Source organism: Xyrauchen texanus, chromosome 35, assembly GCF_025860055.1.
Source record: "Xyrauchen texanus isolate HMW12.3.18 chromosome 35, RBS_HiC_50CHRs, whole genome shotgun sequence".
NCBI classification, from domain to species: Eukaryota; Metazoa; Chordata; class Actinopteri; order Cypriniformes; family Catostomidae; genus Xyrauchen; species Xyrauchen texanus.
Genome location: NC_068310.1, coordinates 18408209 through 18540517, shown reverse-complemented (window position 1 = coordinate 18540517; position 132309 = coordinate 18408209). Strand labels below are relative to the sequence as shown.

General features: G+C 39.4%; 5 protein-coding genes and 1 non-coding gene across 10 annotated transcripts in view; 3 read left to right on the top strand and 3 right to left on the bottom strand.

Moving 5' to 3' along the window:
* Window positions 1–11615: 11615 nt before the first annotated feature.
* Window positions 11616–19249, bottom strand: LOC127628975 (emerin-like). Its single transcript, XM_052105976.1, has 7 exons — window positions 19134–19249; window positions 13973–14056; window positions 13761–13856; window positions 13614–13677; window positions 13402–13443; window positions 12683–12736; window positions 11616–12551 (listed from the first exon to the last, which is right to left on the bottom strand). Exons 2-7 carry the CDS (start codon window positions 14052–14054, stop codon window positions 12329–12331), a joined length of 561 nt encoding a protein of 186 aa, XP_051961936.1. The 5' UTR covers window positions 14055–14056; window positions 19134–19249; the 3' UTR covers window positions 11616–12328.
* A 1491-nt stretch (window positions 19250–20740) lies between these two features.
* LOC127628511 (filamin-A-like) lies at window positions 20741–72532 on the bottom strand. Of its 4 annotated transcripts, XM_052105299.1 has the most exons (47): window positions 72301–72532; window positions 67051–67529; window positions 49238–49489; window positions 48988–49085; window positions 48066–48213; window positions 47738–47934; window positions 47425–47587; window positions 44413–44613; window positions 42789–42926; window positions 42536–42662; window positions 42303–42439; window positions 41995–42191; window positions 41692–41805; window positions 41461–41604; window positions 41246–41369; window positions 41008–41168; window positions 40835–40925; window positions 40488–40657; window positions 40229–40346; window positions 39843–40105; window positions 39292–39610; window positions 39036–39209; window positions 38756–38918; window positions 37056–37216; window positions 36776–36943; window positions 36566–36689; window positions 36237–36393; window positions 35929–36118; window positions 35334–35357; window positions 33552–33799; window positions 32934–33020; window positions 31965–32064; window positions 31746–31886; window positions 27526–27654; window positions 27169–27342; window positions 26928–27089; window positions 26605–26808; window positions 26351–26503; window positions 26118–26240; window positions 25734–26000; window positions 25237–25374; window positions 25019–25134; window positions 24192–24324; window positions 22960–23136; window positions 22607–22825; window positions 22223–22426; window positions 20741–22069 (listed from the first exon to the last, which is right to left on the bottom strand). In XM_052105299.1, the coding sequence occupies exons 2-47, from the start codon at window positions 67424–67426 to the stop codon at window positions 21885–21887; spliced, it is 7659 nt and encodes a 2552-aa protein (XP_051961259.1). In that variant the 5' UTR covers window positions 67427–67529; window positions 72301–72532; the 3' UTR covers window positions 20741–21884. The 4 variants fall into 4 exon arrangements, with proteins under 4 accessions (XP_051961259.1, XP_051961261.1, XP_051961260.1 ...); XM_052105301.1 differs by lacking the exon at window positions 32934–33020; XM_052105300.1 differs by lacking the exon at window positions 35334–35357.
* Window positions 72533–118237: 45705 nt separating this feature from the next.
* Window positions 118238–120976, top strand: LOC127628953 (uncharacterized). 2 transcript variants are annotated; one of them, XM_052105946.1, is made up of 5 exons: window positions 118238–118443; window positions 119088–119159; window positions 119329–119394; window positions 119674–120023; window positions 120200–120976. In XM_052105946.1, exons 1-5 carry the CDS (start codon window positions 118333–118335, stop codon window positions 120237–120239), a joined length of 639 nt encoding a protein of 212 aa, XP_051961906.1. In that variant the 5' UTR covers window positions 118238–118332; the 3' UTR covers window positions 120240–120976. The 2 variants fall into 2 exon arrangements, with proteins under 2 accessions (XP_051961906.1, XP_051961905.1); XM_052105945.1 differs by having other exon boundaries at window positions 118239–118443; window positions 119674–120976.
* A 3319-nt stretch (window positions 120977–124295) lies between these two features.
* LOC127628780 (60S ribosomal protein L10-like) lies at window positions 124296–126251 on the top strand. Its single transcript, XM_052105660.1, has 6 exons — window positions 124296–124404; window positions 124843–124901; window positions 125095–125202; window positions 125341–125479; window positions 125721–125883; window positions 126029–126251. The coding sequence occupies exons 1-6, from the start codon at window positions 124325–124327 to the stop codon at window positions 126182–126184; spliced, it is 705 nt and encodes a 234-aa protein (XP_051961620.1). The 5' UTR covers window positions 124296–124324; the 3' UTR covers window positions 126185–126251.
* Window positions 125509–125643, top strand: LOC127629360 (small nucleolar RNA SNORA70). Its single transcript, XR_007968756.1, has one exon. It is a non-coding gene; the product is annotated as a small nucleolar RNA SNORA70 (small nucleolar RNA).
* Window positions 126252–126396: 145 nt separating the features above from the next.
* LOC127628779 (deoxyribonuclease gamma-like) overlaps window positions 126397–132309 on the bottom strand; it is a 6530-nt gene continuing 617 nt past the window's right edge. The window contains exons 2-9 of the mRNA XM_052105658.1: window positions 131674–131830; window positions 131480–131568; window positions 128947–129036; window positions 128114–128226; window positions 127851–127963; window positions 127590–127747; window positions 127117–127213; window positions 126397–126901 (exon numbers count right to left, since the gene is read on the bottom strand). Of these exons, the coding sequence (XP_051961618.1) occupies window positions 126770–126901; window positions 127117–127213; window positions 127590–127747; window positions 127851–127963; window positions 128114–128226; window positions 128947–129036; window positions 131480–131568; window positions 131674–131823 (942 nt within the window). The 5' untranslated portion in view covers window positions 131824–131830 and the 3' untranslated portion in view covers window positions 126397–126769. The remainder of the gene's footprint in view (window positions 126902–127116; window positions 127214–127589; window positions 127748–127850; window positions 127964–128113; window positions 128227–128946; window positions 129037–131479; window positions 131569–131673; window positions 131831–132309) is intronic.

The following is a 132309-nucleotide window of genomic DNA, read 5'->3' as shown; positions in this document are numbered from 1 at the left end:
ACCAATCAGGAGTTAAAAGGAGTCTGTCTGCTTGTTCTGTAACTGTCTCAACAAGCCTATGAATTTACGGAATGTGCCGTTTAGAAGACATGCATAAGTTGTAAAATTGAATCAATCAGGCCTCTCATTTGCCTGATTCGAACTGATCTTACTAGTTTCAAGACCCACATTATTAGGGATTAATAACCTTATTAAAAATAGCTGTCATGTGAACTGGCAATGAAATGGTGTACATTTTTGCATGTGTTATTATTATTTGACTCCCAAATATGTAGCTGCAGTAGAATAACACAATGTATGTTTCAGTACCTGTATTGAACGTCTAATCATGTCATGATATCTTTTGAATAAAGATTCATGTTGCTCAAAACTGACCATGTTTTAATGTATTTTTTTATAGCTATGAAACTTATAAATGGATAAACACTGTGGTGTGAGTGACAGAGGGGAGGGCATCTGTCTACCAATGCAGAAAAGCAGAACATCTGTTGGAGAGAGACAGACATTTTAGTGTCCAGCTATTATCAGGCTGAGTCGAATTATTACTTTGTGAGCTTCTTGGTTGTTTCTAAACATTTCCGTTGCTAAACCAAATTCTAATCCAATGGAGAATAACACTCTAAATCAAGAAGTGAGTACTGTACTTTATATACCTGTATTATATTGTAAAATATGGCACATGCCATTCAGTGAACATTTAACAGTGCAAGAAGCTTCATGAACACCTATTAACAGAATCTATATTAGCAATTAACATTATATGAAATCAGAATGCAGTTTAGTTGCTGCATGCAGATAGAACATCACTCTATCACCCCTAACTGATGCACATTTTAGTTTTGTGTTCAAGAACTGCCATGTGAAGTTTATTTACTTCAGATTTCACTGACTAGGCTGTCAGTGAAATCTGAAGTAAATTCCCCCCCCCCCCACACACAAAAAAAACTAAAACAAAAAACCAGCATGCTTGTTGAATAGTGATCTTCAAACTACCTTGACTAACTTGAATTTCTATAATTTAGGAAAAAAGTATGCTAACTGCATAGCAACGCTGCAATAGCAAAAATGCTAAAGTATAGCCCTGTCTTGTTCTAATGCTCTTTAATGTGTAAATGTTCTCTTATTTGTAGTATATTCTTGCATGCCTCTAATAAATAACATACTTTTTCTATGTTAAGTGTTCCCTATTCACATACATCCTGTTTAAAATCATAAAACAGGGCACATTTTACTTCAGCATCCCCGAGTAATGATTGAAAGGTGAGGTAGGTCTGTTTAGATTAATTATTTGTGATGAATTGTACATAGACCATAACAATTCTTTGCTGTGGGCACTGCCATTGAAACAGACTTCAGCAGAAGTTGTTTTATGCTACTAAGCTAAGCTTCTGCTCTGCGAGCACGGAAATGTGTCTTAAAGGTCTCTGCAGAACAATAATGGGTGTTTCTCAATCTTTGGGTGTTTTGAAATCGAGATGGGCGTTTTTCAATTATCCAATGAAATTAGGAAATCTCAATATAGTAATCAGTGGACGTTTCCAAACAGGATGGACAGCTCTGAACTATCCAATGAAAGTAGGGAATCTCAATGTATTAGGCAAATCATGTAAAGCATTTTAAAAAAAAACCCATCCCGGTTTGGAAACGGCCACTGCTTGGAAAACGTCAATTTTTGATCTGCAGAGACACAAGTTTCCTTTGACCGAGCACAATATAGTTTCAATTCAGGGCCCTGCAATCGATATTCCTATATTATGTGCCTATTTTACATAATTACATTTTTATTTTTCAAATACAACCAAAATATAATTTGAATATTTTATTGAGCTCTCTGAAAAGTGAAATTGATCCACATTGGGACATCGACAACAAAATAAGGTAGCCTACTTCAGATGCTGAAAAATAATTATACAGATAATAATATAAAAAATAACGTCAAACACAAGTGAGCATCAATTGTTTGATTACAGCTTATTTATTGCTAATTTATTACAGCTTTGTTTAATCCATTTCAAAGTACTTACACACTCATGACTTGTTTCCAGCTATCCGCGGTTCCCTCTCGAGAGGTCTCTCCTATTGCGTAAGTAGCTTACACTATGGGAAAACTCAGTTTCTCGAGAAATATTGAAGTCTTTATGTAAAACGCATTGCAGCTGCACAGCAGACAGCAATGAGCGAGGCAGCTCGGTCATTGGCTGTGCTGCGGCAACTTGCTCGAACCAATGACGGGGCGACTCTGAACGCGCAACCAATGAGGCTCCAATGAGAGCCTGCCAAGATGGGCGTGGCTAAAGCTATATATTAGGCGCCCCGTCATGAGAGTTCTTTAGATTTAATCTCCTTCAGCAAAGACCTTCTCTTCGCTGGAGCCTCCGGATTATTGGAGTCTTTTCGCCCGCCGTTGACAAGCCTACAGCAGGACTGCTACAAGGACGCCGGCGCCTTCAGCCACCTTCAAAGCCTTCTGCTACGCCATCCGGCGCGCATCACCTTGATATCCTTTTACTAAGCTACTTTGCAAGTGTTCGCCTCTGCGACGCTTTTTTGTCATTTAGTAAAAGAGCAAATTCGAGGCGTTGTTTCAAATGCCTTCGACCTGCGCCTCGTGCAGAGGCCCTCTTCCTGACGGGGACCGTCACATTTTCTGCGCTCGCTGCCTGGGACCTGACCACGCAGAAGCTGCTCTCACTCGAGGCGGATGCCCCGAATGTGACTCCCTGGGCCTCACCGAGCTGCGTGCTCGCTTTGCCGACTTCGCCGCGAACGAGCCTGCTACCACCATGCTGCCATCCCCTCTGTTCGAGCGGCGCAAGAAAAAGCGCCGCTCACGGAGGCCGCCAGAGCACGCAGACTTCAGTGACGTCACGCCGGGCCAGTCCCCGCGTGCTTCACCACCACCCGAGGAATCCCTGCCGCCAGTTCAATTCACGCAGGCAGACCAGCACCCCTCCGGAGCGGTGGGTCTCGTCTCGTTCGGCGCGTCAGGGGACGACGGTGAAAAGGATGACAGCCTTTCCATTGACGCTGCATCCGACGACTGGCCGGGCTCGGCCTTCGACCCCGCGCCGTCGACATTAGCGGACACGAGCAGGGGCACCAGCATGGACTCAGAGATCGTCCGCATCCTGTCCAAAGCCGTGGAAGACCTCGGGCTCGACTGGTCTTCTCCGGAAGAACCCGCCCGCAGCCGGCTGGACGAGTGGTTCCTGCAAAGGGCGCCGGCAGGCCCCTCGACAGAGACCCTCCCCTTTCTTCCCCGAAGTTCACGACAAACTCACAAAGTCGTGGAAAGCCCCGCACTCTGCTCGCCTGAAGCCTTCTTTCTCTTCCTCGCTCTCCTCGGTGGACGGCGCGAGAGAAAGAGGCTACGAGGGAACCCCGCCCCTCGAGGAGGCTGTGGCCAACCATCTGTGCCCACCCTCCACCGCAGTCTTCCTAGCCATAGGAAGAAAAAGAGAGAGTGCATGTCTCGCAAAAGCCGGACCACTCTCTCCAAAACGTGTAAAACATTACCCAGTCCCCTTACAGGTGGCTGGAAATGTCTGTACAGCAGTCAATGGGCCAGTCACAGAACTCGCTCACCTGCAATCAAACGCCGTTTTAACGGCAACACACAGAAATCACAAAAAGAGTCATTTTCTGCCTGTGTCACTAAGGGGTCACGTGTCCACACTAAAGTGCGCATTCCCACATATCAATACTGTCCAAACAGTGCCGAATACGTCCCCAGCTCAAGCTGGATGCCCCATAAATGTGGATCGTGTGCCTATTGTCATGTATGCACCACTACACATAAGCACTGTTTCCACAGTTATAAACACTTCCCCAGTAAAAGCGGGAAATACTATAAAGGTAGCGCGCGTGCCTGCTGTCATGCATGCACCCCTACACACAAACACTGTATGCATGCCCAAAAACCCCCCACCGCGAGCGGGAGGCTTTATGAAAATGGCGCGCGGGCCTACTACGGTATATGCACCCCCACCCATAAGCGCTGCCCATACAGTTTCAAACAGTTCTCTGGCTCATGCCGCGAGCATCACAGATGCGACGCGCGAGCCAAGAAACTCCCCGCTAGGAACGGGAAGCTTTATGAAAGTGGCGTGCGTGCCTATTACAATGTATGCACCCCCACCCGTAAACACTGTCTATACAGTTTCAAACATTTCTCCAGCTCATGCTGCGAGCATTACGGAGATAGCGCGCGTGCCTGTAATCTCACACGCACCCCTGCACTCGGCACTCAACAAAGCTGCTCAGCGCGCTCCCGCGCCTCTGAGAGCTGTAAGCTCACTGTTAGCACAAGGCAAATCGCCGGCAGGGCCCATACGTCACTGCGACACGCCCCCAGCCAGCATTCAGCCCATATCTGTGCGAGCAAAAGCATGGGAAAAAATCCCCGACATGCCGAAATGGGTTTTGAACATAATAAAACACGGTTACTCGCTTCAATTCGCTCGCAGACCACCCCGCTTTTCAGCGGTGGTCGAGACGAAAGTGAGGAAAGATGTTTCACATGTTCTACGCACCGAGGTGCTCAAACTGATAGAGAAGGGCGCTATAGAAACTGTTCCTCCCTCTATGAGCGAGGCGGGTTTTTACAGCCGCTACTTTCTCGTTCCGAAAAAAGACGGTGGCCTCCGCCCCATCCTAGATCTCAGACATCTGAACAAAGCTTTAATGATTCGCTCGTTCAGAATGTTAACGACCAAACATATCCTCGCGCAAGTTCGCCCTGGGGATTGGTTTCGATCAGTGGATTTGAAAGACGCTTACTTTCACATTCCGATAGCGCCTCATCACAGGCCATTTCTGAGATTCGCTTTCGAGGGACAGTCATACCAGTACACAGTACTACCATTCGGCCTATCATTGGCCCCCGTACATTCACGAAATGTATGGACGCAGCACTTTCCCCCCTGAGACAGCGGGGAGTGCGAATACTGAATTACCTCGACGATTGGCTAATCCTAGCACAATCAGAGAGTCAGTTAACGACGCACAGATCTTGGATTATCAGCCATCTAGAATGCCTGGGTCTGAGAATCAATTTTGCAAAGAGCGTGCTATCCCCCAGCCAGAATATCTCTTTTCTGGGAATAGTGCTAGACTCAGTGCAGATGACGGCGCGCCTCTCATCAGAGCGCGCGCTCGCTATTCGGCGCCTTGCAACATCATTCAGAGCGGGCGCGCGCGCCCCCGTCAAACGATTTCAAAGGATGCTCGGTCTCATGGCCTCGGCATCAGCTGTACTCCAGCTAGGATTGTTGCACATGCGTCCTCTCCAACGCTGGCTCAAGAGCCGTGTCCCCACTCACGCGTGGCGCTCGGGCCACTTTTTAATCAGAGCGAATCACGGCTGTATAAAAGCCCTGACGCCCTGGAAGGCCGTCAACTGGTATCAAACTGGCGTGAGTCTGGGCGTGAACACACGGAGAAAAATGATCACGACAGATGCCTCCAAAATAGGATGGGGGGCCCTTTACGAGGGCAGGCCTGTCTCCGGTTTTTGGTCAAACCCGGAAAAGCGCCTACATATAAACTGTCTGGAAATGAAAGCGGTCGCCTTGGCTCTCAGAGCCCTGCTTCCGTACCTGAAAAACGAACACGTCCTGGTCCGAACGGACAACATGACGGTAGTATCGTATATAAATCGCCAGGGTGGACTCAGGTCGAGCTCCCTGCACTCTATGGCCAGGGAGCTCATCTTATGGTCACAGCACAACCTGCGCTCGCTGAGAGCAGCGCATGTGCCAGGCGTCCTGAACCAGGGAGCGGACATGCTGTCCAGAGACAAAGTTCTCCCAGGAGAATGGTCTCTCCACCCCCTGACGGTTCAGTGGTTATGGCAAACCTTTGGCGAGGCAGAGGTCGACCTCTTCGCCTCCAGGGAAAATGCGCACTGCCCTCTTTTCTTCTCAAAGAGCACGGACGCGCTCACCCAAGTCTGGCCGAGCCGCCCCTTGTATGCTTTTCCCCTGATCACTATGCTACCTCAGGTCATCAGTCGGATCAGGGAGGTGAAATGTGCAGTGCTCCTGGTAGCCCCACTCTGGAAGAACCAGACGTGGTTTCCAGAACTAATGCAGATGATGCAATCTGCCCCATGGCCGATTCCGTTGAGGCTGGACCTCCTCAGGCAGGCCAACGGGATGATTCTTCATCCCCGCCCCGATCTGTGGGCCCTTCATGCATGGCCCCTCAACGGGTTCCAGAGAACCTCCCCAGCAGAGTGTTGAGAACCATCACTGAGGCACGAGCGCCCTCTACGAGGCGCTTATATGCCCAAAAGTGGAAAGTGTTCAGTGACTGGTGTGATACCAAGAGCTTGAACCCCAAATCGTGCGAGATACCAAGTGTACTCGCCTTTTTGCAAGAGCTGCTGGAGGCGGGCCGCACACCCTCCACGCTCAAAGTCTATGTGGCTGCCATAGCGGCGTCACACAATCCTGATAAAGAATGCTCATTAGGGAAAAACGACCTAATCATTAGTTTCCTAAGAGGCGCTAGGAGGATGAACCCTCCTCGCCCCCCCCTCGGTACCGATCTGGGACCTGGCCACGGTCCTGGACGCACTCAAGAGTGCCCCGTTCGAACCTCTCCGAACCGTGCACCTTAAACAGCTCTCGCTCAAAACTGCGCTCTTGCTGGCACTCGCCTCAGTCAAGAGAGTGGGCGACCTGCACGCGCTGTCATCAAGCGCTGCTTGCTTGGAATTTGGACCTAACGACTGCAGAGTTGTCCTTAGGCCAAAGCACGGGTATATTCCTAAAGTGCTCTCCACACCCTTCAGAGTACAGGTGATATCTCTGGCAGCGCTATCGTCTCCACCAGACGAAAGCGACGCTAATTTACTCTGCCCGGTCAGGGCGCTCAGAGTATACTTGGAACGTTCTGCCTCGTTCAGACAGACGGAACAATTATTCGTATGCTTTGGCGGCCGCACTAAAGGTCTCGCAGTTTCAAAGCAAAGAATATCGCGCTGGATAGTAGATGCTATAGCGCTGGCTTATGACGCCAAGGGCCTTCAATGCCCCTTAGGCGTCAGAGCTCACTCTACGAGGAGCATGGCCTCCTCGTGGGCGTGGTCGAGTGGGATACCCATTGAGGATATTTGTGTGGCGGCAGGCTGGGCCTCGCCTTCGACATTTATCAGGTTTTATAACCTACAGGTCCCCTCATTGCATTCCAACATTCTATCAGCCTGACTGTAGTATGAACTGGAGTACGTATATGCTGAGCATTATCTCCTCCCTTATAAGGTCCGTCTCTGACTGACTTAGAGGGTTTTTTATGCTTATCAGTAAATAGACAAATCAGTACATGAGATATGTGCTTGTGTTTTTACAATGAGCGCCCCACCATGGGCCACCTTGGGGCAAAGGCGCTCTGTATTATCCCATTATATAGCTCGCCGTTGGCCGGCTCGTTGAATAATCACTTTGCTTTAAGGCTCAGGCATCTGCCTCTGGCTTTATAGAGCGAAGTCAGCACGCACGGCATTTTGCATGGTGTTCCCATAGCGTAAGCCACTTACGCAATAGGAGAGACCTCTCGAGAGGGAACGACTCGGTTACTAACGTAACCTCGGTTCCCTGAGAGGAGGGAACGAGTATTGCGTAAGCTGCCGTGCTTGTGCTTGGTCAGTCGCTTCAGTCGATTGAACCTAAAGAACTCTCATGACGGGCGCCTAATATATAGCCTTAGCCACGCCCATCTTGGTGGGCTCTGAGCGCTGGCCGGCCATTGGTTGCGCGTTCAGAGTCGCCCCGTCATTGCTTCGAGCAAGTTGCCGCAGCACAGCCAATGACCGAGCTGCCTCGCTCATTGCTGTCTGCTGTGCAGCTGCAATGCGTTTTACATAAAGACTTCAATATTTCTCGAGAAATGGAGTTTTCCCATAGCGTAAGCTACTTACGCAATACTCGTTCCCTCCTCTCAGGGAACCGAGGTTACGTTAGTAACCAAGTCGTTTTCTTGGCTACAACTTCCACAGTTGTAATGAAGCTGATTCTGTTACAGGTTACTGGGATAAATGTTAGTACCGGTGTTGATGTGTATGTATAAAGTCTTATAACTGATGCTGGTGCTGAGCAGGTGTTTCTCTTTCCCTCATTAGTGCTATTCAGAATGTTGGCATTGTCAAGACGTTTCACATGATGGTTGAACTGCTCCATGGTACTTTAAAATAGCCATTTCAAATAAAAATGGGCCACATGCACAACGATATCAACGGAAGCCCGAATTAATCGCGCATGTGAACTGCTATGCATTTGTCATGAGAGCTCACATTTTAAGGAGCGCCCGGTTGACCTGCTCGCACTAATTTGTGATGGGGCGTTCATGAACGATTCGTTCATTTTGGACTAATTTTTTGTGAGATTCAGAGAAACGAGTAGTCTTAGAGAGTGATTCGTTCATTTTGTGTTGGCCGCACAACCTCCATTTGTTTGTTACGGGAAAACCACATATATACGCTGTACAGGAATCAGAAATGATTAGTTCACCTTTCAACTCTTTTGGTCGGAGTCGTTCGTTCTTTTGTCACGTGACAGTCGTATACGCTATGCATAGCTCACACAGGAAACAAAAATGATTAGTTCACCTCTCGCGTCATCTGGTCTGAGATATTCGGCATCATCACAGCTATGCATGGAGAAAAGGACTTTGATGCGATGTCAGTGGTTGCCTCTTTTTGGTGCAATGTCTTGGTCATGTTTCTAATTCTTTGGCGTACATGCTTGTTGCATTGCACTCCACCCTGAGTACAACATCATCTGACCCTTTAGTGAAGGATCAGACTGAACTTGCATTGTAGGTGATGGGTGTCATTTCCAACCACTGCGGCACAGCTTTGGAAACTCTAGTGCAAGCACAGTGCCAGGTTTGGTTGGCGACCCCTGTTGCTTGCTATCAGAATGTTGGTGCAAAGCCTACATTTAAGCCTCCTCATCAGTTTCGCTGTCAGAGCCCCCAACCTACACCTCCTCTTGCCAGACATGGTGGCACCTTACTACAGGGGCATCAGCCTCACATGCGACACCAAGGCTCCCAGCGTCGGCCACCCATGTCTACAGACAAGTGGAGACAGGAGCTCTGATGTGGTAAGGTCGACTGTGGGCTGTTTTACGGAGAGTCAGCTGGTTCATTGGGGATCAATAACAACAAACCAGTGGCTGCTGACTACCTATTGTATACAGTTTTGCAGTCGACCCCCTGTACACACTGCCATGAGATCCAATGTAGTTCACAATCTACACTAGGTAGACACCCTTTCACACAAAGTTCAGGTGTTGCTGTGCAAAGGAGCAATAGAACCAAGCTAATTTTTTCCCACTTATTTTCTGGTCACAAAGAAAGACAGCAGGTTTCGGACGATCGTAGATTTAAGGAATTTTAATAATTTTCTAAAGTTCCTGCTATTCTGAATGTTGCACACGGCAGATGTTTTGCAGGCCTTTATGCTTCAATATGGTTTGTAACGATAGATTTAAGGGACTCCTACTTTCATATTCCAATTGTTCCGGAACACAGGCAATTCCTTCAGTTTTCATTTTATGGGTCAAATATTTCAGTTCAGAGTTCTCCCTTTTGGCCTCTCTCTGACACCAAGAGTTTTTTAAGGGAGTCCAGGCTGCACTGGAACCACTACAAAGGAACGGCATGAGAGTATTGCCATACCTGGATGATTGGCTTGTCTGTGCTGCCTCACCACAGCAGGCAATGGATCAATCTCGTCAGTTGCTGGACCATATTATGCTTTGCGGTTCACCGTGAATTGGGACAAATTTTATAGGTCTGACACTCAACTCTCACATGATGCTGGCCTCCCCCACACCGGACAGGGTACATTCAATTCTGACAGAAGTGAAGCATCATCAGGTGGGCCACACTCAATGCTACATTAATTAAATGAGGCTCATAGCAATGGCAACAGCAGTGGTGCCACTGGGATCGCTATGGCTGCGACCATTCCAATGCATTCTCATTCAGAAGCAGTTGTGTCCAGTGCAGGACAAATATCAAGGGTCAAAATCACATAGCTCCATGGTCACATAAGCAGTTCCTCCTCAAAGGAGTTCCACTGAGCCCTCCATCTGCAGGGTAGGGTGGATGCCAGTCTTCTCAGATGGGGTGCAGTCTGGTGCTGGAGAGGAGTGTATTGCACTTGGAGTGGGCTTTGTGCACAGCACATATAAACTTTCTAGAATTGACTGCAGTGTTTCTCACTCTACTCCATTTTTAGACAGTGCTCAGAGACAAACATGTCTTGGTGTGAACGGACAACAGTTTTCTACATCAGTCATCAGGGGTCACAAGGTCACAGAGTGCACTTCAAGTAGCTCACAATCTGCTGATATGGGCTCAAGGAAACTTTTCCGTCTGATCTGCGTACCTGCCCAGTAGGTAGGTGCCGCAGACGCTCAAGCATGCCGCAGACGCTCTCTCACATGTCAGGGTGTTACAGGGAAATTGGAGACTACACCTGGAGGTGATGTAGATGATACGGCTGACTTATTGGACAGCAGATAGTACAGGGTTATCCAAATCTGTGGTAATGGGGGAAAGCATACAATGTCACGTCCAGCCAATCGTGAGGCAGTGCACCCAGGCCCAGTAATCATGGCACGTCCATCAGAGAGAACAAATGAGGGCACTGAGTTGTCTGACTGTCAGCGAACACATCGACGTGTTCGCTGACAGTCAGACAACTCACTGCACTCGTTTGTTCTCTCTGATGGACGTACCACGATCACTGAGGTGACAACTCTCAGTGGCTCATTGGCTCAGTGGTTGAGGCTCAGGGTTACTGACCAAAAGGTTGGGGGTTCAAGATGCCACTGTTGGGCCCTTGAGCAAGGCACTTAACTCCAGGTTGCTCTGGGGGGACTGTCCCTGTAATAAGTGCACTGTAAGTCGCTTTGGATAAAAGCGTCTGCCAAATGCATAAATGTAAATGTAACTCTCTAATTTGATTCTTGGTCAAAGCACAAACACAAGAGTTTTCAACTAGTGCTTTCAGTACTGCCTCTGGCTGTCTTCCACTCAGTCATAGAATCACAGTTACATTCGCAGCCAGCTGTATATATGGTGTAGAATAAGTTTTGATGGAAAATTAGCTACCCAGTGAGCAGAAAACATTGTTAGTGTGTGATGTTTTCATAAATAGAATTTTATTTGAAATCAAGAAATAATGCCATGAGTGTTTTTGTCTGAACATCTATTTCCTTTATGTGTTGCATTAATTCAGAGATACTGCCATTGCTGACTTTAAATCCCTTTTTCTTCAGCACTAAGCCCGATTCTGCACTCCCTGCAGCTTGTTCTTTCAAACAGCATGCAAGAATTGCTCACATATGACTTGACCTGAACAGAATCACTTTCAGGACAGTCTGCATGTAAGACATTCAGAGCTCCAGACTAAAAAAAATTACTTGGGAGCATGACATCCGGAGACTTGGCACATTCTCTTTACACTCTAGAGGCGGTTGTGCATTAAAATCCCAGGAGATCAGCAGTTTCAGAAATACTCCAACCAACCCGTCTGGCACCAACAATCATGCCACAGTCAAAATCACTGAGATCACTTTTTTCCCCGTTCTGATGGTTGATGTGAACATTAACTAAAGCTCCTGACCTGTATTTTCATGATTTTATGCATTGCACTGCTGCCACACGATTGGCTGATTAGATAATCACATGAATATGTAGGTGTCTAATAACGTGGTTGTGAGTGTATATTACAACTGTGACCTGTAGCAGAAGCACAGCACTTAATTACATTTTATTAAAAATGTTTAATGAAACTTTGTATCCACAACATTTTCAGCATACTAAGAAAATAGTGAATACAAATCAGCTTGAAAAAAAATTGTGCTTTACAGAATAATTATGTAGTAAACATATTGCCACTGCATAATATGCACTGTACGTTCAGTTTTTAATAGGCTTTAAAGTACACTTATAAAACCAAATTGTGATAAATACCCCCAATTAAATACATTTTAATACAAATTCATTTTCTCTTTCATAAAAAGGCAAAAAAAAAAAAAAAATCCATCACACTTTTACATTTGATCCTGTTGGGTTCATTAAAACAGGCATTGCAAATATATGAAATTAAAGCTTCAAATTGCAGATTTTGTAAGTTCATGGTTGTACAACTGATAACATATGCTAATGCAATATAAAAAGACACAGGACCTCATAAACAATGTTACAAATTACCAATACTTGCCCTTCACCAAGGCCACATTATTGTTGTTCTTTAACTGAATCAGTTTTGGTAGGGGTTGATGCACATATATTAAACCTCTTACTACTTTTACTGAACCTTTTTAAAGGGTCCCTCTTCTGCAGGCTCCATATAGGAGTACACATAATAAAGAAATATAACAATGATTAGAAACACTAGGACATGAAGCCACCCTGGCACACCCCCAGATTTGTTTAACTCTGGGCTGGCAACATGCTGGCTGGATTTGGAAACTGACGGGCCTAGGCGAGAAGAACTCTGATAGGTTGTCCGAGTTTGGCTGACAATGGGCCTCCAAAATAGACAGGAAGGAGATTTCAATTATTTTCTAGGGCTGTTACAGGATCAATAACATCAGAATAAAAGCAGTATATTGCTTATAACACGATTATATAGAATTTTATTAAATTAATAAAAACTCACTCATGGGTAGTGTCTACGTCATCTCTATAGCCAGTAAACTGAGAACTCCGTGTGCTGGGGAAAGACATCATATATCCAATTAGTGTAAGCATTCTGTTCTAACCATATTTCAGTGTCTATAATTCAGCCATTAAAGGAATGTTCCATGTTCAATACAAGTTAAGCTCAATCGAAAGCATTTGTAACATAATGGCATAAAAAGTAATTTCGACTCGTTCCTACTTTTCTTTAATATAAGCAAATATCTGGGTTACAGTGAGGCACTTACAATGGAAGTGAATGGGGGCCATTTTTTTTTAATACTCAAACATGATTTTTGTGTAATAAAATCACGTACTAACCTTTTCTGTGTAAAGTTATACAACTTTGTTACCATGATGATGTAATTCCAGCAATACCTAAAATGACTGTAAAATGACAATTTAAACAACTCTACAGCTCAAATAATACATAAGTATTAACAGAAGAATTAATGCAAGTGCTTTTATAAAATTATAAGCGTCACATTTTTTCTCCATAAATTGGCCCCATTCACTTCCATTGTAAGTGCCTTACTGTAACCTTGATTTTTGCTTTTTTTAAAGAAAAGGAGGAATGAGTCGAAATTATTTTTTGTGGTAATCAACCTTTTGCCACAAATGCTGTCAATTTAGCTTAACAAGTATTGAACCCAGAACATTCCTTTAAAGTGAGATGAAAAAGGAATGAATGAATCTCACTCATGGGAGAAATCTGCCTCAGCGACCTTTGACCTCCTTGTGCTGTGGAGACATCATATATACAAACACTATAAGCATGCAGTAAGTGCAGAACATTATCTGTGATAACAGCAAGACAATTAGTTTTTATAGAAATTATAATTATACTACGGTAATATAATGTGAAGCAGGTTATTGCAAAACATCTTCAATAAAATACATTTATAGCTCACATATCACCAAATCCATCATGTCTTGCAGCTTGTTGATGATACGTAACATATTCAACTTCCTCCTCTATAAAAACAAAATCAAGTTTTAGAAGTGTAATTCTACACCCCAAATATGGATGATGATAAAGCCAGCTTTTTAAACCTTACGTTCTTCTCTGTAGTATGTCTTGTCAGATGAGGATGGTTTGGTATTTTTGGCCATGACATCTTTCAGTTTCTTCTCATAGAGCTTCCGTGTGGAAACTGCAAAACAAAGAAAAAACAACTTTTGCCAAATTCACAGAAAAAAAGAATAGAAAACGTTTTGACTTGATAAAATGAGACGTGTCCTTGAATTAGTGAATTAACACAACACTTACCTACTATGGGTCCATGCTTGATACCATACTCATCCAGCAGCTGGCCGATCTCCTTATCAGACTTATCAATTAGTGAGGACATGGCTGCAACAATGAGAAGCTTAATGATAAAACAAGTCAATATGCAGAATTAACTGATGATAATTGTGCTTTGCTAATCCTTATTTTACATAGTAAGATTCTATTTAGGAGGTCCTAATAACTTCAGGCCTACTGCTGCAGTATATATCTCTGGGCCAATGAGAAACAGGCCCCATAAGCAAGCTTATTTTTGTCTCAAAACAAAATCAATGTCACCTAGAAGATTTTTAGTGAGAAACAATGAGCACTGCAGAAGAATGTATAAAAATATTCACAGTCTCAGACTGCTAAAAATAAAACAACTTTTTCTAGCAAGGTTAAGAAACCTTTGCCATGTGAGTTACCCCGGGAAGAGGTCCTCCAGTCGCAGCGGAAAGTAAGGGACTTTTTGTAATACCTTTTTTGTTGAAAGACATAGAGACACGAAACCAATGTCATTCAATAGAGGACAGTGTGAAACTTTCACAACCATTCGTATTACCCCAGTGGTTGAATAGGGAACTGCATGTCCAAAATTAAGATACCTCATGGTTTTACCTTCACCTTTTTTTGTTGAAGGAGATAGAGGCACAAAACCAAAGTCTTTCAATAGACGAGGACAGTGCGAAACTTTCACAACCTTTCTTTTCAACTAGTGGTTGAATAGGGAACTGCATTTCCAAAATTAACCTTCTTTTTGTAATAGGAGGACAGTGAGTATTTCAAATGACTGATATGTTTAGCATACTGTATGTTGGAGTTAAGAATATTTGTGCATAATGCAAAACGATATACAGTACCAGTCAAAGGTTTGGACAATAATAATCATTCAAGGTTTTATATTTACTTTTAATATTTTCTACATTGTACAATTATATTGAATGCATCAAACCTGTGAAATAAAACATATGTAATCATGTAGTAGCAAAAAGTGACATTTGAAAGACATCCAAATATATTTTTAATTCTTCAGAGTAGACAGCCATTGCCATGATTATTGCGTTGCACAATCTTGTTATTCTGTCATTTTTGCGATACGTCTCATCCCAAACCATCTCATATTAGGTAATTGTACTTTTTGGTAGTGATTTGTTTGCTTAAATTTGACCATGAAAGCCTTTTTCATGCAGTCTCTGAACATTTGATGATCAGAATTGTCAGTTTCTTTAACTTCTTTTTGCTGCAATCCCATTTAATTTCAGATTTCTGAGGCAGGTAAGTCTAATGAGCTTATCCTCTGCAGTAGGTTTAACTCAGGATGTTACTTTCCTGTGGCGGTCCTAGGGATGTGCACGAGTAGTCGAATACTTGAGTATTAGTTTTTAAATAAGTATTCAAAAAGTACAAATACTATTCAAATTTTGCTTTGCTGGCCATATATACAGTGAGATGAATGTTAAACACTGAACACACAAACTAAAACACAGTTATAACAGAATGCAGTGGGTGATGCTGTTGGGTGTGGACACAAGTTCATCACATTTGATGAGCAAACCGTTCTGTTAGTTTAGATGGACACCAAAATCTGGGATATTGCGAGAATGTGGCTTACTGCAAGAAAGCTGGGTTCCTGTTTAAATGTACTGTACAAGCAGTGTACCCTTTACTCCCCTATATGTGCAACTCGTCAGAAAGCAGCATCCCCGTAGCAACGTAATCCATGTGATGCTTCTGTAAACTACAAACATGGCATCCGAGACTTTCTTTTTCTTCGCTTTGTATGAGCTTAAATGCTTTCATTATTTACTTTTTTGCTTTCACGCATTGCATGTTTAAATGTTTTCAACAACAAAAAACACAGAACATAATATATGCTTGTTTTCGATAATTAGAAGCTTGTTTTTTTAAATGGTGATGCAACCTTTATGACTAAAAAAAATATTTTACAACTTTCTTTCTCATTTATTACCTTCATTTAAATAATAGAATATTCAAGTTTTTTATTATCTTAAAATTCAAATGCCAAATTATTGATGAATGCCCATCCCTAGGCGGTCCTCATGAGAGCTTAATAACAGCACTTTATGGATTAGGCGGCTGCACTTGAAGATACTTTCAAATTAGTTGCAATTGTCCAGTTTGACTGACCTTTATTTTATAAAATAATAATGTACTGTCGTTTGTTTTAGCTTATTAGAGCTGTTCTTGGCATAACCTTGAATAACAATAAGTTACATTTGAGTGGTCATTTTAGGTTTTAATTTAAGCAATGCCCCCTCAGTCAGACAACTGCACACCCTCTGTCAAAATGTTGTATTTTAACCATTTTTTTTTATAATTAAGTTATCGTCTTTAGATGTATTTTAACTTTTTTTTTTTTTTTTTTTGCAAGCCTATATTTTCAACTAAATTGCTAAATAAATAAAGCAAATGAATCCTTAAACTATTTGAAGTGAGTAATTGAACATTTCCAGTGGAAGGTCGGGACAGGAGTTACACTGACTTGCCAATTAACTGCTCTATTTTCCTAATTAGAATTTTGTTTTTCTGCTATGTAATTCAGTCAGAGCTCAAAGGCTAAAAGAAGGAAATGAATTTAAGAAAAGGATTTTACCTAGGATAAGGATGAATGAATTATGTAAATTCAGTAACTAAAAAGTGCAAACGTAAGTGGAGATGCGGTCCTCAAGACAAGAGTTTTAACACCAGCACTTGGTGCATTCAGTTGTTCGAAATGTGAGTACAGTGGTTTATTATCTTTTGCTGTGTTTTGATAATGGATATAAGTGAAGTTGTCTTAAACATTATTTAGGTTGATAAATGGATAGAATTTCATTCACTCAAACAAACAAAATTCATAATTACATTTTTTCAAATTGAATTTAGTAAGTTTTATTAAAAAAAAAAATACGATTTAAATACATTGAGTTTTTATTCATTTAATTTAGTTAAAAATTTCATGGAGTTTTGTTATGAAATTGAAATGCATAAATCTGTGCTCTCCACTGGATCATTTGATAAGACATTTATTAAACTACATTTTTGGCATATTTTGAAATGCTGACATGCCACAGTTTCAGACACATGTACAGGCAAGTGATAACAATAGTTTACAATAGTTACCAGGAAGTGAATGTATATCATGCACTCTGCTTTAAGAGGTGTTTAGGTTATTTTTTTTTATTTTTTATTTTTTAAATTACATAATCTTAATTAAGGGTCTTTCACATGACTCGCATCAGCTTTACTGTAATAATGTTGTATTAGCCACGACTGTAGTAACCAGGTTTTTTTTTGGCAGTAACAAAGGTTTTGATACAATTTCTGTAGTATCCATATGGATTCTAAAACTTGGTTTTAGTAATAGTAACCATAAAATAATATCTATGGTTAATTTTAAGGTTTTATATGTGGCTTATACTAACTAAATATTAAAGGGAAAACAAAAGCAGTCTAATCATTTTCTTTTTAGGCCCATACATATATAAAATATCTAAGTAAATAATAAAGTTACTAATTTTATCCAAAGAATTTCTATAAATGTAATTTAATAGGAGCATCTACGGTGGCCCAGTAGTGCACAACACAACGAAATTCAAAAAGCAAACATAAGTTCACAACACAACGGAAACAAGCCACAACACAACGCAAAAAAGCCGCAACACAACGGAAACAAGCCACAACACAACGGAATAGCCACAACACAACGGAATAGCCACAACACAACGGAATAGCCACAACACAACGGAAATGATCCCGACCACTAGGGGGCAGCGTCAGCACTAAAAAGCCGATATTTCACACACACACACACACACACACACACACACACACACACACAGCGTCAAACTCGGAGGAGAGGAGAGGAAAAACACATGTGAAAACAAAGCAAATGCAGGAAAATGAGTCAGAAGCACAGCAGCATTTGGAACCACTTTAATGATGTGGACAATGTTAAAGCACAGTGTAGAATTTGCCAAAAAAAAATATCGCATAAAGCCGGTTCTACGCACAACCTACACCAGCATGCGAACTGTGCACCCAACTGTGAAGCTAGCGGAGCTTCGAGAAACAGCTTTTTCTTTAATATGGGTTCTATTATGTTCAGATTGTATTTGTTTTGAATGTTGTTTCTATACATTAAAAAGTTCTAATGCAAATGCTTAATAGTATTATTTTTTCATAACAAATCAATGCATTTTTAAAGAAATTGTGAGACACTGCGAGTATGATTTCATTTAATAATTGAATTAGAATTGTTTTCACACCTATCATAGAGAAAACATTTTTTTTTTTTAAAGAGCCGTTTGTGAGCCAAAAGAGCCGGCTCTTTTCAGTGAGCTGAGTCAAACGAGCCGACTCACGAAAAAGAGCCGGATTGCCCATCACTAATCCAGACCGCCAGCGATAACGCATGGGAGATTGAGAGCAATTTACCGTTTCCGGAGACCACCTGTTCCCCTAGTGGTCGGGAGCATTTCCGTTGTGTTGTGGCTATTCCGTTGTGTTGTGGCTTGTTTCCGTTGTGTTGCGAACTTATGTTTGCTTTTTGAATTTCGTTGTGTTGTGCACTACTGGGCCACCGTAAGCATCGGTAATGGATCGAAACGAAAAATAGTGGTATCGCCCATCTCTAGTGAGCGCTGTCTGTCTGCTGGTGAATTTTAGCATTTCGTCACGATGAGCGGAAGGAAAAAAAATGTCCGATGCCATGCAACAATTTGCTAATATAATTCTAAATAATAAGACCACTAGTTAAAAACAACAACGATATTTTTATGTGAGGATCGATATTCTTGATACCACATCATAATCGATACTTTAATATCGAATCACACAAAAGTTTCGTTCGTTTATGAACGACCAATCGATAATGTCGAGTGAAAATAATGAAATCCTGTCAGATCCAAAGACATTACAGCGAACGCATTTGGTGAAAGCAACCTAAATTATTACACAGTCGCTTTTCAGACGAAAAATATTTTGGGGAAAACTTATTTCTTACGTACGAGCAAGCGAAACTACACTGTCACGGCTTTAAAACGCATTTAGCACGACTAGCAATGAAAGGAAACCATCGCATTGCAGTATCAACAGCTTGCTTATATTCTCACCTATTTATAGATATTTATTAAAATAATGTTTTTTTTAATGAATTTACCTCACAACGCTTTCCACGAATTCTTTCTGGAGCAGAAAGGTGCTTCGCTGTGCTGGGGCGTGTCGCACTCGCGTTCATGAAGGAGGAGACATGGATCACTTCCTCACACCCCGTCCTGCTGCCCAGGCGAGTTTAGACAAGAGCGTCTTATGGGATAGTTCACTCAAAAACGAAAATTCCCTCAACCATTTACTTACCATGTCATCCCAGATGTGTATGACTGTCTTTCTTCTACTGAACACAAACGACAATTTTTAGAAGAATATTCAGCTGTTGGTCAATGCAAGTGAACGATGGTCAGAAATTTGAAGCTCCATAAAGACAGCATAAACGTAATCCATACGACTCCAGTGGTTTAATCAATGTCTTCTAAAGCAATCCAGTTGGTTTTGGGTGAGAACAGACCAAATGTCTCCTTTTTCACTGTATATATTGACAGCTGTCTCCTTGGCGATCATAATTTCACATTCAAAGCGGTATTCAAGCTAGTGTGTGTTAAGTGCACTGAGCTTTGGCATGTTTCTGACATGGGACAGTCTTGAATACTTGGTGCCACGTGCACACACACTTAAAAGGAAGTTCACCCAAAAATGCTAATTTGCTGATAATTTACTCACCCTCAGGCCATTCAAGATGTATTTGACCTTTCTTCATCAAACAGGATTTAAGATTTTTAGGAAAGTATCCCAGGTTTTTAGCTTCATCCAATACAAGTGAATGGACACCAATTTTTGACGGTCCAAAAAGCATTTAGTCAGCATCAAAGTAATCCACTCGACTCCAGTTGATCAGTAATGTATTCTGAAGTGAATCGATACATTTTTGTGAAAAACAAATTGCCAATTATAATTGTATCAACTTTAAATCTGCGCTTCCAGCAGCTCTCTGTAGCCGTTTGAATTGACCTAACTCTCACGTGAAGTACGTTCCTTTGTGATAAACAAGAGTGGAACTTCTGAAATCTTGTGTGAACGCACACGCCAATGTGATATCACGCGATGCGATTCATTCATTATTGACAGGAAGTGATTTTTGTTTGTTAAAGTTTTAATTAGCAATTAGTTTTTCACACAAATGTATCAATTCACTTCAGATGGCATTACTTGATCGGCTGGAGTAGAGTGGATTACTCTGATGCTGACTAAGTGTGCTTTTTTGACTCAAAAATTGGTGTTCATTCACTTGCACTGGAATAAAGTTCAAATACTTCTTGGAAGGCCTGAGGGTGAGTAAATAAGCACAGTTTCATTTTTGGGTGAACTGATCCTTTAAGTATCAAGACTGCAAGTGTGGGTATTGGGACAGGGCAAAAGCAACAGGCATTGACTGGAGACTTGAACAAACTAATCAAAAGATTTTACCAGGAACATGTTTTTTTTTTTTTTTTTTTTTTTTTAAACTACTCCGTTTGTTAAGGTGTGCATTTTCAACAAGCCCCCATTCCCGAGGGTAGTTTCTGAAACTTTAACTTAAGTCACCAGATTGGGTGTCCTCAAAATGGAAAACATAATTTATTTATTTTTTTACTTTAAAATAGATGGAGCTGTCAACTGAAATGTACACCAAAGTTTTATATTGTACATATGAGTTCACAAAGATCTAGCATATGCAAAACACCCAAAAATCATATTTTTATTTATTCTTCCTCAAATATAAATCTCTCATAACACCAGTGGAATATGTCTGAACTTAATATCAATAAACTCATACATTAAAAGTTGTTGCATCTGATACATTTTTTTTTTTTAAAGGTCCAAGAAAATTAAGACAGTTTACATCTTTAGATTGACAGAAAAATAGTTAAGACAACTTTATTGTGTATCAAAATACTGTAACAGTCAAAACTTTAGACATCTAATATTTTTTACTTATTTTTTTTAATTCTAAAATACTGATTATACAAATGGCATTCGGGCACAGAGCTAATGAGCTGACAAGTGAGAGCATATGTGATCTTTTGAAAAACAAATTCCTAGTGTGTTTTACATACATTAACAATAAACCCATGACAAATCACCATGCATCTGTAATCTCCCTTTCATTACACCTTTAGCAAGTTCCCTTTACTGTTGCCAAAACAATCACTTTGCACAAGCCCTCTTTTCAAAGGTCTCTAATTTTGACATTGTTGCCTCTTTTACCCCACAGACATTTTTGACAATGTTGATTGAATTGGAAAAAAAAGAAAAAAAGATTCAAAACACACTGACAAAAGGGCAAATCCACAGAGCTATGGCACCAGTGTTAATTCAGTCTATGTGAAAGGTACAGGAGGGATGAAGCACTGTTAAGCTCTACTTCACCCAACTGCAAATTAAAAGCCTACAAGTATGTGCCAATTCAGCAGATGAATCACATCCATTTCTCCTGCTACTAAGCAATGGTTCCTTTTTACAATTACGGCTGGCACAGCGGTCTCCTAAACCAGGCAAAACATTGTAGCGCAGCTACACTGCGTAAGGGACAAAATCAGTAACAAACTGGTGTAAACCAACACAGGGAGCAAAAGCCACCAGGACACTCTCTGCTTTAAAACATTACTGGATGCAGCAAACATAATAGGATCAAAGTGTAACTGGCATACAGTGAAAAGGTGCTTTTTAACACCCTCTAACTTGAAAGCTGAATAGTGGTGCAAGATATTGGAAGAGAGAATCATACGGGAGAGAAGGACAGTGAGTTTTCAATGTTTATGTATTTGTTTATGACACTTGCAGGAGCCATAGAGTTGGAGGATTTGTTTGAGAGCCATTAGACTGTTATGTGGTATGGGCTCCCAGGGATGTGTTCATCACCCCATTTAACCACCAGGATGTACTCTCCTTTCTCCTTCAGCTGGTAGGACACATTATAGAGGCGGTTACCCAAGTGCTTCACCAGGATCTCCTCACAGGGAACTTTGGGTCCATCGACGCCAACCAACAGCATGTTCCTCCCTGTGTGGATTGGTGTAAATATATAAACAAATCTTTGCATTTATACACCATTCTCCGTTAATCCAATGGAATTGATTTGGCTGGTACAGCACCATATGTCTAAAATGACTCAAACTATGCAACTACATAACTCCATATATTTCTGAACTGTACCTGCTTTACTACAGTCCACACTGAAACTGTTCTTCTGTCCTATGAAGCCCTTGGTGAGCCCCAGGCCCTTGGCAGCTACACGGCTGGCATCGGAGCTGGCCCAGCCTGGTGCTGCTTGCTGGCTGGTCATCACACTGCGGGTCATCGGGTCAACCAGCACTGATGAGGTCTCGTGCATGCTGTGGCTATTAACCAATCTGGAACCTGCAGGCAGACACGTCACAGGTAGCATTTAATTCATGCATTATGACAACAATTCCAATTCCATCACCTATACATCCATCCTAAATCTAGGCAACATTAATTAAAAAGCAGCAAATGTTGGCAAAATCCCATTATATCCACTGCACGTAAAATGATTAAACACTATAGCGTTTTTCCTACCTGTAATTTTAGCTTTGAAGGGGCTGCCAACAATGTGGTATGGGCCACCATATTTAATAGAAATTAGGTAGTTTCCAGGAGCCATAGGTGTGTAGGTGACCTTGTAGCCCTCTGGGCATTCCTGACAGTCCATCTTCACCTTGGAAGGCCCATCAATGGTCACTGCCAATGCACCAGGACCAGCTGAACTTGTGTTCACAGTGAATTCACATGGAGATCCTGGAGAGCAGGTAGTGTTAGTTCAGTTTATTACACTTGCACATGACTCCCAAATCACCAAATTCTAAAAACATGAAAAGTATTGTACGTCAGATTTTACTTGTCACAATTTAAACAAATATAGTTCTTTGTACCAGTGGTGCCTCCTTCCAGACCAGCTCCATAAGCAGACACCATTCCTGGGTCACCAGCCTGGCCCATCTCACCAACACGGATCTTGAAGGGACTTCCAGGGATGTGAGAGCCATTAAACTTCACATCTATTAGATAAAGGCCATTTTCTCTAGGGATGAACCTCACAGCATACTTATCTGTGACGGAAGTGCGAGGAGAAAGGGCTTAGTTTGAAGATCAGCCATTGGAGCATACTGGAGTTATGAATCATGCTTAAGAACAAAATCTTCAACAAATCTCCAGTTTAAAAAGGTCTCATCTACATGTTTACAGGACTAAATATTTACCATTAATCTACCAACTGCATGGCTCATTTTGGTGCAAGTCAAACTACAATATCCAAATGCATCACTGAGTTACTGGAACAATTCTTAAAATCACAACACACTATAGCAAGTGATGCCCTCCTTAAACTACACAGATTAGCTCTGTTCGGTGCTGATCCGGGCCAGTTGGCGCAGTTATGCTTTCTTTTTCCACTGTGGTGCGGTTAAATCAGTGTGTACGTAATAGATACATCTTTTGGAGAGTGCTTGAGAGGTAAACATTGGAGCAAGTGCGCTATTGAGGATGATCACATTTTCCGGATTTAGGACTGCTTTTTTCCTTGGTTTTACAAATACATAGGAAAGACATGTCCCATGTCGCAAAAAGAAAAGCATAGAGGAAAAGGCGAGAGGTATACCATTATGTGCTGAGGGCTTGTGTTTGCAACCGGACATGAAAACACAAAAAGGTTAAATTTCCCAGACTAGCTAAAAAGAATATTAAATTAACAAAAGTATTATATGAGAATATATTGATACATTGAGTTTTAATGAGCAAGTTATCAATTTCCCTTATGAAAAAGGCATGTAGAAAAATAAATCTAAATAAAACTACCATCATAATATCATGAATATACACCAAAACATAAATTTTTATAAACTTCAGGCAAATATTAGTGAACAGGGTGAACTAGAAAGAACTAAAAGTGCTTATTAGTTAACTGACAATTGTGAGCCGCAACGTCCTAAAGCCGATCCACCAGCAAGGTTGAGAGCAGTTAGCCAACCGTGCTTCTCTGGAATTACGTTTATAATCATGCCATGCCAAATAGTGCTTAAGTGGAAATGCTACTGTAATATTTCCGTACTGTGCTCCAAACCATTCAGCCAGATGGTGGAAAAATGTATTTTGTCTCCATGGTTACCTTCATCAATCTCTGTGACACAGCACTCTTCAAGGGCTCCAGATGGGCTGTGAACTTTGGCGTCGATGACTCCCTTCACCCCATTTAGGCTCACAGCAAATGAGGCTGGCTGGTTCACCTTTAATCCGGACTCCTGCATTAACACGACACTGCCACACTCAAACTTGTGGCTTTGTTCAGCAAAACATATCTTCGAGACTCTAAAGATGGCCAATTTAAAATCAAAGAGATCTTCAATCCCTCTCTCTCTTACCATCAGGCTAACAGGGTTAAAGAGAGAGGCATGGAGATGCTATGAAACCCCCACCCCCAGCAATATAAAGATGTAAGTGCATAAAGACATATGAGCCTCTTTTGCCCTCTTTAACCCTTTAGCCTTTGACTTCCATCCCTGTTGCCCATAAAAGGCTGAAGGGCTGTTGGGAGCCTTTAGGACAAGGCACGAGAAATACAAACAGTCCTTCAGTATCCCAGAAACCCCAGCACAACCACTCAACACAGCAGCAACAGATAATTCTGACCTTTTTCATGCTGGGTGTGTGCAAATACTTAAGAAAAAAAAATTACCCTTTTAATATATGCAGCTTGCTAAACAAAAAAAAAATCATAGCTTGTACTTGATGTATGAGCATGTGTGTAGAAAGATGTGTTTTTAAAACACTCTCTCTCTCTCTCTCTCTCTATTTTAGAGGTACAACATTGCAATAAAAGGTAAAACAAAACTTCTGTCATTGTACTGCTTTCGTTTCTGTTGCAGCTGCTGTGCTAATGGTTGTCTTAAAGAGTTGTTTAGGGCGGACAAATGTCTGTCTTTCTCGAAGCCTCACCTGAAGACTGGCAACAGTGAGACGACGGGCATCATCAGTCGGTGAGGCCACGGGCACCACAAATGGACTGTCAGGGATGTGCTCATCATTGAACCTAATGGACACTTCATAATCACCTGTAACAGTAGGGGGAACAGTCAGCCATTAGGATGAACAAGTTTCCAGAAGTGTAATGTTCATAGAATGGAAGTAGAACCAAGGAGGAACAGAAGTCTCACCAGGCTCCTGCACAATGTAGGAGACACCGCTTGATCCATCCTTGCGATCTTCAAAAGCAATCTCTGCCTTGCTGGGTCCCTCCACTGCGATAGACAGACCACCGGCTCCTGCTTCACGGGTCCAAATGCTAAACTCGGCTACACAGGAAAGCAAGCATGCTGCATTAGTGTCCGTTCACCATCTGCTCTTTTTTCCCCCTTGTTTTTCTAAGTAAACATCCGCTAGTCGGATGTCATTGACTGTAGCACCATATATTGCCATTTTTTTTTTTTTCAGGAGCACAGTATTTAGACAATGTCAGGTTTAAAAAGAACTGCAACTTGTAAAAGCACATCGAGACCGCCGTCCTGTTATATCAGTTGTGCTGCACTTAGCTTTTTTTTTTAGCACAAGCACATATTCGGTCTTAACAGGCTCTTGGGCACTTGGGCACTTAAACTTATTTTGACTATTAATAGTAATAATAATAATCAACATGTACACAAACGACTCCTACCTGGCACTCCTGCCTCTGCTCTCTCTAGACCAGGGCCTCCAGCTCGGACCTTGTGGGCACCTCCTTCTCCAAGAGGGCCCACAGTGAACTGGAATGGGGATCCTGGGACATGCTGGCCCTGGTACTTCACACTGACTGTATGCACACCCATCTCTGTGGGTACAAAGCGAATGCAGTACGTGTTTTTTTCTCCCTCCATGATCTCTGCCTTGTGCACCTTACCAGATGGACTTGTGACCTGAGCAGTCATGTCTGCAATGCTGATCTCTGTCAAAAGGATACACATGGGATTACAGAGGGTAAATGGGTATAGGTGAATTGTAGGAGAGAAAAAAAACAGCGCGTGGATTAAGAATGATTAGCATTCATTTTCCGAGAACTTACCAGGGATCTTCAGACTTAGGTCGCACTGGCTACCAACATTGGCCACAGAAGCAGCTTTTCTTCTACGTGTGATGCTCTCCTTCATCCTTCCCTCTCCAGTCACTTTAACTGTAAAAGCACTTCCTGTAGCAAGAACATAATGGGTGAATCAGGTTAAACACAGTTTATTCATACAGTAATAAATGACCCTATACAACTGCCATTTTTGGAAAAAGAACACTGCTAGTAAACACCTGGAACATGCTGGTCAGCAAATTTGATGTTAATGATGTAATTTCCTGGTTCTGTGGGGCAGTATGTGACTTTGCAGGTGCCATCTTCCTGATCTTCAGTGTTAATATCCACCTTACTGGGACCCTCAATGGACAAACTGAGGCCTCCATATCCTATCAATAATTAAAAAAAAAAACCTTAGGCATTAAAATGAGTCCCATTTAACTAAATGAAAGCAGTATTTATAAATCTCCTTAGAACATGCTTAATTTACCTGCATCTCTAGTGTCGATGATGAATTCTGCTGGCTCAAAGGTGCGAGCATCACTTAGGCCTTGGCCAGTTACACGTACACGGCTGGCATCAGCAATCTCCGATTGGTTGATCATGACAGAGATTGGGCTATTAGGAATATGACGTCCATTTTTCTTAATGTTTACCAGATGCTCGCCAATTTCTTTAGGCACAAAGGAGATACCTGGAGGGAAAACACTAGGTGGTGAGAACAGGTCGCAGAGAGAGAGAGACACATAGAAATGTGTCGCTTTAAGAAATCCCTTTCATTCTACATGCAATTTCTAGTCCATTGACACTTACCCACATGCCCATTCCTGAGCATCTTGAGTAGGCACGGCTCCTCTCGGCCAGAGGGGGTGGTGAGAGATGCAGTTAGCTGGCTGAGGTCCAGCTCTCCAATGTCTAGAGGGATATCAGCAGCTGAGCCCACCTTCAGATGAGACATGCGCATCGAGTCGTCACCTGTTAGACATACATAGAAGTGATTCGATCATTCCAAACAAATGGAAGCGAAGTCCCCCCCCCGGCTCTTCTATCATACCTGTGATCTTTGCCATAAAAGGGCTGCCAGGAATGTGCTTGTCATTGTACTTGACGATGATGTTGTAGTCTCCAAGAAGAACAGGGAGGTAAGACACTGTGCAGGTACCGTCCTGATTGTCAGTGCAGCTGATGTCTGCTTTTGAAGGCCCCTCAATGGCCAGAGACAGACCACCTAATAAATATGATTTTTTTCTTCAGTCAAATACATTGATTTTTTCTAGTTGATCTGAAGCATTCTATAAATGGACAACCTTAAAAGCAAACTTAAAACCAGAGGTATTTTTCACAATGGATAAAATGATTGTACTAAAAGTCATGTAATATGAAAGAGGTGCATTGCAAAGCGTGTCTATACCCTCTCCAGCATCCTTTGTGTTGACAGTGAAGATTGCAGGCTTATTGACCATACCATGAATTAGCCCAGGACCATAGGCAGTCACATGGCCACTGTTGACGTAATCCACATAGAACTGCAATGGACTTCCTATGAGGGAAGAAATTAGCCAAAAAGTCAGTGAAGTTTCGGCCTTGGATATTCAGTGCGACTGCTGTGTGCATTTTCCATTTCCCTTTTTGATTTGTAACTAGAAGCACCTAATAAACAAGCAAAAAATAGTTTTCCTAAAAATTGATGTCCACATTGTAGGTGGACAGCAGGACAAATAATTTTAAGCTATAGAAAGTCAGATTTCTTTCATCAAATAGTTTGTGTTCAGGAGTGTTGGTTATTCATGTTTTTGAGACTTTATATAGATTACAGCTGATTTTCTATAAAGTAATGGCTAACAATCAAATCACTGCCAACCATGTTTATATACAATTTTGCATTATAACATTCTGAATCTATGTACAGATTATCATTATTCAATGTCTGCCAAACAGGTCGAGAGGTTCAAACAACATCTGCAGCATGAAACTGAACTTTTGACCAAATGTTAGAAGTGAATTCACTAGGCTGCATAGGAAAGCTATAGGATGCTCCCTTGCTCCCTAAATAGTGAATGACTTGACCTCCAGTGTGCTGTCTGTCTTCACTGGTCTCGGAACAGATTGAAATGATCCACTGAAAGCAACATTTTCCACCTTATGGATATGTCCATTGATCCTAAATGCAATTATGCACAGTAAATTAAGGATTTTAAATGGAAAGTTAGACCCATTGTCCACATACGTAAACATTGTTTTTTTTTTTTTTTGCCATTTCATGATAAATCGGTAGAATAAAAAAAAAAAAAAAAACACAAAAAGGCATATCGGATGAAATTAGAGACTCTACTCTGTGGACTCAAACAAGTTTTAATGTGAAAACTTAAGCTTGAATCTTCCCAGATGTAGTTTTGTTGCCGGCTGAAACTCGGCTGAAATTGGCGCCATGTTATTTTGTCACACGACTAGATGCGCTGAAAGTTTAGCCCTTTAATGATAGCCTAGAGTCTCCTGAACAGAGAACAGCAGTTTAAAAAAAAAATTATAATTATGCATAACCTGTAGCGAACCCAAAACTTAATGTCCAAGCAGGGTCTCACAAGGTTACAGTAGAGCGCCTAATGTCCAAATTTAGTGTAATTGCTAGAGAGAGAGAGAAAAAATATATTAGGCCTACAAATAGCGATTCTTGAGCCAGACGATTTAGAAATAGTCACCGATGAAAAATCTATTTTGTCATAATATAAAAACATACACACATAGGCAGGCCTAAATGTGTGTGTGCGCGCGTGTCAGAATGCTACAATGACTGATAAATATAGGAAGCAATATTTATGCCACCCATCCAGATCGGAGAGCAGTCATCTCTGTGGATGAGTTCCACACTAACAGATTTTCTCCGAGTAGTTTCCTCTTTTAATGCAACGCTGCTACAGCCATAAAAGCACGGTTTTGTTCAGAGTCGGACCTTAAATCCTCTGCTGTGATCAATGTTCCGGTTATTATGCATAATCCAAAAGTATAGTTGAGGTGTTGTGGAGAGTATTCGTAACAAGTCATTCAGATTTTGTCCGACAAGGCATTATTAAATATTTTAGCTGTAAAAAGGCTCAAACTGTTGGGTGTCGTAAACTACATGTTGCGCCCCCGCAATATTTAGAATTTAACGGTCAGGGTATTCATGCGCAGTGGCGGGTAATTTTGCACATTTACCCGCCACTGTCGACAAGAAATGCCGCTTGACACCAAAGACGCGTTAACAAAGGAAACACGCCTGACTGAATTTTGAAGATCAGACAAAATGCGCAATTGATTTTCTTTTCTGTTGAGAAGTTCATTAGCACTTCAACGCGATTGTGTCTCGCGGAACACGCGCAAATTGTGAGTTAGTTTTTCCCCCTCTGTCAGTCATCTGTGGGCAGTTTGTAAGAATAGTGTCGTCTATGAGAACGCTGCAAAGGATCACAGACCATCTCAGGATGTAGATGCAAATAACATGCACCGACATTAGGAGTACAGGGGAATTGCATGCGTGTCAATTCAGTACAGCCTCAGAAATGTTTTTTGAACAATTACTCTTTAGCCTCCATTTGTATGTTGAAAAATTATGATAATAGTAATAGCCCATCATGGTAATATACGATATATTTTATATTAAAACAATGTTTGACAAAGTATAATATATATATGTTTTTTTTATTATTATTGAATACAAAATGAAGCCTTATACAGGGCATCCGGAAAGTATTCACAACGCTTCACTTTTTCAACATTTTGTGGTGTTACAGCCTTTAAATTAATTATTTTCCTAAATTCTACAAACAATACCCCAAAATTACAACGTGAAAGAAGTTTTGAAATCTCTGTAAATTAAAAAAAAAAAAAAAAAAAGAAACACATGTACATGAGTATTCACAGCCTTTGCTCAATACTTTGTTGAAGCACCTTTGGCACCAATTACAGCCTCAAGTCTTTTTGTGTATGATGCTACAAGCTTGGCACACCTATTTTTGGGCAGTTTCTCCCATTCTTCTTTGCAGGACCTCTCAAGCTCCATCAGGTTGGATTGGGAGCGTCGGTGCACAGCCATTTTCAGATCTCTCCTGAGATGTTCAATCAGGTTCAAGTCTGGGCTCTGGCTGGGCCACTCAAGGACATTCACAGAGTTGTCCCGTAGCCACTCCGTTATCTTGGCTGTGTACTTTGGGTCATTGTCCTGTTGGAAGATGAACCTTCACCCCAGTCTGAGGTCCAGAGCGCTCTGAAGCAGGTTTTCATCAAGGATGTCTCTGTACATTGCTTCATTCATCTTTCCCTCAATCCTGACTAGTCTCCCAGTTCCTGCCACTGAAAAACATCCCCACAGCATGATGCTGCCACCTCCATGGTTCACTGTAGGGATGGTATTGGCCAGGTGATGAGCAGTGCCTGGTTTCCTCCAGACATGACGCTTGCCATTCAGGCCAGAGTGTTCAATTTGTTTCACATGGTCCGAGTCCTTCAGGTGCCTTTTGGCAAACTCCAGACGGGCGGTCATGTGCCTTTTGTGGAGGTGTGGCTTCCAACTGGCCACTTTACCATACAGGCCTGATTGGTGGAGTGCTACAGAGATGGTTGTTCTTCTGGAAGGTTCTACTCTCCCCACAGAGAAACACTGGAGCTCAGTCAGGGAGGTGACCAAGAACCCGATGGTCACTCTGACAAAGGCCCTTCTCCCCTGATCGCTCAGTTTGGCCGGGTGGCCAGCTCTAGGAAGAATCCTAGTGGTTCCAAATTCCTCCATTTACGGATGGATGCCACTGTGCTCATTGGGACCTTCAATGCTGCACACATTTTTCTGTACCCTTCCCCAGATCTGTGCCTCGATACAATCCTGTCTCTGAGGTCTACAGACAATTCCTTGGACTTCATGGCTTGGTTTGTGCTCTGACATGCATGGTTAACTGTGGAACCTTATATTAGACAGGTGTGTGCCTTTCCAAATCATGTCCAATCAACTGAATTTAAGTTGTAGAAACATTTCAAGGATGATCAGTGGAAACAGGATGCACCTGAGCTCAATTTTGAGTGTCATGGCAAAGGCTGTGAATACTTATGTACATGTGATATTTAAATTTTTTTTTTGAGACTTCAATACCCCATAATGACAAAGTGAAAAGTTTGTTTGTTTGCAGAATTTTGAGGAAAAGAAATGAATTTAATAAATTTTGGAATAAGGCTGTAACATGACAAAATGTGAATACTTTCCAGATGCACTGTACATGGGTTCCTTTGCAATAACTAGTCGTCTAGCGCAGACAATGCACTGACTGGTCAACTGGTAATTTTGCACATACCTACCTTTTACCTGCAAATTGTATATTACAAAGTGAAAAATTTTCATTAGAGACCCAACTGTTGTTCAATAGACATTTCTTTGAGAAAAAGTTTATTTTTATTAGGTTTTATATCAAAACAAAATAAATAATAATAAAAAAATATCCCAATACATATCGAATCAGCTTGGAAATATAATTTTAATATAGAATTGGGAGGTTTGTGGCAATTCCCAGACCCTTGTAATTGCACTGTAGATCTTGACAACATTAATTACCCTGGATACTTGCGTATGGCTGGATTGACATGAAATCGCTACACAGGTAATTTTACCTGGGATGTGTATTCCATCATATTTGATGTCCATCTCATGTAGGCCAGCCTCAGTTGGGGCAAATTTCACAGTGACTGTGCCATCCTTGTTGTCTGTAATATCTGGCTTGGTCACTTTTCCTGAAGGCATTCTTACGTCACCTGTGAAGCATCAAGTGTATATATAAGAATCTTGCATAGGAGGTCTTCTCCATTATACTCAGATTTGCAAGTGCATACCTGTAATTTCTCCCTTTTGAATGGTGAAAGGAATAACCAAGTCAAAGGGTCTCAGCCCAGCTACGTCCAGTCCATTCATGCCCATTGGTCTGTCTGTGGCCTATGATGGAAAGAGTGGGATCAGAAACAAACTAAAACCAACCATGGAGGTGGACACTGAAATCAGTTGGCCATCTGAAACGGAAGATCTAAAAGCTACAAATCTTCATCAGTGGGTCTGAGGTCTTCATTGGTATATCTGAACTTGCACATTACTTTGTTGGATATTTCTCTTTATTCCTCTGTTTTTATTAGAGATGCATCTCGGGTCTATCTTGATCCTTATGATATAAAATCAAAAGCACAAAATCCATTTATCAAACAACATCCAGATAAATCGAATTATGGCTAGCATCTTGATTTTTAGGTCAAGTGCAAACATTAAGTAAAGATGGTCAAGCAAACATTTTATACAAAATTTTATGAATGTAGAACAGCAGACAAAACAGCAGACATGACAATAGCTCCCTAAATTATGAACAAACAATAGGAGATGGAAAAAGAAATAACGATGAGGGTGATGACATGGACGATGATGCAGCGACCGACACTGTGAGAGAACGATATTCTAGGGATCATTCAGTGACTGGCCAGTTTGGAGAAGGGCCGGAGTTAAAGCCAAGCAGACAAATGGCAACATGACCAACAATAACAAACCACACAAAACATCTAGAATGGCACCATGATGACACAAAGACATTGAATGGCGTCCAACATACGGCATAAGCTCTGTAAAAACCAGCCATTTTGGTAAATGTAGACCCACATTTATTCCACAAACTCAGAAACATGGGATATTAGATGCAAAATCCTGAATCTGCAGGAAAAGAAAGAGGATGAACAAAAAGGAAGGACGAAGGGCTGTTTGGGGACTCATAAGTAGCAGAGCAGGAGATGCAGACAGGGGATGAAAAAGGGGCGTGTCAGTACCCATGGCTGGCCCATGTTGGGCGCGTAGGCGTACTGCAGGCTCTGGGTCTGCTGCATAAGTTGGTCAGGGGAGGCACCTTCCATAGCCTGAGATAGGGCAACAGAATCATATATAAAATCCATCCAATAACAAAAACTTCTGGTTCAAAGATGGTCAACCAGGAAGTGGTATTAACTTGTCACTGCAAGTTGCATGATGCTGCTTACTATAAAGACAAGGTAATTTCAATTTAAGCTAAGAATTAATTCATTGTACAGATGTGCCATTCACAGTTAATCATGATTACTTGATTCAGCAACCTCCCAGTTATCAGACACATTTGCTCAGAGTTAAATGGAGTAGTATTTGGCTGGACTTGTGATCTCAACACTACCCTCTCCACGTAAAATAAAATAGCTTTTATTAGGCCATTCCTATGACTGAAAATTATTTAAAACCTTTCAAAAAGGCCCATTAATTTCTTTGAGTAAAACTATTGATGAGGGAAAATTACTGAGTGAACCTTTAACACGGTATCTGGCTCAGAGTGAAGGCCAAGGGCATGCAAGTTTGTCACAGTTTGAAATGACTGAACGGTGATCCATATGAATGAAGTATCTTGTGTAGTATATACATACCGTTACTTGGAAGGGGCTATTGGGAATGTGTTCTCCGCCGAAGCGCACACAGATGACGTATTTCCCAGGCTGGGGTGCGGTGTAGAAGATGTCAAACGTTCCATCCTCATTCTCAACAACATCCACATCCACCTCGCCTCCATCTGGAGTGCACACAGTGCATGTCACCTTGCCCTTTCCAGCGGCCTTCGCATCGACAGTGATGACTGTCTGCTCTCCAATCTGGATGGTTGGACCAACTCCAGCCCCTGCAGAATAGCAAGAACTGTTTATGAACAAGAATTCATGCTGGTAGAAGTTTTGTTTTTAGAGATTTTAGTACCCATCCCTCTGCAGTGATATTCAATCATGCACTAGATGCCAGCATCTGGAACTTTAAGGCAACAGATGGGTTAGGAGAAGTTGGATCCATCATTCAAAAAGAGTTAAACTCAGATTTTAACAATATCTATGATGCACTGCAATCTATACTTTTCTTCCACTGTGACTTTAAAAAGCCAACAATCAGATCCAGTATCCTTTTTATCCGTTACCTCAATTTCCAGAGCACTACTGTATATTTAATAATGCAACCAGTAACTCCAAAAGAAATACACAAGCTGGAAAAAAATATTAATATCAGTAAAATCACTTACAAAAAAAATCAAGTTCATGGCAAGTTTGTCAACAAAAATTGTCCATTGATGCCAGAGGTATGCTGCAGCTTCACCACTACAGATGAAGAGCTGCAAACGTCTGGCAAACACAGTTGCAGCAAAACACAACCTCATATGCATGTGAAAATTAGTGACAAATTTGCTGTAAATTTGATGAACGTTTGCAGCTACTTGCCAGAACAAGATATTTTGAAAGGGTTTCCACCATATAGGCATATTAAAGCCTTGGTAAGTTAGTGATTAGTCCCCTGCAATTGACAGAATATGTAATACCAGTTACATCAAGAACAGAGAGAAACAAGGATTGGACCCTTTTAAAAGGGATAGTTCATCCAAAAGTGAAAATTATCTTATTTCTTCAGCACAGCACAGATTTTTTGAAAATATTTCCACTCTGTAGAGCTTCACAATTCAAGTGAATGGTGATCAGACTTCTGTAGCTCCAATAATCACAAAATAAACAAATACTCCATACCACTCCAGTGGTTAAATCCAGGTCATCAGAAGCAATCTAAAAGGTGTGGGTGAGAAACATAAAAATGTAAGTCTTTTTTTACTCCAAATCTACACTTTCACATCTGAAAGTCACATGTGGTGCCTGTTTAGCTTCACTTTTGCATCTGAAAGTGAAATTTCAAGTGGAGATTTAAAGTAAAAAATTATATTGTTCTGTTTCTCACCCACACCTATTATATTGCTTCTGAAGATATGGACTTAAAGACTGGAGTCTTATGGATTATTTTTATTTTTACTTTTAATGTGATTTTTGGAGCTACAAAAAGGTCTGATCACCATTAACTCGCATTGTATGGACCTACAGAATAGAGATATTTCAATAAATCTTTGTGTTCTGTTGAAGAAAGAAAGTCATACACACCTAAGATGGCATGAGAGTGAGTAAATGATTAGAACATTTTCATGTTTGGGTGAATTATTCCTTTAAAAACAAGTGATCATACATATAGATTTCACTACTGTAATACTATCAAAAAGTCAAAAATCGCTCTCTCTCTCTAACACACACACAGGAAAGGAAAAAGAAGTCAAATAGTAAAAATAAACTTTAAGTAGTGCCATTCTGCATGCAGAACCAAATTAAAAGTTTAGCATTATTCAAAGCGCTTACCCAAACCGTGACCTCCAATTGAGACTGAGACCGTGAAGCAGAGCAAAAAAAGTGAAATAGTAACAATCAGGGCAAAATACAACAAATGTGTGCAAAACAGAAATAAAATAGAGGTGAGGAGTGAGTGATTGTGAAGGGAATGTGAGCAGCGCTACACAAAAGGTGTTGTCTGTGCATTTGATTTTTTGCTCCCAACTTCCCACCCACTTTACACAAGCAACAAAAACAACTCCTTGGTGGCATCCAGCCTGAACATTGAGGTTTAGATTAGACCGAACAATGGCTCAAAGCATAAAGTGAGCTATCATAATATTCAGTTTCAAATGGCTCCCCAACCACAGGATTACTCTGATCCTGTTACTATCTTTAGACAAAATAAAATTAGAGGCACATTCTTATTCACTTTTCTTCTAAATTTACACCAGTAGTTTGGCTCATTTTGTAGCGAAACGTGGTAATTGGTACAATAGTCTCTATAATATGGACATAAGGGCTTTAATAACACAATTCAGCCCAAAATATGGGTTTGCACTGAAATATGGGCACATGGTAGTATCAGTGCTGTAGCAACGTAATAGATCTGATTTGTACATACCTGTGACTGTGCATTTACTGGCATCCCCTGTGGGCAGAGCTCTGATACGATATGGCGAGTATGGGATTTCATCACCGCCATACTTTATGAGAATGGTGTAGCGGCCAGTCATGTCCGGTACATAGGACACAAGGTACGTCCCATCCTGATTATCACGAATGTTGGCTTTCTTTGGCTTTCCTTCAGGGTCCTAAAATTAGCATGAAAGGAACCAAACAATAATGCAGTGTTATACAAATAATGCACAGTTTGCAAAGCCCAGCAACTTTTCATTTAGATACGGTTGTTGGTTGTAGAAATCTACTCACAGTGATCTGGACAGCCAAGAGTCCCTCTCCTGCATCTTTGGCATCAATAGTAAACTCCACAGGCAGACTGGCAGGCACACCAGTGGTATTCAGACCAGGACCACTGGCACGGACCTTACTAGCATCATGAGTAGGCAGAACCTTTACCTTATAAGGGCTGAATATAGGAGACAAGAGTTTGAGAGGGGAGAATGTGTTTTTTTTTTTTTTTTTTTAAAATGGAGCGTGAGGATGGGAACCAAGGAAGTGGAAAAAAATAATTCACTAAACAAACAGAGTAGGAAAGAGTGGATAATGTGAAAGGAATTTATGGACACATGGCTGTTTACCTGTGTGGGATCTCATCATCTCCATAGAGGACATTAATAGAATATGGCCCCTCTCTGGAGGGTACATAGCTGACTGCGTGAATCTGGTCACCATTATCCACCACCTCAACAGGCTCCATAATACCTAGAGGACATACAGTATGCAACAATGAAATGAAATTCAAACAAGCTCTTCTGCACAAAGGGACCATTCTTGAATCGTGCGCTTACCTTTGGGTCCCTGCACTCTGACCAACAAGGGAGCCACTCCAGCTTTGCTCGCGTCCACTGAAAAGACCTGCGGGATATTGGCACGCACGTTGTTTCCGAGTCCTTGACCCTGACATTTCACTTTAGTTGCGTCAACTGTATCGTGGACAGGTACAGAGAAAGGGCTTCCTGTGAAGAAATTCAACAGCACAGGGACCTTATTAGGATCTGCAAGGCTTTGAGTCTTTGACACAAATTCAATATGACACAAACTTCTAGCATGAGTTGAATAAATACTGACCAGTGATTGGTTGACCTCCATAGGTGACATTGAGGTTGTATGTGCCAGACTCATATGGGATGTATTCAACACAACAGCTGCCATCTTTGTTATCAGTGCAGGACATTTTGGCCTCAGAAGGTCCCTCCATAGCCAGCCCCAGTCCACCTGTACCAGCCCCACTGCACAGAAGGAGAGAAGTGATGCAGAAGACATGGAAACCAGACACCTACCTTTAAAGCAGTCAGGTTTCAATCCAAGTTGCAAATTTAATTTAATTTACGTCCAAAAAATCTGAATATTGCAAAAACAACTGCAAACTAACAGCGTTTCCATCCCATGTGATCAAGATAACAAAATTATCACTTCTGATGAAATAGTTAAAAAAAAAAAAAGCCACTTTGGCTCTTATTTAGAGCCCACAGACAAAACATTCTGATGAACATCAGGTTTGCCAATGATTGGCATAGGTGCCTTATCTCTTGGAAGCATGTCAGATGGTTCTGGAATGTAATTGTAGCTAGGGCTGTCATGATTATGAAATTTGGCTGATGATTTATTGTCAAACAAATAACTGCAATTATGATGATTATCTATGTTTTAGGGCCAAGACAATTAATTGTCTCTTTTCAGGCTTTCACTTTAATTGTCATAAACTGTAATTTCTTAAAGTGCATGTGTACTTCATACACCAGAATTCATTATTCCATATTTAACTTGAAATATATAAATCAAATAATAAAATAGGGATGTATGATTTCCTTTTTAGGCTTTATTGTATTAAGTATTTTGCAATTAAAAAGAAATTATGTATAAGTCTCTTTTTGGTCAACTTTACATTTACATGATAGTTTTTGGAATTTTGAAATCATGATAGATTTTTTTTTTATAAATTTGTTTTTTATTATATTTATATATTATGCTATAGTAAAATATTTCAGTCTTATTTTTTATTTATTTATCACTCCACAGAAATCAGTCTGTCACTGCGTGTCATTAACACTGCGTGTATGAACCCATTATGAGCCGAAACATTTTGCGTTCACCATCAAACTGTTTGATAATTTCACGAGAGTTTGGCACCAGCCTCTGCTGATGGTGTGCACATCAGAGCGCTTAAGACACAAAAATGCACCATTGAAATAGTTGCTTAAAATGACATTATTTAGCCATTAAAATGTGATTGGAATTTGAAGTGCACAATAAATCAAAATACCACAATCAGACGATTATATAATAATAATAATAATAATAATAATAATAATAATAATAATAATAACAACAATAACAACAACAGGCCTAATGGTAGCCAATCATTTTGATGACTGGCATTTCAGAATGAACAGAGAAACACTTAAGATGCTATGTTATTATATTGTTCCACGGGCTAGTCCAGTCATGAGCATATTATGCAGTCACATGACATGAGGTTGTATGTCTTTTTTGATTCACATCCAGGAATTTCTTAGTTAAATGCATTTCTATCATACTTTATGCGAAGGCCTTCATACTGTTAAATTATCCACCACAAGTGTGCCTTAGTTTGTGAATGTTGAAAATGTTATGTGCATCTTTGCATTTTATGTAATATCACAAAATGTGAAAAATATATGTGGATGGAAACCAAGTCATTGACAAATGTGTGTGGGTTATTTTAAGAAACCGCATAACATGATCAACACAGCATGATGAACACTATGCCGATTGCTGAATCTACCCACCGTGTCTCCACTGTAAATTTGTTGGGTTTGTTGGTGATGCCAGAATGAAGTCCTGGACCATGCACACGCACACGTGCTGGATCACAACCCTCAGTCACTGCAACACGGAATGGGCTCTTGGGAACTGGGCTGTCATCGTAGGCAACCTCAACACTGTGCATGCCTGTCAATACAAGTCAAAAGATAAGAAAAACAATTCTAATTATTCCATATTAACAGTGAATGTACTCTGGTGGGACAGCACATTAAATTTGGGACTTGTTACAATACTGCAACTCACCCTCCTCATAAGGAGTGTACTCCACTTGGTAGGTGCCATCTCCAAGGTCTCTGATGAGAGCTTCAGTGCGGTTGCCAGATGGGTTGTTGATACAGGTCTTGATGTGATTGCCCCCCGTTTTGGTGAGAGCGCGTGCATCCACAGTGAAATCTGTTGTGGCCTCCCGGAAAACTCCTAAAAAGGTGAAAAACACTAAAAGTGAACAAAAAGACAAGATACCAAGCACTCTTCCTCAATTAAGAGGATTCCAAGCTACCTTTGCCCTCCACTCCAGGTCCAAACACTTTCACACCACTGGTTTCTACAGCTGGTTCCACACTGAGCATGGCTGGGAAGTTTGGCACATCCTGATCACCATAGCGGATAGTCAGAGTATAGGCTCCAGGGTACAGAGGGATATAAGTGATTGTGTAGGTTCCATCCCCATTGTCTTGAATATGAACTTCAGCCTCCGTTCCATTGTCTGAGATTATCTCAATAGTAAGTTCTGCAGGACCAGCATTCGTGCAATCGACCACAAACTGTCCAGTCTCGCCAACCTTAGCTCGCTCCAGACCTGGCCCGGAACATCGCACCTACTCATGAGTAAAGACATTAGGAGATGAATGAAAGACAAAAAATTTCTTCAGCAAAAGCCAGTCTGGGATGCCAAAACCACTCAATTAGAAATTGTGCAAAATTAACCAAATAACGGTTTATAGAACAAGAACACAATGCCAGAGTTTTTACTGATGCCTTTTTGTCACCTTGTTAAACCGGCAATAATATTTGATTCCTAGGTTGAGTGAAGTATCCAAACATCCTCACCTTAGATGGGTCAGTGAGTGCAACTGCTTTCACAGGGAACGGACTGCCAGGGATGGGGGCTCCATCATAGGTCAGTTCTACCTCATAGGGTCCCTTATCTCTGGGGATGAAACGGACCTGGCTGGTTTCTGGGCTCAGGCCTTGTTCAACTTTACAGGGTACTGATTTACCAGCTGGACCAATGACCTTTGCGCCAACCTTGCCCTGACCACCCGCTCCTTTGGACTTGACCGTGATCTCCTGATCCTTGCCAACTGTCATCGCTGGAGAAGAAAAAGCAGAGAGTTGGACAATCTGAGGGTTATAACCAATGAAATAGAAGGTACAAATATAACTCAATAACAAAGTAAATTGATCCCAAAACCGAAAACAAAGTGATAACTTACTGTCTCCAAGTCCTGCCAATTTAACTTTACTGAGATCCAGGGAGGGAGCAACAGACACAGCAAATGGGCTCTTGGGAATGGGATCACCACCATAGGTGACACCGACACCCATATTACCCTGCAAAAGAAATAGGAATTGAGATTCCACTAGTACTCAACAATTGCCAATCTGGTAAATTCACATTCGGTGATATTCTGCTCTAAGGTCAAGATATCAAACAGCCAAGGAGAGGAGTTGAAATATCACATGTGAACTCACCTGTTGGACAGGTGTGTATTTCACTGTGTGGGTGCCATCATGATTGTTGATGATGCCAAAGTCACGAACCACCTCTGCCTTGTTGGGTCCAGTGAACTGAGCATCAAGCTTAGCTTTTCCTGCAGCCTTTGTGTTCACAGTGAAGTGAGTGGGTTTGTTCAGCTCAACACCTTCAAGGAAAATAAAGGTAGGATTAACATCTGTATTTGGAGGAAAGCACATCCTCAGAACATTGATGCATTTCAGAAAAATCTATGTTTTCAAAATGATCTTTCTTTACTCATTTGTTACAGTAAAAACATTACTACTGCCAGAGATGCCCATGTTAATTCCCTTCTTCATCTCACCTGTGCGACTGAGTCCAGGCCCCTCTGCTTTAACCTTGCTGGCATCATGAGAGGGATCAACCTTGATTCTGATGGGTGTCATGGGAATGGCCTAGAAGACAAAACAGTTTGAATAAATGGAAACACTCTTAAACATGCATATAAATAGACACACACATCTTGGCTCATCTTACCTGATCAGCAAACAGCACCATTATTGTGTAGCTTCCCGCTCCAGGGGGAGTGTATTTAACAGTGAAAGTGTCATTGTCATTTCTAATGATGTCAAAATCGATGTCAGCTTCAGCAGGTGCCACAACACCTGGTGCACATTTAATCCCTATGCTGATGTCTCCTAGAAAACAAAAAGGAGACATCAGCATAGTCAACATGAGTCAGGCAGTTTTACCATTTTAGAATTGAAGTTTTTACCCTGTCCAGCCTCAGAACAGTCCACATTAAAGTAGGTTGGCTCAAATGCCTTCAGGCCTGTCTTGGCCACCCCAGGTCCTGATACCTTCACCTTGTTTGGATGGCATCCTGCACCAATGTTCATCTACAAACAGAGGGAATACACATTGCCTCCCATCAGGAACAGATCTGAAAACTACTAAGGATTTTCAAGACTAAAATGGACCCTTTCTGACCCTGAATGGACTCTCTGGGATGTTGACTCCACCCCAGGACACCATGACAGTGTGTTTGACAGGTTTGCGAGGGGTGTAGCTACAGCTGTATGATCCATTACCATTATCCTTCACCTGCACGTCCACTGGGTTCCCATCACGGTCCTGAGAAGGAATGAGGGAGAGACATTTAGTAGCCCAATTTAGGGAAATATGGTTATTTATGGTATTTATTATGGTATAGATGCACACCCGAGCCTGGATCTTTAGAGGTGCTTTGCCACCCAGTTTGGCATCCACAGTGAACTCCGCAGGTTTACCTACTGAAAGGCCATTGCTCTGTAGACCTGGACCATAAGCCTTCACCTGAATTCCAAAGATCACAATAGTCACAAAACATGAACACTGGTGTAAATCATCCTCATCAACAATAACCAGCCAAATTAGATCTACATAATAAGAACCAAATGGCATGAGTTACTAAATGCTGATACAATTTTGAGGAACAATTTCTTTACATATCAGTTGGTGCTAAAATGGAGGCAAGCTCAGCACCTTGTCAGGATAGAAGTCTTTTCCTGGAGCTGACATGATCTCAGCCATGAACGGGCTGAACTGGATGTCCTCATTCCTACAGAGCACATGAACTGCATATTCACCCGGTTCTGTTGGCCAGTAATGCACGTCACAAGAGCCATCTCCCTTATCATCACATTCGATTTTAGCTGGAGACGGACCCTCTACTGAGAAACCTGAATGCATTGAATTAGGATTGTAGCTTTGGATGGAAATGTTTATTTAATTCAAAGTAATGCAATTAACATATGCTATTAAAATGGACATTCAAAATTGGAGGAACTTACCCAACGTCCCCACGTCATCCCCAACGGCCTCCACAACAAAGTCAGCAGACTTGCCCACAACACCACTCTCTAGTCCTGGACCCCATGCCCTCACCTGCTGTGGTCCTGCTTCAGTACCAATCTTCACCTCAAATGGACTAAATGGAAAAAGTGAGAGAGAAAGTGAATTTAAAGCATTTTAAGCACTCCTCTCCATAAATTTTTTTTTTATTGGTTATTAACGTTGACCTTACCTGCATGGGATGTGCTGTCCACCCCATGTGATTGTGATGATGTAATTCCCGGGTGTGGTGGGGTAATACTCAAAGCTGTACATGCCATCTCCCAGGTCCTTCTTCTTACAGGGCTCCTCAAGACCCTCTGTGCAACAAACCCAATATTTGTGTTGCTCGTTCATTAAACAACTAGTACATTAGCATAATAAATTAACATGGGTGGTACATGGCACTGTGAATGTGTTTATAGGACTATTTGGTGTCCACTCACTGGGCCCTTTGATGGTGACCTTCAGGTCTCCAGTGCCAGCTCCTTTGGTGTAAACTTTAAAATCTGCAGTCTCCTTGATCCTCAAGCCTTTAGGCTGTAGACCACGGCCCTTGGCTTTACACAGGCTTGGATTACAGGCTGGTTAAAAAAAGAAGTTTGTACATTTACGTTTATTTCCTTAAGAGGTGTTGATCCAAAGTGCATTCAAGGTATACATATGATCAGTTTTTGGGTTCCCTTGGGAATCAAATCATGACCTTAGTGTTGCTAATGCCATGTTCTACCAGTTTTTAAATAAATATATATATATATATATATTTTTTTTTTAACCCCCTCCATGACTAACACCACTTTAAATGACAGGCAGGAAAACAAGGATCATCTTGGTGTAGAGATACTAAGCACTGTTCCTGGTAGAAGTTCTTATCTATCTCTGTCTTAACCCAAATAGCCTTACAAGAGGAAGTGTATGTGGCAAGAATGACTGTATTGGTGGAGAGTCTGATATTAAAATGCCATTTAAATATTCCATTACACTAGTGCCCCATGTGTCAATGAGTCACAAGAATTTTGTTTGGCTTTTAAATGCCATGGATAACATTCTTTACAGTCTCTTGAGAAACGAAGACATCTATTAACACTTATATGGGCAGTTAAGCATTTCTCAGGTCAATATAATCAATAGAAAAGAAAATGCAACCTAATTAGATTAAAACAAGGTAATATAAAAGTCTAAAGCAACTGAATGTGAGAAAAGGACATGGACAGTACAACAGCAGGTCAAGTACCAAACACAATTCCAAGGAAACAGGAAATGACATCGAAAGCCAAAACGAGGCAGCTCCAAAGAGAGAGGAGATACCAGTTGATGCAGACAGCAGCCGTCCTTCAAAAGGAGAGACAACTGCCAGTGAAGAAAAACAGTTCAGGAAAAATAGAAGTTTTGCAGGAAAAACAAAAAACAAACAAACATACAGCAAGGACAGATAAAAGAAACCTAAACTTTCAGCCCAAGGCCATAAACATATTTAACAACTACATGTATGCAGACCCAAGTCCTTGGCCAAAGCATTGCAGAGACACTGTCTGGTTGAACAATGTGTGTTTTTGTGTTAATCTGGTGGTAACAAACCTTTGTATTCAAGGGGGTTTATAAAGTTACCTTTATAAACTTTATAAATTTATAGTGTTATCAAGATGTTTTATTCAGCTATAAATAAATATATTGACTACCTTACTTGTTTAGCAATATTCTCTTCAAACTGTTGCTCTGCAATCACCATAGAAGCAGACAGTTCACACTAATGGGCTATAAATCGCCCACTGAGTCAACATAATGAAAATAAAACTCATACTTCCGTTGCATTAGAAATTGCATTCCGACACATTTAGGAACACAACAACGTACAAAATACAGCTTGTATAGCTAGCAGCGTCTGCATTCCCATACTTTCATAGAGTATGTTTCGGCTTAATTTTTACAAAGTCTATTTATGGCAAGACTGCAGTATTTGTCTTTCCATGCCTCATTTAACTGAATCCTTTGCGTAGATCCTCCTCACCTACTTCCTTTTCCTGTCTTTCACACTTACACTCATGCTTAGCCCTTCCGGTATCCTCTTACCTTCTCCCACATGGACTGTGTAAGGGCTCTTGGAGATCTGTCCCCCAGCAAAGGTGATATAGATTGTGTGTTGTCCCTCATGGGTGGGCTTGTAAGTGCATCGGAAGCTGCTGTTACCCTTATCATCAACCTGGGATTCGACAGTATCCTTTTTTCCACTAGGGTCCACAATGACCACCTCAACCTCTCCTACTCCTGCACCTGAGAGAGAATTGGAGTGTTATAGGATTTTAGTCTAATGTCTTACATGTTATGTTTAAAGTGAGTTTACCCATAAATTTGAATTTCTCTCATCATTTACTCCAGCTCATGCAATCACAGATGTGTATGACTTTCTTCTGCAGAACGCAAACAAAGAATGTTTGAAGAATGTCTCCGCTACGTATGTACATACAAGTGAACGGTGGCCAGAACTCTGAAGGTCCAAATATCACATAGGTATCATAAAATGAATCCATGTCCTCTAAAGCTATCTAAACGGTTTTGGGTGAGAACAGACCAAACTCCTTTTTCACTGTACATCTTAACAGCAGTCTCCTTGGCGATCATGATTTCAAGCTTGATTACTACTCCTATAGTGCCATCTAGTGATCTGTGCATGCATCAAGCACTAGGAAGTGTAAATGAGCTTGAAATCATGATGGTGCCAAGAGACTGCAATGGCAAAATGTACAGTGAAATAAGAGTTATATTTTGGTCAGCTCTCACCCAAAACAGATTGGATCACTTCAGAAGACATGGATTAAACCAATGGAGTCGTATGGATTAATTTTATGATACTTGTGATATGGCCACCATTCACTTGCATTGTGAGGACCAACAGAGCCAAAATATTCCTCTAAAAATTTGTGTGGTGCAGAAGAAAGTTACACCGATCAGCCACAACATTAAAACCACCTTCATAATATATAGTGTTGCTCCCCCTCGTGCCGCCAAAACAGCACCAACTCGCATCTCAGAATAGCATTCAGAGATTAAATTATTCTCACCACAATTGTACAGAGGTAATCCGATTTACCGTAGACCAGTCTGGCCATTCTCTGACCTCTCTCATCAACAAGGCATTTCAGTCCACCGAATTGCCGCTTCTTGGATGCTTTTTGTTTTTGGCACCATTTTGAGTAAACTCTACAGACAGTTGTGTGTGAAAATCCCAGCAGATCAGCAGTTACAGAAATACTCAAAGCAGCCCATCTAGCTCCAACAATCATCCATGTGATTATCTAATCAGCCAATCGTGTGTAGTGCTGGGTATCATTAAAATATTTCGATATCAATACAGATATCTTGATTTCGATGCCGGTTCCTAAACTATACTTTTTTTTATACCAATTTTATGAAATCCGTTTAAACAAGTTAACAAACATTACCTAAAAAAAAACGTTATGGTTTTATTTTTTCAGTCAGACTTTACTACAAAACTACACTCAAAGACTCCTCTCCTGAGCCTTCTTGTCTCATGCCAGGGTCGGCAGGGGCTATAACATTAATGTGGAGGAGGAAAAAAACAAGAAAGCTCAACTGTTAATTCAGCCGACCCCAAAGATAAGTATGGTTTAACATAACCAGTTTAATGAGAGTTAAATTTGATCCGTTACGGTCAACCTTAAAGCATTTTTAGCATCGATTTAGCTAGCTATCTATAGCCATACATCCAAACAATACCTAACGTTACATAGGTCCCAGTTTATAGGACTGTCACCGCACACAGAAACGTTAATTTAACAAGTACACAAGAATGTACCACTACAAGTTAGCCGATTTTGTTTGTTGGTTTGTTTGCCTTACTTATCGGATTCCCAGTCATAGCGCTGCTGCATTCATCAGTAGATTTGGGAGGACTCGTGTGGTGGGCATGTTGAAGGAAGCTCTGTGGCAAATATTGCATTGCGTGCGGTTGCATCGAACCTGGTGAAATGTAGCCACAATTTTGATCTTTTCCACATCTTTTACATCTATGGGGGTTGGGAGGCATACACACTACATCCTCACGTGTGAGCCACGTCTCTGGGCATAACCGGGATAAATTAGTGTTTTTCCTTGATGCCTAGAAACAGCCAAATCACCGGCACTTTTAGATTTGGGCACATCTAGCATGCTACACTGACGTTGACGAGATTAACCCCTTAAGTATCGAAATCTGGTACCAAACGACAACACTTTTTTTGATACTCGATTGTTTAGAGGCAATTCGGTCAGTGCCTAAAACGTATCGAACTCTATACCCAGCCCCAATTGTGTGGCAGCAGCGCAGAGTATAAAATCATGCAGATACTGGTCTGCAGCTTCAGATAATGTTCACATTAACCATCAGAATGGGAGGAAAAACGTGATCTCAGTGATTTGGACCGTGGCATTAAAGCTGGTGCCAGATGGGCTGGTTTGAGCATTTCAGTAACTGCTGATCTCATGGGATTTTCACGCACAACAGTCTCACAAATTTATTCAGAATTGTGCCAAAAACAAAAAAAAAAAACATCCACTGAGTGGCAGCTCTGTGGACAGAAATGCCTTGTTGATGAGTCAGAGTATGGCCAGACTGGTTCGAACTGAAAAAGTCTACGGTAACTCCGATAACTGCTCCGTACAATTGTGAGAATATAATTTTAGAATGCTATTCTGAGATGAGTGTTGGCGCATTTTTGGTGGCAAGACGGGGAGCTACACAATATTTAGGCAGGTGATTTTAATGTTGTGGCTGATCGGTCTATACACATCTGGGAGGCCTGAGGGTTAGTATATAAGAGCATTTTCATTTTGTGGTGAACTATACATTTAAAGCCATTTTAAAGCAAATACATATGGAGAGAGATATATAGAATACAAGTAAATGGACCAAAACATATTGGGATATAATTTTAGCAATAATGCCCAAACCTAGTTGCTTTCATACATTTTAAAATTTAAGAATAAAGATGCCTTCATTACGATGCTGGTTTCAGCACACCACGGAGACAGAAAGCATTTTATTTTTTTCTAGACGGTCATATATGGTACATTGAGGGCAAGTACCAGCTGTGTAGACATCAAAGTATGTGGTCTTGTTGGCAATGTTGCCTGCAGGCTCAAGTCCTGGGCCCTGGGCTGTGACCTTGCTGGAGTCTCCCTGAGCCATTCCCACATCCACCTCAAATGGGCTTTTTGAGATGTGTTGCCCTGCAAATAGCACGGTCACCTAGGAGACCAAACACTAGTAGGATGAGTCAATTTAGAAGCAAGACAAGAAATTAGCACCACAACAATGTAAAATACATTGCGGTTTATTTAACACTGTTTCTTTTCATATTCTATGACAACCAATTGTAGCTTCTGAAAACTTAGGTACCTTGTGTTGGCCAGTGACTTTTGGTACATATAATACAGAGTAGGTGCGGTTCTTGTCATTGTTGGGTGTGACTTTCGCCTCCTCACGGTGGCCGGCTGGATCTTCCACATAAACTAGTACCTCACCCTGTCCAGCGCTGATGGTCTCAACAGTGAACACAGCCTTTTTCATCACAACATTACCTGTGGGCTCAATTCCTGCAAGGCAGGGAACAATACATTTACTTTCCAATAATTTATTTTACACAAGTGATAAATATATAGTATGATCAATCTATTAGCAAGTTGCAAACCATGGATTTGTTAATATGCTTCAAGCGATCATTTACCTGGTCCATAGGCACGGGCCTTTTTGGGGTTGAGTTTGGGGCGCAGTGGGGCACCAGGCTTGAGTTTGGCTTTGGGGAATTGGGACAGGTATGTCATAACAGAGTGCTCATCCACATTGGGATCAACAATTTCTTCTGGAGTGATCACCTGATAAAACAAAGCATGCAATTTAACCCAAGCTAAACCAAACATGTGTAACTGATGAGAATTTTGAAAAACTTTTTTTATTGCGTTACATGCAGACTTTATATACACCATAGAACTCCACCTAGCAACATGAGGATTATGTTGAGTGGCATTCAACAAGTGATCTGTATCATAGTAAATGGAAACCACACAGCAAACCACACATAACTGATAGCACGCAACATGGTAGGCTTGCCACACCAGCAGCATGCATAGTGACAAAGAAACCTCACTGGGTAATTTCGGTACATAAGTGGTGAAATGGCAAAGTGATCTGACTCCCAGTTCCTTATTTGTCTTGAGAGAAAAAAAAAAAAAAAAAAAAAAAAAAAGCTAAATATTCATGCATTATCAAAAAAAAAAAAAATCAGACAAGAGCTACTTTAATAATAAGTGCAGAGTAGGATTTCATCATACGGAACCTGCAGCAGCACCAACTATGTCCAAGAAGAAAACGGAGCAGACTGCTTTCTTTTTTTTTTTTCCATTCAAATCACTGAAAGTTTCATAGATCATCTATTCCTGTAGTATTTTCTTGGTTTCCTGTCCAATTCAGGTCATGATGAAACCACAAAAAACTACGGTTGTTGCAATGAATTTGAAACCTGCATAAACCAGGTGGGGACTCTGGAACATTTTGATCAGTGATGATGCATTTAGTAGTAAGCAACTCATAACTGTATTTCTGATGGCAGTCGGTTATGAATTAAAAGGTAAAAGATAAAGATTAGTGACCTGAGGAACACCAAGCCAGTCATCAGCCTGCTGCATTGCTTCTCTGGCATTGTCCACAGGCTTGGTCTGGTCCCAGGAATTCCAGTCTGGACACAGACCTGACAAAAGCAAGGGAAATGCTTAAAAATTGGGCATTTACTAGACACTTAATTTCTTCACCTTGTCTGACATTTGACTATTTACCAAATATCTTTTCAGATACTAGCTTAAGAGCTGAAAGCACCCAATCTCCACTCCACATCACTCTCACCTGGAGCACAACTGTCCACCAGCGCGCCAAGGGCTTTCCCTGACTGCCAGTCACGGCTGAAGTTGGTGATGGGAAGCTCAGGTAGCTTGTTCTGGATCCATCCAAGCAGCCTCTGCTTGGGCGTCTTCTGCTTGCTTTCCTCAGTCTCCTCCTCCTCATCCCACATGGGCATGGAGATGGAATAATGCAAGATAAGAGTCCATATCAGACCCAGGATCAACTTCAGGTTCCCATCCACTATGGCCTTACTGTCTGTTGCAGAGAGATGAGAGAACAGGGCAGCGTTAAAAGGCCAAAAGAATACTTTGGGTGTCCGCATTGAGGACTGCTTCACACACAGTATGCATGACGCAAATTCAGTACATCAACACAGCATGTCACTGATGTATGCACCTGCTATTAACTGTAATAAAAGTTAACGTGCATCCGTCAAATGCATTCATATTCGCTCGTGGTCAGAGAAGTATACTCAAAAGGTAACACGGTCGACCAGACACGAGCCGTTCTAAAACATGCAAAAACTAAGTATACCTGGGCCTTTACATAGAGAATGCCAAAAGACATCCTAAAAGAACAGTTCACAGTAGACTGTATCTGAATGCACTAACAGAATATTAATTTATACCTACAAGTTAACACAAGTGAATGAGTGATGCGAGACATTAGAAACGTCAAATCATTGAAGGCACATTCTTTTTAACAACCAAGACGTTTTACTGGTGAAAAGCGTGGCTATGCAGGTATCCTTTATAGATTTAAAAGCTGGCAACATTTCAGATTCTGAATTGAGAAGTTTAATCAGAGGCAGATTAAATGGTCTAGTTTGTTGGCAAGGTCCCATACGGCAACAAGGTCATTCAGGACAAAACTCCTTTCCCGGGGACTCAGCTGAAGTCTGTATGCAGAGCATATAAAAAGACTTTCAAAGCCATCTCCCCCTGTAGCTACCCCACCCGGTGTCGACATCAAAATCTACACCCAAATACAACACTTCCGCACTTCCTCTATCCCTCGTAATTTCGCATTCTGAAAAAAGAACACGCCCTTCCAGTGTGTGGTTAGATGTTTGCACATGATGTGCCTGGAGCCACTAAAGACAGACGAAACAATTCATTAAAAAGTGCACAGAGTTAGTACACAGGCAGACTTGCAGTAAGTCAGTTTCACCACACTCTTTAGTCTGTGATGGTAAGGTCTATCCCAGGCTGGGATCCTGAAAGAATCCAGAGATGTTTGAAAATAATGTAGATAGTTGTTCATTGATTGAGCATTCATGCCCTTGGGGTGGGGCAGGGCAGTGCAGTGCAGCACAACTTCCTGTTTTAACGAAAACATGCTCCACTGACGATTGATTTAATAAATCGCAGGGGATACACAATGGGAGGAAACCATTTGGGAATGATTTGTATGTGCTCCTGGGGGTGGCCAAAAGCCACTAGGAGGTACCAAGACAAGTCATTCATACATCATGGGATTGAAATGGAGAAGTGTATGGGGTCATTCACACCAAACAAATCCTTGCTTTAAAAAATGCAGCGCAAAAAAAAAAAAAAAAAAAAAAAAAACACATTTTGGTATGAATGGCCCCAACACCAAAGTGTAACACTCTGGTGGTAGTTGTTAGAGTATGCCTTTGTTTCGAATTTACACAAAGACTTCAGTTTAGCTGATTGAGCGTAACATCTCACCTAAGAGAGGAAAGGGAACACACAAATTCAGCAGAGTCTTAAATATACAGTAAGTGCATTCATTTTTATTCTATTTTGAGATCTCACATATTTTATTCACTCCTGACCCATTCCAGATATCCAACAGTGCTTGTTTTGCCATGACAAATAATATGCATTTTTCTGTAGTTCTGTTTTCCCAGTGTGGTTTACACCCCCCCCCCCCCCCTGAATTCTGATGGAATTCAGCTTGGCTTCTGGTGAAGGTGCTATTGAACCTTCTCTGTTCCTTTAAATCACAGACCAAAAGATACTGGACATGTTCTGGTGCAACAGGGCAATTATATGGAAATGTATTAGACCCATAAAAATAAAATAAATTCCTTTTGCAGGGGGTCAGGAAAAAGAGGGAAATTTAATTGTACATACTGGACACCGCAATTTGCTTTGAGGATACAGGCTTTCTTAGCCTTTAGGGTCCGAGTGTGTATATACTTTTAACATAGTAAGGGTCCAAAAGTCAAAGGCCTCTATTAGAAAAATTTAAAATTGAAGCATTTATACTATAGTAATGATTCTCCTTACAAATAATTTGATCAGCATATCAATGCAAGTACAACAAGTGAACTGAAAATGTTATATGATTTACAGAATTTTTGTATTTGGCATTTCCCTACTTTGCTTTTTATGACAGCATGCACTTGAGCTGGAATGGACTACACAACAGTGTTCAGTGGAAGCAAGAAAACTGGATTTTTTTTTTTTTTTTACAAAAGTGCATAAAGAGTTAACATGGTCAGTCAAAAATTTTGTTACATTTCGTTTGTTGTAAAGTTGTTCATGAGTCACACAATTAAATTTTATAATACATTTTCTTTGTTTTACATTTTTCAAAATCATAAACCTGGTCAACCGGTGGATACTTAGTGAGGTTCAGCATGGGTGAACATAAAACTCATGCCACCTTATCTCCCCATCCCCACAGACAAAACAACAAAGTAATAAAGTAATGTGTATGAATCGGTTTCAAGCTGTTTAGGGGGTGTAGTTGAACAAAAAGCGGGGTTGGGGGGAGACTGTGGTGACACTTCACACAATGACAAGCATATGAAACATGACAAATCCATGTTACAGCAGCATTCCCACAACACACTGCTGGAGACACACACAGCACACTCATTCCTTTTAAGGATATTTAAGCTCAGAGCTTCTCCATAAAATTCCCAAAACATGAATCTCACACCTGAAAGAGAAAGTTGACAGTGAAGAAAGATAAATAAAATCAGAGAAGGGGCCAAAAATTCCAAACCTGTTCACACCGGACATGTTTTCACATCCATCCGCTCTGTTTTTCCCTTGTAAACATGCACTATATGGACATCTTTGACCGTTGCGCTTAATTCCACTTTTTTTCAGCATCTTGCACAGGCGCGCCTAGTCCTATTAAACACTATGTCAAGCTAAAAGCTCACTTGGTTGCACTGCTATCTTCTGTAGATTCAGGCAATGCACTGTGTGAATTATCCTTTAAGGCCAAAGTATATTTCTGTTTTCAGCATGCCGTTGCATCAGCACAGTATGCGCAGACTGTCCAGACTGTTCCAAGTGGCACAAAGCAATGAAACTGTAAATGCGTCGAACACGTCCATTTGGGCTTAGAGTTAAAAGATTATACTTTTAAAAGGTTGACCATTCAACTATGAGCAAGATGGACCGGCACTCAGAAAAACAAAAGTATCCCCTAATCTTTAAGATGCTTGAAAGCTGCACAATGCTGCCTTTGAAGACAGAATACAAAGGTAGCAACAAGGCATGTCTGAATCCATTGGAAGCACATCCAATAATTTAAGATGACCTCATCCGTTTTGTTTTGTTGTTGTTTTTTTTTACTTTAGCTGCCATTTATATCCAACTATTGTGCAGTTCAACGGTTGGTTGAAACAATAAAAAACATCTGATTGAGACATTGATAGAGTTTATCGATTTATATTAGGACCATTTTTATTTTGAACTTATGACTTCATTTCGACAAAGAAATAGCCATTGTGGTCATTAAATATTTGCTTGGTTATCTCTCAAGTTCAGCTTAATTTGTTCCAATTCATTATGTGATGTGTGAATTGGACACCATTCTGAAACTAGCTTCTTTAGAATTTATCTTCAAACAAAAACTTGGTCCATTTAGTCATTGACTGACTGGACAACAAGGTGGCAGCTTTCACCCATAGCCTTGGACAGGGAGGGACTGAGACAGGGCTAGCGAGGTGTGGCCTTGTTGGGAGTGCCGAGTCATCAGTAGTAGATCAGAGCAGTGATATCCCCCAGACACATTCTCATGACTCACCCTGTCTGGACCTGCCAAATATCCTCGGCTGCTCTGACATCAGCCATCACCCTTGACCCCACACCATGATGCCGAACATCATAACAGACTGCAGATGTTTTAGACACACAGATTATGAAAGCGTGTTCATATTTAAAAGGGATTTCATAGACATGTGACAAGTTTGCAGTTTGATTATCAACCTAGTAAATTTTCATTCACACAAATCATGCCGTAAACCAGCAATGGGTTTCATGTTAGCTGCACAGCCATAGGAGGCTTTTGAGGAAATTGCACACATTCCAAAAAGGTCTCATCATCGCCCTGTGGTCGGAACATCTATACACAAACACAATCGGAGACACTGAAAACTCCACATGACTGACGTCCCTCTTGCTTCCCCTCCATAGTCCAAGTAAGGCTACTCGGACTAGTGTGGAATGTTATATTTCCTTTTAACCCCATGATAACATTCGCCAAATGGGTTGCCCACAGTGACACCAGCGTTTTAGTCAGCATGTTTTTTTGTTTTTTTAACTACAACAGCTGTGGTTTGAAAAATCTACAAAAGCATGAAACAACTGTTGTGCTACAGGGCTTAATGAGAACCATGTGTCACAGTAATGCAGAATTCTGCAGAAAACAACCATTCTGCCTTTTTTTTTTTTTTTTGAAAACCAGAGCACATCCAATACATGGTTTTAGGAGCATGAACTCCGCGAACAGACCTTTTTTTTTTACTTTCTATGACTTGCAAATAGCCCTTCCTTATTTTCTCCCTGCTTCCCTCCTACTTACTCTCACTCCTCGTTCTCGCTTTCTGGAAATGTTCCCCTTGGTTTTAGCCTTAAAAGGGCAGAAGCAAACTTGATCCTGGCAGGCCACCCATTCCCCTGCACTGAGGTTTCTGATTACAGATGGGAGAGGGAGGGAACAGAGGGAGGCAGGGAGGGAAGGAGAGAAAGAATGAGAGGGGGTAAAAATCTCTAGAACAGTGAAAACTGCTGTGGTAGTACTTTTGTAAAACACCATATGTACTGGGCTGGATTGTCATTTGGTTTGAATTCCATTAGCTTCACCTCAAACAAGAGAACATGCGAGCATACGCACACATGAGAGCATTAGTCTATATTAAACATATGATTTACATTCGAGCCAAATGAGAATGGACTTGAACGTGCTTGAGTGTTTAGGCCTACAATTTGAGATGAAAATTCTTCTAACTCATATATACATCAAACAGGCATACAGTATTGCATTTCTCTGAAGACAAAGCCAGTCTACATTTTAATTAGACTACAAAAGACCTGACCATGTTCAGCGATTTCCATTCGTCAGCATTTCTGCCAGTGCGACTACGCCCATAAATCTACACACACAAAGTGCACATATACACAGCTTTCTACAATCTGATAAGTGCAGATTCTGCAGGATTCATTCTGTAAACCAACCACAGCTTAATCACCCCTACCATCTCCATTATACATACAAAAGTACAAGGAATCAGTCTTACTGTACATCAGAATGCAAAGAAATTCAAACCATCGTTTTTGGCGATGCATTCTTTAATGGCTAGCCAGGTCAAGGAAGTGCCATACAATTATGTCGATTAGGCAACATCCACCACCCTCACCCTTCCTTGATCCAACTTGCAATTTCCATTGCAGTCCATCCCACTTTGACTAATCCCCTCTTTACCAAACTCTCAAAAGTGAAAAAGTTGGGAGGGCCTGGGTAGCTCAGAAAGTATTGATGCAGACTACCACCCCTGGAGTCACGAGTACAAATCCAAGGTGTGCAGAGTTATTCCAGCCAGGTCTCCTAAGCAACCAAATTGGCCCGGTTGCAAGGGAGGGTAGAGTCACATGGGGTAACCTCCTCGTTGTTGCAATTAATGGTTCTCTCACAATGGGGTGCACCGTAAGTGGTGCGTGGATCACAGAGTAGCATGAGCCTCCACATGCGGAGTCTCTGTGGTGTAATGCACAACGAGCCACATGCGGATGCAAACGAGACTTGACTACTCCATCTGGGAGACCTCCGCCACCCGGATTGAGTAGAGTAACCGTGCCACAATGAGGACCTACCAAGTAGTGGGAATTGGGCATTCCAAATTGGGAGTAAATGTAAAATTTTTTTTTCATATTGCAAATATAATATAGCTCTAGCTAAATTAAATTATCTTCTCAAAAGCAAAGTCTTTGCTGGAAAAATAAATCACAACAAAAGCAGCCAGGAATGTAACCAAACCTCCAAGAATCCAGTATACCAATGACAAAAGTTTGAGAACTTGTCATTGAAAAACCGATGTTGATCAATCACCATTTTGAATACTGGGGCATTTTTATACAACTAGACCAGCACTAAACAGTCACACACCAGCCTAGACAATCAGCCTTGGTTGTTTAAAGCTGGTATTTTTAGCAGGAACCCCACACGTATATGGTAGTTTAGGCCCTGATCTTAGCTTAGCCCAGTCAGTTTCATAGCCACCTTGTCTATTCAGCTCATCCTGATTCACATTCTCCTCTTTGGTCTCTCCAGCTCGTTTATTCGGTCAACCGACAGATTTGTCTGTTTGTACGTGTTGAGGTTTACATTTTTTCATACTTCATGAGGCTTTTGAAAAACACTCACAGGTATAGTCTCAAAGCAGGATCATAATGACCTTAAAAACCTTTAAAAAGAAAATCTGAGTTACAAGGTCATCCATATGCAAAAAAAAAAAAAAAAAAAAAAAAAACACCCAATTCTTTTGTTCCTGAATACATTTTGAGATTCAAGTATGACCAATTAAAAGGCACAGAGGAAACAAGAGGGTAAAACTACCCTGAGGTTGGGTTGCGAGACTTGCCACAGGGTGCTTTCCAATGTAGGGCAGGGTGTGAATGTACAAATTACATACACCGAGCTTGCCCAACAGCTTCAAGTCTGCCACTATATTCGGTGTGTAATGCATTGTGAGAAGTGATTTGGGGATATGTACCATCAGCCATGCACAACTTTTGAAAAATGACATGCATCTTGTAATACTACATCTGAAGATTTAAAAATACATAGATTTTTAACATTACAAATATTCAGATTAAGATAAATATTATTCACTCACCCTTTTGTTTTAAACTCATTTGTCTCTTAAATGGAACACAAAAGGAGAAAAGGTGGCAGAATGTTAGCCCTATTTACCAATCACTTTCATTGCATATTTTTATTTTCAAACAATGAAAATGAATGGTGACGAAGACTAACATTCTGCTTCCTTTTCTACTTTTGCGTTCCATGGAAGAAAGTCACTTGTTTGGAACATCACTAGGTGAAGCAAATCATAACAGAACTCATTTTTGGGTGAACAATCAGTTTAACATGGGAATGCGATCTGGCAACAAACAAGTGGCATAAATTCAGCAAGACTTCACTACTTCCATTTCAATTTGAAATTCAAGTGGGCAGAAAAGAAAACTATAATATGAATCTTGCAGTCCATCTGCATTTGAGCCCAGTGTTCAGGGAGTCATCATTGTTACGCAACAGACCACAAAACTAATTTATTCTATCCTGTTCTAATAGGCATTCTCTTTCACATGCAACTCATTGTGACTTAAACAATTATCCTTACCAAATTCATCATACTGACTGAATTATAGAATATAACAATGTTAGTCTCAATCACCATTCATTGAAATCTCAAATCAGGACCTGAAATTCAGCAAAGGATTGCAGGTATAGCGCACAATTTTAATCATTCCCGCAAGTTCCAGATTCACAGCACGGGAAGTTCCCACACACTTTTATTCAATTTAAAGTGCAGCTACAAATTATTAAACCAATAGATGAACAAATCAATAATGTTGTTTTTGTATCAAGCTGTAATTCCAGAAGATGCAGGAGTATATCTCTCCCTCTCTCTCACGTGCAGCTGCAAAGCAGTGCGTTGAGCACTTGAGCTAAGTGGGAGCGCTTTATCGTGTAGTTACTGAACTTAAGATGTAACAAATTAATTCGACATCCAAATTGCATTATACCACATAACCATAAGCGAGTGGCACAATAAAACTCGCTCACGTTTATAATTAAAGCTTTTAACACTGCAAGTGGGGGCCTGGGAAGCTCAGGGAGTACTGATGCCAACTACAACCCCTGGAGTCAATCGTTCGAATCCAGGGTGACTCCAGCCAGGTCTCTTAAGCAACCAAATTGGCCTGGATGCTAGGGAGGGTAGAGTCACATGGGGTAACCTCCTCGTGGTCTCTATTGTGTGTGGTTCTCACTCTCTGTGCATAGGGATTTGTTTGTGGATGCCGGAGAATTGCGCCTCCACACACGCTACATCTCCACAGTAAGGCGCTCAAGCCATTTGATAAGATACACGGATGGTCTCAGATGCGGAGGCAACTGTGATTCATCCTCCGCCACCGGGCTTGAGTCGTCACTACGCCACCATGAGGACATCGGAGCGCATTCGGCATTCCAAATTGGGGAGTAAAAAAAAAAAACAACATTGCAAGCGCGTGACGTTGGAGCGATCTAGGCTAGTTTTGATGCTTTTCATATCGTGGCACTCCATTAGTCATAAAGCATATTTGACACAGGCAGAAACAGCAAAAATGCTTTGTGTACCAGCTGTATGGTGAAAAGAGCCACTTAAACACCAGTTACATCTCTATCTCTCAGTCTAGAATTCCATCCAGGGTCAGAAATTAACAAGGGCTCTGTGCAACAACAAAGAAACCCTGCAATCTGATATTGTTCAATATACAATTTCCACTGAATGTTATTTCTTTCGTGCTGTCCTTTGTGCAGATGTTGCGGAGACGGTGGTGGAACGGTCACTCCATGTTATAGCCTACTTCCTGCACATTGGCTCATCTCACTTATGCATCTGTCTGTCTGAAAAGCCTCCTCACCAACAAGCCAAAAATGGATGTTATATCAAGTTAATCAGGTCTGAGAGAACACCAAATATGATGCAACCAAATGCTACAAAAATTTTCGTAACATTAACAAAAGTTATCTCCGTATAAATAGCCTTATGTCAAATAAAACGTTATTAATTATACAATAATAATTTTACATTAACCACTTAAAGTGCATGAATCATATCTCGGACTAAGGTTCATTGTAAAATGTTTATTTTTATATAGTTTTATTCAATCGGCATAGAGTTGCTATTTATACGTTTTCTTTAAGCTCCTCATTCCAAATCTGGAGAAATGCGGTCATGTTCTCGGTGGATTAGTTTTGTAAGCCAAGTTTTAATAGATCAAATATTTGGAAATATGTGAATGGGGAAAAAAAAGGTTTCAGTAACAATGCACATATGCAAATGTACAGAATGCAATTTTTTTATTGAAACCTGCCATTTTTCAAATTGAATTAATTTATTTAATTATAACAAAAGGATGACATGGACATTTTAGAAGGTTAGAATAGAAACAAATGCCCTTGTAAAAGGCATTTAAAAAAAAATGTCCATGGAAATCAACTAATTGCCCCTTAATTTCTGACCCTAGTTCCATCTGACCTATACAGGAATTGAGAAAAGTAGCCCCCTGTGAGATATAGGAGAGTTTGTTTTAAATGTTACAAGTTTCATTCCTCCCCAAAATGTGTAAACCACCCCCCATATGAGCAGTGTCAGGGGAGAACCCCCCTTTTCAAAAATGAATTTCAAAATTGATATTTCCCATTGACCTATAGACAAAATAATCATCTTAATACCAAATGTTTTTTGAGAAACATCCATGCTCCCAAGAATTTTGCATGGCACCGTAAATATGACTAAATTGGGTGCCTTGATGAAGCTCGGCTTCTGTTAGGACCTCACGCCAGATGAAGAGTCTGATTAGAGTTGCCGGTGTCTCCACAACTTAAGGTTCTAATTTGAGTCCCACCAAGATAGAGGAAAAGATATGAGGCTGTCTTGTTTCCCTTAGACCGCATCAAGCAGCTCTATAGCCTTATAAACAAGTAAAATACGGGGCCTGTCGTGACAGGGAATGCACAAACTTCCTCTTTATACTTTTTGTATAGGTACATATTTGAGTACTTCTCTTTATGTTCATACATATTTTAATGTTCTTATTTAAAAGCAAAAACATTCACATAGATACTAACTATTCAGTCACTAAACACTTCAAGCAAGGACTAAACAGCAGCCCAGGTTTTCCCACTAATACACTTATTACCACAAATAAAACCCTTCTAGAGGACGTAGATGATGGACACAAAAAATTATTATTGTTTGTTGTGAGATGCCAAACAAATTCAGACAATCCAGAAAATCATCTGTTTGTGAGTAATCCAAACGGAGTCAAGCACAACTTGTTCATCTCTGCTTGCTTGTATCAACAGTTTGAGATGACAGCATTTCTATATACAATGAGTGTTAAGCAACTGCTGATTAATGGCTTGCAACATATTTGAAAGAATGTTTATTCACGCCCTCTGGGCCCTGTTGGGAAACACTCCCATAAAAAGCCAAACCATACACTCTTTGCAGTGGTATAAATTATAAAAGCAAGTGCTTTATTAACTAACACACACACACACACACACACACACACTTGTTGTGTTTCCATGTTTTATGGGGACTTTACATAGACATAATGGTTTTTATACTGAACAAACTCTATATTCTATCCCCTAAACCTAACCCTCATAGAAAACTTTCTGCATTTTTACATTTTCAAAAAACATAATTTAGTATGATTTATAAGCGGTTTTCCTCATGGGGACCGACAAAATGTCCCCACAAGGTCAAAAATTTTGGGTTTTACTATCCTTATGGGAACATTTGGTCCACACACACACACACACGCACACGCCTTAATTCTACGTGGCATTGATTAAACAAGGTGCTGAAAGCATTCTTTAGAAATGTTGGCCCATATTGATAGGATAGCATCTTGCAGTTGATGGAGATTTGTGGGATGCACATCCAGGGCACGAAGCTCCCGTTCCACCACATCCCAAAGATGCTCTATTGGGTTGAGATCTGGTGACTGTGGGGGCCATTTTAGTACAGTGAACTCATTGTCATGTTCAAGAAACCAATTTGAAATGATTCAAGCTTTGTGACATGGTGCATTATCCTGCTGGAAGTAGCCATCAGAGGATGGGTACATGGTGGCCATAAAGGGATGGACATGGTCAGAAACAATGCTCAGGTAGGCCGTGGCATTGGCACTAAGGGGCCTAAAGTGTGCCAAGAAAACATCCCCCACACCATTACACCACCACCACCAGCCTGCACAGTGGTAACAAGGCATGATGGATCCATGTTCTCATTCTGTTTACGCCAAATTCTGACTCTACCATCTGAATGTCTCAACAGAAATCGAGACTCATCAGACCAGGCAACGTTTTTCCAGTCTTCAACTGTCCAATTTTGGTGAGCTCTTGCAAATTGTAGCCTCTTTTTCCTATTTGTAGTGGAGATGAGTGGTACCCGGTGGGGTCTTCTACTGTTGTAGCCCATCCGCCTCAAGGTTGTGCGTGTTGTGGCTTCACAAATGCTTTGCTGCATACCTCGGTTGTAACGAGTGGTTATTTCAGGCAAAGTTGCTCTTCTATCAGCTTAATTCAGTCGGCCCATTCTCCTCTGACCTCTAGCATCAACAAGGTATTTTCGCCCACAGGACTGCCGCATACTGGATGTTTTTCCCTTTTCACACCATTCTTTGTAAACCCTAGAAATGGTTGTGCGTGAAAATCCCAGTAACTGAGCAGATTGTGAAATAGTCAGACCGGCCCGTCTGGCACCAACAACCATGCCACGCTCACGATAAATTGCTTAAATCACCTTTCTTTCCCATTCTGACATTCAGTTTGGAGTTCAGGAGATTGTCTTGACCAGGACCACACCCTTAAATGCATTGAAGCAACTGCCATGTGATTGGTTGATTAGATAATTGCATTAATGATAAATTGAACAGGTGTTCCTAATAATCCTTTAGGTGAGTGAGTGTATATGTATATGTATTTATTATCTGTAAAACGACCTTGAGTGTTTAGAAAGGCGCTGTTAAATAAAATTTATTATTATTATTATTATAATATATATATTCCCAAAAGTATGATCATCTGGACTTCATAGTGATGCAAACATGGATTTAACACCAAGATGGCAAGAATTTGGTGTAGCCCTACTCTGATACGAGATATAAAAATATTACATAAAATGCATTTATTCATGGGTCAAAGTATATGCTAATTTATGGTATATTACAAAATCTCATCTTGTTACCTACTCCATCTAATTGAGATTTATTAAAAATAAATAAATCCCTTTAAATTGTAATGGACCTAGGCTATTCCAAATTCTTCATTTTTAAAGGGGTCAAGATTTGAGGAATTACATTTCCATTGAACTTTTGAGGCATAGTATAAAAACACACTTTACGTTTCAGAACTTAAAGCTTCCTCCTAACTCCAAAAAGAGCATTTGTTGAAACTAAGCTGCCAAAACGGTTTGTCCTCTACAACCACCTCACTATCTGATCTGAGAGTCACGATCCAATTCCTGATACATCTACATTTTTTCGAATTGATCATTCACTTGTGCAAGAGCCAAAACACAGAAACTTAACATTTTGACCAAAATTTGAGTTCTTAGACTGCAAGATGTCCTGTGACAGACAGCAATGTTTCAACTACAATCAAGAAAATTGCAGTAACTACAAAATCTTCACTAAAATAAAGTAACTATTTAGTTGGTGTACTTTTATGGCAGTATTGTCATCTTAAAAGGTAATAAACACTGACCTCTTTAAAGAAAATAAATTACAATATTGGTTCTATTAAATAATTCAACTCATTATATTAAATTACTTTTACATATTTAAAGCATTGTTAAATAATTTGTATTTAACAGTATTAAATTATTAATAAGAATAAAATCTCTCCAAATCCTTTTCATTTTTTTATTTGAACTATAACTAGAGGTTGCTACTTCTGTGAGAATGCAGTCAGCTTCTTCTTTCCTCTCCACAGGTGATGGTAAAGCAGAACAAATTGTGGGATTATGGCATCTCGTATGTGCACTGATCCATTTGTTTGCTCTGCGAATAGCAATTTTGAAATTTGTCTGAGGAGATGGAAGGTGTGTGCACACAAGCAAGAGACCGATATGACCAAAAGCCAAAGAAAAAGAGTGCAAGGGGAGTGAAAGGCACTCGTAAGCAGCAGACAAAATTATTAGAAAACCATAAACCTCACCCACGTCTCCCGAACCGCTGTCTCATTTTCAGCTCTTTTTCCCTTTCTGTGCAAATCAGTGCAAAAACAGGTGCAAGCCGTTCTCTCATGTTGTTTGTTGAAATGTAAATCACAAATAAACTCTCCCGTTGCTATGCAAGCGAGTTTGTAAATGAATTTCAGGATCATGGTTTTATTAGGTGATGAATGGTCATGTGGTTGATCCCATCTGCGATCAGTTCTGTAGTGTGCTTTGCTTTAGTATAAGCACATCGGTAGACACCGTGGTAGACATTTGCATCTGACCACCTCCACAACTCACATCAATGCCTATTTTACCTTATTACTTTCATAGCCCGCCCAGTGGCAGAGAGATGGCAAAGAGAGCAAGTCAGTCAAGAACAAAGTGTCTTAAAGAAATATTCTGGGTTCAATTCAAGTTAAGCTCAGTTGACAGTATTTGTGGCATAATGCTGATAACCACAAAAATAATTTAGACTCGTCTTTAATTTAAAAAAAGAAGAAAAGATTTAGGTTACAGTGAGGCACTTGCAATGGAAGTGAATGGGCCAATTTTGGAGGGTTTAGAAGAGGCAAAAATGTGAAGCTTACAATTTTATAAAAAATGTTATCAGAAGAATTAATCCTTGTATTATTTGAGGCTGAAGCAGCACCAAATCTGAATGTTTCTGACAGTTGGACAGAATGAGGGTGAAAAATAATCAAATTTTTACAAATTTGTCTTTTTTTGTGCAACATATTCATTAATATTACTGTATAAGTGAACCTCAATGAACATTTTAAAATAATAAAAATGTCATGACCCCTTTAAAGCACAATCAACAGCATTTATGATATTAAGTTGATTACCATGAAGTTCATTTCGACTTGTCCCTCCTTTTCTTTTAAAAAACATTTGTGGTTCCAGAGTCCCTTACAATGGAAGTAAATGGGGCCAATCCGTAAAGGTTAAAATACACACCGATTCAACATTATTGCCACAAGACATAAACAATATGCGTGTTATGATTTTAGTTTGATAAAAATCAACTGCGAACCATTTCATTGTAAAGTTATAGCCAATTTTACAACTTTGTTGACATGACAACGTAAAGCCGTAAACCCTGTGACTTAAACAACTTTGAAGCTCAAATAATATACTTTAAATGTTGAAGTAATATTTTAACAGAAAAATCAAATGTAAGTGGTTTTATAAAATTATAAGTTTCACACTGCTGCCTTTAAACAGTCAAAATCACTTTCATTGTAAGTGCCTCACTGTAACCTCGATTTTTGCTTTTTTTTTTTATAAAAGGAGTCAATTTTTATTTTAAAAAAACCCATATTATGCTAATTTACAGGTTCATAATTTTATTTTGGGGGTCTACTCGAATAAGTTTACATTCTTTAATGTTCAAAAAACAAAATTTATTTTCCCAGCTCTTCATACTCTGGCCGAAACGCTCCGATTTACTGCCAGTCCCTTTAAAGCCCCCTTTCCGAAAAGCCCAGTCTGCTCTGATTGGTCAACCGAATAGAGCGTATGTCAGAAATAACGGAGGCGGTCTCTCGTTTGGAAGGATGTGTCCTCCGGAGGTCGCATTTGTCGGCCGCATGTGTCATCGAGGCGGTCTCGTTTCATTTATATATTTTATTGGGAATGCAAAAAAGGTTAACAATTGTATAAAATGTAAGTGCATATACATAAAAAGGCATTGACAATAGATAAAAAAATAAGACAAAAAAATAAAAATATGAAACTAGACCGCCTCGATGACGGATGCGGCAGACAAATGCAACCTCCGGAGGATGCAGCCTTCCAAATGAGACACTGCCAGAGTTTCAGCTCCTGAGTCTTACGGAGCAGCTCTGTAGCTATGGTAACAGTGGCATTGGTTTTTGCCATACCAGTTTGTGCCAGAGTCCGATAATGAAAGTTTGGAAGAACAAGCCGATTGACCAGACCACATTCGCAAGCTTGACTTGAGCAGGCGTTTCACATTGGCAAGTTTTATTTAAGACATGTAGTGCATCTTTTGCTGGAATGGGTGTAGCCAAACTTTTTTCACCAGAGCCATGAATGGAGAACAGAGGATTACACCTGGTTAGTGAGCAAGTTACCCATGGACTACCGATAGAGGCCATAACATTCCAGCTTGTAATTACATTAGACTCTTGAGATCTATTTTATTTTATTTTTTTAAACAGGTTTTAGGTAAAAGCCGGCCCACAGCTGAATAGTAAACTCTTACCAAAACAATAACATTACTTAGCAAGTTAGCGGAGTGCGTAAAATGACTCTTGGTAAAAATCAATCCATCTCCACACTTGATCACCATTCATCATGATATGAAGAACGACAATCTGCATAATTCTACACAATTGTAGGTAAAAGTGGGTCCGCAGCTGATTAGCAAAACTATTTCAACAATAATATTAGCTAGCAGGTTACCATAGGCCTACAGCTGTGCACCATAACTGCAACACAAAACTCCACTTTTGAACTCTCGGTAGCAGATAAATCCACAAATAAATCAAGCATACTTACAGGTTGTGACCCTGAAGCCCCAGATTGTCCCAAAGTGGGAACTGCGCCATCTTTCAGGAGTAATTGTCTTGAAAAATCCAGCATTGGTTGTACTGCTGAGGAATACTAGTAAAAATTTATTAACCACTAATTCTTCAATTCGTCTGCCTTTGGAAAGTCCATACAATGGGGTTTTGTGTTAGCAGTGAAGAAAACGGCGTCTTCTCAACATGGCAACAACACTAACCCAACTCATCCTGGCCTCGGCTAGAAGTTTGTGTGTGGGCGGGCCAATTAGCCCTTAAGTGGCCATTATGCAAATGTGTTACATAGTGACGTAGATACTTTACGGAAGAAATGGTTGGACTACAAACAGCCCGTTTCCTGTAGTTCTTGAGCAGTGCTGTCTGTGGGAGAGGACACGCAACAGGAACGAGCAACTGACGAGTCACTGCAAGTTGATCATCTAATGCATTCGTTTGCAATGTTTTTATTGTTTGCAAATTACAAAACAGCTCCTGATTTTTTTATAAATCTGTCAAAGTTAGCTAGATGTATTGCTGGCTTCCATGGTTGCAGCGTGTTTGCCCGCTAACTTGTTTCAAATCTGGCAGCTCGGGTGTCGAAATGCTATTGGGAAATGGGCAGTGATAACACAGGCCAAAACAGAAATCCCAGCCCAGAACAGACATTTCAATGTAGAATATACTGGCTGTGGCATTGTTTTCGGAGAAGCCAGTATTTCAACTTATGTTTCCTAAATCTCTGATAACGCATGATAATTTTATGCTTAGTACAGTAAATATATTACATATTGCTCTTAATTTTTGTGGTAATCAACAGCATGCAACAAATGCTGTCAATTGAGCTTAGCTTGTATTGAACCCAGAATAATCTTTTAAAATGTAAAAGCACTTTGAATTCAATTATCAGATGAAAGACACTTTATGAACCACTTCAACATCACTGTTATCTTTACAGCTTTGAATCTCTGAAGCTCAGAAAACTGGTGGGTGTGTCACTGTTTTAGTCAATCAAGCAAATAAAACCAGCAGTACTGAATGAAAGAACCATGTTTGGACATCTAACACAATAAATGTTTCATAGAATGATGTGACTCTCCTAATCACTAAATAAAATGGACCCTCACCCCACATAAAAAAGCCTCATCCCTTACTGAAGAGAACAGGTATGGACCTCATGAGAAGGGGAATCGAGTGGGGCGTGTCCTCAATATTTCCACAGTACAATTGATGAAGACTAGTCTGATGAACCGCACATCTGCGGTCAGGCCTGAGTAAATTTCAAAAGTATAAAAGCTGATAAAAATGTTACAGATAAAAAGCAACAAGTCCCTACATCGAATGACAAACGTATCAATTTCCACTGAGGGGGAACAATTAAGGGCTGTTCACACTAAAATCGTCAAGTAAAAAATAAATACAAATTGACAGCATTTTTTAAAGTCCCATTCGTAGCGCTGCGTAGTACGAGTTCGGTCTGAACGGCCCCTCATAATAAGTTCTCCGACTAATCTCGCTCCTCCGTTGTGTTACCGAATCAACGTTAAACAGAAAAATAGCACTGGTCCATAAAAAGCATATGTATATCTAATTTATACACAGTCAGCGCTGTGTGCAGCACTCACACCAGCATAAAACGATCCGCCACGATGCCTGCTGCTTGAGACATTTGGGGCTGGACTTGCAACACAGTTGCATGCATGGAGTGAATGACTGTGGTTTCTCACTTTGTCAGATTCTCAACTACACATCTAAAGCAATAGTATATTTTCATCACAGTCCTCGTGAGCAACGATGACAGGACACAAAAAGTGCAAAAGTAGTGAGGTAAATTATGCAATGCTGTAGACAAAGTGTCCTGCGAGGCCTGCCCAAAATGCCATGCCCTGTTTGTTGGCCATTGGGATTGGATCCAACAAAACAAAGGAGGAATCAACTTCAAAAAGACAAGTCACATTGCATAATAACTTTATAGGTATAAACTATATTGCTCAATATTGACCATGCTCAAGTCAGATTTCTAAAATATATTAAAAAAAAAAAAAGTTCAATGTTGGGAGTGAAGGAAGCACACATACCTATGGACACCAGTTTGATATTTTCCCTGTCTAGGAACTCCAGAGCCACGGAGACGTTCTCCAGTTGCATCTGTCTGAACGTGGGGCGCTGGTTGTACTTCTGGAACATCTTCTTCTGACTGAGCACCTCCAGAAGACCGATCAACCGGAGCCCATCGCTCAGGTCCGTCTGCAGGTTCGCTATGCGCTTATTGACACATTTCAGATGCTCGTTGCACCAACGTGTGAATGTATTTTGTTGGATCTTCTTCCACGGCGCGTCCTCGGCGAGATCTTTCTCTGTAGCGGGCATGTCTGCGTCCTTGTCCGGGGCGAGAGAAGCGTTGGATAGGGGAGCGGCGGCGCTCGACTGGTGGAGGCGTGGGTGTTGACTCATTTTTATCGACTCGGGTCTCCTGCACTAATTCGCTGTCTCGATTTTTGGGTGGAGTCTTGGGGAATTGTACAAGATGTGTGCTCCTCTTTTCAATGTTCTTTCACTAGAAGGGAGTACAATAAAGACAGAGAAAGCTTTTACAAACGTACATCGAGACAAGAGCATTTGATTACATTTAAACTGGCATTTTTTAAAGAATGCTCGCAGGCTCCTTTTTATATATAAAAGCCTATTCAGTTTTTAAGAAGCTGTGTGTTGTTGTGTAGTTTATCCATTGTCACACACACACACACACACACACACACACACACACACTCACTCACACACACTCACACACACACACACAAAAGTGTATGGTAACCTGTCTGACAACAGCACAAAAGCTCCTTTGACGGGACATTATCCAATATTAAAGAGTATGTGTCAGTTGAATGAGTCTTTCCAACGAGTACAGAAATAAATACTGATACATCCATCCCCTCCCTAATGTTGTGCTTGCTGTCCATGCACTGAGACAAAAGGATACATTTCACGAGACAAGGGTCAAAATAGAGTACAAACAGAATTATAATTTCACAGCATTATCATCCAAATGTTTGAACATTACAAGCATCCTCTTGTGCTTAGATTAACTAATTTAGAGTCTTCAAAACACATAATAGGTTTGAGAACTCTGAGTTATTATATCAGAGGTGCCGTGTAGGCCATAATTGTTGAAAAGCCTCTTACAAACACTAATTAACATACACTTCATATATATGGAGTAGTGGTGGTGTAGTGGTCTAATGCACATAACTGGTAAACTGGTAATCAGAAAGTTGCTGGTTTGATCCCCACGGCCACCACCATTGTGTCCTTGAGTAAGGCACTTAACTCCAGGTTTCTCCGGGGGGATTGTCCCTGTAATAAGGGCTCTGTAAGTCGCTTTGGATAAAAGCGTCTGCCAAATGTAAATATGTATATTCATTACAGATTCTGTGGACTTACTTTACTAAATGTAATCATTTGTAGTCTTATTATCATTACTTCAAAACTTTTCATATACATGAAATTGTCTCTCAATCACACACAAGAAATGTCTTGCATTTAAGGGATAGTTCACCCAAAAATGTAATTCTTGATCATTTACTGACCATGCCATACCAGATGTGTATGACTTTCTTTATTCTTCTGAATGCAAATAAAGATTTTAGAAGAATATCTCAGCTCTATAGATCCATTCAATGCAAGTGAAGTTCTAAAAAGCACATAAAAGCAACATCTAGTGGTTAAATCCGTGTCTTCAGAAGCGATATGATAGGTGTGGGTGAGAAAAAGATAAATGTTTAAATCCCTTTTTATTATAAATCTGTACTTTTGCTTTCTCTTCCACATTCTTCCTCTTTTGTTTTTGACAATTTTCATTATTTATGCATATCGCCATCTACAGGGCTGTCAAAGGTGGAGATTTACAGTAAAGAAGTAATTATTATTGATCTGTTTCTCACCCACACCTATCAGATTGCTTCTGAAGACATGTATTAAAACACTGGAGTATTATGGATTACTTTTATGCTTTTTGGACCCACAAAGTTCTGGCCACTATTCATTTGCATTGCATGGACCTACAGAGCTGAAATATTCTTCTAAAAACATTCATTTGGGTTCTGCAGAACAAAGAAAATCATACACATCTGGGATTTTTTCCATCCTCTTTTGATAGGAGAAATTCACAAAGCTGAACAATTTAGCAAAGACAAGCGCTGCATTAATCCAGCATTTTACTAAATAAGGCAAGTGGGCCAAAACAGTGAGTGAGGACGCAGTCCAAAAAGAATGTTTCCCTCCAGACCTTTTTTCAGTATTTGTCTCTCCAGGAGAATTTGTGGAATGCCCTTCATGTAATGAGTCACCAATGCCCCATAACCCCATAACCCCCTCTCCATCTCCCCCACTCGCAATCACAAAATAGCGGCAGACATAACCTCACATTACACTTAAATGCTACACTATATTGTCTTTATTCTTATTATACTTAAGTTTATACTCAAGTAAATTCAAAGAGAAATTTAAATCAAAAGATGTAAACAGTAGAGAGGCTTAGTTTACAGGCTTGTCATTACAGTCTTTACAGCATTACAATCATTTACAATCCATCACTATACATGTCATAGTTCGTGATCATTCTCTGTTTTCAGTTAACTGCTGGTAACAATGTAAGTTATACTCCCTGTAATTTAGGCCAGTAGTTCAGACACTCAAAAAAAGAACAAACAGTAGGCATTCACTTCTCCCCAACAGTGCACAGCCATGTTGTACTTTAGCGTCATCTGCAGGAGATATGAAGTACGACAGACTTCTGATAAAAGCTATGAAGTGTGACGGTACCAGACTGAAAATCAATATCTTGAAATAAAAATTAATGCCATTTATGTCGGCCTGTGCTTTGAAATCTTAATATAGATCTGGTGAAATTCTTATCTGAATTAAAAAGTAGCAGGGTTGTACAGGACAACCAGTGAGACGTTTTTTTAACAGGTTGGGACAACACATAGGTTGACACATAACTTGTCCATTTACTTTTTTATCAACATCAGAATTTTAGGTTAGATTTTATATTAATATAAGGAAAAGAGTATATATATATTTGGTCCTGTAGTTGGTCACCATTTCTTTTAATCTTGTTTCCACCATCTTTTATTATCTTTTACCTTCAGTTCTTCATTTTAAATAGTCCTGTGAAGTGACTTGAATTTTAAAACTACAAATATTCCATGTTTTCTAGTCTCTCTATTAATATTATGCAAAAGCTGCATACATAATAAAAATAATAATAATAATAATAAATAGCTAAATGCTTTTTAAAATACTGTTAGATGGAGTAGCCCATAGCAGTTGTTCTCAACAAGGGGCCGGGCCCACTAGGGGGCCTCAGCAAACTTCCAAGGAGGACTGAAGATGACTTAAAAAAAAAAAAAAAAAAACGCTACAAATCAAGATGTTCAACCTGAAAACTTACATCAGATTTCTTATTTTAATTTTACATTTCCCCTTAAAACTGTTAATTCAAGAACGTATAGTTCTTAAAACTTCTGGAATCACAAAATAAGTTGCAACTAATAATATAATCTATTGACATTACTAGTTTCTGTTAATAAAGAAAAAAAGCAACTTGGCCATCGTTACAGCATACCAGAGATAGAGTCTTCGAATATTGTCATCGACAATGGGTGGCCTTGGAGTCAGAAAGCTTGAGAACCACTGACTAGCATGTCACACTGCACAATGTCAACTTTTTGACTTTTTGCAAAACTATTTAATACAGCTAACCAGTAACCACATTTCTTATTTTCAGTTATTTGTCTACAACAGGGTTTATTAAAACTTCTTTAAAAAAAAATACTTATCAAGAGTTAAAGGCAGTTTCAGAGAGAGAGAGAGAGAGAGAGTTTGCCCTATTTGATAAGCCTACCACTGAACATAAGCAAAAGTTCAGGACTGATACTTAAAGAACAGTGAAGATGGCACGTGATGCCACGTTCCAGCCACGCCTCAGTTGCTTGCACTGTGGAACTGCTTGCTAAAGAGTTTAATTGGTTAACACAAATGCTGCCTTTGACTGTCAACCTCAAATAGTGAAAACGTTATAATGGCACCATGGGTATTTCAGGTGTTTAATACTTGTGTCAACAGGATATGGCTTTGATACTTCTCTTAAATAATTGCGCGCGCGCACACACACACACACACACACACACACACACACACACACACACACACGTTGTGTTTCCATGTTTTATGGGGACTTTCCATAGACATAATGGTTTTTATACTATACAAACTCTATATTCTATCCCCTAAACCTACCCCTAAACCTAACCCTACAGAAACCCATGCACTTCATTAGATTTAAAGATAAACATAATTTAGCTGATTTATGAGCCTCTGCTTGTGAGAACCAGTTAAAAGGTCCTCACAAGTCGGTTTTCTCAAGTTTTACTATATTTGTGAGGACATTTTCAAAAATGTGGTCCTCACAAGTAGGCTATAGCTAAACACCCCCCCCCACCACCACACACACACACACACACACACACACACACACACACACACACACACACACATCACTGTAGTTGCAAGCTCTCGTGGTTTGAGTCCGACTGTCTCGTCCAGGTGAGCTCGCGATGATCTTTGCAAGATTCTCCTCGAGCGTAGGGGGGCGCGCGCAACTCTCACATCAAAGGATGAACAGGGAGCGGACCTTTTCCATGTATTCCCTTATTTGGTGTGGATGACTTAATTAGATTACGGGAGCGCCAAAAGCTCTGAAGAACATCGACTTTATACACTTTACAGGACGATTCATAAATGCTGTAATAATATGCAGTAGCATACATGTAAATTGAGTGTTTTAACTTTCATATACAAGTCACAGAGAATACCGAATGATGTTTCGGTAATGTCACGGGTTAATTGGCATGTTTGTTATGCTTGTTTGTCTATTATCTGGTTTCGTTCTCCCTAACTTCGTGAATTAAAACAAATAATTTTGCTGTTGTAGCTGTAGCCTATGAGACACATCGTTGTGCATGCAGGGCATCTCTTTGATTGCAGTAAATGGACAATAAATAATTCAGCACAATATGCGCTGCAATGTAGCCTACACTGCATGCACAAGTCTGTAACTCTTTTATAGATCTGATCCATGTGCAAAGTTAAAAATCTAACAAAAACAGAATAAAAGCTATCTATAACAACAGGTTTACGGTGTGGTCACCAATGCGCATAACCAAGAAAATAATCTGTACCACAAACTCAACAGCGCTTAGCCTACTACAAGACAAATAAAACGCATCTCAAAGCATTGTGATTGCAAAAACAGTTTTATAACTTACATTTTTTCTGGTTGTCTTGAAACAATTGCCTCTCTTTTATCCCTTTGGAGTTCGCGTGGGGCACTGGCTGTATAATGAACCTAACTGTCCCACAGCGCAGAAATCTCAACGTACCACCTTCCCTACCGGACGAGTCTCCCTGGAGGGAATTTTTGTTCGCTGAACTCGAGAAAAAAAATACTAGTAACACCCCTTGGTCTTTTCTGACTTCTGCTGTTCTCTCTGCCCTTCATGCGAGAGCCTTAATTGGTGAAGGATCAAAGTGGGGGGTTACTTTTCTATTCGAGTGAGTTTGTGTGCTGACGTTATACCGGCGGCCGCGCCTTCAGATTTTAAAGGTATGATGTCATGCTGTTAAGTGCGCCTGTATGATCTACTCCATCTGCCTGTGTGGGATGCCTGAAAAACACTGTTTCTGAATTTCTACTCAACAAAGAGCTCCGACTAGCTGTTTCACGCCAACTGTTCTATTGCACATTCAGTGTTACAGAGTTAATCATATTGAGGCATTAAGTGGAAATAGCAATATGCAAATAGTGTTAGATACTATTTGCAGTCCCACAGACACCCATACCAACCCCTACCTGTAAACCAAACCCTAACCGTCCTTTACAAAAAATAACCATGGTTAGGGTAGACCAAGTACATTTGGAACAGAGGGGTCTGTAAATATTTCCCTTCTAATGCAAGTTAGAATTTTCATTTTCCATATGCATATTCAAATTAGCATCCTCTCTCTGTGTGGAAACTTTGAAGAACATAGTCCACATTGATGAGAAATTATTAGAGAACATCAGGTTGTTTTTTTTTAACACAGTTTCCCCTTCTGTCACCTACACGATGTTGTGTTGAATGTAGTGACACAAGGGGTCTTTCTTGAGAGCCTCACATACCTCTGGATTTGAGAAAAGGCCAATGAGAAATTGGCAGACAGAATTTGCATGTGCCGCCCCGGACATACGAGTATAAAGGTAAGCGGATGTGCGTCTGTCAGTCAGAATTTTTCTTTGGAGCCGAGCGGTTGTGCAGCTGCAAGCTGAGTCTCACTACTGTTTCACTCACCTCTACAAGCGGCTTTCTCCCTCTCTGCATGCTGTGCAGTCCACGCCCCTGGGCGCTTCGACAACGCTTCTGTTAAAAGAGGACTTTTCCCCTCTAAAAGAGTATATTTTCACACACAAAAGAGCAATACACAGCAGGCGTTGAATGTCCTTTTCAGGACGCGTATTTTTAAAAATGCCCTTCTGCCTCGCATTTGTGAATGGTATATGTACTCACTGTGAGAATTTGACTATGGCAACGTTATGGTCGCGGCTTTCATTTCTCAAAGTGAATGCCACTTCAGCCACCCCCACGTCGTTCCTTCTTCCCACGGGATTGAGGATAACCCACTTGGCGATGGAGGCGATTTGGGGATGGCAGCGAGCTCGGTTTTGCCAGGTACATCCCCACGAACCACCTGCCCCCTGGCACGCTCGCTTGCTTCCGTCTGGGCTCGAGGTGAGTGTGGTTCACATCACGGCAGTCCACGTTCTCCCTCGAGCCCCCTGAGTTGGATGATGACACAGAAGACTCAACTCGCCCAGTCTGAGGCTGATGCGCAGATGGTCGACATGCTTTCCTGGGCTGCCGTGAGCGTCGGGTTGGACTGAAAACCTCCGTCCTCTCCACAGCCTTCACGGCTTGACGATTGGTGGAAAAGCGCAGTTCCTATAGCACGTCAGGTTCGAGACTACCCAGGTGCACTTTCTTCCCGGAATGACGAGCTGACAAGGACATGGAAGGCACCAACCTCCTTGCTCTTCCGCTCTAGCTACCCTTGACGGTGGAGCGGCACACGGGTACACGGTGGTGGACAGAGTGGTTGCGATCCACCTGTGCCCCGAGAATGGCGCCACCTGGCAGGATCGCCTGGTACTCCCCTCCAAGGCCTGTAGAATGACGTTGTCACTTATCTTGAAAGCCTACAGCGTCACTGGTCGGCCGCCTCCGCCCTGCATGCCATGGCTCTCCTGCAGGTCCACCAAGCCAAGGCACTCAAAGAACTGCACCTGGGTAGTCCTGACTCCGACGTGCTACAGGAACTGCGCTCTGCCGCCGACCTCGCTCTCAGAGCCACGAAGGTCACAGCGTAGGCACTTGGGCGGTGGCCACCCTCGTGGTCCAGGAATGCCACCTCTGGCTGAACATGGTTGAGATGCGTGATGTTGACAAAGCCCGCTTTCTCAATGCCCCCGTCTCCCATCTTGGCCTCTTCGGCGACACCGTCGACGACTTTGCCCAGCAGGTTTCGGCGGTAAAGAGGCAGAAGGAAGCGATTTCGCACATCATGCCACAGCGCCACACCAGCGCAGCCCACACCCTGTCTGCTTGCTGAGGGTGTCCCCCTGCGTCCAAGCAACAGGCAGCTCCGCCTCAACCGGGCCCAGCTCTCAGCCCCAGCGTTGAGTGCCCTCCCCATCTCCAGGACCCCCTAGGACCCGGAAAGCTCCTAAGCGCTCCTGAGACGGAAGACCCGGGTAGTCAGATATTCGCTCCGGACCTGGTATCAAGGTCACTCCATCCCTCGGTGGAGGGCCAGGAGGAAAATCCTTATTTTCTTTTGCTGCACCCCCTTCGGGCTGCAGTAACCACACTGTCAATAAAAGACCAATTCCCTCACTCCTTGGGTCATCTAGCCGGTGCATGCTGTTCTCACGGCGCCCTGGCACCAAAATCCTATAATCCTGGTTACCCGGATGCAGTTACCTCACCTCCGGACCCGCGACTGCCCATTCCCGGCAGGCCAGTCTCTACAGGATCTCCTCCTCAGTCTCTAACCTGCCCCCGCTGGGTGCGTGGAGCAATGTAAGTGTTTTGAGTCTTTTCTCAGTACCCAAGCCTCTGGACCCACTCTTGCCTCCCGACGCGTTATTACCTGCTCCCCCCCACTGTGAAGCCCCACCCGGTACGTCAAAAATGATCGTCCCTCTAGTGCCCCTTGCACAGAGCTTGGATGCATAGATTTCACTATCCAACCCGTCGTGTTGGCTGGCCAGGGCCATCCGAATTGGATACGCAGTTCAATTTGCCAGGCTCCTGCCTCGTTTCAGCGGTATTCGCTCCACTTCGATACGCGGCAAAAACGCCAGCACCTTACGGCAGAGATTACAACCCTGATACTCAAATACGCGATAGAGCCTGTCCCTCAAGCCGAGATGAAGAAGGGTTTCTACAGCCCTTACTTCATCTTACCCAAAAAAGGCGGTGGGTTGCGGCCAATCTTTGACTTGCGAGTTCTCAAACAGGCTTTACACAAACTCCCAATCAAAATATTCACGCAGAAACGGATTCTACCCAGCATTCGGCATCAAGATTGGTTTGCAGCGGTAGACCTGAAGGACGTGTACTTCCATGTCTCCATTTTGCCTCGACACCGACCCATCCTACGGTTCGCTTCGACGGCCAAGTGTACAAGGTCCTCCCCTTAGGCCTGTCCCTGTCCCCTTGCGTATTCACGAAGGTCGCCCCCCCATGGGAAGCAGGCATCTGCATACTCAACTACCTCGATGACTGGCTCATTCTAGCTCACTCTCGAGAGTCACTATGCGCCCACATGGACCAGGTGCTCAGGCACCTCAGCCATCTAGGGCTTCAGGTCAACTGGGAAAAGAGCAAGCTCACCCCAGGCATCTCTTTTGTCTCAATGACAGCACGCCTCACAAACAAGTGCGCACAGTCGGCGCTCAAGTGCCTCTCTCTCTTTGAGCCTGGCACAGCGGTTCCTCTAAAACCGTTCCAGAGGCTCCTGGGGCATACGACATCCTCGGCCACGCCGCTCGGGTTGATATGAGACCGCTTCAGCACTGGCTTCAGACTCTAGTCCTGAGATGGGAATGGCACCACGGCACATACCGTGTGTTAATCACCCCTTCCTGCTATCAGACTTTCAACCCTTGGACAGACCTCTGTTTTCTGTGGACTTGTGTCCCCCTACAGCAGGTGTCCAGATGTGTTGTGGTCACCACAGACGCCTCTCAACTGGGTTGGGGCGCCGTGTGCAATGGGCACACAGCCGCTGGCTCCTGGACAGGGCCCCAGCTGTGTTAGCACATCAACTGCCTAGAGTTGCTGGCTGTATTCCTTGCCCTGCGGAGGTTTATCCCACTGATTTGGGGCAAGCACGTCTTGATCCGTTCAGACAGCACCGCGACGGTAGCGTAGATAAATCACCAAGGCGGCATGCACTTTGGTCATATGTCACAACTCGCCCGCCATCTCCTCCTTTGGAGTCAGCAGCGACTCAGGTCCCGGGCAACCTCAACATGACAGCGGATGCGCTATCGCGACAGGTCTCGCTCAGCGGAGAGTGGAGGCTTCACCCCCAGGTGGTCCAGCTGATTTGGGGCTTGTTCGGCATGGCACAGGTAGATCTCTTTGCCTCACAAGACAATTCCCACTGCCCGCTCTGGTACTCCCTAACAGACACGCCTGCATACAGCTGGCCCGGGGGCTTCGCAAGTACGCATTTCCCCCAGTGAGCCTTCTTTCACTGGTGGACGAGGAACAAGTCACCTTAGTGGCTCCTTACTGGCCCACTTGGACTTGGTTCTCTGATCTCATGCTCCCCGCGACAGCACCTCCCTGGCAAATTCCCCTGAGGAAGGACCTTCTTTCCCAGGGACGGGGCACCCTCTGGCATCCACGCACAGACCTCTGGAACCTCCATGTCTGGCGCCTGGACGGGACGCGAAAGATCTGAGTGACCTACCACCTGCGGTCGTAGACACAATCAACCAAGCTAGAGCTCCCTCTACCAGGCCGCTTTACGCCCTAAAGTGGTACTTGTTCACAATTTGGTGTTCTTCCCTGTCTGAAGACCTGCAGAGATGCGCAGTTCAGTCAGTGCTTTCATTTCTGCCAGAGAACTCTAGGGCTCCACAGGCCTAATTCCCTCTTCAGGCAACTCCCTGTGATGTATTTCCCGCGATATGGTCCCCCTTCCACGGACCTGCGTCTCCCTTGGGCAGTCCCTCTGCCCCGGTCGCTGTGTTTGTAGAGCTCCTCCCTCACCAGGTAGGACTTACCACCGTGCCACTTCCACATGTGGCTTGACAACCCATGTGACGTATTGGTCACATGTTACCTCCCCCCAGTCTGGGCAGGATGTGGTCTCCGCACGGTCTTTTCCCTCTGATAGAATAGGAACGGAAAAGATCGCCTTCCCCTACGCATTTCATAGCGTTAAGATGCTCTATAATGAGAAACATAGGGAGAGAAAAGGCTGCGGCTGGCCGGCTTGCTCCCATGATAGCCATGTTGCCTGTTCCCCCCTTAGGGGTGCTGGGAGCCTAAGGTCTGTATAAGACACCTTTTTCTGGAGGTGTTGGGGAGGGTTATGTGTGGCCAATACAGCTGCTTCTAGCACGCAGTAGCTTGCTTGCACCTGTGTCAGCATTTCACGTAACACGGTCCAGTTCATGGCATTTTTAAATGGGATGCCTTGTGTCACTACATTCGACACAATGTCAAGTGAGTTACAGAAGGGGATGGAGGGAACGAGACGCTGTGTCCCCCTTGCCACGACACTAGACCTACCACTGTAAATGGCCAAACCTTACTCTCGGCTCCTCAGTGAAAAACCTGACTGACAGATGCACGTCTGCTTCCCTTTATACCCGTATGTCCAGGGGTGGGACATGCAAATTCTGTATGCCAATTTCTCATTGGCCTTTTCTCAAATCCAGAGGTACGTGAGGCTCTCAAGAAAGACCCCTTGTGTCACTACATTCGACACAACGTCTCGTTCCCTCCATCAGGTAACAGTAACCATAACAGTTACAAATGTACCCGTCCCATAGGAGATATAGTTGCCAATGTTCTTTCTTAAGATTTGTTAACTTTTATTCAGTAAGAAAGCTTGATTCATTAATTTGTTTAGCTTACTTATCTAAGATAGATAGATAGAATTGTGCAGTATAAGTTATTTTGTTAAGTAGATTTAGTTAAAAAATATTATTGTAATTGAGTATTTTGGTCAGTTTGTATGTGTGTGCATGTCACAGGATGCCTCGTATCAGTGAGAAAAACTAAGAGAGCATTTCCAGCTGATGTATTAGAAATTATAAATATACAAGCATTAGAAAATATGTAAAGTAATCACAGAGTATAAAATATGTCAGTGTATTTCACGTAACTTAATGCCACATTTGACACTTTGTAAATGAGTGTTCCAACTGTCCCGAGGAAGTGTTTCAAATGTACCGCCATGGGTACAGTTGTAACAAAAGCGCTCCTTGTCTTGAAAGGCTAGAAAAAACTGTAGAAAAAATTAACAATGTATGCAGGTTTTTAGCATTTATTTTGTTAGTGGACAGATAAAGGTATCTCATGTGATAAGGAGTTCTGTTCTGTATTTGTGCAGAAGAGCAAAAAGTGTGCTAACTGTACTCTGTCTACCCTACTACAGTCACCATAGTATACCACCATGTTATTTTGTTGTAAAATCACCGTAACCACAAAATTGATCATGGTTACTCTATTAACACCATATTACTGTAGTAACACCATGGTTAATTGCATTAAAACTATGGCCAAAAATAAAACATTACTACAATATTACTATTGTAAACCCCAGGTTAATTTGACCAGGATCAAACCTTTCTCTCAACTTACCGACCTTCATCGTGACTAAACCACTGTGAGGAAATCAGCCTTTTAATTAATTTTTATTTATTATTAGAAGTGGTATTAAAGGACATGTTAAGAGTGGAGATAGGAAACAGGATTTGAAAAATTGGGACAAAAGGCAAAATCGCATCCGGGTCATCCATACAAAAAAAGCACATCCACAAAGTCTTTACACCCCACTTTGCTGCAGGGACACCAAAGGCGCAGTTTGTCTTATTTCTGTCTTTCTTCCAGACTGTTTGAGTGCAAATAGTGGCACTGTGTAGGAAGTATTTACTACGTGTGCAAGTATAGGCACTTCGTAATGACATACCATTCATTTTTATCCCACGATTTCTTTTTAGTTTTTTTAAGCAAATTATATTTTGACTAAATGAACATAAGTTATTTGAGTAAAAAGGCCTGCTATACACTAAAATAAAGTATTTTTCTCCAGGCACTGGCTTTCGTCCAGCCTTTATAGCACAGCATAAAGTATGTCATGAGGGTCGGTATCCTGGTGAGATCATTCATCCTGAATTTATGTGTGTGTGTGTGTGTGAGAGAGAGAGAGAGAGAGAGAGAGAGAGACAGAGAGAGAGAGAGAGAGAGAGAGAGAGAGAGAGAGAGAGAGAGAGAGATTATTTTCGAACCCCTAACAAAGAATAGTCTTTCATCTGTTTGAGCATTCTATTTTGGAACAATAGCTCATGTTATAAAGTACTGATCAGTGGTGGACGAAGTACACATACCATGTACTTGAGTTAAAGTAAAGATACTCAAGGTAAAATATTACTCAAGTAAAAGTAGAAGTGCTGCCTTTAAACATTCATTTGAGTAAAAGTACAAAAGTATTTGCCTTCAAATGTACTTAAGTATCCAAGTACTATGATTTTTTATGGCCATAATGTCCTATTATAATTTGTCACAAGACTCTTGCTTAACTCAGTCTACATGAAGACTAATGTCACTCTTGGCACACCAGTCTATTAATAAAATGACATGAATTAGTCAGATATATATATATATAGTATATATATATATATATATATATATATATATATATTTGAATTGAATACATTTTTTGTGTGTTTAATTTTGGAGGAAGGGACTGTTCCCATAAGCGTATAATACATTTACAGTATTTACTGTATATATTTTTCTCGAGTGTCTATGGTCATAATTATTAACATCCTAATGTTATGATACATTCACATAAACCTGCACAACGCCATTAAATATATATATATATACACACACACACACACACACATATATATATACACACACACACGCACACATATACACACACACGCGCGCGCGCACACACATACATAGAATATATATAAATATATATATATTCTTTGTTATGGGAGCAGCCAATTTCCCTCCAAAATTAAACACAAAAACGTATTAATGCAGTGTTTCAGCTACTCCCCAGAAAAAAAATGCTATTATATGCAAGTCATTTTAGTGTCAACATAATAAGCAATGTACATTATGCGTCAATATTTAATTAACAATATTAATAATTGCTGCATTAATAGCTGCTGCTCTCTGCCCCGCTTAAAATCATTGGCAATGCAATTTGTTTGGAACAAATCACATGACCGCGCGCGGCGAGATCACGGTCGCAACCGTCTATGTTCGCAACTCTCATATTTAACGGCTCTGGGGCATTGTTGCCAACTTAGCGACTTTGTCGCTATTTTTAGCGACTTTTCAGACCCCTTTAGCGACATTTTTTCAAAAAAGCGACTAGCGACAAATCTAGCGACTTCTTGGACAAACCTTAGCAACTTTCCAAATTCCAAATATCGCCAGTACTGCAAGCGTGAGGTCTTACTTCCCCGCTGCGTCTGCTCTGTTCAGTGAGCGGCTGAGAGGAGCAGCACATTCCGTTGACTGCATGCCAGCGGACATAGACATGAATGAGCTGCGCATGTGCACGCTGTGTTAGCAGGAACCAATCAGTGATCACATATCAGCTGCCTTCTCCTTTGTTTTAATTCAAAACATTTAATTTGGCCGTTTTTCGGCTATATACGTATATAAAAACAGTATGAGCACGGTTTAGGGGAGATAACCGTTATTATAAACTAAAGTAGGCTACAGTACCGAGAAATTAGGCAGAATGCAAATACGACGCGATGACGTCATTAATATGCTAATGACGCATGACGTCATCTGGCGACATTTAGCTACTTTTCGAGCAGGCTTTAGCTACTTTCCATTGAAAATAGTTGGCAACACTGCTCTGGGGTGCGTTGCCCGTACAACGACGTAACTTGCTGCTCCACTACCATAGTACGATGCACTGTTTAAGAAATCAACTTGCTAGTCACGACTGTTTCCCGAAACCGTATTGTCGCAAATTGGTTGTTCAACCACGTTGGTTAATGATGTCACACATGTGGTGGAGTAAAAACTACTTTTAATGAATCTGTTTGCGATCGAATTAATGCTAGATGTTTTGCTATAAATTACGGACATGTCATATGAGGACTCTCTCATATTTTTCTCAGTTATTTGCTTTATTTCCAGATTCAATCATAGGCTCGTTCTTACGCACTAGAGCACGTTCACACATGCGCACTCTTCAAAAACGGTGCTTTAAATCTATTGACAAACTAAAAGACATAAAGTACATTTGTATGTCTTCTAAAGAAAATATACTGATTGTTCTGAATGTCATCTTGCTTATTTGGCTCAAGATAATAATTTATTAAGCCCACATGTTATAATAACAAGAAACTCTGCTTCTAACCACAGGTCGAGAGCTGTCCTTCCAACCACACAACTCTGCAATGCTGTTTGCGAATGTTCGTTGGAATGATGGTTCCGGGAAACACCGACTCGTTGAACTACGATGATAACGACGGAACTTGCGACCATAGTTGGCTAACGATGCTTTTGGGAAACACACCCCTTTTCGCGCTTAGTAGATGCTGCCAAGGCAAGTTCAAAACAAAGCGCGCGCGCTGTAGGCTACTGTGATTGGTGGCTCGTTTGACCAGTTACGTTTTTATCCACTCATAAATAAAAAGGAACGACTGATTTTGAAAATGTAGTCGAGTAAAAAGTAAGATATTTGACTTTGAAATGTAGTGGAGTTAAAGAAAAAGTCTCCCCAAATTTAAATACGTCAGTAAAGTGCAGATACGCAAAAAAGCTACTTAAGTACAGTAACGAATTACATTTACTTCGTTACTGTCCACCACTGGTACTGATTGATTCCTGAAGTGAGCTGAAACTGTACGAGGGTCGCTTTTTAAAAATTATAGGGTCAGTGTTTGCTGTTTAATACAATTATTTGATAACCCTGCATGGTCCTATATATGTGATTCTATAACTCTCTTGGTACCAGTAAAACATGGTGTAGACACCCAGTGTCCCAAGGGTAACTGTCTTTCACTGCAAATATTACAAGTACTTATCAGAGGATCTTTAGGTAGGATGACATCATTGCACCCCTCCACACCTTTATCTATCTTCAGCAGTCAGAGCACTCATTTATCATTTGCCCCATATGGGATTTGATGCCGTTATCTGCTACCATTGCTTCTCACCTTTCCTTTCCTTTCATTTCTTTCTCTCTCAAAGACACTCATACACATTCATGCACATATTTGTATTTCAGATATCTGAGATATTTTATTAATGCAGCCGTTTGACTGCTGTATATTGGTTGAACTTGGTCGAGTGGTTTGTTCCTGGATAGAGATGCTTCTTATCTAATCTTTCTAATGCAGGTATGCAGATACTTCATTGTGCTGCAATGACAGCTAATGATGGATAGGTTCAATGTTTACTAATTTCACTGAGCATTCAGGCTTGCAAAGTTCTGCATACATCATATTCTTAGAAACAGAGAATGGAAGTATGAGGAAGAAAATAAATATTAAGGAGAAAGACTTTTGGGTAACACTTTAGAATACTGTATCTTACTTAATGCATAACTAATAAGGAATTACTGCAGAACTAATAGGTAATTCTTCATTAACACTTAAGTCACTACTATTAACTACTAAGGAAGATGTGTTAACTAATCAGTCTGTAATAGCATTTTATAGTTGTGTTAAGTAACAATTAGCTAATCAATAATTGAATTCAGTCATGCCTCCTGATGAACTACTTTTAATTATCTACTAATTCAGCTTCAGGAGAAATAACTATTGAGTAACTACTAATGAACAGTCGATTAATTACAATTACAATAATATCATAACAATTAGCCATTAAAATATTCAGGTTGTGGCCCTTTCTTCTTCCTTACTTCTAATGTTATTATTACTATGGAAATGCAATACGCATTTCGTGGAATTACTACACTCCCAAAATGAGTCATTACAGTAAATTTAGTAGTTTTGGCCTGTAAATCAACAACGGAATGGAACCCCATCCCCACTATAAGTGACTAGCCAACTTACCTTAGGCAGGTTTATGATTTATATACAGTATAGTGTATTACCACATAATTATGAGGGAATTACTTACAACCTGGAACAGTATTCTAAAGTGAAAATACAAGGAACCCATGATTATTTAATACAGAATTACCAGATAATCATTCATTAATGGGGTTCCCTGTATTTTCACTTTAGAATACTGTTCCAGGTTGTAAGTAATTCCCTCATAATTATGTGGTAATTCTTTATTAATTACTCAGGGGTTCCCTGCATGTTCCCTCCCCTCAGTCATTGCCTTACATACAGGAATAATTTACCCAAATGTAATGTGATATGTGCTGAGGAAAACAAGAGACACACACACTATACTGTATATAAATCATAAAGCTGCCTGAGGTAAGTTGGCTAGTCACTTATAGTGGGGATGGGGTTCCATTCCGTTGTTGATTTACAGGCCAAAACTACTAAATTCGCTGTAATGACTCATTTTGGGAGTGTAGTAATTCCACGAAAAGCGTATTGCATTTCCATAGTAATAATAACATTAGAAGTAAGGAAGAAGAAAGGGCCACAACCTGAATATTGTAATGGCTAATTGTTATGATATTATTGTAATTGTAATTAATCGACTGTTCATTAGTAGTTACTCAATAGTTATTTCTCCTGAAGCTGAATTAGTAGATAATTATAAGTAGTTAATCAGGAGGCATGACTGAATTCAATAGTTATTGATTAGCTAATTGTTACTTAACACAACTATAAAATGCTATTACATACTGATTAGTTAACACATCTTCCTTAGTAGTTAATAGTAGTAACTTAAGTGTTAATGAAGAATTACCTATTAGTTCTGCAGTAATTCCTTATTAGTTATGCATTAAGTAAGATACAGTATTCTAAAGTGTTACCGACTTTTGTTTTATCTAATATTTTTTGGTGGTGGGGCAATCTCACAATTTGTCTGTTTTTTGTTTGCTTTTTCCTGCTCACATTCACTAGTCTGTGATCAAGTCCACCCAGATCAAGGCAAGACAGGTAGAGATATTTTGGCAGCAATCTGGCTCTCTATAGACAAACTGAGAGATGCAAAAGGAGGTAAATTAGAATAGTCACATACAATATGTCACAAGGTCAAGAATTAACTATAGTTTTAGCTTCGAGGGAGCAGTACAAACATGAGACATCCCTGATAGTTTTATTGTACATAAAAGATTCTGATTATGTCTGATGACATGATTCTGTTTTAATATGGACTTTTGTGCATTAACTGTGCCCATGTTGAATGTCTGACATATTTCTAGTGATGCTCCTTTTATATGCATGGAAAATGTGGTTCTCATCAGGGTTTTGCATGTTGGCTCTGTTACATTATAGACATTGTACGTATTATTAATCATATTGATCAAGTGACACACAAATCATGGCTCGTATTAACAGAGATTGTATTGGCCTTTCAAGTTAGACTGTGGATTTTTGCATGCACTCAACTTCTAACAGTTGATTTTGCTTTTTAAAATTAAATAAATTTGTTGAAACACACACACACAAAATTAACCCTATATATTTCTAGATTAAAATCGAACAAAACTAAAATATAGTCAAAACAACGAAGTGGTTCAAAAATCCTATATAACCACCTCCTGTAAAATCCAAACATTTTATCCTCTCCAACTTCTTTCTCTGGCATCTTTTGCAGTTAAAAATCACTCTATGTCAACAGGTGGAAAAATATTAATACAAATTAGATCAGTAATACAATTGTAAAAAGAAAAATAGTAATAATAACTGAAAAAAAAAAAACATGACCTCTAAGGTTTTACACATATATCATAAAGTAATTGTCAGGGACTTAACTGTATGTTAAGTACACCCACAGTTTGTGCCCATACAGCCCTTGATAGGAGAATCACTCTCACCCACGCCCACTTGCACTTTGTGCTGGGACGAAAATTGTGCTTTAAGAATTAGTTCTAAAATCAAATAAGCCTTTGTGTGCGGTCCCTTGCATGAAAATAGAGCCCCATGAATGGAGTAATTGAGTAATTTAAAGGTAAATTCTAAATTTATCTAAATCTATATATATATATACTGTATATATATAAAATATAGTGAAATCCCAAAAGAAAAAAGTTTTCAACTAAAACATATCTTTAGTGTTATTTTATTTCTTTAAATATAAACTTGAGGGTTCCACATTTGATGTTTCAGGTCAAATTGGAACAGAGAAAGACAGATGGAACGGAGTTCTCTATTGATAGGTGTATAAGGGTTAAGAGTGACTGGTGTCTCACATCATTTGGAAAAAAAATTCAAATAAAACATAGTTGAAGAAATCTAAGAAACACACAATAATGCTTATAGGGAGGAACAACCCTCACAAATAGGCAAAGAGAAATTGACACATGAGAGCAAAACCTGTGCAGTATTTCAAGTGTTAAAGTATGTCAAAAGCATGCTATTTCTCATATTTTAGTGGAACATGCCTGGTTCCTGGTACCTTGTCGTAATTTAACACACACACACACACACACACACACACACACACACACACACACACACACACACACACACACACACATGTTGTGTTTCCATGTTTTATGGGGACTTTCCATAGACATAATGGTTTTTATACTGTACAAACTTTATATTCTGTCCCCTAAACCTAACCCTACCCCTAAACCTAACCCCCACAGAAAACATTCTGCATTTTTACATTTTCAAAAAACATAATTTAGTATGATTTATAAGCTGTTTTCCTCATGGGGACCGACAAAATGTCCCCACAAGGTCAAAAATTTCGGGTTTTACTATCCTTATGGGGACATTTGGTCCCCACAAAGTGATAAATACACGCTCACACATACACACACACACACACACACACACACTCTTTCACAAATACAGAACAAAACATAACATATGTTTGCCCTGAGCTCACAAAAGGCGAGAGTGATCTTTGACAGACTGTGAAGACCAGGACAAATGTTGTCATTGCTAGAGATGGCATCTATAACTGAACTAATAAAACATTTATAGACAGTAAATGCATAATTTTTACAGTCATAGGCAAAGAGAACAAGGAGGATGAAAGACCATGAAAATAAGGAAAAATAAAAAGAGATGGAGGGAGAGAGAGAAAATTGAGAGCGGACATCTTACATTTATCCAATGTATTATGTTTCTACATTCCTTTTTTGTTTAATTAGTGTAGAAAAAGAGGGCAATTTATTTTCAAAGACAAGGTTTGACAGAAAGTAGGAGACAAGAAAATGTTTTGTAACAAAGATTTTTGATCAAAACTATAAATCCTCATTTTGGATAAAAAGATAATGTTTTGAACCATTTTTATTTAATTGAATAGCTGCTTAATTTACTTCAAGAACAGCAACATAATTGCAGTACAGCTTAACAAGGCATCAAGACAAGAACTAGACAAGCTCCAGAAGAGCAAGTATTTGTTCTTCATTAAAATTTTCACATAGCTGTGAGGTAAAAGAAAAGTAGAGAGTAAAAAGCCTGTTGTGACCTATAGTCTTTTGGGTCATTAGCACAGGCACATTATAAGTCTTCATATTCAAATTAAATCCTCATGAATATTAATTATGTGACATAGGATAACTGAGATGACATAAGAATTAGCCATAGTAGGACTGCCACTTTCACTTTGCAGATGCAATTCTTTTAAGGTGAAGCTCTTAAAATCGAATGATTATTTCTTAAAAAGTGGAGACTTGTCCCAAGTCTCAAAAAGTGGGGGATGGTTACCACACCCCTTGTCCTGATGTAGTTAAATGCACACACACATGCACACCTACAAACATGTCTGAAGGCAGTGAGAGTTGGTACCATCTGTTACAGTTTATGAGGATATTACAGCAGAGTGAGTCAGAATATAAAGCTCTAGAAGTGTGTAATGGGTGTCATCAGCTCCAGTTCTTTATACAGCCTCTTTTTGTTCTCAACTTCACTGCACATCACAGAACACAGAACAGCCTTCTGACTGATGTACACAGAGTCTCTCTGGTCCCCCATGCATGCACATGCATGCACGCACGCACGCACACACACACACACACGCATGCATGCACGCACGCACACACACACACACACACACGCATGCACGCACGCACACACACACACGCATGCACGCACGCACACACAGAAACACTAGAGCATTGTGGTGTTAGGGAAGAGAAACATCATGATAAACAGGGTTGATATGTTTGACCCTGGTCATGTACTGGAAATGAATGCTACCATACTGTAAAAAACAAAATCTGTTTAATTTACAGTAAATTACCAGCAGCTGTGGTTGCCAGTAATTTACCATAAAAAATACAGTGACCATGTTTTAGGCTTTACGGGATGTAATTTTGATGCCTGTATATTTTAAGGTGAATTACTGTTCATATTATTAAATGATATAAACATGATACATTAAACTTAGTAACCAAAACACCACCAGAGTAACACACGTTACTCTAAATTCATATTAACATTTATTAAACTACATAAAGTATAACACAGAGCACACAATTTACATAACTAATATTAAAGATAATAAGAAACATAACTATTCCCATGAAATATTATTATCTTTTTTTGTACTGTAGCATATATGTTACGCTAACTACTTATTAACCACTTAAAGTTACTTTTACTGTTGCATGTTTACATTCTTTTACATTTAAAATTATGGATATTTTTTACAGTGCAGGGAACATGACCACTACTAATTTAATCTCACTCCACATAGAGAACAGTTGTTTGAAAATCTTTTTGCAGATAAAGAATGGTTTCTAAATCTGGCCTTACCTAGATTTCGTTCAAGTTCAAGGCATGTAGCCGTTAAAACTTAATGTTTTATTCTTTTGACTTCACACTGGAATCCTTCATATCAAACTCAGAGCCGCAGGTGCCTCACAGCCAGGAAAAGTAAACATTTGGTGCATGGGAAGTTCATATTTTAACTATATCTATGTCAACTGGAATGATAGGATTTTCTTATTTTTAGGAATAATATTATCTATCCTACTTTCTCTTTTTTTACTTGACAAATTGCCAGACACAGAATATGCTGCACTGTTTGTTTTTGAAGCTAAAAAAAAAAAATAATAATAATAAAAAAAGAAATATATATATATATATATATATCATGGAAACGTTGATTTGAGCCCATCAAAATCACAAAAACAGAGGGTGCAATAAAAATATATCTGGATTATGAGCTTTGAAGTTTCTTGATGACATTCATAAATAAACTTTATTTTTTTATCTCCTCTTTGACAGCCTGTCAGCACACAACTCTCAGTTTAAACACCACCTGATGAAGATTCTGGGATAGGAGGAGATGTGGTGTTGGTTCACATTGTCCTTCCCTGAGGTTTCTTAAAAACATCAGAGAATTGGTCAGTTAATTACTTAAGATCTTGTTTTTGGCAGGAAAGAGACATTCTCTGACTGCCCAGTCATTCTCTACAACCCCCTTGGCAGTATCTTTTTGAAGGATTGGTTAAACCTCAATTAATCAGTTTTTTGTGAGCAGTACATAGAGGCAGTGAGTACTGGCAGAGTTTAGTGACAAATGTATCTTGGCATTTTGACTGTTCATGCCCAAGCCACAGGAAGCTCTTCCTGCTGAATTTTTCTTCATAATTTTTATGTTTTTATACAAATATAAATACAATGAACTTTGGGTAGTGAAATTATATGGTAAATGTGATACCTGGAGAGGGAGGGAGCTTGGAAATTTGACCACCATCACTAATTCTGTCATCTGGACAACAAATACCTACCCATTGAGAAGTCACTATTGTACATGAAGCTTGAACATGGATGAACACTAAGGAGTAAAAACATCCAGGCATGATTCTGTTGGACTACATACAATAGACACCAAACCATCCTCAACAAAATCTCCTTTTTTCAAGACATCATCATTTTTTATTATAGGTGGTAGGAAAGAGTAACACTGCATTTACCTCTACCAGATTGGGCACTATGATACATGCCCACTCTTGCCTCTTCCTATCCTTGCGATCGCCTAAAAGGAATGGAGATTTGCTTCCATTTAATCTTGCTTTGAAAGTTTAGTCAGCTAATGATGGGCTACTTTGTTTGTGTTTTTTGTAACTGTGTTCTCCTGACTGCTTCACAGTACTTCACAGTTTAAGGTCCCTCATTGTCTTCTGCCGTTTCATAATTGCTGGGGCATCATGATTATTGCAGTTTTAAATGTAAATATTTTGATTCCTTTCTATTTAGTATACTGGCCTTTAGATTTCACTCAGTGATTGTAAGTTTATTAATTTAGTTTTAGATTTTTCAGTGTTGTTCCAGCTGTGTTAGTCTTTCAGTATAATTTTATTGATATCATTTAAATGTTTAATTGTGTTACAGGAATAGTTGACCCATAAATACAAATTATATCATCATTTATTCACCCTCATGTTGTTCCATAACCCTATGACTTTCTTGCTTTCTTTTTTGGAACAAAACAGGAATATATTCTTCATATCAATCTGAGTCACCATTCACTTTCGTTATATGCAGAAAACAAAATAGCAGATGCACTAAAAGGGAATAGTGACTAACACATTTTTTTTTAATTAAAGCGGTTTAAAATGTTATAATATACTACATATATTACTGGATTCATGAACATGTGATTTATTTTAGTTTCAGTTTTCGAAATTATGTAATTTTATTTATTTATTTAAATGTGGGGATGGGGGGGGGGTGACAGAGTGTGGGCGGGCCAATTTTACTAGTTCAATCTCTACAATGAACTGCAGATATACTGTCTTCACAGAGGGATGACATATTTGATTGAGACACTGATGCACCTTCTGTTCTCTTTTGATGGCAGTCAATGAGCACCATCTGCACATGATTATTCATCATTCAGGCCATGTGCACGTGTTTGTTTTGTTGCCAAGCGAGATGCCGAGATATGCTGAGAGGGTTTGCTTGCACAAGGGTCAGTGTAACACAATAATCTGCAGACAGGGTTGGGAAGGTTACTTTTGAAATGTGTTCCACTACAGATTACAGAATACATGCTGTAAAATGTAATTTGTAATGTATTTCGTTAGAATACTCAAGGTCAGTAACATATTCTAAATACTTTGGATTACTTCTTCAGCACTGGTAGATATTTTCACTTGTTTTGACTATAAAAACTTAATAATACATTCTCTGAAAAGCCTAAATATCTTATGCAGTGTTGTTTCTAAAACAATATAAATCAAATTGGTCTTGTTTTAAAGATGTATAGATATTTTTACAGGAAAAAAATTCAAAAATTATTATCAAGAATAAGATTTTTGCCCTAATATCAAAGGTCTTTCTAGAAAAAAGAAATTATGATCTAACATGAATTTTCTTGATAAAAAAATATGATCGTGTCTTGTAACATGTGCATATAAAATGGCTTGAAATAGCATTTTAGCTTAGCGTAAAGCTGACAATGTACACAAGGTATATTTCTATTTCTTCTGCTCCAGACTTACTTCAAACTTACTTCTCTGTCTGCTCGTATGAATGTAACACTTCATAAGAAAGTGTTTCACCACTGTTCAAATGCACTTTGGATCTCATAATTTATTTATATTTATCTGAAAGGACTAAATATTAAATAAAACAAATGACAATAAAATGCAAAGTAATCTCTTCAGTAATCAAAATACTTTTTGAATGTAACTGTATTCTAATTACCAATTATATAAATTGTAAATGCAGTGGAATACAGTTACTTATATTTTGCGTTTTGAATATGTAAATATGTATTCCCGTTACTTGTATAGAAACCGCTGTGGAGTTACAGTGAATGAGACTGAATGAATAAGGTTTTTAAGAGGTGTTTTCAAAAGACAAAATCTATGACAATATAAATGATAATTTTGTTCATCTTGACTCCTCTCTCTCAATGTTCAATTTGTGCTTTCTATTGGGTACACCTTACTTTTCTTTCTCTCTTTCTCTCTCTCGTGCTTGCTTGCTCGTGCTCATTTGTTCCAACTAGGAAGTCTGACCATAATAAGAATGTGGTAAGATACAGGCATAGACAAGCAAGTTTGACAAATCCCACATTACGTCACACCCTGCCTTCAAGGGCATTTCTTATCGTAATTTGTGCAGACGTCTGCATGTAAAACAATGCGTTGCAATAGTTGGTCAACTTTAGGTCATATTTGGATAACTTGAGGTGTTATATGTGTGTAATGTGTGAGTGTTTTGAGTCACAAAGAGTGGGAGTAGTGTTGAGCGAGAGTCTGGATTAATGTCTGGTGTCAGAAAATGTTTGTATATTCTTTCTTATGTGATATAGCTTGAGATTGTGTGTGTGTGACTTTATATTGCTGGCTTAGTTGATTCATGATGTCTTTAAAAGACAACAGTAAATTCAACTATATATCTAAGCCAAATAATCTCTCATCAATTATCGATCATTACTTCACTGCCAATTATCTTTGCTCTCCCTTTTATATAAAAAAAATATGTTTCAATGGCTTAATCCACCCACAAACCCACTCAAACACAGATATACTCATACATTCAGGCACATGACAGGATAGAGTCACACAATTGTGAAGTTGCAATTGTATGCAGAGACACATGCCATTTCCCTCTCCACAAAATACAGCCATATATGGTAAGCCTTGTTTTAGAAGTAAGAGAGAAGAGTGAAAGAAGGAGAGAGAGAGAGAGAGAGAGAGAGAGAGAGAGAGAATGAGAGATCAGCTCTCACTGTGAACTAAACAACTCTCCATCAAATAAAACTGAGTGAGTGTAGATTATTTTAGCCACGCCTCAAAATCATGTTACTGTGTGAATACTGTGTAAACATTATAACCAGTAGCTGTAAGTTTTCTCTTCTAGCAGACTGGCTGACTGCACGTTACATCACTTGTTTGCAGTACAATAAAGAATGATGATCCCCAGATAGGTGAGGCCTAGTGAGCCCAGCAGAGCTGAAGTAAGGAAGAAGGAATGATGTTTGCCAAACAGAAAAGGAATTTGGTTTTGCACACTTATTGACTGCTTAGTGGCAGGATTAAATGCTTCATCTGGTTATACTTGGGGTGCTGACACTAAGCAGTGATGTGTTATTGCTAACAGATATTTCCTGATAATGACTCATAGAGATTATTGAAATTTTATATTAACACCTGCATACCTGTAAGAATTCAGGGAACCACAGCATTACAGTATTATCAGAGACCATAAAAGGTCTTTAAATGAAAATCAGGAGAAGAAGATTGATACATGTTACATATGCATACACACACATGCATACACATATGACATTCTCATCTTCATGTCATGCTATTTAGAGAAAAGGATTGAAAATCAAATTAGTGGATGAAACAGCTGTGTGTTAGACAGGGTTGCATCTATAATAATCTATAATTAAAAAATTTACAAATATCCCATCGAAAGTAATACTTTTTCTGTTACCAATGGCTTAAAGGGATAGTTAATCCAAAATGAAAATAATCTGATAATTTTCTCATCCTTACATTATACCAGATGTGTATGACTTTCTTCTGCTAAATACAAACAAAGATTTTTAGAAAAATATCTCAGCTCTCTAGGTCCATACAATGCAAAGTGAAAGGTGACCAACATTTTGAAGCACATAAAGGCACCTTAAAAGTATTCCATAAGACTCCTCTTTTTATATGGATATGATAAGTATGGGTGAGAAAAAGATCAATATTTTTAATTATAAATCTCCACTTTCACTTTCACATTCTTCTTCTTGTGTTTTTGGCAATTCACATTCTTTATATAATTTATAATAAAAAGGACAGAAATATTGATATGTTTCTCACCCACACCAATAATATTGCTTCGGAATTTATGGATTTAACCACTGTAGTCTTATAGATTACTTTTTTGCTGCCGTTATGTGTTTTTGGAGCTTCAAAATTTTGGTCACCATTCACTTGCATTGTGAGGAGTGCATATCCTTCTTAAAATCTTTGTTTGTGTTCTGCAGAAAAAAGGCATACACATCTGGGATGACATGAGGTATGACATGAGGTAAGTGATGAGAGTATTTATATTTGGGACCCTTGTCATCAAAAAGTTTGAAAACCCTTTTAAATTGCTTCAACAGTCCTGGAGTTAGATATAAATTGTGCAGAGAATATTACTTCTAGATTCAGACAGGGCCTTAGTAAACTGTTCAGCCTCAAGACCCCCTCTTCACATCATGCTAACTGTGCATCTAAGCCCTCAGAGGAATAACAAAAATATCCTCCTTGTGCTGCATCGCTTGCACACATGTTCCACTAATCAGGAACAGCATGAACAACACAACATCTACTGCACAAATATACAATAAAAGCCCAAGAGAAGAGAGCTCAGGGGAATGAACTCCAGACATAACCATTAAAAACATGATCTTTGTTAATGCTAGTGAGACTTTCGGAGCATCAGCTATTAATTGAGATGAGAGAAGGGAAGTGAGAGGAGAAAGAACAAAAAAAGAATGAGAAAGAAAAGGGCAGAGAGAGAGAGAGAGAGAGAGAGAGAGAGAGTCAGCAACTTTATCCTTATTTGGGAGGAGGAATGTGGAGGAGCCTGAGAACACAGCGGCTATGAATGATGGATCTATCTCTTTCTGTCTGTTTTACTCTTGTTGTGAGATCTGTATATGAGCAGCCTCTTCTTAAAAAATAAAAAATAAATAGATATGCACTCAAAGTGATGCCCATCATTTTGGAAAGTCAGTATTGCCATACAATGATTCTGACTGTAGGCAACAATAGCATAAAATAACCTTTATAAAAGGCACATGTGCACACATTAAATCACACACACACACACATCCATTCACACTCTAATGAGTTGCATGAAGCAGGGACACCTTTATACCTGCATCTGGACTGAATCACCAAAGCAGATGTTTGAGGCAGATAAATAATGATGTCACTCTTGAGTAGAAGGTGGCAGTTCTGGCAGTGTTTGTTTATCTGGCTCACCACATGTGGACCTCAGAGCAGATGTCTGTCTGCCCCACATCAGTAGGGTCGGTCTGTGTGTGTGTGTGTGTGGGTCAGGAATATGTCCCCATTGTGGGGACGAAATATGAACTTAAATGTCTAAAAATTAGACTATCTGAACACAGAATCCAGACAGTTTGTCTTCCAGGGCTATAACTTGTTATCTGTTTGAATCCCAAAACAGGAGGACGAGTTGATGAAAAATTGTTGAACAAATAGCATCTAAACATGCATCATCCAGCATTAATATTTGTCCTCACCACAGAGTAAAGTCAAGGGAAAACTGACTTCAAGAAAGACACGTCCTGTTTCCCGTGTCAAGCCAATGTGCAATGAGCCATAACTCTTGGCACAAGTCTTGAAATTTCACAATTTCCTGATGATTCCAGGCATCAAGAACAAATTATGTAAATCCATATCCACAGCTTTTCATTAATTGAGAGAATATGTGAATATTTGATATTCATTCATCACACTGTAAAACTGTTTGAAATGTACTGAAATGAACTAAGGGGAAAAGGTGATTTATAATAGTGAAATGTAATGGTGACAGCACCTAAAATACACTCACCTAAAGGATTATTAGGAACACTTGTTCAATTTCTCATTAATGCAATTATCTAATCAACCAATCACATGGCAGTTGCTTCAATGCATTTGGGGTGTGGTCCTGGTCAAGACAATCTCCTGAACTCCAAACTGAATGTCAGAATGGGAAAGAAAGGTGATTTAAGCAATTTTGAGCGTGGCATGGTTGTTGGTGCCAGACGGGCCGGTCTGAGTATTTCACAATCTGCTCAGTTACTGGGATTTTCACGCACAACCATTTCTAGGCTTTACAAAGAATGGTGTGAAAAGGAAAAACATCCAGTATCGCGGCAGTCCTGTGGGCTGAAAATGCCTTGTTGATGCTAGAGGTCAGAGGAGAATGGGCCGACTGATTCAAGCTGATAGAAGAGCAACTTTGCCTGAAATAACCACTCGTTACAACCGAGGTATGCAGCAAAGCATTTGTGAAGCCACAACACGCACAACCTTGAGGCGGATGGGCTAGAACAGCAGAAGACCCCATCGGGTACCACTCATCTCCACTACAAATAGGAAAAAGAGGCTACAATTAGCAAGAGCTCACCAAAATTGGACAGTTGAAGACTGGAAAATTTTGCCTGGTCTGATGAGTCTCGATTTCTGTTGAGACATTCAAATGGTAGAGTCAGAAATTGGCGTAAACAGAATGAGAACATGGATCCATCATGCCTTGTTACCACTGTGCAGGCTGGTGGTGGTGGTGTAATGGTGTGGGGGATGTTTTCTTGGCACACTTTAGGCCCCTTAGTGCCAATTGGGCATCGTTTAAATGCCACGGCCTACCTGAGCATTGTTTCTGACCATGTCCATCCCTTTATGGCCACCATGTACCCATCCTCTGATGGCTACTTCCAGCAGGATAATGCACCATGTCACAAAGCTCGAATCATTTCAAATTGGTTTCTTGAACATGACAATGAGTTCACTGTACTAAAATGGCCCCCACAGTCACCAGATCTCAACCCAATAGAGCATCTTTGGGATGTGGTGGAACGGGAGCTTCGTGCCCTGGATGTGCATCCCACAAATCTCCATCAACTGCAAGATACTATCCTATCAATATGAGCCAACATTTCTAAAGAATGCTTTCAGCACCTTGTTGAATCAATGCCACGTAGAATTAAGGCAGTTCTGAAGGCGAAAGTGGGTCAAACACAGTATTAGTATGGTGTTCCTAATAATCCTTTAGGTGAGTGTATACACTTTGCCTTATCTGTTCACATAAAGTTTACGTAGAATATTGATGTTGATCAAAAAAAAGGCCATAGACACATAATGCTTCAACTTAATATTTATTGTGCTTATTAACAGCATAACTTATAGAAAAGCCTTTCACTGCCATCCCAGATGAGCATGTTACAATTAAATTTGAAACTTGAAGACAGGGCCCCATCAGTACATCCTGGCATGATATCCGTACATATGCTTTAAAGTGACCCTGGATGACATCTCATGACTATGGCAGTTGACACACTGCAGCCCAAACCTCCCCCTCAGAGAAGGTGGGGGAGAGGAGAATGAAGGGAATTTTTCTGTGTCTGGTGATTTCTACAGGACGTTAAGCAGAAAAAATATTACGTGTCATCCTGAAACTGTAGGCTTTTTTGGCTTTTGTTGTTTACAAACTACTGATCATCACTATAGCAATGGATATATTTTTACTTCCTGTTTAAGGTGATGCCATGGTGCAGTATGCCAGCTCATAACATAACATAACATAACATAACATAACATAACATAACATAACATAGCATAGCATAGCATAGCATAGCATAGCATAACATAACATAACATACATTACTTACATTTCTCAAAGATTATATTGGCAGATGAACTCGTGAAGTTATGTTACAGTATTTTATGTGGAGTATGTCATTTTATATTACATATATTATAATTACATTTATATAACATAACATACATTACCTACATTACTCAAAGATTATATTGGCAGACGAACTCGTGAAGTTATGTTATGTTACAGTACTTTATGTTGTAGTATGTTATTTTATATTACATATATTATAATTACATTTATATAACATAACATAACAGTATGACTCAAATGTAACAGTATGTTATGTTATGCTGTTATGTAATATTGTTTTAAACTTCTATGCTTTGATTGAGACAAATAGCTCACCATTCTCCAAAATCTGTCATAGACATTTGTATGTCATGTCATGTCATGTTATGTTTTTAACTTCAGTGCTTTGATTAGGATACATACTGTAACTGGCATTTTCCCTGAATCTGTCATTGGAAAAAGATTTAACCATTGCATTAGCCATTACAGTCCATATAAGAATTAGACTGTGACTTTTCCACAAGGCTAAATAGCAAACTGTCTAAGAGACAATAATATTTTAAGATACAATGACTAATGTCTGACTCAACCCCTTTTCTTTCCATTTAGTTCTTCCTTTCCTCTAATTGTTTTTAATTCCTTTATAAGTCATAACGCCCTCTCTTCTTCTTTTTCTTCGCCGTATATTTTGTGTGCATTAAAATACACATGTACCCTACCTGACATTAGACAAGCACAGTTGCAATAGCAATACCCAATAGCAGATCACTGTTCAAGGGATTTATTTACAACAGAAAATGTCAATTCAAACTGAACTGGTGAAGGCTGGCGATCCCAGCACCAGCTGCCGCAACAAAGAATCCTCCACTGTTGATTTGTGGGTGGCGAGAACAGGCATACAGCAAGCTGGAAGGTAACCACACACTAGATGGAAGGTAATCACACTCCCAACAAGCGGGCGGAGACAGGCAACCAACAGATACACAAGTCATGTCTGGGGCTGGATCATTCAATGCGGTAGTTTAATGTTGTTTTATGTAGTTTAATTTTGAACGTAGCCAAACTTATGCTAAATGTGTTTGTCAAGCAACTAACTTCGCTCTCTTTACCTAGTTGGTCCTGTCTTGTGTGTCTGTTGGTTGCCTGTCTCTGCCCGCATGTCGGGAGTGTGGTTACCATCCAGCTGGGAGTGTGGTAATCTTCCAGCTTGCTGTTCGCCTGTGTAACAGGTAAAGGTTGGACAGGGAGGTGGCTCATGTTGTCCATTAAACAATCAACATAAAGTTTAATGGACAAGATAAACTTAAACCAACAAAAAACATAACGACACACACACAACTTGGCCGCGTGCGTGTCTCTCTCTCAAACCGGCATCTCCGGCCGCCCATTATCTCGCTCTCCCACTGATCAGCTTATTCAACGCCGGCTGTGCTCCATCACGGCCCGGCCACGCCCTCCTTGTCTGTTCTTGCTACCCACGAATCGCCAGTGGAGGATTTTTCATAGTGGCAGCTGGTGCTGGGATCGCCAGCCTTCGCCATGTTCAGTTTGAATGGATATTTTCTGTTGATCTCTTCTTCTGATAGCCTATTGCTTCTCTGTCTCATGCTTTCTGACATTACAATTTTAAATGCCCCATCTAATGTAAGAATGTCTGCTAAGTTGGAGGAATGTGTGTGTGAGAGACAAGGGGAATAATTATATTGTTTACAGAGCTTTGGCTTCAGCATTGGACTGGGTGTCTCCTTAGATTTTGTTTTTAAATGTTATTAAAGCTATGTTGAGGCCTGAGGTGGAAACATAATTTTGATCTTGATCTTGTTTTATACTGTGGATAGTTTAGAGATTGTTCAGTGTACAAGTGATGTTCTACATCTCTATCAAATGGCAAGGCAGAAACAAGATTTTTGAAATGTCACGTCATATTTATTTTGACTAAGAACCAAAATTTGTGATACCATGGGATCCAATGACTAACCCCATCATTTGGTCCTCATTATCCACAGTTCAGAAATATGAGGTCATTCCTCTTTTCAAAGAAATTAAGAGGGGTTGAGGAAGAAAGACCACATTCGAGCATTATAATCACAAAGCAATAGCGCTGTCGCTTGGGAGAGTATGAACAACAATTAGTTCGAGCTACAGTTTTACAGGTCTTTGTCGCCCTCTTGTGCTTTCAAAGATGCTTGGCCGCAGTGTTAGAAATTATAGGCTATTGATACGGGGCAAATTTCGCCCCTTCATTTGATTCTCAGATGCATTTTTCCATTACAAGGACAGTTTTTCCTATCTCAATAAATAAATAAATAAATACAAAATTATAATAATAATAAGAGAAATGGAAATATGGGAATTATGTTGTGATTAAAATAAATAAATCAAAACTATGTTATATTTTAGCATCTTCAAAGTGGCCACACTTTGCCTAGAATTTGCAGCTCTTGGCATTTTCTATACCAACTTCTTGAGGAATAAACTTGGGATGCTTTTTAAACAGCATTGAAGGAGTTCCCATCTATATGCTGGGCACTTAGTTGATGCTTTTCTTAACTATTCGGTCCAAGTCATCCATTTCAAAAACTTTTCTTTTTTTTTTAAATACAATTTTAGTTTTGTAATTAAATAAATTAATATGTTGGCACAATTATATTTTTGTGTACAAAACTAATTTCAAACATTTAAGCATACACCTACAAAACTAATTTCAAACATTTAAGCATACATTTTTAAGATCATGAGAAACTTTTCAAGTGACCCCAAACTTTTGAACGGTATAGTGTATGTATATATATATATATATATATATATATATATATATATATATATATACACATACATATTAGCAGTATATATATTTACCAGTTCAAAAGATAAAATGCATAAATAGGTCTAAAAGAGAATATTAAGACTTACCAATATCAATGCAACAACTAAAAAAACAATGAAGAGAAATTTGTTATGAGGAAATGCTTTGCACTGACATTTTTTTAATTATTGAGGCATTTTTGTCACTTTAAGTTGCATTTTTGGAAATGCTAATTTGGTACTAGAAAATCACTTGCCATTATAGTTGAAAGCTATTTTGTTCGTTAAATGAAGCTTAACATTGTCTTTTTGTTGTTCTTTGAGTTGTCACAGTATGCAATAGGCATGTCTTAAGGTCATTTTATGTCAAAAATGGAAAAAAAGAAGAAACATCTGGCTCTAACAAGGACAGAAAGAGATGTGTAAGGCCAGATGTACAACTAAACAAGAGGATAAGTACATCAGAGTCTCTACTTTGAGAAATAGACACCTCATATGTCTTCAGCAGACAGCTTCATTGAATTCTACCCACTCAACACCAGTTTCATGTACAACAGCAAAGAGAAGACTCAGGGGTGCAGTCCTTATGGAACGAATTGCAAAGAAAAAGCCACTTTTGAAACAGAAAACCCAAAAGAAAATGTTAGAGTGGGAAAAGAAACACAGACATTGGCAACAGATAATTGGAAAAGAGTGTTATGGATCTTAACCCCATTGAGCTTTTGTGGGTTCAGCTAGACTGTAAGGTGCATGAGAAGTGCCCGACAAGACATCCACATCTATGGCAAGAGCTACAGGAAGTGTGGGGTGAAATGTCACCTGAGTATCTAGAGAAAATGACAGCTAGAATTTAGACAGGCACTAAATTTATATTTTCTTTGTATGATTCAAAAGCATTTATTAAACAGTTTGTTAAGACAAACTATAATTTTAGTCTGACAAAACATTGTCTGAAAGTTTCAAATAGTTTTAAATGATTGAAGTTAGACAATTTACAGGTTTAACAGAAAGCAAGAAAGAAAGAAAGAAAGAAAGAAAAGAGGATCTTAAAGCAGATTAAAAGGCACTTAAAAGGTTTGACCACTGAAGTTTGAAATTATGAACATTCCAAAACAGACTCATAGCTCAATTTAATGTTATGTAGTCTAGGAGATTTTTGGCCTCCAAAATGTTGTGGATTTTTGGAGGCTTAAATGATGCCTTAGCAGGGCTTTTCGATGGAAGAATAATAACGGTAGCCAAGCTGTAGTGTCGTTCCAAACAGAATTTTCCTAAAAAATTACCAAATGACCACTATAAATGAGCACAACACCTTTCAGCCCTTCAAAGCTCTCACAATGGAGTGTAAAGTCTTTGAAGGAAATAGGGTGTAGGGATGATCACTTCTGAATTGAACACACCCCATCTTCAAGTCAGAACTGCCTGAACTTCACTGAACCCTTGCATAGATACTGTAGGAGCCTACTGTATTTGTTAAATTCACCAATATATAGTGTTTGATGAAGTTAAAATATTTCATAATTTATTATGGCTCCTTTAAATATATGAATTTTGTATGCATAATTTGTATTATTTTGTGACAAGGTTCATTGTTGGGCAGATAAAAGAGGAAGCGGGAGCCGGTTTCCACAATCCACATGAGTCAGACTTTAATTATCATAAAACAGCAATCTCTTTTCAGCTAACACAAATAAATTTCGACCTTTCAGCATTAGTTGAAAACACACAGTAACAGACACACAGTCTCTAGTGTGCCCCTCTCCCTCTCTCTGTAGACCGAGCCATTTTTATCTCCCCGTCTCTCACTTCAAACACAGAAACAATAATTACCAGCAATTCAAATCAGGTGAAACTCTTTACTGCTTCTGTTTTCTCCAGACAGGCACTCGACCATGCCCTCACTTCCACCCCACCTCCAGACTCAGGCCGGGGGAACTGTCATCTGCAAAACAAAAGGGAGAGAGAAGTCAGGGGAATGCCGAAGCGGTCTGCCACAAAGTGCAGCTTTTACATACATGAAAACCTGTTGGCATGACACCATCCACTGGACTGGGTCTGGAGCTCCTTTTTTAGTGAGATCAGTCAGCAGGCTGGTGACGTCGGAATAATTAGACACAAACCTTCGATAATAGCCAGCCAGTCCCAGGAACGGTCTCACCTCCTTTTTGGTCTTAGGTCTCGGGCAGGTTGCAATTGCTGCGGTTTTATCAATTTAGGGCCGCACCTGCCCACAACTCAAGTGGAACCCCAGATACCGTACCTCCACCCACCAAATTGCACCCTTCTTCGGGATTGCTGTGAGCCCTGCTCGTCACAGCGATCTCAGAATGGCCCCCCGATGCTGCATGTGCCACTGCCAATCATTACTGCAAATAATAATATCATCCAAATAAGCAGCGTCATATGCAGTGTGCGGTCTGAGGACAATTTCCATAAGACGCTGATGTAGGCAGGGCCCCAAACAAATCAAATGGTAGGGTCACAAATTGGTGTAACCCAAACAGTGTGGAGAAGGCCGTTTTCTCACTGGACATCGGCGTTAAGGGTATATGCAAATAACCTTTTGTTAAATCCAATGTAGAATAAAAGCAAGCCGTGCCCAACCGATCAAGCAGTTCGTCAACACGAGGCATTGGATACGCATCCAATTTCGACACCGCATTGGCTTTCCAATTATCCACACACAACCGGACCGAGCCATTGCTCTCAGGCACCAGAACCACCGGGCTGACCCAATCACTATGGGATTCTTCTATTACCCCCATATCGAGCATACCCTTTAATTATTCCCATAGTACCATAGTACGTTTCATGTGTTCGGGTAATCGGTAGGGCAGACTATGGACCACTACCCCTGAGGTTGTCTCGATGTGGTGTTCTATGAGATTAGTGTGGCCGGGGAAAAGTGAGAACAATTCAGAGAAATTATTTTGCAATCTGACAACCACCGTACGTTGTGACGGGGAGAGGTGGTCTCCACAAGGGAACAGGGTGAACAGATTGGCTTTTAGATTCACCTCTGGTCCGAGCTACTCCCTCTCTTGATGTCACTTCCTGTTCCTGATGGCATGCTGCATGAGTGTTTGCAGCTTATGAGCCTGCTTAGCTTTGCTGATTCTTATACGTTCATCGTTTTATCCTTTGCCATTTTACCGCGTGCTTTGGGTTTTTCCGCTTATCTACTGTTTCATCTGTTTGTATTATACCGTGCACATCCGTTTCTCTCTGGGGGTTTAGCTTTCTTTTCTCCGCTTTTTTTTTGCTTGTCTACATCTCGTGTCTCGACTGCGTGCATTTGTTCTTCTCCACTGTTTTACATGGATTATTGCATCAATCTCAAACATCTGCTGATAAGGAACCACATCAATCTCAAACCCTCACCACTCAAGAACAACCATACCAACAACAACAACAAACATTTGCGGTAAGTTCTGCCATCTGCTCATGTTATTGCTTCCTGCATTACATGCCACATGTTTACAATATCTTCTTCCATCAGCAGTGAGGGACTTACATGTGATAAATGTAAGAAATTATTCAGGTTGATGGAGAAGGTTGATAAGTTAGAGACAGGCACCTGAATGCTAGTGGAGGTCAGTGAGAAAGAGAAGCCGGTAGATACTGTTTTGTGTGCGGGTATTACAGCAACCAACACACACACTTTGGTTCCGGCTGAAGAGCCCCTGCAGCAGGGCGATTGGGTGACATCTCTGCGGCATACTTGCTCAGCAAATCAACACCACTCTCCCGTTCCTGTTATGATTTCCCATCAGTTCTCCCTGCTCAGTGATGCACCCACTGAGAATCATGTTGAAAGAGCCCTAATAATTGGTGAGTCTATTGTAAGGATTGTGAAAATAGAGACTCCAGCCAACATTTTTAAATGCATTCCGGGGGCTCGGGCATCTGACATCAGATCAAAATTACAAGTGTTGGCTAATGCTAAACATAGATTTTCTAAAATTGTTATTCACATCGGCACTAAGGATGTCCGGCTTTGCCAATCGGAGAACACTAGAGATAATGTTAAAGAGATGCGTGAACTTGCAAAAATGACATCAGACACCGTAATATGCTCTGGCCCCCTCCCTGCTCATCGTGGTGATGAGGTTTATAGTAGATTAGTGTCACTGAACAGCTGGATGTCTGGAGAATAGCATCGGATTTATAAACAATTGGAAGAGTTTTTGGGGTAGACCTGACCTGCTAAAGAGGGATGGACTCCATCACTCCAGGGAAGGTGCAGCTCTCCTCTCTAGTAATTTGGCTCATAGTCTTAATAATGATAGTATTTGACTAACTGGGTCCCAGGTCAGGAAGCAGACAAACTGGTTAATCTGAACATCTGCTTGATGACTTGAGACATAAACTACAACATATAGAGACTGTATCACCTAGAAATCACATAGAGACTGTCAGATCCCCGAATTACCACACACAATACTCTCACTAAATCATTTAGAAAAAAATGTGATTGTCAAATTTGAAAAAAAAAATAATAATAATATTGAAGATAAACATAATAAAGTTAGGGCAACTAAACATTAGCTCTCTTTCTACCAAAGCACTAATTGTAAATTAAATTATTACAGATCATAGTTTGGATGTGCTCTGTTTGACCGAAACCTGGCTTAAACCAGATGAACGTATTAGTTTAAATGAATCTACTCCCCCAGGTTATTGTTATAAACATGAGCCTCGTCTGAAGGGTCGAGGAGGAGGTGTTGCTGCAAGTTACATTGAAGTTTTTGGTGTTACTCAGAGGACAGGATATAAAGTCTTTTGAACTAATAATGTTTAACATGACACCATCAGATATAAATAAATAATCTCTGTCGTCTTTTGCACTTGCTACAATATATAGATCACCCGGGCCTTACTCTGATTTCCTCTGGGAATTTGCAAACTTTCTATCTGGTATAGAATTTAATGTAGATAGAGCTTTAATTGTTGGTGACTTCTACATTCACATAGATAATGAAAATGACACAGTGGAATTAGCATTTATCGCATTTCTCAACTCTCTTGGAGTCAGACAAATATGACAGGACCAACTCATCGCCATTATCATACGCTAGATTTAATACTGTCCTTTTTAATTCTGAGTTGATGTCGAGACCATAGAAATTCTACCACAGAGTGATAACATCTCAGATCATTACCTCTTTACCTTGTTTGTTGTGATCATTGATCAGTTAAAATCACTCAATCTACCCCACGCTATCGTTCAGGTAGAACTATTCTTTTGACCACTAAAGATAGCTTCACTAATAATCTTCCAGAATTATCTCACATACTCAGTAAGCCAAAAAGTCTAGAAGAGCTTGATGAAATAACAGAAAATATAAACACAGTCTTCTCTAACACTCTTTATATTGTCACCCCCCTATTGATTGCACCGTGGTACAATGATCACACTCATACTCTCAAGAGAGCAGCTCGGAAAATGGTGTGCAAGTGGAAAAATACAGTATTTGGCATTGCATGGAAGGATAATGTCTGTAGCTATAGACAGGCACTAAAAGCTGCCAGGTCAGCATATTTTTGCGAACTCATAGAAAATAACCACAACAATCCTAGGTGTTCATTCAGTACTGTGGCAAAATTGGTTAGGAATAAAGTATCGACTGAACCAGATATTCCATCGCAGCACAATAGTAATGACTTCATGAATTTCTTTACTGATAAAATTTAAATAATCAGAAATAATTTTTGTCATGAGCAACTTCAATTCTTCGCTGTCATAGGTCATGAAGAGCTAACAAAACTTATCAAAAATCAAAAGCCACAACACGTATGTTAAATCCAATACAACTAAACTCTTAAAAGAGGTATTCCTAGTATTCTCTGAACATCTTCTTAATATTATTAACTCCTCGCTATCCTTAGGACATGTCCCAAGAAACTTTAAAATGGCAGTTATCAAACCGCTTATTAAGAAGCCACAGCTTGATCCTGGAGAATTGTCTAATTACAGACCGATTTCAAATCTACCATTTATGTTAAAAACACTAGAAATGTAGTGTCCTCTCAACTATGTACATTTCTACAAAGAAATGGAATATATTAACAATTTCAGTATGGATTTAGGCCCCATCACAGTACAGAGACTGCACTTATCAAAGTTAAAAATGACTTGCTCTTATCATCTGATTTTGATATCTTTTAGATCTTAGTGCTGCCTTCCACACGATAGATCATGACATTCTCTTGAATAGGCTGGAGAATTGTGATGATATTAGTGGACTTGCAGTAGCATGGTTTAGGTCTATTTATCAGACCACTAACACTTTGTATGTGTACATGAGGAATTGTCAAATCAAACAAAAGTTAAGTGTGGAGTGCCTCAGGGATCAGTTTTAGGACCTCTGCTTTTCACCTTATACATGCTTCCATTGGGAGACATTATCAGGAAACATGGAATAAGTTTCCACTGTTATGCAGACGATACTCAACTTTATATTTCTTCTATAACCAACAAAAATTCAAATCAAAGATCGGATGGTCAGACATTTCCTTCTACTCAATTCCGACAAAAAAGAGGATTGGACAAAAAAACAAAATAAGCCGCTAAAATATAATTTGACTCTCGATGGAAGTACTGTTATGTCGTCTTCATCAGCAAAGAACTTTATATAGCATTATTTAGCAATATTTCTCAGTTGGAAGAATGCTGCTCTACAAACATTGGAAATTTGATTTTCAAAGCCGGTTCTCGCTTCCTCCTTCCCGGGTTGAGGCACCAGTGTAAAGAGATCAATGGAAAGGAGGAGGTGAGAACCGGCTTGACGATATAAATAATAGTTTTATTGATAAACTTAAAAGACAACATAAACACACACATGACGGACATGTCCGTAAACGATCTCTCTCTCCCGCACGATCCTCTGCAGTCGACCTTTATCCCTCACGGAGGCTTAATTAGCCTAATACGGGACCGGGTGTGTAGGATCACGACCTGGCCCCGCCCTCCGCCCTGCCACAAGCAGATTAACAATTTTTATTGATTCACATATATGAACACCTTAAAACAACACATATATACATAGAATCAATCTTAACCCCCCCTATTACCCCTCCAAATCCCACCCTGACCCCAACAACATCACAGTGGTCTCAAATGACATAGACACACACGCACAAAAATAAAAAAATATATAATAATAATAATCACATATCCATAAATGACAAATATCCACTCCATTTCTCCACAAACATGTTGTACCTCCCCGTTCTTTTGAATGTACCTTCCTCAAAGGCCGCCACCCTTCCCACCCCCGAGAACCACTCCTGAAAAGAGGGTGCTCCAGCTAACCTCCAGCCCCTTAAAATGATCTGCCTGGCAATCATGACTCTGGTTAAATCCCAACTCTTTGTGTCAACTATGTGTCTACTTTCAAAGTCGATGACCACCCCATCGCCCAAGATACAGAGTCTGGGGCAAAATGATACAAGAGTACCTAACACATCGCACACCAGACTCTGAACCTTTAACCAAAACTTCTGAATCTCAACACACACCCAAAAGACATGGGTTAGATCTCCGTCCTCTGTTTGGCATTGCCAGCAGGTGGGTCTGTCTTTAAGACCAAGCCTATACAATTTAGAGGGGTCCAATAGAACCGATGTAAAATCTTAAATTGTATAAGGCGCACCCTTGCGTCTCTAGATGCAATTTTTATGTTTTTTTAAATCTTAGCCCATTCTCCCTCTTGAGAGCGGTTGAGACTCCATCCCACAGACTCTGAACCAACAAGGTTCATCCCACAGACTCTGAGCCTCATGATATTTTCCAAAAGCTGTAATCACCTCTCCTAGAGTATCTGCTGCTTTAGGGAGGTGATTGCTATTCCCAAAAATAGTACAGAGCAAGTGGTGCAGCTGTAAATACCTAAAAAACTGAGATCTGGGGATCCCAAAATAATGAACCAAATTTTCAAAGGATCTCAACACACCACTCTCAAATTGTTCACAGAGTGAAGTAACCCCTCACACAATCCACTATGACCAACAAAAAGGGGACTTATTTATGCATAGTTTGGGGTTTAGCCATAAGCTCGAGGCAACATTTAGATAAATATCTGAATTAAACACTCTGGACACTTTTGTCCATACTGTAAATGTGAAATAACAGGGTGTAACTTAACTTCTCTGGTTAGTTTGATAGAAAGGCTTTGTAATGGCATAATAGGGGCAAGAACTTCTTGTTCAATACAGAACCAGGGAGGGGCTCTCTCAGGTGGAATCGACCAATGGGTCAGATGTCTAAGACCGAATGCATTATAATAAAATAAAGCCCGCCTTTATCAATCAGCATATGCAGCTTACTAAAATGTACCATTACTAACCATTCCAAATGAAGGACTTTGCTTTGCTCTCAAATTTCTTGAAATAAGAGAGGGGGACATCTACCGGGATAGAATGTAGCAGGTAGTTACATTTTGGAATACAGTTAATTTTAATAACATTAACATTCCCAATCATCGATAAATGTAATGGGTCAAAATTAACTCTAACTAAATCAGACAAATTTGCTGGGAATAAAATGCCTAAATACTTAATGCCATGTTTGGGCCACTGTAAGGGCGTTACTAGACATTAGTATGCTGTCAGAGCCAAAGCTTCGGATTTACACCAATTGACTTTGTATCCTGAGAATTTGGAAAAGGAATGAATAATTCTGTGGAGGCAAGGCATAGATCTAGTAGGGTCAGAGAGGAATAATAATATATAATCTGCGTAAAGCGCCACACCTCCTGCCACCACCCCTGGAAAATCATCCTCCTTTCTTATCGCGGCTGCTAATGGTTCCAGGGCAAGACAGAACAATAATGGGGAAAGAGGACAACCCTGACGGGTGCCCCTCTTCAGAGTAAAATAATCTGAAATTAATCAATTTGTTTGTACCGCTGCTTCAGGGCATAAGGTAACTTGATCCAACCAATAAACGTACTCCCAAACCCATACATTTCCAATACCTTAAAAAGATAATCCCATTCTAACATATCAATTGCCTTTTCGGTTTCAAGTGAGATGGCAGCGGTCTGCGTCTGATCATTCACCAAAATTAGGCAAAATTACATAACAGAAAATACTTTGAAAAATAAACCCCAGCCGATAAACACAAAGAATGTGTACATTCATTCACAACTGTCCCAAAGCAGTGTTATTCCTAAAAAAAAAAACTCCAGCCGCTATGCAGAACTAGCACAAAAAGAAACCAACAGGCATCGGATGGTCAAGAGCCATATTCACTCGGAGGTCGCTTAAAAAATATATATATACCATGACTTACTCAGTCCATCAACTTTATAAAAGACATCCTTTGTGTGGGCATGTGGATATTTTGCAATCAGCCATAGTGTCAATTCTCAATCAAGCTGGAAACTTCAGTGTAAAAGTGATCTTCCATCAATGCAAAAGTCCCTTGGAGTGTCATTCCACAAAACAAACTCCATCCGCTAGACAGAACCAACACAAAAAGAAACAAAAACGATGCCCAGCTTCCTTAGCCAGTCGAGTCAATGTACAGTGAGTCGATCCACTCACATGGGAAACTCACCCATTGTTTCTAAATATGACAGTGTTTGTTTGAGGCATAAAATACATTGCGGCCGTCCTTGGTGTCTATTCTCAGTTGTGCCAGAAACATCAGTGCAAAAGCGATCTTCCGCTGATGTAAAAGTTTCTTGCATTCCTTGAATCGATCGCGTTTCTCTCTTGTCGAATTTGCAATGTCCGGGAACAAGAAAATATTGTGATTCTTCCAAGAAAGCTTTCCTTTGCTCCTCGCCTGGTGCAGCACGAGATCTTTATCGAATGATCTCAGAAATTTGGCCAGAATTGATCGGGGTCTGTCTCCCTCAGCAGATCTGCGAGCCAGGACCTTGTGAGCTCGCTCGATTTCCAGCTTATGGCCTGTTATGTCTAGCAGACTCCGGAAGAGCTCGTTCAGGAATTTCACCATATCTCTGCCTTCTTCATGCTCAGGAAATCCAACAATCCGTATATTGATCTGTATCTTTGTTCCTTCCAGTTTTTCCAAAATACCTTCCAGGTCTGTTTTGGTCAGGGACTCCAGATAATAGATCTGCTTCTCAACATCTGCCACTCTTGTAACCAACAACGTATTACAGCGAGATCCTCTAAGTCAGCAACAACCTTCATCAACATCACAAACATGTTGGACAGTTGATGATAGGACAGTTAGTTGATGTTGGACAGTTCAATTTCACGGCCACGCCATCCAAATCGAGTCCCTGGTCTGCAGGCCCATCAGATGTTTTATCTTGTGCACGTAAGTGTCTTTTAATGTCTCCAGAGCCGAGGATTTTTATTTCTTTGTCATGTTTACCTCAAAGAGTAAATATGTAGCCAGGTTTATCGAATCTCACCAGATTATAACATGAAAATAGCAAAAAAAAAATCAATGTGTGCAGCACTCATCTTTACACCTCTGCTCCTCGCATGGCGTCAATGTGGTCTCGCCATTTTTGCCCTAATATCAAAGGTCTAACTAGAAAAAAAAAAGAGATGATGATCCAATGTGAATTTTCTTGCTAAAAAAATCGTGCCTGGTAACGCATGTAAAATGACTAGAAAAAGCATTTTAACTTAGCTTACAATTTACAATCATGGGTTATTTCTATTTCTTCTGCTCCAAATTTACTTCTCTGTCTTCTCGTATGAATGTAACACATCATAAGAAAATGTATCACCACTGTTCAAATGCACTTTGGATCGCATCATTTATATGTAAAAATGTTTTCCATCTGAAAACACTAAATATTAAATAAAACAAATAACAATAAAATGCAAAGTAATCAGTATGATTACTAATCAGTAATCAAAATACTTTTTGAATGTAGCTGTATTCTAAATACCAATTATTTCAATTGTAACTTTAGTGGAATAGTTACTTATATTTTGTATTTTAAATATGTATTCCGTTACTCCCCAACCCCTCATTAATCTCTGCCTGCATCACCTTTGTCTATTGATGGACTACACACTTGAAATGGAATACATAGACTATCATTTAATTGCCAACAAAGGCCTTCATCAGCCAACTAACAAAGGAAAATGCATCTATGTTAGCTTCTGCAGTTAATCCATGATGGATTTCAAAGACATTAGTCATTATTCTTAAAGTTCATAAAAAACTTTTTTTTATGCTTTTCAGCATACACAAATACATTTCTGCTTTTCAGCAATAATTAAAAACATCAGTAACAGACACACACAGTCTCTTGTATGCCCTCTCCCTCTCTGGACCGGGCCATTATTATCTCCCCTGTCTCTCACTGCAAACACAGAAACAGTAATTACAAGCAATTCATCTCAGGTAAAACTCCTTACCACTTCCCTCCTCTCGACCATGCCCTCGCCTCCACATATTTACATGGAGTGTACATTATGTATAACAAACGTTAAAATGCCACTATCTCTTTAAGAACAGTGGCTATTCAGCAAACCTGTTTTGGCTGAGTGGTTCCTTTACCACAACTGTGCTGTATGCTTGAATTAATCTGACTGAAAATAACAGAAAAAGTATTAAAAGAGACTTAAATCAATGAAAATCGATTGCGTAGATCTCAACTTTAAAAGATCATTGGACCGGGAGGGCTCAAAGATTTTATTTGCCAGGGGGCCCTTGCTAGTCAAAATCAGCTGTTTTATAGTGATTCAGCAAACACAGAATGTTCCTCTAATGTTAGTGCATGGTTCCCGTCTGGTTATTTATTTACTTATTTTGGGAACCAATTCCAAACGTTATAGGAACGTTCTCTTTAGGTTATATTCCATAAACTAACATTCCCAGAGCGTTGCAGGACAGTTGTGTGACAAACTAAAAAGGATTGTACAGAGCGTTCATTAATGGTTATTTTTAGGTCTTAGTTTTATAACAATAAACGAACCTTCCCAGAACGTTGCAGCAATGGTTTTGTGCAATTACCATAACTAGAACTTATAGCCTACATTACGTTCTCTGAAATGCCTAAACAGTTCAACAGTTATGCAGAAATCATTTTGACTGTTTTCGCAAGTTATATTTCATAGCATAAGTAACAACAATCAACATCCTGCTCATTTTGACTAGAATTGGGAAGACATACTCAGTTTCATCAAAATTTCATCAAAATGTTGGGGGGGACAATAAACATTATTTTAAGAATATATCATTATATTATTTACAATACACATATTTTAATGATATTTTGGGGGGGACAACCCTCAGATGGGGGGGTCCTGACCCCCCCGCAATTTCCGCCTATGTTTACAATGTGCTAAATCTGGCATTATGCCTAAGTTAAGTGAAATACACTGACATATTTTATACTCTGTGATTGCTTTACATTTTTCTAATGCTTGCATATTTATAATTTCTAATACATCAGCTGGAAATGCTCTCTTAGTTTTCCTCACTGATACAAGGCATCCTGTGACATGCACACACATGCAAACTGACCAAAATACTCAATTACATTCATATTTTTTAACTATACTTTACAATATAATTTACACTGCACAATTCTATCTATCTATCTTAGATAAGTAAGCTAATCAAATTAATTCATTAAGCTTTCTGACTGAATAAAAGTTAACAAAACTCTAGGAGCATTGGCAACCATATTTCCTATGGGACGGTACAGTTGTAACACTGTAACAATTTTCTCAGTGATCTTACATCCTAGCATGTCCCAAAATACATTTATTGAAAGTACACAAATCAATGATTACAACAAGCAAAGTTTCCTTTCATGGTCATTCAGACATAATGATTTATTCACGATGAAAGAGGAGAAAAAACAACAACAACCTGATGTTCTCTAATAATTTTTCATCAATGTGGACTGTGTTCTTCAAAATGTCCACACAGAGAGAGGATGTAACTTGCATTAGAAGGGAAATATTTACAGTGTTTCACTGTCCCTCTGTTCCAAATGTATATATACACATATATATATACACGAATTCTGATGTTTCAGATTGCGTCAAATGCTGTGTTTTTTGTCTTACATGCCAGTGATTTGTAAACACCTCACCTATAGAAAATGCTATTGAGGTGTTTTTTCTGTCAAACTAAATGTTCGTTTTTTCCGACACCCGTGGAGACAAGAAATGACAAGAAAGAAATGGCCAGCTGTGTCATACAGAGATATTTTTAAGTACTTTATGTTGTCTCTTGGAGTTTCATGAGCACATAGGCACATAAGTACATCCGCAGCTTGAATGTAGGATCTTGTGGATTTATGAATGAAGAACTCTTGTAAAATCTCCCCACACTTGATATCAACACTATAGATATCTAGCGACCACTAGAACGGAAGTTCCGTGACAAAATTTTCAAGATGGCTGCATGCTAGTTTCGCTGGTGCAAGAAGAATGAATCATTAAAAGATCGATTTAAAAAAATAAACTATTTGGACATCACTCATATGAACTACAAGTACCTGCGGGGGGAAAAAAACTACATATCCCTTTCAGGCGTAAGAGACCAGAGATTCACAAAGTATTATATAACTAAATTATATTTACTCATATCAGTATGAATTCCTCCACTGATTATTGTTGATTTCTCTGATTATAATATCAAAAGCTTAGAAAATAAACTTGTAAATGTGTCAATAAATGTTAACCAAGATGTGAGAATAGAATTTTGCTAACAATTAATACAATTAAAGATATGGGATTAAACTAAAATCTCAAATGTTCAGATTGAAGCTCTGCCCTTTTAAGTCTGGAAGCTCAACAGTCTGAAACTAGACAAGATATAGGCTATTGATGGCAACTTGTTACAGAAACAGTGGAACAGGTATTAATACAGTGTATCAGATATACAGAGGAAAGAATTAAACTAACAGATGAATTACAGAAGGAGAACAACAATTACCTTAAAGAAGCTTTTAAATCAGTAAAAGGGATTAGTCCACTTGTGTGAACTTGAATGTGACCGATCTCATGTATATAGCAATTACCTCTGTTTGATGATCCAATACTGGCCGCTTGTGATCGTGAGACCCGCGGTGTAGAGAAAACACACGCGAGGACCTCAAAGCGACATAGTTTCTTAATCTAAACGGATAAAATATAATTAAGGAGTTAAAGGAATAATCAGACATTCGCTCACTTTTAATGATGCTCAGATGTCATTAAAAAAAATTTCATTTATGGAGTTTGAAATAACGAAGAAATAGGCTACATAATTGAGAAAATGTATTTAATTTAATCTTGTTGTGTAACAAGAAAGACAGTAACGCGCAGAGACCTTCACCCGTATTATTGAGACCGCCATTGGACCGATAAACTGGCTTACAAGATTTATTGAAAAACGTGGTTTTCCTGTATTTTACAAGTATATGAAAAAGAAAGAAACATTTTACAGCGTATCAATACAACTTCTGAATAGAACTCGGTTAATTGAAAGAATATAGGCCATACAAGTTTTTTTTTTTCCTCACTCTGGGCAGTGTGAAGTGCTTGACTGCGGTCAAGTGGGCCGCGCGTTGAAAATACACGGTCAATAGACTGCATATCTTTTTTTAGGATGCGCGTCTAATCGTGTACTTACGGTATGGGTGCTGAAAGAGGTCAAACTTGATTTTTAGACTCTATTTTCTGCTATTTTCCATCTTATTAGGACACAAATAATATTTTTTTTTTTTACTATTTTAATGTTTGTATGCCTAAATATGATTAACATTAATTATTACATAATTTATTCATGTTCATATTCATTTTAATTATCATACATCCTTAATATTTTTAAATTTTTATTTTTATTGTTTATATATATATATATATATATATATATATATATATATATATATATATATATATATATATATATATATATAAACATTAAAAATAACTGTAATTATTTTCAAGTCATTTTACTGTATAGTTTTGGAGAAAAGAAAAGACCAATTCACCCCCAACATCAAAGTGATTTTCCTTTAGAGGTTTGCTCATTCTTTCAATGGATTCCTGTTCAGAGTGACCCTGACTATTACTGTATCAATTTTCATTTCATTGCACCATTGTTAAACACTAAATTATTTTCATTTTTGAAGGCATCGTTGTGCAAACATACCATGCTTATTTTGTATTTCATAATTAACTTACAGTATTTAATGTACAGTAGTGGACAAAATTACATGGAAATACATCATATACACAATGTCTTCTTGCATTTTACGTATTATTGTCATTTTAATTTAGTGATAACCTTGTTTTTAACTATAAGAAATTATTATGTTCATCATCCGTTTGAGAAGTAATTTTTTTTTTGTCAATGGTTACTACCTCACCTTTAGTTTCTTATGTCTACATTTTATATCCTTATGTCTATGTTTCTTTTGTTGTTGTTTTTTTTTCTTTGTTTATGATGATTAAGTCTGCAAAACTGTTTTTTTTTTTTTATGTTTACCTTAATCTGCAGTCTTTTAAATCTGCTCAACTGGAATTTGTCATTTCCCCTCCTCCTTGACAGAATCATTACAAACATATGGTATTGAGATGAACATTAAAATGATCTTTCTAAATGAAAATCCATATACAGCAAGTGTCACATCATAGAGATAAGGAGAAAGAGTTGATAACACAAAGAAAAATGAAACTTATGCAGTGTCATGTCCTTGTCCTTGAATATGATCACATTTTTATTAATTATTTGCTTTTTCTTATTTCAGAAAACAACTATGTCCATCTTGCAACACCACTTTCGGCATGCTGTTGTACTCATGTACAACCCATCAGACTGCAAGTGTCTACTGTGGCTTTGGCACCTGCGGGCATTGACTGGCTGCTGCACACTAATGCACACACCTAAAATAATCTTCTCATATTAGGTTTTTGTTTTATTACTTAAAATTACATTTTTGCATTTGTATCTATTGTGAAATGTCATAGCACAGGATACATAATACCTATCACACCATATTTCTGTAATTCTGTTTATAAAACTCTTGTTTAAATTCCATTAGGTTGTAGCCTACTGCAGTCTTCTGATAACCATTCAATACTGTGCTTGTTAGGTGTCATTGAGTATTAAAGGTGCCTATAAATAAAATGTATGATTATTATATTCAGGATAAGCTGCAGGAGAGGCTGTGACAGACTGACTTTTATGAGTGTTTGAACATGGTGTCAAGCGCTAGAATGCACATTGATGATTGGGGTGAGTTTGCATTTACTTTTCTCCAAAACTACACAGTAAAATTACCTGAAAATAATTACAGTAATAGTCAGAGTCACTCTGAACAGGAATCCAATGAACAAATGAGCAAACCTATGAAGGAACACTTTTTATGAGTGTTTGAAAATGGGACATGGTGTAAGTGATAGAATGCACTTTGATGTGTGGGGTGAGTTTGCCTTTTCTCCAAAACTATACAGTAATATAAATTGTGTGTGTGTGTGTGTGTGTGTGTGTGTGTGTGTGTGTGTGTGTGTGTGTGTGTGTGTGTGTGTGTGTCTGCGTGTGTTTTAAATATAATTTGTGTTTCATTCAACAGGTATGCAAGCATATTTCATAGATCAGGTTTTTATTGTTCATATATGCAATTCATGGATAATTGACAGATTAAAGCCACCAAAAGCCTGTTGTATCATATTTGTCATTTACATTAACATGAAAAATGTAAGTAAATAAATAAATAAATAAACATTTATACATGATGTATAATAATTAAATGTATACTTTATATATACACAAACATTAAAATCAACAATACAAATGTAAAATAAATGTATGATAATTAACATCAATATTACAGATTTCATTAGCATTAATAAATATATTATAATAATTAATGTATACTATATATATATATATAGATATATATATATAAACATTAAAAATAAAAATGTAAAAATATTAAGGATGTATGATAATTAAAATGAATATGAACATGAATAAATTATGTAATAATTAATGTTAATCATATTTAGGCATACAAACATTAAAATAGTAAAAAAAAAAAATATTATTTGTGTCCTAAGATGGAAAATAGCAGAAAATAGAGTCTGAAAATCAAGTTTGACCTCTTTCAGCACCCATATCTTAAGTACACGATTAGACGCGCATACTAAAAAAAGATGTGCAGTCTATTGACCGTGTATTTTCAACGCGCGGCCCACTTGACCGCAGTAGGGCTTGGGGCTGAAATGGAGGAGCTGAACACGCAGCGCCATCGGAAGCACGACTCCTGAAAGATCTGGGGAGAGAAAAGAGTCTCTAATGCTCTATTTTAGAACGCGAGCCGGCAATTAAAAAGAAAAGAAGAATAGACCTCCGGATTTTGGAACGCGAAAGTAAACCTATCGTTTGCAGCATAGACAAATACCTAGACGCCTCATTGGCCGCACTGGCCCGTTGCTGTGTTATGTCAACGCGTCCGCCTTATTGGACCAGGGAAGACTTCACTATAAACAAATACAAGTAAACGGAGGAGCTGCGGTTTTTCTGGATAAAAGGCGCAATAACGTTTAAATTTCTCAACCGATTTCAATGGTTTATGTTCTACGTGGAGTACAAAAACGTTCTGTCTCCAGTTACTTAGAATCTCGATAGACTTGGAAAATTATTCATTGTCATCAGGAATTGTGAAAACTCAAGCTTGTCAAGCTTAGATTTAGCGTATTTTTCTTGGTTAATAATGGTGGAGACGTGACTAATATAATATAATGTACATGAAATGTGAATAAAGTTTTTATTCATTGTGGAAATGGCTTTTTCTGTCTTGAACCCAATCATTTAGCTTTTCTTGTGCTCCAGGTCAGAACACAGCTCGTTCACTTTGAAATACAGAAATTATATATATATATATAGGTTATAGAGCTAGTCTATGGGGTGCCGTTTGTAAAGTGGCTCACGCTGAAAATAACAGCAACATTTTGTCACATTTAGCTTCAAACAATGTTTAAAAATCTGGTATGAATTTTTGACGGTCACTTTTTAGCACATTTACAACAATATTTGTTAACATAGAGATATTTTAAATAGTTAAATCTAAATATTAAATGCTACACTTAAATGTTAAATGTTAAATATAAATGTTAAATATAAATATAAATGCTAAATATAAATATAAATGTTAAATATAAATATAAATGTTATATCTAAATGTTAAATATAAATCTAAATGTTAAAATATAAATATAAATGTTATATCTAAATATTAAATATAAATCTAAATGTTAAATCTAAATGTTAAATCTAAATGTTAAATCTAAATGTTAAATATAAATGTTAAATATAAATATAAATGTTAAATTTAAATGTTAAATATAAATATAAATATAAATGTTAAATCTAAATGTTAAATCTAAATGTTAAATCTAAATGTTACATCTAAATGTTTCGTGTGAAACTAAATATTTCGCTAATATGCAAATTTAAATGCCGGTAACCGGAAGTGCCAAAATAAAAGCTCGAGGAGGTCAGTGGGTAGTGTCAAATAACGAATAAAAAACATCTCATCAGGGAAATGGACTCTTGGACATGGATTATCATGATAAAAACTAACTAAAAGAATAAGCACGTTTGGATAAACTGTAACTGTAAACAGTAGACTACTTTGAGGTTTTAGTGTCACTTTTATGAAAGATGAGGGACTTATGACCTGTGGCCATTATAGCCAGCCACGAGGGGCTCACTTCGACTGATCTGTCATGTTTGCTTGCATAAAGGCCAGCAAGAGCCAATCCCTACCCGCCCCTGACCAGGAAAGGTACTGTCGGTCATGGCCGCTCTGTGAAGATGTCAAACGAATCGGCGTTAGCCGAGAACATCGGCAGAGCCGTCCTGGCGGCTATACAAAATTTTTCAACAGCGACAGCAACAGCCTCTGGGACACCACAGAACACCTCAGTAAGTATGTTTTCCAAATGACGTAGCGTTGGATTCTTGTTAAGGCTAACTTTACGAAACTAGCTAAGTAGAGATTTGCTACTAGCACCAATGCACTTTATGTGTAACACATTTGATTCTATAAGCCGTAAAATTCACACCGGTTAAGTGACGCAGTGGGATGAACTCATGAGTAAATAAATGTGAGTTCAAGATTATGTGAAGATGGTCTGAGCAGCAAAGCACACATTATATAATTTAGCGTAACAGCTAACGGAGGCTCACAAATGACACTGTAAATTGTCGGTCAAATGGAAATCTGCCTCTGTCCTCAGTCAGACATCTCACCTTGGTTTACCTGCTGGCATTTGCTCACAAGATAAAACCCGTTCTCTGCTTGGCTAGGGAGAGAGAAAGAGTAATGCTGATGGAGGACAGAGGCAGTCACAATGATAAATACATTTAATCTAATGTTAATAAAGTACCAGAGTCAGAGTGCATACTGTTAAAAAACATAAAATGTATCTCTCTTTGTTTGCCAATCTCAACCCTGGTTTTTGACTGCTGGGCATATAAACATTAAAAACACATGGAATGTCTAATAATAATAATAATAATGTTGAATAATAAATAATGTTGCCCATATTTTGCTTTTGTCTCTTCAGGCTCCCACCACCTACAGTAACACACTGGGGCCAGCCACACCCACCACCTCCACTGGGACATCATATCGCTCGGTATACTTTCATACTCTTGTAACCTAGCTGGCTGTTTGTTGGTTTTTTAATGTGTGTGGTGTAATGTTTCAGCATTAGTTCCAATCATGGTGGCATGTTTTACACAACACCAACATGTGACAAGATAACAATGTCTTTGGTATTTTGTTCATATTTTAAAACTCCTCAGGGCTCCAGCACCAGCGCTAACATACCTTTACCAGCAACAGACTTTGCTTCAGTGACCTGTCTTTCAGTAAGTATTCATTAATATTCATGTTCATATTTGTTTGATGGATTTCTCATTTACATTTCAGTAACCTCTCATCTTTTGAGTGTCAATTTTATTTAAACATTTTATTTTACATAAACATTAAAAAAAAAAAATGTACAGTACAATCTATAATTCTATTCAGTCAGAGAGATAATGAGTAGATGTGAATGCTCATCTGTTATAATGTCTGTAATTCTCTCTTTAATAACCGTTGTTTGTTATAGAAACTTGCCAAATGTCATATTCTTTGCTGTGTTCTAGAATGACTACCAAGGAAGACATCAGATTTCCAAAGAGGAGCTCGAACATGTTCTTTCTCTGAAAACCACCTTTACAGAAGCGGCATCTATTCTTTCAATTTCAAGGCCAACTTTCTACAAGTTACTTCAAGACTATAATATGCCAACGTCAAAATTTAAGAGCATCAGTGATCAACAGTTGGATATTGAATTGTCACAAATAAAAACTGAACACCCAAATGTTGGAGAAGTGATGCTTATGGGACATCTCCGCTCCAAAAACATTGTGGTTCAAAGACAACGAGTAAGAGATTCACTCCGAAGGATGGACCCAATTGGTGTCCTAGCCAGGAGAAGAACAGCAATAGCTAGGCGAGTATACTCTGTCCCACATCCAAATTTCATATGGCATGTAGACGGAAATCATAAGTTGATTAGGTGGAAATTGGTTGTTCATGGTGCCATAGATGGCTACAGTAGGATGTTAATGTTTCTTCACTGCTCCAACAATAATCGTGCTGAAACTGTAAGAGATCTCTTTACTGCAGCTGTTCGACAGTTTGGCAGACCACTGCACATCAGGACTGATCACGGAGGAGAGAACGTTCAGATTTGGGAGGACATGCATGTGAGCAGGGGGATGGCTCTGTCTTAACAGGAAGTTCTGTACACAACCAGAGGATCGAGCGTTTTAATCGAGACTTGAACAAAAACTGCAGCCATATTTATGCACCCATTTTTTATGAACTGGAATCCCTGGGTATCCTAGACATAGACAATGCAACAGACCTATTTTGTCTCCATTATGTCTTTCTACCCAGAATCAACCGCACTTTGGAGGAATTCAAAGCTGGATTTAACAATCACTCTATGTCATCTGAAGGAAATAGAACACCAGTTCAGCTTTTTACTCTGGACAGTGATTTGCCTCATCTTCACAACCCAGAACTCTCAACAGCAGGGGTAGTTTTTTGTTCCTCAGCAAACTCTCAAAGTGTACTTTCCCCATTGAATGACAGGGATTTGCAAGAACTGAATGATGCCATTAACCCTCTTCAAAATGACAACAACAATGGCAAAACATTGTTTCAGAGAACACAACAGTTTATTTTTGATAAACTTGTAAATGTGTGATCTCAGCATATAACATGTACAATTGTGTAACATTAGTCTTATTTCACTTTCAAAAGTACACTGTGAAACAAATTTCAGGGCTCTACAGATGTATTGATACATAACTGTCTTCCACTACATTGCAATACATTGTTCCTGATTTTTAAAGTACCTAAATGTGCAAAGTAAAACAACTCAGTGAAGTAAAACAATACTTGTCAGTGTTTTGTAATATCTTATATATTACATAACTATTGTCTCTTTATTATGTATTTCTTAGAAGATGGCTGTTCAGAAGGTAAGAACAAAACGTGTTTTCAGTGATTTTTGTGATTATGCATTTTGCAGCTACTAAAAGGTTTGGTAAAGTGCTTGAGGAGTAGGAATAGAAGGAATTTTTTCAACACATGAACAAATACAATCTTCAGTTTATCACAAAATATTCAACATCAATAAATCTGAATATACATGGCTTTCAATGGTGAGGAGGGAATTCATAATTGTAATCTAAAAAGTACTTAATTTCTACAGAAGAACCTTACTTGAGTAAATGTCATTGTTAATTCCTTCACTACTGTTTCAGTATAAAAAACTCTGGTAGTTAAATTCATCAACTATAATTGTTAAAAAACACACAACAAGGTTGAAGTAACTACATTAGTGATTTATTACTCTGACTGATTCCATATCCTTCCAATCATACAGTATAAAGAAGGGTCAGATACAGACTCACAGAGGTAAACACTTTTTGTAATTAACATCCACATACAGGAATATCGTTTATAACAATCAGAAACCACATGGAAACCAGAGCTGATAGCTCCATCAATCCTTTTATACTTAAACGTACAGCCAAACATTAAGTCCTTAAACTATAATGAACTGAAAGGGACTACGGTTGCACACTCTTGTTCAAGTACAGCTTTAAAATTACTGAGGTGTTCTGTGGTGTCCCAGAGGCTGTTGCTGTCGCTGTTGAAAAATTTTGTATAGCCGCCAGGACGGCTCTGCCGATGTTCTCGGCTAACGCCGATTCGTTTGACATCTTCACAGAGCGGCCATGACCGACAGTACCTTTCCTGGTCAGGGGCGGGTAGGGATTGGCTCTTGCTGGCCTTTATGCAAGCAAACATGACAGATCAGTCGAAGTGAGCCCCTCGTGGCTGGCTATAATGGCCACAGGTCATAAGTCCCTCATCTTTCATAAAAGTGACACTAAAACCTCAAAGTAGTCTACTGTTTACAGTTACAGTTTATCCAAACGTGCTTATTCTTTTAGTTAGTTTTTATCATGATAATCCATGTCCAAGAGTCCATTTCCCTGATGAGATGTTTTTTATTCGTTATTTGACACTACCCACTGACCTCCTCGAGCTTTTATTTTGGCACTTCCGGTTACCGGCATTTAAATTTGCATATTAGCGAAATATTTAGTTTCACACGAAACATTTAGATGTAACATTTAGATTTAACATTTAGATTTAACATTTAGATTTAACATTTATATTTATATTTATATTTAACATTTAAATTTAACATTTATATTTATATTTATATTTAACATTTATATTTAACATTTAGATTTAACATTTAGATTTAACATTTAGATTTATATTTAATATTTAGATATAACATTTATATTTATATTTATATTTAACATTTAGATTTATATTTAACATTTAGATATAACATTTATATTTATATTTAACATTTATATATTTAACATTTAACATTTAAGTGTAGCATTTAATATTTAGATTTAACTATTTAAAATATCTCTATGTTAACAAATATTGTTGTAAATGTGCTAAAAAGTGACCGTCAAAAATTCATACCAGATTTTTAAACATTGTTTGAAGCTAAATGTGACAAAATGTTGCTGTTATTTTCAGCGTGAGCCACTTTACAAACGGCACCCCATACTAGTCCATTCACCAAGAGTTTATGAAGATAAGGAGTTACATTACTTTGACATAAACTATAAGACATTTGAATTATAGATTGTGGGATTGCTTTGATAACAATATCATACTGTTTTCGGTAATTTATCTTAAATTTTAAACAAAAAATCTCAAAAGGTATACTGATTGCTGTATTTTCCAAAAGGTGCATCACAGACCATATTCATCTCTCATACCAATTGTTGTAGAATAAAGACTTGCTCCTAATTATCACATATCTACAATTCCATAACGGGATGTTATGGGGGCTGATATTGTACTTGTAAATCAATACATATAATAATACCTGTTTTCTATGTATTTACATGTTTAAGGTTTGAAGGGTAAACTTCGACTGCGGTGAATGAGAGTGAATTAGAGATCACAGCAAATATTATTTTCACTTACCCATTTGATCCAAGACCAAAATAAGAAATACATTCTTACGTATGAATGACTTTCCAGAAGAGGAAAAAAATAGAGAGTTATGGATTAAGACAGTCAGATGCAAGAACATGACAAATTTACTGTCACTCTCTCTCTGCAGCTGTAATATAAACCCCTCGAAGCTGTCGTGATATTTTTTTTTTAAACTAATTCCAGTGTAGTATAGCCTAACCCAAATCATAATGTTATAAATTCACACTCAATATAAAAAAAAAAAATTATATAAAAAATATTGCTATATTTTTTTTTTTTTTATTTTTTTATTGAAGGCAACATTGGGTACAAACGTGCAAAACCATCAATATACAAATAAATAAAAATAATAATAAATAAATAAATAAATAACATAAAATAAAAACATATATACTACATAAAGGTGGAAAAATAAGAATATTAAGAGGAATTGGGGAATAGGTCATAATATTGACACAAAAGTTTTCCATTCTTCTTGTTCTTTACAAGCTTGTGTGATTTAAGAAGCATATTAAGTTCCAAAATATAATGTTTAAAACATAAGGAAGACTTATTACATTTCTGCTTGTGTATAAAGAACTTAGCATATAAGATTATAAAGTTTAATACAAACTCCAGGGTGCCATCTTGTGGGAAACAAAAGTAACAGATAATATCTTTCAGGGAGAATGAGTGAGTTATATTTTGAGATTGGAGAAAGTGAGTACCCAAATCTTCCCAAAACCTTTTGGTAACTGGACAATTAAAAAATAAATGAGGAATGGTTTCAGTGTCCTGTTTACAAAAGCTACAGCATGTGTCAATATCTAGAAACTTAGCAACAAACCAATTTGTAGGGTAAATGTTATGTAAAAGTTTAAAGTGGACCTCTTTAGCTTTATTAGAGATACAGTATTTGTGAGGAATCAACCATGTTTTTTTCCAATTTATTTCACTTATTAGGGAATTCCAATAAAACATCCCCCTTGGAGCAATGGAGTTAAAAAAAATATTGCTATATTGACGCTGCTATGTAAGGCGGAAACGCGTCATCACAGTCTGCGAAAAAAGTATATTTGTAACCGGATGTAGTTCTACTCGATGCGTTATGACGCAGCGGAAACGCCGTCTTCTTCCTTTTCTCCATTAGGTGAGTGAGTGGTAAGAGCGCTACTCAGCCCTCTCCAAATATGTCGAAAAGTACTTAATTTACTTATTTATATGGGCATAGTTTCCCCCTTAAAACGATTGCTATTGTTTGTATTACAGATCGCAACCATGGGCCGGCGTCCAGCCCGTTGGTAAGTTCTGAATATAGTGTTTAAAAAGCTGGTCGTAGTGAAAATGGCAAGGCCCGCTAACCCATGTGCGGGACACCGGCCTCTTCCAGCAGGGGAGCGTGACTAGATATCGACGCGCACTGCGTTAGAGCTGTTATCACGAACGTGAAGTTAATCACAATTTGCATCCAGTGAAATACACTAGTTACTTACCCAGTGGTCACGTGCCATACGAACACATTTCCCACCTGGTTAAACGCGTTGTCTGATCAGTTTTAATGACATTGCATGATTAATTTGAAGATTTGATTGGTTGGCGTTTTGCACTTAGAATGTCAAGACTTATCTATTGGTTAATTGTGAATCAGCCGGTTTTAAAGAATTCAGACGTCTTGAGTGTCACCACGTACTTGTGCTTCAGACGTTGGGTCTTGTTAATCTATCAATCATCTTTTCCAGCTACAGATACTGTAAGAACAAGCCTTACCCCAAGTCCCGTTTCTGTCGGGGTGTGCCTGGTAAGTAATCTGATTATTTAGAGACCACATAATCGCCACTGTAGTAGAGCTCATAACAAGGTTCAATGCATTTTGGTGTGTTTGTAGAGTCTCATGTTTTATTTGGACCGCAAAATGTAGAATTTGTTGTACAATAGCATTTCTTGTGTACATGTACGATTGCTGTGATTAAGCATCTCTCTTATAAACCCAGATCCCAAAATCAGGATCTTCGACTTGGGCAGGAAGAAGGCTAAGGTGGATGAGTTCCCCCTTTGCGGTCACATGGTATCTGATGAATATGAGCAGCTGTCCAGTGAAGGTGAGCAGTTTTCATCCTGTCAAGACTTACAAGGAGTTCAGTTTCAGACTTCTGTGCAAGGACAAATGATAACATTTACATTTATGCATATAGTTGAGACCATTTTTCCCCTCTAAATTTACATTCATTATTGTCTAGCTCTTGAGGCTGCCCGTATCTGTGCTAACAAGTACATGGTGAAGACCTGTGGTAAAGATGGTTTCCACATCCGTGTCCGTCTGCACCCCTTCCATGTCATTCGAATCAACAAAATGTTATCCTGTGCCGGAGCTGATAGGTGAGAAATTATTCCTCTGCTAAGCTTATCTGCAGCTTATTAAGCCGACCAGTCAGGTTGACTGTACTTCCCTGGTGTGCAAAGGCTGCAGACAGTAATTCTTTGGTTGTGTATGAGCCTGGCTGTTTAGTGCCAGGCCCTTTTAAGGGACCAATGAGACAGATAGCATAGCCTATTTTTAATGGGGTCCATTTGACCAATTTTGCATTTCAATGATCCTAAATGCCGATCTCCTCTCCAGGCTCCAGACTGGGATGCGTGGTGCTTTTGGAAAGCCCCAGGGCACAGTGGCACGTGTGAACATTGGCCAGGTGATCATGTCTGTGCGCACAAAGGCCCAGAACAAGGAACACGTGATTGAGGCACTGAGGAGAGCCAAATTCAAGTTCCCAGGGCGTCAGAAGGTATGTAACAGGAATATGAAAATTGGGTGTTCGTGTTAATTGTATAAAAGATTGCCCTGCTGTGAAAACGTCTTCATAAAGACTATTAAGACTCCAACAAAGAGCAGGTCAGACTTTCTAAAGTTTTGATATGTTCCACTCTTAGATCCACATCTCCAAGAAGTATGGCTTCACAAAGTTCAATGCCACTGAATTTGATGCCATGTTGGCAGAGAAGCGTGTGATCCCTGATGGCTGTGGGGTGAAATACATCCCCAGCCGTGGACCCCTGAGCCGCTGGAAGGCCCTGCATGCCAATTAAGGACCTCACACTTAAAATGCAGCTGTGTGAACCAGTGACCCCAAATAAAGTCCAATGTTAATTTACAGTCTTGGTGTTTTTTTCCCCCTGTCCTCCATTTTCTAAAATGTAGTTCCAGCCAACTTTTCAAAGAGGGAACGCCAATTCAGTGAAATATTTGGAAAACTACAGAAATAATGTAGATTGTATATACATTTGTAGATCAAATATATGAATTGAACGTTTCACATTTTAAAAGTTGTGTAAAAAGGTAGACAAGAATGACTGTGCATTACAAATAAAAATTATTTATTCTGAAAGTTGTAAAATGCATTTAACAATATTTTGGCAAAACCATACTGTAAATGTTTTTGAAAAACACAAGAGAGTATATTAATGCAACCTGAGCCACACTTGGCTGAATTCAGTGAAATAACTGAAATGCCCAATTGTTATAATTTCTAATACATATTAAAAACAGGTTAAATATTCAGTCACAATCACTACCACATTGTGTATTTGTAGAACATCCAGTACATAGTAGCTGTGTAACCGCAAACTAAAGTCTTCATCTAGGCAAGATGAATTATCAACTTCTGCTTGTGTTCATATTATCTGCAATAGCAATATGATATTGAGGACAAAGACTGTAGGCATGAGGCAAGATGCTCTGTTTGTTTTGGAGTCTATCATCTTAAGGTCCACCTCAATGGGGTAGTGATCACTCACTTCTAGAGCCTGAAAGAGACAATCCACACAAAAGATGGTAGGCAGAATGTTAGCCTCAGTTCACTTTCATTACATGGGAAAAATATGCAATGAAAGTGAATGTTGATTGAGGCAAACATTATGCTTAACATCTCCCTTTGTGTTCATTCAATTTGTGATGTGATAAAGTGCTAAACATCTGTTCCAGAAAGTTGAGAGACTTGGTACTGGAGTGATATTTTTACCTGAGCCTCTGTAAGACGGAATTCCTTGGCAAAATTGAATGGCTGTGCTGAATAAGACTCAATTGTTCTGAGAAATGACTCTCCATGTACAACAATTCTGTGGATTTAGAAATCAGCCATAAAATCATGAGTTAAATACATAACATGCTTAAAATGTGTTGTCCCTTGATGCAAAGTTTACATGCAAACGGGAAGCAGCAAGATTTATTATGTTGATTTGTGGGCCAAGATGAAATCTGCAGACGCTTCTGCACTTTCTGTGCCGAGTTTGAGGGACAATCTGGAATTCTACTGAATTAATTTAAACATGGTAAAATGTGTTAGAGCTGAGAGAAATGCAGCCTTCATGGTAGCTAAAAGTATATTCAAATTAGAAGAAAAAACTAAATAAACGTGAATAATAAACTAAAGGGATTCCAATTCTGCAGAAATGTGTGGGCATGCTGATTAGAACATTATTTCTGTTGTTGTACCTGTCATATGCACAGTCAGTTGACTGTTTCACTGTAGTATCCACATTATCCTTAATCAGCCAAATGAAAGAGGTGTCAGAGAAAAGTCTGATATTCTTCCTGTTCTTTTTAGCCACATAACCACAAGCTGCATTGAAGTCGCCAAGGAACATCACATTCTTTCAAGAACAGAGACAGAAAAATGCTAGGTTCAGTATTTGATCTTAAATGTATTAAGATTCAGTCTATGGCAGTGACAAATGAGCAACTCCACCATTACACCTCGATTTTCCATCGCTTTCTAATATCCACAAAGACATCATAGAGTTCGTCAATCTCTTTGGTGGCATTTGAGGGAGTGGTGTGCTGTGGAATCAAGACAAACTCCTTGGCCACTGTTAACAGAGAGACAGGATCCCATGCCAATTCAAACATCACCAAAGAGAACAATAACATCAGATCAAATTAAATGAACAAGAATTCTATTCAGTGATCTGCCTTGGAACCAATTCAATGCACAATGACTGAGTTTTGCCATTTCATACCTGTTTTAGGGGCTTCAAAATGTACCACAAAGGGTTCTCTGGAGAAAGCATCAATGTCCCCTTTCTGTGTATCTGGATACTGATACCGATTTTTTAGCTTGGCTGTACTTTTCCTGTATATGAACAAACAAGGTATAAAGAATGTAGAAAGGCTAAAATGTACTAAATAAAATGTAAGGAAAATATGAATATATTAGTATTAACCATGTGAGACCCAGAATTGCAACATAGATTTTCCCATAGATTTCACTTGATTACTGATGACACACAAAATTCACACCAAAATCAAGCAGCTTAAAAATCTGATTACATTTTTTATTTTATTTTTCATAATCAGTGTCTACCTTAAACCACGATCAAGGAGGAAAATAATAAAATGTATCATCAATCTGTGGGTCTCTGAGGGTTAATCAATGCAATATAGGCAACTTGTCACACTTTTTGGTAATATTGGTTTAAAGGAATGTTTTGGGTTCAATACAAGTAATGTCCAGTTGACAGCATTCATGGAATATTGTTGATTAATAAATAATAACAATCATCATATGTTTGACTTGTTCATTAGTATATTTATATAAAGAAGCAACAATTACAGGAAGGTACATACAATGGAAGGGAATTGGGCCAGTCAAAAAAACATTCAAATTCAATGTTTAAAAAGTATAAACACAAGATATAAACATTATATGTGATTTTTCTTTTTCTTAAATAAAAGAGGGACAAGTTGAAATGATTTTTCCCACAAATGGTGCTGATTGAGTTTAATTTATTTTGAACCTGGAACATACCTTCAATTAATAATCATCAAGCCTATAGAAAGGCTGAACATGTACCTGTAAACAAAAACATATTGCTCCTGATAGGTTTGTGTTCTCCCGAGACGCTCACTCGCCACATAGTCAAACTCACCATCTCTGGAAATTCTAGAAAGATCAATATACTGTCAGTGTTTGTGCAGTATAGTGCATGTTGATTTATTTATCTCCTAAAGGAATAAAAGTATCAATTTTCTTTCCATAAGAGCAAAATGTACATTATTCCAAATGTTTTGGTCACCAGTGGGTGTGTATGTATGTATATATATATATATATATATATATATATATATATATATATATATATATATATAGCCTATACAGGGTTGGGAGGGAAACTTTTGAAATGTATTCCACTACAGATTATAGAATACACGTTGTAAAATGTCATTTGTAACGTATTCCGTAATATTCAGTAACATATTCTAAATACTTTGGATTACTTCTTCAGCACTGGTAGATTCTTTTCACTTGTTTTGACTATAAAAGCTCTGCCAGTACAGTAAAACAAAATACACATGTTAAAAATACATTCTCTGAAAAACATATCTTATGCAGTGTTGTTTCTAAAACAAGATCAATCTAATTAATTTTTTGGATATTTTTTACAGGACAAAACATTTACAAAATATTATCAAGAATATGATTTTTGCCCTAATATCAAAGGTCTTACTAGAAAAACAAAATGGAAACATGTGCATGTAAAATGGCTACAAATAGCATTTTAGCTTAGCGTAAAGCTGACAGTTTACACAAGTTTTATTTCTATTTCTTCTGCTCCAGACGTACTTCAAATTTACTTCTCTGTCTTCTCGTATGAATGTAACACATCATAAGAAAGTGTTTCACCACTGTTCAAATGCACTTTGGATCACATCATTTATATGTAAAAATATTTTCATCTGAAAGGACTAAATATTAAATAAAACAAATGACAATAAAATGCAAAGTAATCTCTTCAGTAATCAAAATACATTTTGAATATAACTGTATTCTAAATACCAATTATTTAAATATGTAATTCTGGTTAATCCATGTATTCCGTTACTCTCCAACCCTGTATGTATGTATGCATGCATGTATGTGTAATATATATATATATATATACATACACACACTCACCTAAAGGATTATTAGGAACACCTGTTTAATTTCTCATTAATGCAATTATCTAATCAACCAATCACATGGCAGTTGTTTCAATGCATTTAAGGGTGTGGTCCTGGTCAAGAAAATCTCCTGAACTCCAAACTGAATGTCAGAATGGGAAAGAAAGGTGATTTAAGCAATTTTGAGCGTGGCATGGTTGTTGGTGCCAGACGGGCCGGTCTGAGTATTTCACAATCTGCTCAGTTACTGGGATTTTCACGCACAACCATTTCTAGGGTTTACAAGGAATGGTGTGAAAAGGGAAAAACATCCAGTATGCGGCAGTCCTGTGGGCGAAAATGCCTTGTTGATGTTAGAGGTCAGAGGAGAATGGGCCGACTGATTCAAGCTGATAGAAGAGCAACTTTGCCTGAAATAACCACTCGTTACAACCGAGGTATGCAGCAAAGCATTTGTGAAGCCACAACACGCACAACCTTGAGGCGGATGGGCTACAACAGCAGAAGACCCCACTGGTTACCACTCATCTCCACTACAAATAGGAAAAAGAGGCTACAATTTGCAAGAGCTCACCAAAATTGGACAGTTGAAGACTGGAAAAATGTTGCCTGGTCTGATGAGTCTCGATTTCTGTTGAGACATTCAGATGGTAGAGTCAGAATTTGGCGTAAACAGAATGAGAACATGGATCCATCATGCCTTGTTACCACTGTGCAGGCTGGTGGTGGTGGTGGTGTAATGGTGTGGGGGATGTTTTCTTGGCACACTTTTGGCCCCTTAGTGCCAATTGGGCATCGTTTAAATGCCACGGCCTACCCAGTTTCTGACCATGTCCATCCCTTTATGGGCACCATGTACCCATCCTCTAATGGCTACTTCCAACAGGATAATGCACCATGTCACAAAGCTCGAATCATTTCAAATTGGTTTCTTGAACATGACAAGGAGTTCACTGTACTAAAATGGCCCCCACAGTCACCAGATCTCAACCCAATAGAGCATCTTTGGGATGTGGTGGAACGGGAGCTTCGTGCCCTGGATGTGCATCCCACAAATCTCCATTAACTGCAAGATGCTATCCTATCAATATGGGCCAACATTTCGAAAGAATGCTTTCAGCACCTTGTTGAATCAATGCCACGTAGAATTAAGGCAGTTCTGAAGGCGAAAGGGGGTCAAACACAGTATTAGTATGGTGTTCCTAATAATCCTTTAGGTGACTGTATACATGCAATGAAAGTGATTAGTGACTGAGGCTAACAATCTGTATAACATCTTGTTTTGTGTTTTACAGAAAAAAGTAAGGTTTGGAACAACATGAGGGTGAGTAAATTATAACAGAATAAAATGTTTTAGATGAACTATCCCTTTAAATTTAGTTGGCTACACTGTAATTGAAGGTTTGTAATTTTTTTTAAATATATATTTCCATGTTGTCTACCCATTGAGTGCAGCAACAAGGCGGGGTAGGGCTTTATTTTTCTGGTCTCTGACCTCCTGGAGCAAGCATACGTCACAACGAGCTATGATCTGTGAGAAAGAAAAATAAATAGAACATTTAAGCTCTACTGTGTGTTTATAAAAATAACATTTAAATGATTTGCAAGAATTAAAGAGCATTGCACTGCACATTACCCGTGAAATATAATTCATGATTTTGGGATCTGCTGATTTAGAGTCACCAAAACTCTGGACATTAAAGGCACAAATTTTGAAGCCATAGCAAGTAAGCAGGCCATAGAAGATGGAGATGGTGAGGAGGAAAAGTTTGAGATCAGCAGTCATTCTGTGTCTGAAGAGTGAGTGAGTGAATATGAGAGAGAGAGAGAGAGAGAGAGAGAGAGAGAGAGAGAGAGAGCGAGAGCTCTTAAGTTACAGATTCATGGTTCAATGAGAGAGCAAAGGTTTCAAGTATTGTATTAAGAAGTGAGTTTCAAAACCTGAATTCAGAACCTGAATGACATGGAAACTAATTTGACTGTATTGTTACAGTTATCGCACAAAAGTGATCCTGAAACTGATCGTTAAATAATTTGATGTTGGTTTGTGTTATGTATGAGAAGATTCAATTTCTCACAGAGTAAATATATTTTTAGGAGATGTTGGGGTCAATAATTAACAAATGTAACCATTCCTGTGCCAAAAGAGGTCACTTGTAACTGAAGTTAAATAATTAAAAAAAAGACAAGAACAATTTCAATTTATCAGGTTTAAATAAAAATGTTTAAGACCTTTTTCGTTTAGGTATAACAGACTGATGTAAATAATTAT

Coding starts and splice junctions, on each gene's coding strand:
- LOC127628975 (XM_052105976.1), bottom strand. CDS start 14,054: ATGTCCTCACTAATTGATAAGTCTGATAAGGAGATCGGCCAGCTGCTG. Junction 13,678..13,760: donor GACATACTACAGAGAAGAAC/GTAAGGTTTAAA, acceptor TTGTTTTTATAG/AGGAGGAAGTTGAATATGTT. Junction 12,552..12,682: donor GACGTAGACACTACCCATGA/GTGAGTTTTTAT, acceptor TCTATTTTGGAG/GCCCATTGTCAGCCAAACTC.
- LOC127628511 (XM_052105299.1), bottom strand. CDS start 67,426: ATGAGTCAACACCCACGCCTCCACCAGTCGAGCGCCGCCGCTCCCCTA. Junction 35,358..35,928: donor CAGTAAATGCACAGTCACAG/GTATGTACAAAT, acceptor TCACGGTCTCAG/TCTCAATTGGAGGTCACGGT. Junction 24,325..25,018: donor TCACTGTTGCCAGTCTTCAG/GTGAGGCTTCGA, acceptor GTGTTAATGCAG/GAGTCCGGATTAAAGGTGAA.
- LOC127628780 (XM_052105660.1), top strand. CDS start 124,325: ATGGGCATAGTTTCCCCCTTAAAACGATTGCTATTGTTTGTATTACAG. Junction 124,405..124,842: donor GGCCGGCGTCCAGCCCGTTG/GTAAGTTCTGAA, acceptor CATCTTTTCCAG/CTACAGATACTGTAAGAACA. Junction 125,203..125,340: donor TGAGCAGCTGTCCAGTGAAG/GTGAGCAGTTTT, acceptor ATTATTGTCTAG/CTCTTGAGGCTGCCCGTATC.
- LOC127628953 (XM_052105945.1), top strand. CDS start 118,333: ATGTCAAACGAATCGGCGTTAGCCGAGAACATCGGCAGAGCCGTCCTG. Junction 118,444..119,087: donor GGACACCACAGAACACCTCA/GTAAGTATGTTT, acceptor TTGTCTCTTCAG/GCTCCCACCACCTACAGTAA. Junction 119,395..119,673: donor CTTCAGTGACCTGTCTTTCA/GTAAGTATTCAT, acceptor GCTGTGTTCTAG/AATGACTACCAAGGAAGACA.